This window comes from Pongo abelii, chromosome 2 (genome assembly GCF_028885655.2).
Source record: "Pongo abelii isolate AG06213 chromosome 2, NHGRI_mPonAbe1-v2.0_pri, whole genome shotgun sequence".
Classification (NCBI taxonomy): domain Eukaryota; kingdom Metazoa; phylum Chordata; class Mammalia; order Primates; family Hominidae; genus Pongo; species Pongo abelii.
The window spans coordinates 152,288,288-152,426,753 of record NC_085928.1 but is presented as its reverse complement, the minus strand read 5'-3'; the positions used below and the strand labels follow the sequence as shown (position 1 = coordinate 152,426,753).

The 138,466-nt window shown below is 41.1% G+C and overlaps 1 protein-coding gene, 1 long non-coding RNA gene and 1 pseudogene across 2 annotated transcripts; 2 read left to right on the top strand and 1 right to left on the bottom strand.

The window, feature by feature from the left end:
• Nucleotides 1-5,541: 5,541 nt before the first annotated feature.
• Nucleotides 5,542-23,178, bottom strand: LOC100936359 (uncharacterized). Its single transcript, XR_150890.4, has 5 exons — nucleotides 22,957-23,178; nucleotides 16,574-16,637; nucleotides 13,194-13,418; nucleotides 9,432-9,610; nucleotides 5,542-6,679 (listed from the first exon to the last, which is right to left on the bottom strand). It is a non-coding gene; the product is annotated as an uncharacterized LOC100936359 (long non-coding RNA).
• A 37,263-nt stretch (nucleotides 23,179-60,441) lies between these two features.
• On the top strand, nucleotides 60,442-132,540 carry PCOLCE2 (procollagen C-endopeptidase enhancer 2). Its single transcript, XM_002814132.5, has 9 exons — nucleotides 60,442-61,048; nucleotides 62,084-62,192; nucleotides 101,336-101,591; nucleotides 106,796-106,920; nucleotides 110,933-111,069; nucleotides 120,596-120,750; nucleotides 126,788-126,871; nucleotides 129,358-129,525; nucleotides 131,949-132,540. The coding sequence occupies exons 1-9, from the start codon at nucleotides 60,966-60,968 to the stop codon at nucleotides 132,077-132,079; spliced, it is 1,248 nt and encodes a 415-aa protein (XP_002814178.1). The 5' UTR covers nucleotides 60,442-60,965; the 3' UTR covers nucleotides 132,080-132,540.
• On the top strand, nucleotides 122,126-124,101 carry LOC112132602 (large ribosomal subunit protein uL2-like; annotated as a pseudogene).
• Nucleotides 132,541-138,466: the final 5,926 nt, after the last annotated feature.

Below are 138,466 nucleotides of genomic sequence, written 5' to 3'. Positions count from 1 at the left end.
CGGTGTATCTGGAACAGCTGCCCAGGTGTTCGGAGCATCTTAGGGTCCAGCCTGGTCCTTGTGTCTTGGTGCACTGTCCCCACTGTCCTTGCGGTGGACACGGAGTTGGATGACTTCCCAGGCAGGCAACCTTGTGGAGGGGCAGTCTGAAGTTCCTTAACAGCAGGGAAGAAAAAGCGGGACCTCCAAGGTGGGGATGGGGGATTCTGACATTCCAGTGGTCATACACACACACACACACACAACTCAGAAACACCCTGGTCACCGTGAGACGATCTCCAAGCTGTAAGGGTTCCCAGAAAGGACCCTTGGAGAACCATGAGAGAGCTGAGGGGAACTGGGCACGGGCTGTCAGGAGTGGGGACAGGCAGGAAAATGGCTCGGGCTGGACTCCCGCAGGCCGATGCAGGCTCACATATGCAGCCCGCGGGATGTCGTGCTTTCCAGGCGCAGGAGGCGTGGCAGGGGCCGGAGCGTCTGTCGGGCGAGGCAGCATCCCCTGGGGCAGTACCTGAGCTCCTCGGTCGCGGGCAGGAGGCGCAGGCGGCGGGGTCGGCCTGGGAGTCGGCTTGAGTCTCAGGGAGAGCGCCGGGAGGCCGGCATGGCACGGCGCTGCGGCCTCGGAGGGGGCAGCCAGGCAGGCGTCGAGAGGACACGAACTCGAGGCCTCCAGCGGCGCAGAGGAGAGGGAGTAGGCGCCGGGCTGGGCACGCCAAGGTGCTCTAAGTTCCCGCCTGCCCCTTCCTCCTCCTGCGGCTTCTTGTGTCTTGCATGGGCAGATCTGGACTGGGTTCGACTTCTTGCGCCGTTATTTCATCCTCGTATCACCTTAGGCAACCTACTCTGCCTCTCATCCTCCATTTCCTCATCTGTAAAACAGAGCGGGAAGTATTTCTTACTCCATAGTGGTATTGTCAGAGGCGTTTGAACCAGAGCCACTCCATCTTGAATAGAGGAGGCTGGGCGAAATAAGGCTGACACCTACCGGGCTGCATTCCCGGGAGGTTAGCCATTCTAAGTCACAGGATGAGACAGGAGGTCAGCACAGGATACAGGTCATAAAGACTTTGCTGATAAAACTGGTTGACAAACAAGCCAGTTAAAACCCACCAAAACCAAGGTGGCAATGGGAGTGACCTCTGGTCGTCCTCACTGCTGCACTCCCACCAGTGCCATGACAGTTTACAAATGCCATGGCAAAGTCAGGAAGTTACCCTATATGGTCTAAAAAAGGGAGGCAGAATAACGGTCCCCCCACCGTTTAGCATAAAATCAATAAATAACCATAAAAATGGGCAACCAGCAGCCCTAAGGGCTGCTCTGCCGATGGAGTAGCCATTCTTTTATTCCTCTACTTTCTTAATAAACTTGCTTTCACTTTACTGTATGGACTTACCCTGAATTCTTTCTTGTATGAGATTCAAGAACCCTCTCTTGGGGTCTGGATCTGGACCCCTTTCCAGTAACGGTGTGAGGATACAATGAATGGACGTAAAGCAATTTTGCCCCACACCTGGCACACCATAACTGTTCAGTACATTGTAGCTAGTGTTTTATTAGCTCAAACTCTTTAATTTTTGTAGAAACGGGGATCTCACTTTGTTACCCAGGCTGGTCTCGAACTCCTGGTCTCAGAGAATTCTCCCACCTCAGCCTCCCAAAGTGCTAGGATTACAGACAAGAACCACTGTGCCCGGCCTAGGTGAAACTCATAACACACCCAACCCATGAGGATCCGAGGGACCTGTGTGCAAGAACTGGATTAAGATTTTCTCTCTAGACCAGTGACGTCCAATAGAAATACAATGTAAACCATGTATGTATTTCTTTAATTTTCTAAAGCCACATTAAAAGTGTAAAAACAATTGGATGAATTGAATTAGTGGAATTATAGGTGTTAACCATGTCAATTTGTTTCAAGCGTGAGATAGTGACAGGGTTGTAGTGCTTATACTTAGATTGAGTGCTAGAAATGTTGGTAATGAGGAATCCAGCGAAGATACTGCCGATTGTTAGGTGTTTAATTGATTTTAGTAATGTTTTCTTTAAGCAACTATATCCAAAATATCACTTCAACATGTGACATTAGCCACATTTCAAGAGCTTCAGTCTCCCCTGTGCTACACAGCACAGCTCTAGATATCTCTTCCCTAAGATCTCTGTGATACAGACAAGAGACAGGGAAATACGGGGTAGAAGAGAATGGTTCCCCAGCAAAGGCCCTACCCTTAAGCCTGGAGACTCTCAGCCCTAAGTAGGAACAGGCATTTCTGTTTTTGTGCACCAAAAGTTACCTTTTGGCCCACGATGCTCCCCAGTCCTGTACCCATAGAAACCCCAAACCCCGGGCTCCAGAAGCAGACCAGCCAACAAGGAGATGGGGAGACGAGCAGACGAATGGCATGGCAGAGAAAAAGAAGAGGAGGAACATCTGAATGCCAAGAGCTCAGCTGGGAGTGGTCAGAGAGGAGTTCGACTGCTGAATGGCCAAACTCCAGGAGACAATCATCTTCCCACTCCATCCCCCTTCCACCTCCCCATCCATCCTACTGAGAGCCACCTCCACCACTCAATAAAACCCTACATTCATCCTTCAAGCCTGTGTGTGACCAGATTCTTCCGGGTTGCTGGGCAAGAGCTCGGGATATAGAAAGCTGTCACCCCGGCCTTTTGCCCTTGCAAAAAGGCAGAGGGTCCATTGAGCTGGTTAACACTTAAGCTGTCCACGGACAGCAAGGCTGAAAGAGCATTGTAACACCGGGAGCACAGGCACCCACCCCTAGACGCTACCACAGGGCCAGAGCCCAAAGCACTTCCCCTGGCTCCTGCACCTGCCTGTCTGCATGCTGCCATTCCTGTCAGGGGTTTGAGCAGTGGCAGTAACCAAACAGGCGAGCCACAACCCTGCTGCACATCCTGCAGGTGGATCAGAGAACTCTCCCATTTCATATGAATGCCCAGCTCCTTTCCACCATTTGGATCTCAACTCAAATGTCACCACCACCTTTGACCACTTATCTAAAGTAGGTTCCCCTTCTCCAGGAGCTGTGGCTCCTTCCTGTAGTCCCAGCTACTAGAGGTCTTGAGCCCAAGAATTTGAGACCAGGCTGGGGATATAGTGAGACCCCTATCTCTAAAACAGAAAGAAGAAAAAAATAGCTGCTGTTGCCCCTGCCCACTTCATGCCCACATACATGTACATTCACCTGGCTTCACCCTGTTTTACTTTCTACACACCATATATCACCACGTGAAATTCTATTGCTTATTGTTTCCCTCTCCTCATTAGACCCTAAGTTCTCAGGCTGCAGAGTTAGATCCTCAGCACCCAGCACAGTATGTGGCACATTATAGGCACTTATTTAATATTTGCATGAACTAATGAACGAACAAATGAATACATTACTAGATGTGGGAGTCCTTGTTGGAGGAAACAAGTTTGATGTAATATTGTCCTAGTTTCTAAAAATGAAACCTCCAAACAATGGAAAAAGCAGCTTCATTTTCTATTTATGTCAATACTGCCCCAGTAACAGTTAAAATCAATGTATCAGGAAGTATGGTTTGCTTTCTGTTTGTGCTTCTGAGTCAGGAAAGTAAGTAGTTTTGCCTTCCGATAAGTGAACAAAATTAGAAGAATTGATATTTGCATGTTTTCTGGGATATGAAATTCTCAAGTCCTTATTAAAAAAGGTAATTTGAAAAAGTTGGGATAGGTTTTCCTCAACCCTTCAAATGAAACTTTCGGTTGACACTAGAGCTTTATTGCTGGCAATGACAAGGCATTTGTTTACTAAAAGTAACATTGTTTCATATTTATCTTGCCAAAAATAGATGCTACCTACTCTATAGACAGAACTACTCAATTTTGACCAAGAAGATATCTCAGTATTGTGGGAATAATATTAAATTTGAACAGTACAAAGGTCGCATAATACAGGGATATGAAAAGAGTCTTCTATACATTTGATGATTAATCAGGCAATAACAAGTGACTCAACTGCTACCTTTATGTCTAAGTTTATAAACTTGACTCTCCCAACTGTGGTTTCATAAGTGTCAGATGTTCTTCAACAGCCATTTACTTACTTTATGGATTGTCTGAATTGTATGCTAACTCAAAGATTTAAGATTTTAAAAAATTACCAATAGTTTTTAAAATAAAATTTAATACATAAAAATATTAAAATGAGCCCAAATGGTAAAGAGCCAACTTATTATATATGTGTTGACTCTTATTAAAAAGCAAGGGGATAGATGGCCTAGCATAAGGTATCTATATATTCTGTGTTGAGGTCATTGAACAATAGGGTATTCTTGATAAATAAACATTTGGGCTATGGGTCAATAACAATAGTTAATACCTATTTCTGGGTAAACAACACAACTAAGGCAATAAGTGTGTTTGTGATACCAGTTCAAATGAATTTGTTTGATGTTATAAAATGGTTACTAAAATAGTGGTTGCCAAGACTGGGTTCACAGTACAATTACCTGGGGAGCTTTATAAGACAGCTGATTGCCAGGCTCTGTCCTCAGAGATTCTAATTCAGGCAACCTGTTAGGGCTTTGGAACCTGTAGTTAGAAAAGCTCTCTTGGTTACTCCAATGATCAGCCAGTTCAGGGAACCCTTGCAGCAAAATTGTCCAAGTGTTACTAGAAGTAGATTCACCAGGATGCCAAAGAGGCTCAATTTTCAGGGCCTTTCACTTGCATGGATCTCTTCCAAAGCACTGTATCTAATTTTATATTTGTAATTTTGTATTCCTTTTCTTTTCTTTTTTTTTTTTTTTTGAGATGGAGTCTCGCTCTGTCACCCAGGCTGGAGTGCAGTGGCACGATCTCGGCTCACTGCGAGCTCAGCCTCCCGGATTCACGCCATTCTCCTGCCTCAGCCTCCCGAGGAGCTGGGACTACAAGCACCCTCCACCACGCCCAGCTAATTTTTTTGTATTTTTACTAGAGACGGGGTTTCACCCTGTTTTGCCAGGATGGTCTCGATCTCCTGACCTTGTGATCCACCCACCTTGGCCTCCCAAAGTGCTGGGATTACAGGCGTGAGCCACTGCGCCCAGCCTTGCATTCCTTTTCTTAAAGAGGGCCCCCTAATTGTAAAGAGCTCAGTCCCCACAAAACCTGAATCTGCTCCTGGCCATAAAGTATACTGTAGTCAGAAGACTGTAACTCCCAGGCAAATCTGGCCCTCTGCCGGCTTTTGTACAGCCCACACGCTAAGAATAGTTTTTACATTTTTAAGTGGTTAAAAAAAAAGAAGAGTAATACTTTATGACACATGAAAATTACTTGACATTCAAATTTCAGCATTCATAAATAAAGTTATATTGGCTCACAGCCATGCTCACTCATTTATGTATTGTCTATAGCTGCTTTAGTGCTACAATGGCAGAGCTGAGTAGTTGCAATAGAGATTGTATGGCCTGAAAAGCTTAAAATATTTACTATCTAGGTCTTAACAGAAAAAGTTTGTAGACCCCTGACCCATACCATGAAATAATAACATCGTAGAAATGACAGAAAATTGATTTGAAGGGGGTTGCTTTATTTAACGTGAAAAGCATGATAGAGGAACTGTTTAAGATAAACAACTTATAAATACTCCCAATTGTACAAGTAAAAGATTGATTCTATGAAAATCTACAAGTGATTAAATTTAGACATGAATATCAAAGACTTTATAGAGTCATAGCATCTTATCAAAGATCATTTAGCAGAAGTTATGCTTGGTCTGTAGGTTAGAAGCAATGATTAGTGAGACAGATTGGTTTGTGGGATGACTCAGGATAGGATGATTATCAGTAAAAACCTTCCCAGGTAAAAATAACAAGAAAAAGAATAGAGGATAGTTGCAAAAGATTTATGGAATTAGATTAACCACTAAGCATGAAATAGTACTGCTCTGGGTTGTGAAAAAGTATAGTAAAATGTTGCTAAAGTTATATTTCGAAGTGTAGCTCCCAGAGATGAAACCAGTTAAAGCAATTCTACAAACAAAGCTAAAAACATTTTAACAATAATGATGGGGTGTATTGGGCAAGAACTGTGACAGATCATCGAATTCTGGCAGCAAAGCACATTAAAAATATTGATTTAGCTGTCTCTCTTGATAGAAGTATGACAGAAAGTTAGGCAGAGCTGTGAAAGTCACTCTGAAGGTCTGGGACCTCAGAGAGGCAGCCAGGAGCAAAGTCCATCGAAAGACAGTCAGTGTAGCACTGGGGTTGGTGGGAATGCTAACTGGTCATGTTCTGTAGCAGATTTCTCAATCAGGCAAACAGTAGGAGGAACATTATATCCAAAAGACAAATCGACTAGGAAGTTTGGCCAGTGAACATATTATTAGGATTGGGAGGTCAATGATGAAGGCAGAAGCTCTTAGTCAGTTCACTCTGCAGCTCTCATCATAGGATTGTACAAAAGAGAAGAAATGATCTTCCTTAATTGACTCAGGGCCAGGTACTTTGAAGATCCAAGTAGTCTGCTACTCCAGCTTCTGCTGGAATCTTGGCTGTTTGGAGGCAATTTGTTCTGTGTCTTTTGGAGAAATCCCCTGTGTTCCAAAGAACACCTGGGAATAATATCTCAACTGTAGTTCAACTTTTCCATTTTCACAAGAGAAGGGACTTGAGAGCTGGACGGTAAGAGAGTCGTTGAGTCCATCTGAAGGATGGCAGATAGAAGGGAAAGAGGAAGGAAAGCATCATTTTGAAGCATCTACTATGAACTAGGCACTCTGCATATGTTACTTCATTATCTTCACATCTCCTCAATGTAATCATTATTGATTCCACTTAACATCTGGGGAAACAGGGAGCATAAGTTTGACGCTCACACTCATCCAGCCTCTGACTGAACTAGTGAACTACTGAACTACTGAATTCATGAATGTGAATGCTGAAATGTGAACACACGTCTCTCTGGCTGCCTGGCCCCAAGTCCTTACTCCTTTCAACTTACCTGGTTGCTCCGGGCAGGCTCTCCAAGCAGACAAAGCAGCAGGAAGGAAAATATGGCATCATAAATATGTTTTTCCACTTTCAGGGACCACCAAGACATTTCTTAAATTTATTGGAGTTATAGAAACAAAACTAAATACCCTTCATTAATGAATAATACTATCTGTAAGGTGGAAGGTCACATTACCTATCGCAGTCTTCCTTAAAGTGTCAAATTCGGAATCTAGGAAATGTCCTGTATTAGGTCCCTTTGAGACTTTACACAATTTACCCCAAACTCGCTGTAAAAAATGGTCTCTTTATATGTAGAGTTAAAGTTTTGCCAACTACAGGTTGCCAGGACAGGCAAGCAGCCCTCCTGGCCCCTAGTTTCAGCTATGACTAGTTTCTTTTTCACCACCGTCCAATTAGAAATGAGGTCATAGTTATAAGTCTTCTCTTCCCTGAGGGTTTTTTGTTTTGTTTTTGTTTTTTATGCAGGCCATTATAGTAACGAGTCACATGGTCTTCCCTTAGGTGATGGTCAGTGGTTAAAAACAGCCAGTAGATCTTCAGAGGAATTATTACAAGTTTTTTTAAAAATCATTTAAAGATCATACACTACCATTTTGAAGTTCCCTAGTAAATTATTTGATCAATGTACCTTCTATTTCCTCCAAAACTGTGACCTCACATTTTTCAGAGCTTAAAATAGTCACTTTTTAATGCCTTAATCACAAACCACTCAGAAGAGGCTATAAGAAGAAAATACCATCAAGCAATGCTGCCTTAAATAATTCTGTTTACTCTAAATTTAGTAGATTTCTTTTGTAAACCTAGGCCTAATCTCAGATTAAACAAAACAAATGGTAGCTAAATAGATGGCCTCTTCAAATCTGTTTGCTTTACCACAGACAAACAAGCCAAGGCCTTCCTAATTTGCAGTTCAGAAAGCTCTCTTCCCAATCTAGAAGAGGGAAAAAGAAGACCAAGCACCAATCTAAACAGACATTCCATAATTATAGGATTTTAGGTTTGGAGTCACTTCACTTAATCTTTGCATGACCCAGAATTCAACTCAGAAGATTAAAAGAACAGCATTTTCAGTTCTATTCATGAAAATTAAGGACTTGGCTGGAGTTAATAAAGCTGAGAAAAAAGTATAATCTGTTAGTCAAAGTAACACAATCCTTACTGCAATGCAAAGTGGAAAAAAATGTAGTTGTATGTTATTTCCACTACAATAAGTAATACATTTGTTTACATATTTGGAAAAGAGGACATAATATTCCGAAGGTGAATTATTCTATGTGAGAGAACCATATTAAGATTCCACTGTTGGAGCAACCCCAGAAGCTTATCAGGTCTAAATAAAAGATTGATGATGATTCTGAGTTTAAAATGTAATGTCTAAGCTACCTGCTAAATTTTACATTACAAGAACGTTGACTGTACTGTAAATCAATAAAATTAATTATGCTCTCTTATGGAATGGATGTTATAAGATAAAAATTATTTACATATTACCATGCCTTTTCAGGGTGTGCTGTTTACTTCTTTAACTCACTATCATTTGTCAAAATTTTCATTTTGAAGGATTTAATGGATAATATTTAATACACGGTACGTTAAAAATGCTATTCTGCTAAAATACATTTTTTCTATAAATTACACAAAGACATGACCATTTCTACCTATAAACATGGATTTACAAAAACAAAACAATCTAATAATCTGATATACCCAAATTTAAGGAAATAATTTCCAACTTTTAATTATGTTGAAACTGATCCTTTTTCTGTTAACAGGAAATTCAAGGCAGCTATTATGTGCTATGAATAAATGATCAATACAATAATCATAGTTATGAGATCTGTAAGTAAATTGTTAGCATCTGTTTATCCAACACCTTAGTTACTGTGTAAGTCTTTTCCCAAAGCCAGGCTACCAATTCACAGGGGCTTTATCTTTGTCTAAGCCCATCTCTCAAGTGAATTAAAGGCTTGTGAGAGAAGGCAAATGACCTTTTACGGGTTTGGAATATACTGTGAGGTTAAGACTGAGAAATGCCACTCCAAGGCAAGAGTTGGCAGTGTGTGTTTTCCCCTGCACTCTGTCACCAGTGTTCCCATTAATCTCATTCCCCAGCCTCCAGCAGGGGAAAAAAGCCCATCTTACTAAATAATGCAAATGTAAATATTGTACACGTATGTATCTAAATTATGTTTTCATGAAATTATGAGATCATTTAGGCAGTTCAGACACTTGGAGTTTTGCTCTTTTTGCCCAGGCTGGAGTGCAATGGCACAGTCTCGGCTCACTGCAACCTCTGCCTCCTGGGTTCAAGCGATTCTCCTGCCTAGGCCTCCCAAGTAGCTGGCATTACAGGCGCCCACCACCATGCTCGGCTAGGTTTGTATTTTTAGTAGAGACAGGGTTTCACCATATTGGACAGGCTGGTCCTTGGTGATCCTGACCTCAGGTGATCTGCTGGCCTCGGCCTCCCAAAGTGCTGGGATTACAGGCGTGAGCCATCACGCTCGGCCAGTACTTTGTTTTCTTAATATGAATGGGGATATACTTGAATCATTCAGGAAAACCCCATGTATCTTATTCCTAAGTCTATTGGATTAATGTCATATGTACATCAGGCTAGCTAGAAAAAAGGACATTTTAAAGGGCATTAATCATTTATATTCAAGGGTAAGATATTAAGAGCAATATAAATTAATTTCTGAAATCAAGAATTTACTCAGAAAATGTTTTCTAGTTTTTCATCAGCTAACAATCATGATTATTTTGTTCAAAATTTTTTCTAGTTTCAAACTTACGCTCCCCCCCACTGCCCCTGGGTCGCTTAACATCATTCTGTTCTTTATAAAATCTTATATTTGGAAAAACACAAAATATACGCAATACTCATTTAAAATTTTGAGGGATTTAAACAATTACAAAAGATACAAGCACTTGCCGGTCAAACATTGCATAGGTGACAAAGAAAAATATTTTTTTTCTTTTTTTTTGAGACGGAGTTTCACTCTTGTTGCCCAGGCTGGAGTGCAATGGTGCGATCTCAGCTCACTGCAACCACCGCCTCCCAGGTTCAGGCGATTCTCCTGCCTCAGCCTCCCAAGTAGCTGGGATTACAGGAGCCTGCCACCACACCCAGCTAATTTTTGTATGTTTTAATAGAGACAGAGTTTCTCCGTGTTAGTCAGGCTGGTCTCGAACTCCCGACTTCAGGTGATCCACCCGCCTCCACCTTCCAAAATGCTGGGATTACAGGCGTGAGCCACCGTGCCCTGCCAGAAAAATATATTAATGTCTCCTTCATTCCTTCCAACTCATCCTCCGCAGAAACCTAATGTTAACATTTTGTGTCCGGAATTGGTGGGTTCTTGGTCTCACTGACTTCAACAATGAAGCCGCGGACCCTCGCGGTGAGCGTTACAGCTCTTAAGGTGGCGCGTCTGGAGTTTGTTCCTTCTGATGTTCGGATGTGTTCGGAGTTTCTTTCTTCTGGTGGGTTTGTAGTCTCGCTGGCTCAGGAGTGAAGCTGCAGACCTTCACCGTGAGTGTTACAACTCTTAAGACAGCGCGTTTGGAGTTGTTCGTTCCTCCCGGTGGGCTCGTGGTCTCGCTGGGTTCAGGAGTGCAGCTGCAGATCTTCGTGGTGAGTGTTACACCTCATAAAAGCAGCATGGACCCGAAAAGTGAGCAGTAGCAAGATTTATTGCAAAGAGCAAACAACAAGGCTTCCACAGTGTGGAACGGGACCCCAGCGGGTTGCCGATGCTGGCTCGGGCAGCCTGCTTTTATTCTCTTATCTGGCCCCACCCACATCCTGCTGATTGGTAGAGCCGAGTGGCCTGTTTTGACAGGGCACTGATTGGTGCGTTTACAATCCCTGAGCTAGACACAAAGGTTCTCCACATCCCCATCAGATTAGTTAGATACAGAGTTTCCACACACAGGTTCTCCAAGGCCCCACCAGAGCAGCTAGATACAGTGTCCATTGGTGCATTCACAAACCTTGAGCTAAACACAGGGTGCTGATTGGTGTGTTTACAAACCTTGAGCTAGATACAGAGTGCCGATTGGTGTATTTACAATCCCTGAGCTAGACATAAAGGTTCTCCAAGGCCCCACCAGAGCAGCTAGATACAGAGTGTCAATTGGTGCACTCACAAACCTTGAGCTAAACACAGGGTGCTGATTGGTGTGTTTACAAACCTTGAGCTAGATAGAGTGCCGATTGGTGTGCTTACAATCCCTGAGCTAGACATAAAGGTTCTCCAAGGCCCCACCAGAGCAGGTAGTACAGAGTGTCAATTGGTGCACTCACAAACCTTGAGTTAAACACAGGGTGCTGATTGGTGTGTTTACAAACCTTGAGCTAGATACAGAGTGCCAATTGGTGTGTTTACAATCCCTGAGCTGGATATAAAGACTCTCCACGTCCTCACCAGACTTAGGAGCCCAGCTGGCTTCACCTAGCGGATCCCGCACCGGGGGTGCAGGTGGAGCTGCCTGTCAGTCCCGCGCAGTGCGCTCACACTCCTCAGCCCTTGGGTGGTCGATGGGACTGGGTGCCAGTGGACCAGGGGGCGGCACTCGTCGCTGAGGCTCGGACTGCACAGGAACCCACGGAGGCGGGGGAAGGCTCAGGCATGGCGGGCTGTAGTCCCCAGGCCTGCCCCGAGGGAAGGCAGCTAAGGCCCGGCGACAAATCGAGCGCAGCGCCGGTGGGCTGGCACTGCTGGGGGACCCAGTACACACTCCGCAGCCGCTGGCCCGGGTGCTAAGTCCCTCATTGCCGGGGGCCGGCAGGGCCGGCCGGCTGCTCCGAGTGCGGGCCCGCCAAGCTCACGCCCACCCAGACCTCCAGCTGGCCCGCAAGCGCCGCACACAACCCCTGTTCCCGCTCGCGCCTCTCCCTCCACACCTCCCTGCAAGCTGAGGGACTGGGCTCCGGCCTTGGCCAGCCCAGAAAGGGGCTCCCACAGTGCAGCGGTGGGCTGAAGGGCTCCTCAAGTGCCGCCAAAGTGGTAGCCCGGGCAGAGGAGGCGCCGAGAGCGAGCGAGGGCTGTGAGGACTGCCAGCACGCTGTCACCTCTCAATTTCAGTGTACATCCTCCACCCCAAACAAATATTTACACATGCATTTATCCAAGCATAATGTATAATTGTAAAAGTTCTTTTTTATAAAGTCAGAATAAAAATCAGAATAAAAATAAAAATTCACGTTATTCTATGTATTAATCAGGACTATTTTGGTTGTAAGTAATGGAAACACAAAATAGTTTAAGTAAAAAAAGTATTTAAGTATTATTGGTTTATGTAACTGAGAAGGCTTCAAGAATAGCTGGATCTAGGGACTTAAATCAGCAGTTAGCCTTGGTTGTCTTAGCTCTGTTTTTCTCTACGTTGGTTCATTCTTGGGCAAAACTTTTCTTGTAGTGGCAGGATGGGTGTTTTCGATATTGGACATATCATATACAAAATACAAAATACTATGTTTAACAATTTTAGAGAAATATCAAACAACCTTGAAAATATAGGCAGGAAATGAGAAATTATCTTAAAATGTCAAAGAGATTTAAAGAACCAATTAAATGAAGAATTAAATAAGAATGAAAAATAAGAATGATGAAATTTGAAAATCAATAGAAGATTTCCATTTCTGACAATATGGCAACCAAGATATTTTGGACCATTCTCCCACTGCAAATAACGAAAAAAGGGGCTAAATCAGAAAAAAAAAACAACAGCTGGATGCAGTGGCTCACGCCTATAAACACAGCACTTTGAGAGGCCAAGGCAGGTGGATCACCTGAGGTCAGGAGTTTGAGACCAGCCTGGCCAACGTGATGAAACCCTGTCTCTACTAAAAATACAAAAAGTAGCCTGACATGGTTGTGGGCACCTGTAATCCCAGCTACTCGGGAGGCTGAGGCAAGAGAATCACTTGAACCCGGGAGGCGGAGGCTGCAGTGAGCTGAGATTGTGACACTGCCCTCCAGCCTGGGTGACAGAGCAAGACTCCATCTCAAAAAAAAAGAAAAAAAGAAAAGAAAACAACAATATCAAAAATAAAAACAAAACTAGAGGCATCAAAGAGCTAACAAGATAGTAAGAAATAACCAAGCCAAAATCTAAGAGCAAGTAGAAACGCAGAAATAAGCATAGTGATAAAGCCAGTATTATTTATTCAAGAGAATTTCTAAATGTACTCTTACCTTGTGTGGTGATTCTGCCTCATATCCTCGCTGTCTTGATGACCCTATGAACAAAGCCACAACCCCAAATGATTGTCCCTGTGCCCTGGGGATACTCAGCAAGTGAACTAGTCTGGACAAGGGCCAATTGGGAGCACACCTTCCTGAGCATCTCAGAATCAGATATGGTCCTTGACAGTCTAGAACACAGACGGCTGGACTCGCACAAGGGTGGGTTTGTGAATCCTTAGGTGACAATATTGAAGTAGGATTGGGTGGGGTATGGAGAGCACACAACAATTAGAAAGGGTAAGGCAATCTGTCATTCTTCCTACCTGCCTTATCCACAACAAAGAGGGAGATGGAGCGGGCATGATGCTCACCCTCAGCTCCCGGAGAAGCCAGGCTACTAAGCTTAGGTCAGCCCTGCAGTCCTCTCTGTTACTGAAGTCACCACCTGCCTATTTCCTGCTACCACCTCCTTGCCAGTGGATGCACTGAGCTAAGTTCAACTGTGCACACACCCTGCCCCAACAATCTTTAATCACTCAGTGCACTGAAAACACTTATTGCCCATACTCTTACATCAGTTAGGGCAGTTGTCCCAACCTTTTTGGCACCAGGGACTGGTTTCATAGAAGACAATTTTTCCATGGACAGGATAAGGGTGGGGGATGGTTTGGGGATGATTCAAGCACATCACATTTATTGTGCACTTTATTCCTATTATTATTACATCGTAATATATAATGAAATAGTTATACAACTCACCATAATGTAGAATCAGTGGGAACCCTGAACTTGTTTTCCTGCAACTAGACGGTCCCGTCTGTGGGTGATGGGAGACAGTGACAGATCATCAGGCATTGATTATCATAAGGAGCACACAACCTAGATCCTTCACATTCACAGTTCACAATAGGGTTCCCACTCCTATGAGAATGTAACGCCACCGCTGATCTGAAGGAAGCAGAGCTCAGGCGGTGATGTGAGCGATGGGGAGTGGCTATAAATACAGATGAAGCCTCCCCTGCTTGCCAGCCCACTGCTCACCTCCCGCTGTGTGGCCTGGGAGCTGAGGACCCCTGAGTTAGGGAGCTTCTGTCTTCAAGTTACAGAAAGCTCAGCTCAAATGGACTTAGATAATAAAAGGGGACATTGTGGCTAATAGTTCTACTGAGGGTTCTCAGTTTACGCACTAAAAGTTGATTCTGACTGATTTAGGAAATGACAAATTTGTTGAAAGGATATTAGGTAGCCCAAAGGCTCAATAGGAAGAACCACTTCCAAAATTAGGTCCTAGTACCAGTCTGGTAAAGGCGGTGCTGCTGGTGGTCCTACATTCTCTCTTTGAAGGCAGGATACCAACTGCTACTCCTGAAACTGTTGCCATAGGCACTACTGCTGCCACTACAGCTGCCCCCACCAGTGAATTCTCCACTGCCTTGGTGACTTCATTTCTCCAGCTTGGGATTCACAGGTCGGTCTGATGGCCAAATAGAGAAGGAATGCCTGTGCCTTAGCTGTGAAGCTGGCTGGGGCTGTGACTATATGGTCCTAGCTGTTTCTACAGTGGAAGGCATCTCTGCCCCTCAGTGGAATGCATGTGGTGGGATATCCCCAAACCTAGGAAGGTGTTCAGATAAGGTCTTTGCTCATGTGGCATTTACAGTCTTACAGTGAGGGAGACAGACAATAAGCAAGTAAACCAATTAAAAAGATGATAATTTCAGGTAGTGATTAGCATTATGAAGACTATAAGGACCTCCACAAATTCCAACCCTGATGTTGCCTCAGAAGCAAGAGAGGAATGTACTGATCTGCAAGTCGATGTAAATCTAGGTAAAAACCATAAGAAACCCCTGGGCGGAGAGAAAGGGTGGCTGTGACCTGCTGTAGGTAAACCATAGGCTGAGCAGAGAAAGTCATTGTTAGGACATGGTGCAGGCAGAGCTGCAGGCTGTTTCCTCTCTCCAACCACTGTCCTTGGCAGATAATCGCCTGGCCTGGCACCACCTTAAGACAAAATATCTGCTACACGGAGGTGATGGGATAATATCAGGGCAGTGTCACAGCCGGGCCAGGGTGAGGAACAGATAACAATGGGAGCATCTGGACCCTGAGCAATTCTACCTCCCGTCAAAAGGAGGTTACTTACAGAGGAGTTGTTTATGCAATTTGGGAGCTGACTGTATCCAGAGCAGGGATGAATGCACACTACAGGATACCAAGGATCAGTTAGAAGCAATGAACCAAGTGTACATACATATATAACAGATACAGATGGGTCTTTAGAACACACTGGTGAATACAAAACATAATAACTAGAGCAAGGTCTATTGCACAATACTATTTGTGAAACATATAATATACCAAATAATAACTTACATTTGACAATATTACATTTTTAGACAAGGATATATACGTAATGCCTTATAGTGAATGAATATGTGAAAGGAGAGGTAATGGAAATGGAAACCAGGGATGAATGGGGAAAATATCCATGAAAGAAATGTAATAATATTATACCATGAACTGAAGTATGTGATTGACTTGATACTTTTCACATGAGGCATAAAAATTAAAGAAACGATGGAGGAGTAGGAGGGAATTTATTAGCTGGTGTTTGGGCTGCAGGTGGAGTGATCAACATTAAATAGGGTGGTCAGAGAAGGATTCTCTGAAGAGGTGACATCTAGGCTAAAGTCTGAGCAGTGTGGCCAGTCATGTGATGGTTGGGGGATGCGCACTCCAGGCAGAAGGAATAGCATATGCTAAGACCCTGTAACAGAAACATGACACCATTGAGGAACAAGGAAAAAGACAGGTGTGGTTGGAGCACAGCGAGCACGTCGAAGTTGACGTTTAGTTTTAAAAGATGATCTGGCAAAGCCTTTCCTCATTGCTAAGTCTGTACATACAGTTTGGAGTAATCAGTTTCACAGAATTGGTAATTGCTAGGGAGAAGTGCAGTCCTCTCTGATCTTATGATGACCTGGCTTGACAGGGAAGTGAAGTGTGAGCACCAGGCAATCAGACAGTGGCAGAAGCAAATTTGCTGTTACAGGTGCGGAAGGAGCCGATTGTCACCACTGGGAAGACAGAAATTTTACTAGATACAGGCCTGCCATGCTGAGTCCCCCATGCTGAAGGCTGGACAGCCCTTGTGAAGGACTGGTTTGGCAGGGCTTTTGACACTAGCTGTCTTCACTGTGGTCCTGCTTACAGCTTGTGCCCTCAACATTTCCTGGGCAACAGCTCCTAACTAGGACCACTTTCCACATCTATGCCCTCTGGTGCTTCGACTCTGGTCTCCTTCTGTCCTGTTTCCATACCTTGCTAGAAACTCGACATTTTTTTGTTTCCTCCAAAAGAGCACTTTGTGTATCAAAAATACAAACCTTAGGTTTTCACTCCATCCTGCAGTGTTGACCTCTTATCTCCCTGACAAGTGCTGAACTGCTCCTTTTGCAAAAGAAAACAAAAAACAATAATAAGCTGTTTTCCATGAACAGAAAATCTTTGAGGACAGGGACCTACTCTACCTTGACTTCCATCTAACCTTGTGCCTAGAAAAATTGTTGGGCCCAAGGTAGGTGCTCCATAAAATGGGTTGAATGAGTTCACACACACACACACACACACACACACACACACACACACCCCACATTCTTAAAATGATGAAAAAATCACATCCTGTTTTCTATTGCAAAAGTTCCAACTAGAATTCATCTTTCCCAAGATAACTAGCATTAATACAGCTTTGCTCAACACCAATTATTGCTCACAAAGAATTAGTTTTCCTCACTGGCACTATTATGGGTCATAATAATAATGTTTATTGAGCACTGGGGATCAGATACTATCTCATTTAAAACCTATAATAACCCTATGACTTATGTACTATCCCATCTTTATTAAAAGAGGAGAAAAACTGAAGCTTAAAGAGACTTGGTAACTTCTATGTGATGGCTAGAGCTGGGCTTTTCATCCCAGGTCAGCCTGACTCCAGAAGTCTTAGCCGACCTTCTGAAACTCAAGCCAATTTTATATAATGAAATATATTAAAGTTATATCTGAAAAAACCACTACTCTTCTGAATATTACTTTTTCTTTTGTAGACTAACCATTGGCATCCATATATTTAAGCATTTCTTAAGGAGCTCAACTTTTTCACAATATTGTACATTTAAAATATAATGTGTATGAGACAGCTAGCAAATGAGCAGCAGAGAAAGAATGGAAGTGAAATCTATTCTTTGCACTGAGTCTGTGTTTGCTTTAATTCTAGTTTCCGGTTTTGAAAGTACTTTTTTGTCTATTTTTTCTTCTTTTTCTTTGTTCTGATAGTTTAATTACTTATTTTGTGATCATAAAACAATGAGCATTGTGACAATTTTACTGCAGTAAACATTCTTTGTCTGAGTCTAGTTTTCCTAGAAGTTATAGTCTGAGGCAAAATTTACATTCTAAAGCTTCACTAGAGGGATGCAAACCCAAGGGAGCAGGAGTGAACGGGGGCAGGCCAATGGGACAGGAAGGCAGGAAAGTAAAGAGAAGATGTCTTTTTATTGAGCTGGCCTTGCTTCATAGAAAGCACTATTGGTTGCTCTGTCACCTGGAAGTTTCCAGAGAGGCCCACATGGAAACATTTCTCAGAAGAATCCTTTGGGAGAGAAGAAGAGCAAGAATTTATCCGTGGGTTATTGCCTATCATCTGCCTCTCAGTAGTTAAAATTTGCTTCACTGGGGCTGGGCGCGGTGGCCGACGCCTGTAATCCCAGCACTTTGGGAGGCCAAGGTGGGCAGATCACTTGAGGCCAGGAGTTGGAGACCAGCCTGGCCAACACAGCGAAACTCCATCTCTACTAAAAATACAAAAATTAGCTGGGCGTGAGGGCGGCGCCTGTAACCCCAGCTACTTGGGATGCTGAGGCACAAGAAACTGAACCTGGGAGGCAGAGGTTGCAGTGAGCCAAGATCCTGCCTCTGCGCTCCAGCCTAGGTGACAGAGTGAGATTCCGTCTCAAAAAACAAAAACAAAAACAAAATTTTTTTTTGTTTCACTGGGTCTTAGCTTCTAGCATTGTTTCCTGTCCTCTTGAATGAGTCTCAAAACACAAGGTGAGTCAGTGAGCATGCACAAGCCAGGGACATTTCCTTTCTGCCTGCAGCCTGGCGTCTCGAGGCCCTATCAAGCCAGTGTGCCCCCAGTGGTCCTGTTGTGTCTTGCACCTGGTGACAAGGAGGGCCCAGGGTAGGAGGGAAGAGGCCGGCGGTGTGAGGCATGAGGTAGTGTGATCCTGAGCTGTGCCATGGAAGACCTGGACACCTGGAGCAGCGGGCAGTAGGCCCAGCTGGCTAAGCAGAAGGAACACGACAACAGCATGGTTTCTGCAGTGAGAGAGTTCCAAGAGCTTCTCCACAACAAAGACCAAAACCACCTCTCTGCACTCAAAAGAAGGTGATCTTTTTGGAGGGTCATTAGTAGCATTGAGCAGAAAACCATAGCTGAGGATCAATAACCTCAAACTGTCAGAACATTTTCATAACATGTCTCCTGGTGCACACGCAGATTTTTCTTTGGTGAATATCTGTAAGTACAGTCTCTATAAGTGAACACTTCTAAATAGTAGCTTTAAATGGTTGTTTGTCACTAAGTTTGGTTCTTTTCTTTTCTTATAAATATGTCTAGAACTCATCTATTGGTCCATACATTCATCCTGGGGTAAAGTACCATTGAGTATCCCTATCACAATTGCCTCATTGTTGAACTAGTAATAGACATCTCAGCAAACTCACAGGGAAACTAAAAGGAAGAATTAAATGCTTTGAGGTATTTTAAACTTGGAGAGGCTATTTAAATCCACGTTACTTTTAAACCCAAAATTTCCCATTGTTTCCAGGAGAGGGCACAAATTCATCTTATGGTTATTCTTAGTGCTTTTCACCACCTTTCTTGACTTTACCCTACGTGTACACATGCACACACCCTCACATAAACATGCACACCCTACCTCTTATTTTATAAAATGACTGGCTATCTATTAATCAGCTTATGCAGCCATTTCAGAACCTATGCAAGGCAGCTTTGAACAGACTCTTCACTCTGCTTCAAGATCTGGAATGTCAACTGGGGCTTCATGAGGTTCCCACGTAGAGCTGGGCCCACTAGTGTTAAATACATATGGCTTTAATTTACAGTCCAGTCCCTATATCATTGTTTCCAATTGCCGATGGCATTGGTAAACCAACAGTAGTAATAGAAGTAGCCTCAGGCAATAAGGAGACACATTTTCTATAGAGAATTTTAAAACAATAATTAAATGGACTAAAAGCTGATTTGCTTTTACTATATTCACACATTGGCAATACTACACAATGGTCAAATGCTCTCCCCCTTCCCGCTAAATCTTTTGTTGGTCTGCAGTCTAAAAAATTTCTGTGGTTATTATTCAATTTTGTAATAAATAAAATCAGCAACGTTATTGCTTATCTCTTAAGAAACACATTTTCTCCTTTAGTAATAACTCCTATGTGGGAGTTAACTCAGAGAAGATTTGACATAAATGGACTTATCTACACACTCTTGTTTGAGAGTTAAGTTCCAGATGGTTCAGAATCATTCATATTTGTGCTTGCTTTGGATACACTTCATGCTCCAACCCATGTGGGGCTATCTGCTTCTGCATTTAAACACTAGATCTGGAATAAGCAATGGCAGTAGAGCGATTGTGACAGAACTTGGGCTACCTCAATTCTCTCTCATTCAATTTAGTGCTCTCATGAAAACTCACTTGGAGTTTTTATTTATAATTAAAATTTAAAATAATAATGCAGCGTAAACCACAAGGTGTAATTTTTTTTTGGCAACTGCAAGTTTATTTCACACGTGCAATATTTCACACCTTTGAATAATATCTTTAAAAATTGAAATTGATGTCTTTTTTATTGTTCTTTTTCTTAGGTAATTACTATTGCACTGTAATGTTATTCATTTTTATGGCAGTCTAGTATGTAGGTATGTGTATTTTCTTTTTTGTTTGAAAAACATTAATGTAATTAAAAGTATTAGTCCACTACTTTCCCCTTTTTTGATACTATAAAATGTATTTTATTATTTTATTTTTCATTTTTATTGGAATGATTACATATACGAAGTTCAATAAAATAAAAATCTCACCATGTTTCTTTTCAGTCCATTTTTCTTTTTATTCATTTCATTGTTATTACCAAAAATAATGCTGTATGGAGTAGTGGGGTGTTAAAAAATGATCTGCTCGATAACACCAGTCACACAAGGCACACCCTGCTTCCTTGCAGATCCTCAGGAGAGCTGCCCTGTCTGAGAACACTGCCCCCTGCTGCTCAGTGTGAATTCACCCATGAGGCTTATAAACAGAGAATTAACCCTCACTCTACCTTAAACTTACTCTTTTATTCAGAGAGATGTATCTAACTACAGTGTCAACTTTGTCTTGGTTCACACAGATCCCCAGGAACAGAGTGAGCAATCAACACATTTTTGTTGAATGAAAGAAGGAATGTGATGTTACTTTGCACATATTGGAGAGTGCATGCACATGTGTTAATATGTTTGAGTATTGTGTGCAAGTGTGGGTGTTCACAGCACAAAATAGGCTTGTCGAGAGTGAACATCATATATTTTACTTTTCTTGCACCCACCTACCCCCCGCCCCCAACCACTTCCCAGCCGTGCCAGAGACAATACAGTTGCAGACTAACAAATTGACTTAGAAGGTCAGGACTCAAAAGGCTACTCCAAAAATATTAAAAATGGCCAAGAAGTTAAAATCCAATCAAATAAAATCCCATTTTTTAATTCTTTTATTAGCACACTAGTTTTTTGTATGGGGGAGGAGAGGTTACTCATTAGAAAATAAAATTCTCAACTTATAGCAAGATACTATAACTGATACTAATCTTTGCCAACTGTTAATAATTTCTTTCTCATTCTTGTAACTGATGCCCAGAAATGCATCTAATATATAATTCCAAAACATTTTAATTACCATTATATTTAAAGTAAGAAAGGAGGGGGAAATGTAGCTTTTAAAGACTCTGAGCAGCTCACCTAAGATGGTCTTTCAAAGATAAGTGATATAAAACACTAAAGAGCCTAAAGCTTACATAGTCCAGCCTTGGTGTATAAATAAAGGAGGCAGAGCCCAGAGAGTATAGACTTGTTCAGAGTCTCACAGTGTGAGGGTATAGCCAGGACCAGAAGCCTGCAATCCCTACTTCCGCCACAGTCTCTCATCCTACACAGCACAGCTTCCAATGTAGAAGAAAATGACTCTGTCTTTGTTTGTTGTATCAGATTGTTTAAAGTATTTAAGATATATGCTTTAGATATCATTACACTGGCAGATAACAATATACAGAGTAATAAGAATTTGAAGATAACTTTGAGAATCACTTACTATAACACATACATTAACAAGAGAGAATGAATATTTACTAAGTATCTACCACGTCCATGGCACATGGCTATTCCCTATAGAGACTACTGAATGAATAAATGATAGCATGAACTTACGTAACACTTGCCATAAGCCAGGTTGGTGTAAGTGCTTTACATTCATTAAGACATTTAATCTTCACAACAACTCTGTGAATATCTGTTGTTATCACCATCCCCAGTTTACAGATAAGGAAATTGAGGCACAGAGAACTTCACCAAGATCAGGCAGCCAGCAAACAGAACTTTACTACTTTGGTCATCTGACTCCATGGGCTATGCAAACTATGATCTACCTCCCATCTTAAGGAACAGAAACATAGGAAAAGGTGAATGGTAATGCAGATTCAAATAACAGTTAATGACAACTATAATGGACAAAAGGCAATATCCAAGAGGCAAGTGAATAGTATAAGTCAGAACTCTTTGAGTGCAAGCACCAGAAACTAAATTTAAAATCTCTTAAGTTATCTCAAAAGCTATTTATTTGCTGGCAATAGTAGAAGGCCTTATGGGTTGAATTTTGTCCCCCCACAATTCATGTGTTGAAGTCCTAACTCCCAGAACCTCCAAATATAACCATATTTGGCATAGGGCCTTTAAAGAGCTAATCAGGGTAAATTGAGGTCATTCGGATGGATCCCAATCTAATCTAATTGGCGTCCCTGTAAGAAAGTGAGATTAGGACAAAGACACACACAGAGGCAAGGCCAAGTGAAGGCGCAGAGAGGAGGCCTACGTGCAAGCAAGAAGAGAGTTTCCAGAGTGAAACCAACCCCCATGACACCTGGATCTCAGATTTCTAGTCTCCAAAGTCACAAGGAATTAAATTCCCATTTTTAGCCACCCAGTCTGTAATACTTTGTTAATGCAGCCTGAGCAGAATAAAATAGAAGAATACTGGGTATTTCATAGAATTAAAGAGTTACAGGAAACAGTCGGAGCCAGGAATCTCAAGGACTAGAACAAGGACCTCAACACCTGCAGGATACACACACTATCCTCCCACACTTCCAGCTTCAGAATTTAAAAATGCCAAGGATGGCCTCAATTGATCCAGTTCAGGTCGCGTTCCCAATCCTAAGCCAATCATTTAATTCTCCTAGTTCAGTGAGGCATCTCTCCCATCCTTCGCTGGTCTGTGTCCCCAGATCCTCTTGTGGTTGAGTTTCCCAAGAGAGTAAACCTGGTTTCTGCCAGGACAGGAGAGAGGCTGCTGAGAGATGAGGAAGGAATCCAGAGGTCTGACTACTTTCTCCAAAGACTTTCCATAAACCTTCTGTTTTCAGCTCCGCCTCTTACCTTTTCTTTCAGAAGAATCTGGTGCCTCCAATTCTGGGGCCTTTCGGGGTGCTGTGCCATGAACTAGCTTCCTTCTTAAGCTCCCCATCTGCTGATATTGCAGTTTCATCCCCTGTCCATGTCCATCTCCAAAAATGAGATGACATGGACTTTTCACCTATTCTTTCTGTCTTGTGGACTTGGGCCTTTTTGGCTTCTTTGCTGTCATTTTAGTAGCATTTTGAAAGAGATAAAAGAAAAACACAGGTTTTTAAACTGCAATGTTTAACCAGAAGTCTATTTTGGGGATTTTCAAATAATCCTCTGTGAAGGTGCCACAGTGGCTTCCTTCTGGCTTGGGAAGGTGGCAGTAGCACAGAGGACAGACAGGAGAGCAGACTAGGAAAAGGGTAGGTAGGCTCTGGCCTCTGCCCCTGCATCAAGCAGAAAATCTTGCTTTTTATCTTTTATACATTGGCCTTCTAAGATTTCATTTGAAGAAAGAGACTTTAACTAAAAACAGAAAATCTTAAAACCACTGTGCAATACCAGCCTGCCTCCTACATATTTTAAAGAGCTTAAATTATGGTGTACATACATGTATTCTGGGTTTTTTTTTTTCATTAGATTGTGTTATGTTTCCATATGTTTCCACAGAATATGTTTCCATATTTCTGTGGCTTTTTCATCATCAGTTTCTTAACCTAGTGCCTGGCACATGATAGGCCCTTAGTAAATACTGATTGATTGAATGAATGAATTATATTTAACAGCTGCTTCTAATTTATTTGTAATTATAGAGAATAAGCTGTTCCATTCATTCATTTATTCACCCAACACATATTTATTCAATACCTATTATATGTCAGGCATTGATGGATGGTGCCGAGAATACAGGAATGAGTAAGGCAAACCATTCTTTCCACACAGAACCAACAGTCTAAAAGGGGAATCTGACAAGTGAATTGACAATCACAATATGTAAGTATAAAAGCTATGGGAAACAAAAAGCATCTACAGGAGCACATCATAGGGGTCCCTAATGCAGACCTGAAAGTTGGGGAAGGCTCCCTGGAGGAAAAGACTTAAAGTGAATCCTTAAAAACTAACAAAACTGTTTCTGGTTCAACGTGTAAGAAATTTGGAACTTGCCACTCTGTCCTAATGAGTAAAAAGCTGAACAAACTGAAAAATCAAATTAGCCAGGCATGGTGGTGCACACCTGTGGTCCCAGCTACTCGGGAGGCTGAGGCATGAGAATCGCTTGAGCCTAGGAGGTGGAGGTTGTAGAGAGCTGAGATTGCACCATTGCACTCCAGCCTGGGTGACAGAGCAAGATTCTTGTCTCAAGAAAAAAAAAAAAAAAGCAGTGAAAAATCAACAACTCTTCTTAGCTCTATAAGAGAAGTGATGGCACAGGGCAAATTGCTTCCCCAAAATTGGGAAGACCAACAGGTAAATACAGAGAATCACAACTTCCAGAGCAGAAACTTCCATGGGAACCAGTGCTGGCATAGAAAAGTCTGAACTTGTAATTGTGAATTGCTGGAGCCAGTTCTGAGACAAGTGTGGACAAGTCTGAGAGATAAAAATCCAGGGGAGCTGAATCATAGAGAGGTCTCCACACTTTTGTGGGTTTTACCTCCAGGAGCACTACCAGGTCTCACAGTGAATATTAGGGAAAAAAATCCCCTCCTGCTTCCAGCAGTGGGAGGGAAAAGGAGCCATTTTGAAATATACTGGAGCATTATGTTCTTAACAAGGTCTGTCCTCAGGAGAAACTATGTAACCAGAGCCTGACCTGCTGGGGTTTCATCAGAGCATAACTGACATAAGGGAAGGGAAATATCCAACTCAAGGCCATTCCAGCCATCCTGTCCCACCTAAGTTGAGGTGGGGGAAGGGACCTAGAGGCACATGAAGTTCACAATCAAGAGTAACGGGCTTACTGAAAGACTGAGGAGAACACTTCCCCTCCCCACAGATCTTACCACCACCTAACTAAAGGCCTATTGACAGCAGTTCCTTTTACCCAGGACACGTATCATATCCTGCAATCCAAAAAAGAAAAAAAAAAAAAAAGACATACAAAAAAGCAAAAAACCCCACAGTTTGAAGAGACAGAACAAGTATCAGAACCAGACTCAGATATGGCAAAGATGTTGAAATTATCAAACCAGAAATTTAAAACCACTATGATTAATGTGCTCAGCTTTAATGGATAAAGAGGACAGCATGCAAGAACAGATGGGCAAAGTAAGCAGAGAAATGGAAATTCTAAGAAAGAACCAAAAAGAAATGCTACAGATCAAAAACATTGCAATAGAATTGAAAAATGTAGGCTGGGCATGGTGGCTCCATGCCTGTAATCCCAGCACTTTGGGAGGCCAACGCGGGCAGATCACATGAGTCCAGGAGTCCAAGACCAGTTTGGGCAACATGGCAAAACCCCATCTCTACAAAAAATAGAAAAATTAGCAGGGCATGGTGGCATGCCTGTTGTCCGAGCTACTTGAGAGGCTAAGGCAGGAGGATCACTTGAAGCTGGGAGGTCGAGGTTGCAGTGAGCCATGTTTGCCCCACTGCACTCTAGCCTGGGTGACAAAGTGAGAACCTGTTTCAAATAATAATAATAATAAAGAAATGAAAAATGCCTTTGATGGGCTAATTAGTAGAATGAACATGGCTGAGAAAAGAATCTCTGAGCATAAGGATTTCTCAGTAAAAACCTCCCAAACTGATAAGCACAGAGAAAAAAAGACTTAAAAGAAACCCCAGAATCTCTAAGAACTCTGAAACAATTACAAATGGTGTAACATATGTGTAATGGGACTATCAGAAGGAAAATAAAGAGAGTAAGGAACAGAAGAAATATTTGATATGATAAGGACTAAGAATTTCCCAAAATTAATGTCAGACACCAAACCACAAATCTAGGCATCTTAGAGAACACCAAGCATGATAAATGCCAGAAAAACTACACCTAGGTATATCACTTTCAAAGTACAGAAAATCAATATAAAGAGAAAATTCTACAAGAAGCCAGACAAAAAACACCCTTCCTATAGAAGAGCAAAGATAAGAATTACATCTGACTTCTCCTCAGAAATCATGTAAGTAAGAATAAAGTGGAATTAAATATATAAATTGTTGAGAGAAAAAAAATGCACCAACCTAGCATTCTGTATTATGCAAAATTATCCTCCAAAAATAAGAAGAAATAAACACTTTCTCAGACAAACAAACATTAGGAAATTTGTTGCCAAAGAAGTTATTTAGAGGGAAGGAAAATGATATAGTCAGAAACTCAAATCTACATAAAGAAAGAAAGAACATTAAAGGAGGAATTAGTAAAGGTAAAATTAAAACTTTTATTTTCCTTATTTTTAATTGATCTAACAAATAATGGTTTACTCAAAATAATGATAGCCACACTGTATTAGATTATGTTTGCTTACATATGCATATGTTTTTTCATATATATTTTCTTACATATGCTTGTATACAACTGAAATGAACGACAGCAATGATACAAGGGATACGAGGGAAGAATTGGGGTTATTTTGTTATAAGATATCATACTATCTGTGTAGCAAGATAGTACTGTTTGTAAGTAGACTTGCATTATTTATAAATGGATATTGCAAATTTTAGAGCAACCACTAAAAGAGGTTTTTAAAAAGTACAACTAATTTGCTAAGGAGAAAAAAATGAAATCATAAAATTCTCAATTAAACCACAAGGGTCAGCATAAGAGTGGAAAACAAACATAGGAAGAAAGAACAAGGGCAACAAATAAAAAACAATAACAAACATCATAGATATTAATCTCACTATATCAATAATCACTTTGAACATCAATGGCCTAATCGCACCATTTAAAAGACAGAGAGGAAGGGCATAATGGCTCATGCCTGGAATCCAAGAACTTTGGGAGGCTGAGGAAGGAGGATTTCTTGAGGCCAAGAGTTTGAGATCAGCCTAGACAACACAGTGAGATCCCATATGTACAAAATTTTTTTTTAAAATTAGCCAAGCATCATGGTACATGCCTGTAGTCCTAGTTATTCAGAAGGCTGAGGCAGAAGGATCACTTGAGCTCAGGAGTTTGAGGCTGCAGTGAGCTGTAATTGTGCCACAGCAACCCAGACTGGGCAACAGAATGAGGCCCTATCTCTTAAATAGCTACATAAATTAAAAAAAATTAAAAACAGACATTGTCAGAATGAACCAAAAAAAAAGACCAAACTATATGTTATCTACAATCAACCCACTTTAAATAAAATACACATATAGGTTAAAAGTAAATAGATGGAGAATAATACACCATCTAATCAAAGAAAGCAGAAGCAGCTATAATAATTTTAGACAAAGCAGACTTCTGAGCAAAGAAAATTGTCAGGGATAAAGAGAAGCATTACAGACCAGGCATGGTGGCTCACACCTGTAGTCCCAGCACTTTGAGAGGCTAAGGTGAGTGGATCACTTGAGCTCAGGAGTAAGAGACCAGCCTGGGCAACATGGTAAAACCCCAACTCTACTAAAAAATACAAAAAAATTAGCTGGGCATGGTGGTGTGCACCTGTGGTCACAGTCACTCGGGAGGCTGGGGTGGGATGATCACTTGAGACTGAGGGTGCAGAGGTTGCATGAGCCATGATCATGCCACTGCACTCCAGGCTGGGTGACAGAGCAAGACCATGTCTCAAAAAAACAAAAGGGAGAGAGACATTACATAATGATAAAGGGGTCAATTATCCAAGAAGATACAATAATCTTTAATGTATATGCACCTAACAACAGAGCATTAGAATCCATGAGACAAAAACTGATAGAACTGCAAGGAGTAATAGGTGAATCCACTATTATAATTGGAGACTTTAACACCCTTTTATAAGAAATGGGCAGATCCAGGAGGCAACAAATCAATACAGACATAATTGAACTCAACAACACTATCAATCAACTAGATGTAATGAACACTTAGAGACTACTTCATCCAGCAATAGCAGAACACACAATCTTCTTAAGCTCCCTTGGAACATTCACATGGATAAACCACATTCTGGACCATGAAACACACCACAGCTAATTTAAAAGAATAGAAATCATAAGGCTGGGCACGGTGGCTCACACCTGTAATTGCAACAGTTTGGGAGGCCGAGGCAAGCAGATCACTTGAGGTCAGAAGTTCAAGACCAGCTTGGCCAACATGGTGAAACCCCGTCTCTACTAAAAATACAAAAGGAGCTGGGCGTGGTGGTGGGCGCCTATAGTCCCAGTTACTTGGGAGGCTGAGGCAGGAGAACCACTTGAACCTGGGAGGTGGAGGTTGCAGTGAACCAAGATCGTGCCACTGTACTCCAGCCTGGGCGACAGAGTGAGTCTCTGTCTCAAAAAAAAAAAAAGAATAGAAATCATACAATGTCTGTTCTCAGTATCACAACAGAATTAACCTGGAAAACAGAAAGATAGCTGTAAAGTCCGAAAATACTTGGGAGATTAAACAACATATTTGTAAACAACACATGGATCAAAAAAAGAAATCTTGGGCTGGGTGCCGTGGTTCATGCCTGTAATACCAGCACTTTGGGAGGCCAAGGTAGATGAATCAACTGAAGTCAGGAGTTCGAGAGCAGCATGGCCAACATGGCAAAACTCCATCTCTACTAAAAATACAAAAATTAGCCAGGCTTGGTAGTGCATGCCTGTAATCCCAACTACTTGGGAGGCTGAGGCAGGAGAACAACTTGAACCCAGGAGGCCATTGTGCCATTGCACCCCAGCCTGGGTCACAAGAGTGAAACTCTGTCTCAAAAAAAAAAAGAAAAAAAAGAAAAAAAAAAGAAAAAGAAATCTCATGAGACATTTTAAGATATTTTGAATTAAATGAAAATGAAAAATACAATTTATCAAATCAAAATTTGTAAGAAGTTGCAAAGGCAGTGCCTAAGAGAAATTTATTGCATTGGATGCTTATATTAGAAAAGAAGAAAGACTTGAAAGCAATCATCTTAGCTTCTACCTTAGGAAACTAAAAAGGGGGAATAAATAAAATCCAAAATAAGCAGAAGAAAAAGAATAATAAAAATTAGAGAAGAGCAGGGCTCAGTGGCTCACGCCTGTAATCCCAGCATTGTGGGAGGCCTAGGCGGACAGATCACAAGGTCGGGAGATTGAGACCATCCTGGCTAACATGGTGAAACCCCATCTCTACTAAAAATTAAAAAAAAATTGCCAGGTGTGGTGGCGGATGCCTGTAGTTCCAGCTACTCAGGAGGCTGAGGCAGGAGAATGGCATGAACCTGGGAGGCAGAGCTTGCAGTGAGCCGAGATCGTGCCACTGCACTCCAGCCTTTGCGACAGAGCGAGACTCCATCTCAAAAACACAAAAAAAAATAGAAAAGAAATCAATGAAATTGAAAGTAGGAAATCAGTAGAGAAAATCAATGAAACCAAAAGCCAGTTCTATGCAAAGATCAATAAAATTGATAAGTCTCTAGCCAGGCTAAGAGAAAGAGAAAGAGGACACAAATTACTAATATCAGGAAGTAAAAGAGGGCATCACTACAGCTTCCATGGACATTAGAAGAATTTAAAAAATACTATGAACAACTCTATGTTTATAAATTTGATAACCTAGATGAGATGAACCAATTCCTTGAAAGACACAATATGCCAAAAATCACACAAGAAGAAATAGACAATCTGAATAGAACTATACCTATTAAGAAATTAAAGCAAAAATTAGTAAACTTCCAAAACAGAAACCATCAGGCCTAGATGGGTTTACTGGTGAATTCTATCAAACACTTAAGGAACAAATCACACTAATTCTTTTAAAATTCTTTCAGGAGACAGAGCAGAGGGAATACTTTGGAACTTATTCTATGAGGCCAACATTACCCTAATACCAAAACCAGACAAAGATATCATAAGAAATGAAAACTATAGGCCGGGCACACTGGCTCACACCTGTAATTCCAGCACTTTGGGAGGCTGAGGCTGGCAGATCACCTGAGGTCAGGAGTTCAAGACCAGCCTGGCCAACATGGAGAAACCCCTTCTCTACTAAAAAAACAAAAATTAGCTGGGCACGGTAGCGTGCACCTGTAATCCCAGCTACTCGGGAGGCTGAGACAGGAGAATCGCTTGAACCCGGGAGGCGGAGGTTGCAGTGAGTTGAGATCATGCCACTTGCACTCCAGCCTGGGCGACAGAGCAAGACTCCATCTCAAAAAAAAAAAAAAAAAAAGAAATGAAAACTGTAGATCAATATCTCTCATAAACATAGTTGCAAAAAATCCTCAAGAAAATATTTGCAAATTGAATCCAACAAAGTATAAAAAGACTTACACACCACAACCAAGTAGAATTTATCCAGGTAGGCAAGGCTGGTTCAACATTTGAAAATCAATTAACCCATTTATACCTGAGGTTACAATTTTTTAAATTTGGCAATCAGACCTTGGAGATGACCTTGAGCAGTAAGATAAAAATAACTCCCACATGCTTAGCATTCCAATAATGGAATACTAGGCATAAATGGGATTGTAATCCATCACATCAACAGACCAAGTTTAAAAATTACAAAATCATATAAATTGATGCATAAAAGCATTTAACAAAATCAAACACCCACTTATGGTAAAAGCTTCAGCAAACTAGGACTAGAAAGGGAATTTCCTTAACTTAATAAAGATTGTCTACAAAAAACACACAGCTAACATCATACTTAATTGTGAGGAACTTGATACATTCCTACTAAGTTCAGGAAGTAGGCAAGAATATCCCTTCTCATGTCTGTGCTTAACATCATACTGGAAGTCCTAGCTAATGCAATAAGATAAGAATATGATATAAAATGTATACAGATTAGGAAGGAGGAAATAAAACTGTGACAGATAAAATGATTGCCTGTGTAGAAAATTCAAAAGAACTGACAAAGAAAACCCTCCTAGAACTAGTAAGGGATTATAGAAAGGTTTAAGGATAAAAAGTTAATATACAAAAGTCAGTCACTTTCCTATGTAAACAATGAACAAGTAAAATTTGAAATTGAAAACACAATACCATTTACATTAGTGCCCCCAAATATGAAATACTTAGGTATAAATCTAACAAAATGAGAAAAACTACAAAACTCTGATTAAAGAAGTAAAACAATAACTAAATAAATGGAGAGATATTTCATGTTTATGAATAGAATGACTCAATATTGTCAAGATATCAGTTCTTCCCAGTTTGATTATAGATTTAATGCAATGACAATCAAAATTCTAGCAAAGTATTCTGTGGATATCAACAAACTGATTCTAAAGGCAAAAGACACAAAATAGCCAACCCAGTATTAAAGGAAAAGAACAAAATTAGAGGACTGACTCTATTCAACTTTAAGACTTACTATAAAGCTACAGTAATCAAGACAATGTGTGCTGGTGAAAGAACAGACAAATAGACCAGTGGAGTAGAATAGAGAGCCCACAAATCGACTCACATAAATATACTCAACTGATCTTTGACAAAGGAGCAAAGGCAACACAATAGAGAAAGATAGTCTTTTCAAGAAATGTTGCTAGAACAACTGGACATTGACATGCCAGAAAGTGAATCTAGACACAGAGCTTATACCCTTCATGAAAATAAACTCAAAATGGATCACAGGCCTAAATGTAAAACACAAAGCTTTAAAACTCCTGGAATAAAATGTAAGAGAAAATTTGGATGACCTTGGGTTTAGCACTGACTTTTTAGATATGAAACAAAAGGTACCATCTATGAGAGAAACAATTGATAAGCTGGACTTCATTAAAATAAAATTTTCCTGCTCTCCAAAAGACAACGACAAGAGAATAAGACAAGTGACACACTGGAAGAAAATATTTCCAAAAGATATCTCTGATAAAGGACTGTTATCCAAAATGTACAAAAAGCTCTTAAAACTCAACAATAAGAAAATTAAAAACCCAATTAAAAAAATGAACCAAAGACCTTAACATATGCCTCACCAAAGAAGACATGTGGATGGCATGTTAGAATACAAAAAGATACTCCACATCATATGTCATCAAGGAAATGAAAATCAAAACCGTGAGACACCACCACACACCTGTTAGAATAGCCAAAATCCAAACACTCACAACATCAAATGCTGGAAAGGATGTGAGGCAACAGGAACTCTCACTCATTGCTGGTGGGAATATAATTGGAAGGCAATTTGTCAGTTTCTTACAGAACTAACCATAACCTTTGATCCAGCAATAACACTCCTTGGTTTTTACCCAAAGGAGTTGAAAACTTAGGTCCCCACGAAAACGTATACGTGAAGATTTATGGGAGCTTTATTCATAATTGCCAAAACTGGAAGCTCCAAGAAGACCTTCAGTAAGTGAACGGATAGGTAAACTGTGGTACTTCCAGATAACAAAACATTATTTAGTACCAAAAAGAAATGAGCAATCAAACCATGAAAATACACGAAGGAAACTTAAATGCATATTACTAAGTGATACAAGCCAATCTGAAAAGGCTGCTCTGGCCGGGTGCGGTGGCTCACACTTGTAATCCCAGCACTTTGGAGGCTGAGGCAGATGGATCACCTGAGGTCAGGAGTTTGAGACTAGCCTGGCCAACATGGTGAAACCCCATCTCTACTAAAACATACAAAAATTAGCTAGGCATGGTGGCAGGCACCTGTAATCCCAGCTACTTGGGAGGCGAAGGCAGGAAAATCGCTTGAACCCGGGAGGCGGAGATTGGGCCATTGCATTCCAGCCTGGGAGACAGAGCAAGATGCCATCTCAAAATAAATAAATAAATTAAATTAAATTAAATGTGTAAATAAACAGGACATATCAGTTGTGGAAGGGAAGACAAATGTCCCATACAGAGGGAGCAGAGAGGGTGGCATGTGCTTGGGCTGGGGACAGAGGAGGCTGTGTGGCATGTTCGAGGACCTGGAAGAGATTCCAGATGACTAGAGGGCAGCGTGCACATGGGTGAGAATCCAGATGTGAACTGGATAAGCATTCCAGGCAGAAGCCAGGGAATGAAAGGTCTTGTGAGCCCCTATGTTTGGCCTCCATCCTGAGGGAATAGGAAACCACTAAGCAATCTTAGGATAAAACTTGCTTGTCATTTCAGGGCCGGATCCTGTAAAGCCTGTAAGCCATGATGAGTCTGCAACTCACCCCTATGAGTAATGGGGACTACTGAAGGTTTTAAGTAAGGAGATGATATGATCATATTTGCATTTAAAAACAACAGCAGTGGCTGGGTTACAGTGTGAGAATAGATGGAGTGGAAAAGGCAAGACTGCCTGTAAGGAAGACTACGTAGGGCTAGCGGAGAATATAAGACAACGACAATGAGGATGAAGAGAGGTAGATGATTTCAAGAAACAGGCACAGGCAATAAGCCTTGGTGGCTGGGAATGAAGGAGAGTAGAGGCTTGAATGACGTTTGATTTCTGGCTTAGACAATGGCTGGCAATTTATTAAGATAGAGACCACAGGATGGGGGCCCACAATGAGTTCAGTTGTACACACTGGGGTTCAGGTGCCTGGGGGACATCCAAGCAGAGGTGGAAATATGGCTCAGAAACCCAGGAGAGAGGACAGGGCTGCAGATGAGGATCTGGGTGTCCTCAGCATGGAAGTAGTGATATAGAGCTGAAGAGGAACCACTAGATCCCTCAGGGAGAGATGAGGAAAAGGGAGGAGGAATGTGGTTAGATCCCCAAGGCATGTTGATAGTTAAGGATGGGCAGAGGAAGACAAGCCTGCCAAGGAATGAGAAAGAGCAGCCAGAGGTGCTGGATGAAATAAGGAGAGAGGGTCAATGTGTCAACATGGTATGGACTGCAAAGTGGCAATAAGATCATCGATGGGCTTTATGAGCCAGTTCCAAGTAGAATGATGGAATAGAAGCCAGGTTGCTGTGGATGTAGAAGCATCTGAATTTCAGAAAAAAAACATTTAGGCAAGATTTTCAAGAAGCATAGCTGAAAGGAGAAGAGAAAAGTAGAAGCAGCTGGGGGGGGCAGGCAGCAGGCAAAAGAGACATGAGCTCATTTGGATGCTACCAGTGGCTCCATAGCAACACGTATATAAAAACAAAGCAGGCCAGGTGATATGGTTTGGCTGTGTCCCCACCCAAATCTCATCTCGAATTGTAATCCCCATAATCCCTACGTGTTGTGGGAGGGACCTGGTGGGAGGTAATTGAATCATGGGGGTGGTTTCCCCCATGCTGGTCTTGTGATAGTGAGTGAGTTCTCATGAGATCTGATGGTTTTATAAGTGTCTGGCATTTCTCCTGCTGGTGCTCATTTTCTCTCAAGCCACCCTACGAAGAGGGGCCTTCCTCCAAGATTGTGAGTTTCTTGAGGCCTCCCCAACTATGCGTAACTGTAAGTCAATTAAACCTCTTTTCTTTATAAATTATCCAGCCTCGGGTATTTCTTCATAGCAGCGTGAGAACGGACTAATACACCAGGTATGGTGGCTCACACCTATAATATCAGCACTTTGGGAGGCCAAGGCAGGTGGATCATTTGAGCCCAGGAGTTTGAGACCAGCCTGGGCAACATGGCGAAAACTGCATGTCTACAAAAAAATATGAAAAATTAGCCAGATGTAGTGGTGCCTGCCTATAGTCCCAGCTAATCGGGAGGCTGAGGTGGGAGAATCACTTGAGACGAGGAGGTTGAGTCTGCAGTGAGCCATGATTCCACCACTGCCCTTCAGCCTGGGCAACAGAGTGAGACCTTGTCTCAAAAATAAAAATTAAAAACAAAACAAAAACACACAAAAAAACAAAAGCAAAGCCAACAAAACTCTCCAGTCTATTGCTATTCAAGGCCCTCCAAAGTTTAACTCTAACCAGCTTCATTTCTGCTATGGTCTGAATGTTTGTGTTCTCCCCAAAATTCCTATGTTGAAATCCTAATCTCCAAAATGGTGATATTAGGAGATAGGGTCTTTGGAAAGTAATTAGGTCATGAGGGTACAGCCCTCATGAATGGGATTAGTGCCCTCATAAAGGAAGTCCCTTTTGCCCCTTCTACCCTGTGAGGACACAGTGAGAAGACATCTGTGAACCAGTACGTAGGTCCTCACCAGACACTGAGCCTTCCAGCACTTTGATGCTGAACTTCCCAGCCTCCAGAACTGGCAGAAATCAATTTCTGTTGTTTATAATCTATCCAGTCTGTAGTATTTTGTTACAGCAGTCCAAACGAACTAAGACAATTTCCTTCTATTCTCCACTCTCCTGGCCCCTTGCTTCAGCCAAACAGGTTAATCACTGTTCCCCACATAAACTACAGACTTCACTATCTCCATTTCTGGGTTGATGTTGTTTCCTCCACCTGAAATGGCCATTGCTAAGCGCTGGTATAACCCTCCCACCCGCACTGACCTTCTCTGGCTTTGGGAACCTCACAACTCTCCATACTGAGAATCTCTAGCACTCATTGTTTGTCCCACTCTAATGTCCCTTCTTATCTTCTGTATCTAAGTTATTTGGATCTTACTCACATGCCCTTATTTCACTTTAAATTTCTTGGGGACGTGGGTCGTAGCTTACCAAACATTTTGTAAGCTCTTCTTATGCAGTAAGGGATAAATAAATGTGAATAAATAAGTGAATGAACAAAAGTGTCAATTTAAAAAGTCAATATTTAGGGTATAATAAAATCTATTTTTTAAAAAATTCAAATACACAGGGATACAATGGAGGGCTAAGGGCTGAGGGAGGAGGCAATGGGGGATTTCTATCCTTTGATCTAGGTCAAAGGATAGAAAGTAGTAGATATGTAGGCTGAACAAGTCTGGGGATGTAATATGCAAGTGAGGACTATAGTTAATAATATTGTATTGTATTTAAAATTTTTGCTAAAAGAGAAAATGTAGGTGATCTTGCCACACACAAAAAAAATGGGTAATTATGTGAGATGATGGGTATGTTTATATTCTTGACTACAGTAACCATTTCACGATGTATATGTATAGCAAAACATCATGTTGTACACCTTAAATATATACAATAAAATTTCTAAAGTATCAATTATCATGGATCATGGTTGTGTTTCTTTATCATACACAGCTGATGCCTTAGCAAGAGGTTACCCTCACTCCAATCCTGTTCTGGGTCCCTGCATTCTTATTAAATAGTATCTCCCCCATGGAATGACACACACATACTATGTGCCAAGTAGATAATTTGATTTACTCTTCAGTCCAATGAGGTGGCTACTTTCATTACCCCATTTTATAGATGAGGAAATTAAGGTTTGGGGAAGTTAAGTAATCTCCCCAAGGTCATGCAGCTAGTGAATGGTTGAACCAAGTCTCCAAACACAGGTATGTTGGCCGTTGAAGACTGTGATCTTATCCAGGACACCACACTGCCATGGCTTTCATTGCTGACTGAAGAATGAAAAAAAATAATAATTTTAGGAAATACTCTAACAGTGCTCTTGGTAATAGTCATACAAAAGCTTATAAAATACGTTACTTTAGGAAGCTGTCAGATGGGCAGAAAAATCGGTGGATTCTGTCATTTTTCTTTCTTTACATTCAGTAATGAGTAAACAGCATAAACAACAGGAACCTCCTAGAAATAGCCAGGTAGAATATGTCAATGAAAACATGAAATGTTGGAATACTAGAGAGAAACAGCTAGACAGGGGAAATATTTACCTTTCTTGGCTTTTACTTGGCAACACTTAATATTTAATAAATTCTGAATGTTCAAGTCTCTGGCATTATTCTGAGAATATATTTCTTACAAAAATTATATTTATAAGTGATTTTCTTAGGAACATTCTTTCTTAGTAACACAAAATTAGGTGCCTTAGTTCTTCAAATTTATAAAAATGACTTTTTTGTTTACTTTATTCTGTTTTTCCCAGCAGAAAAATATCAAGCATTGCGACTTATCACAGCCTGGAATGAGAACTCTGCCCTCATTCCTAGGTAATGATCCAGGACTTGGACGGTATTCTCTGTTTTCATAAACAGAACGGCCTTTTTCCATTTGTCTAATAACATTACTCATTATTTCTTGACAATGATTATTTGACAACTCACTTGTTTTTCTTTGGGATACTATTTCTAATTAAGTTAAATTAAAATATAGATCAATTTCGGTTAATGGACTGTAGTGTGCTTCATATTAGAAAAAAATTATATCTCTATGGCTTTATAAAGACACTGAGTTCCAGGAATATTCCAAACAAAGTCAGAAACATCCATTAATAGTCCCTGCTTTGGCCAGATTCCCAGTAATGTCATTGTGCCTTTCCCCAACTAGTCTATTAGAACGCCGGCTTCTTGTCTTTAAAAGATGAGTAGTCCATCCTTGCTTGATATGAAAGACTTCTCTTCTGGCCTGACTCCCTTTCTTCTCTCTGACCACCTGTCTTCCATCAAAAAGTACTCCATGAAACTTCTTTTAAAATAAAAGTGAAGTCAAAATAGCACTGTTTTGAGGGTTTTTCTTCTCTTTACAGAATTCTGGGTGAGGCCTAGGGAATCCGTTTCTGTCAAGATAATTTTGTAACCCTTAGTGAATCCTCTTAGCATCTGAGAGTTTCATAACTGATTTATGATTTATTCCTTTTTACTTAATGAACATTTCAAAAGTTGGTTAGAATCATTTTCTTAAATACAGGATCTTAGAGAGGAAGCTAGCTTCAGAGGCAGGGGCATTTAATGCCACATTTTCAACCATGCAGCTGCTGTGCTTCATCCGTAGTTCCAGGCCCAGGGTAGAGGGTGGAGAACATCCTCACATATTCCGCTGGGTAAGGCCAAAAAGGAATGAAAAGGTGACAGTGTCCTGGAGTGACAGCAACATGGCTTATCTCAGCTGTGTTCTAAATTATAAAAGGCACCAGTTCTGGCAACAGGTAGACCTCAATTCAAACCCTAAAGAGCTACCTCCCAACTCTGTGACCTTGGAGAATTCATTAACCTACATGAGCCTTTGTTTTCTCATTCATAAAATAGAAAGACTATGCTGTATTCATCAGAGTCCAATCAGGAGACAGAATCCATACCAGTTGTTCACTAGGTAACTGAAAAGATAATAAGAGAAACAGCTACCATTCCTAAAGATGGGGGGAGGGGGAACAAGCTGGAAGAGCGACATAGGATATTTGGGGCACCAACAGGTTTGTGTTGACATTTCTAGGGGTTGTGGTGGGGGCTGGGGGTGGTGTGCAATGAGACTGGTCCTGCAAGTGAGGGAAAAACTGCAAACTGGATCCAGAAGCTGCCGATGTGATGCTCATGGGAACAGGAAGTAGCTACATGTCCATGGGGAAGAGCAAGTCCCCTTCCCTTCCTCCAGCCTCACAGACTCCCTCTGGTTTCCCTATTGACAAAGCCCGACAGGGTACAACTGGTAAAAAAGCAATGGGATCTGCAGAGTCCCAGTTCACAAAGCACAGAAGGGTGGGTTTGGAGCTAAGAAAACAAAGTCTGGTAACTGGCACAAATGCCACTTATGGCACATTCACTCCATGCTGGGCACAATACCAAGTGCTTTGCATGCATTCCCTTACTGAATTATCTTAACAAAGTAATGAAGCATCCCCATATCATAGATGACGAAGTAAAGAAGCCAGGTTCATCAAGTTGATGAGAAGATGTTGTCTGAGTCTTGTCTCTGCAAACAGATCTTGTCTTCTCCTACACCTCTCCTCCTCCCTGGCTTCAACAAATTCAATACTATTTGCAGAGCTTGGTGGTTCTTGGGGAGAGATAAGGGGAATCGAGAGTCAGGAAAATTACAAAGGAGAGGGGAGGAAGTAGACCCATTCTGTGGTTCACAAGTATACAGAATGTGGCCTGACAACAGGCAGATGGGAAGAAAGAACAAGAGAGCTCTGAGGAAATTTACCTCGCAGGTAGGCAAAGACTGAACCAATGGCCAGGGTGCCATTACTTCACCGGGGGAACACTGGTACTGGTCACTGAAGCCTTGGCTACTGGCTTGGCCTGAGAATGTTGCTGGGGGAGGGCATATAGAAGTGCCGCAAAGCAGGGGTGGAGCTCCTGAGAGAGTTCCATGGGAAAGAAGCATCATTGTTTGTGTCTTGACTTATCGCTGTGGCATAGGGCAGGGATCTGCACTGGGGCATGATGGCGAGAGCCATTCCCAGCTGCAGGGCTGAACAAGGAGTCCAGCTTTAGTGAGAACAGCAGGGATAAGAGGTGGCATCTTCTTGAACTTCCTGGTTTCAGAGAGGACAGCATAGGTTTTCACAACAGTGTATTTGGGAGCAAGCAGCTGCCATGTTGCCTTAAATGGCTTCAGAGAAAGAGCCAGTCTATACAGAGCATTGTTGAGGTGGGAGCCACAAAGCTGTGTGAATAACACATTCCAACTGCCTTGGGTCAGTTTCCCTGGAAACAGACTTTGAGATGGAGACTCATGGGCAAGTGGTTCACGGAGGGGTGTAGTCAGTAATGACACCCATAAAGAAGTGAGGGAAGCAGGGCCAGGCAGAGGGAGAGGCTGAACTCCCATGCAGATGCAACAGATGCCTCTACTGATTCCATCCTCAGCTGGAACTGGGGTGGCCTTTTCAGAGTCCTCCAAAATTGGGACATATCCTTTATCTCCAGCATAGATCAGTCATTGGGTGTTGTCCTTGGGAAAGGGTTGTAAACTTGTTCTGTGGGAAATTCCTGGACAGATGCCAGGTAAGAGCCTTTAGCAGCTGAGGGAATGAGTGCCTTGGTCCTGAATGCAAGATCAGGGAGGCCCACCACAGGACCCACTCAACCTTCCATCAATTCAATAAACATTTACTGAATAACTGCTATAAGTTAGGCACTGAGGTCAGGTGCGGTGGTTCATGCCTGTAATCCCAGCACTCTGTGAGGCTGAGATGGAAGGATGGGTTGAGGCCAGGAGTTGAAGACCACCCTGGGCAACAGAGTGAGATCCTGTCTCTGTAAAATAAAATAAAATAACGTATAAAAATTCAGGCACTGAGAATTCCAGTGTTGAGCACTGGAAATTATCAGTGATTGACATAGACAAATATCTGACAAGGTAGAGTGACATTCACTAAACTTTCTTTGTCTCAATGACCTCATCTCTAAACTATGGCTAATAATAGCTCCTAACTCACAGTAAAGAGAGAATGAGACAATATGTATATAGTCCTTAAAATTCTGCCTGCCACATAGCAAGATCTCAGTTGGTATTAGATGATGTTAGCATTTATAATGTCCATTCTTCAGTGTTTAAACACTGCCTGGAGGACCAGCATGGTGGTCAGCTTCACTGCTACCATCCTTCCCAGGCATGTGTTTCCATGAAGAAGAAAGGAGCCCCTGGGAAATATCCACCTAGGGGAGAAAGAGTTGGGACACTGGGCCTGGTCCAAGGACAATAAAAGCTAGCACTGAAGGAGAGGCATGGTTCTCAGTAGTCTATCACGTTGACTCATGGTCAGCCCAGCCTCTGGAACTCATAGTGCAAGAGGGCAGCAAGAAAAAGTAGGTAACAACTCACAAGCCTGTTTTTAACTAAAATATCTGTGGCCAAGTCAATAAGCATAGCCCCTCTCGGAATACTAGCCTACCCACCAGCAGATCCGGGAGAGAAGCTGTGTGTTACTAATCAGGCAATCAACTCAAACTCAAGTCCATCTCTCCACCTTGGTGCTCCTCAACCATCTGCTCCCCTCATTCACTACCTGTACTTGGGCTCTGAGCTGGGGTTTGAGCAGGGCACTACATCCAGGAATTGCCCTTGGCTCTAAGGCTCCATACCCTTGTTTTACAATCACAAATAATGGTCTCCTAGCCCCATCTCTTGGCTTACCCGTTGGCTGGGCACACAACTCCTGGCCCCCATCTATCAAGTAAGAGGGAGTGGGTGGCAGAAATGAGAGTGAGGGTACTGTCCTCAAGGCACTTGGAGAAGTGGGAAGATACACCATGTTTTGAAGGGTTTGTTCCTTTCAACAATATACACAGTGTCTCTGCTGCTTCTGGAACATTTGAGACAGCAGCAGCAGCACTGGTACTGTGAGCATCTTGGTCTTGGCAGCCACAGAAACATCGCACGAGACCATAGCAAAGGAAGAGAGTGGTTACAGGTGCTGAGTGTTATCCCAAAGAACTATTTTATAAGTGCACATGAAACTCCTTGTTAGGAGAGCCTCTAGGAACACCCACGACAATTTGGGAGGAAGCTGAGGGGCTGGGGTTTCCACACAGCAGGTGGGGATAAAGCCAGAAGAATTCTAGTTTGTATGCTCTTGTAAACCTGTTTGTTCCTCCCATCTGCCTCCTGCCACTGCCACCCACCTTGTGACCTGACGTATTAAAAGCTGCATCTGGGTAATGGGCATCTGTTGTCACTCAGCCTCCATTCGTCCACCTGGTAACTATGGCATGATTTTCCTCAGGAGGATCAGAAGCTCTTCCTGTCTCAGTTCATAAAATTACGGTGCAATTGACTCCTCCCTTGACTTGATGTTTGGCATGTGATACAAGCCCAGCCAATTAGAAAGAATATCTTTTCATTTGGTCACAATGATTGGTTGAGGGATGCATACATGATCCAAACAAAGCCAATAAAACTCAATGTGGTTTTGCTGGGAATTCTAGGAAAAGGATAATTACTTCTTTGATAATAGATTCAAATGAGGTCTGCTGCTGCTGCAGGCATCTTGTAAACTTGTGGGACAGTAATGTTTGCAAATTAAGCCAGCATGGAGAACAGAGGTGAGAGAGAGAGTGGTTGGATTCCAGTGATACCATCTGAGTCTAGATCTGCCTTTAGATTTTTCAGTTATGAGAGCTAATGCATCTTGGTTTTGCTTAAGGGTGTGTGTGTTATTTTTCTCTGTCACTCTCAACGAAGAGTATCCTGACAGATGCAATCTATGAAACAAGCAGAAAAAGACTGGGAATGTGAAGGCACGCAAGCTAATGTTCATTTCCCTTTTCATTTACTCCCATTATAACTATGAGATGTAAGTAGGGACGATGGTTTTATTATCTCACTGAAGAGGTGCTAAAACTATAACCTTGTTATGTTGAATCTTAACCTAACAAGATTATGTTAAAATCTTAGAAGACTTTGCCCAGTCTTCTAGCTAATAGATAACAGAGCTTGGAGTTGGCCACCTTCTAATTTGGGAAACAGGGAAAGCCAACAAGATCAGTGAGGCAGGAGAATAGGGTCTGGAGGCAGGTAACTAAGGCTGATTCACCCTGACTTCCTAGAACTAAATCGAAAGGAAAACCCCAACTTTCCACATCTAAGTACCAAAAGGACCAGAGGCTACTCCCTTTGCAAAACCCCACCTTTCCTGGCAGCAGATGGAAAATTGAAAACGTTTGCATAGGAGCGTAACTTTTTTTTTTTTTTGAGACGGAGTCTCGCTCTGTCACCCAGGCTGGAGTGCAATGGCGCGATAGCTCACCGCAACCTCTGCCTCCCGGGTTCAAGCGATTATCCTGCCTCAGCCTCCCCAGTAGCTGGGATTACAGGCATGCGCCACCACGCCTGGCCAATTTTTTGTATTTTTAGTAGAGGCAGGGGTTTCTCCATGTTGGTCAGGCTGGTCTCGAACTCCCAACCTCAGGTGATCTGCCCGCCTCAGCCTCCCAAAGTACTGGGATTACAGGCGTGAGCCACCGCGTCTGGGCAGGAGTGTAACTTTGGAACTTCACTTCAGCCTCTGATTGGTTACTGTCCAATCAGGCTGATTGTGGGTCAAGTCTTGGTTTGCACAGAAGTGCAAATTTGTAACTTCGCTTTAGCCTCTGATTGGTTGCTTTCCGGACTGATTGCAGGCCACCACTTCATTTACATGGGGTGAACACCAAGTGGCCAATGGAAAACCTCTAGGGGGGTATTTGGACACCAGAAGATTCTGTATCTGGGGCCCTTGAGCTGCTGCTCAGGCCCACTCCCACACTGTTGAATGTACTTTCATTTGCAATAACTCTCTGCTTTCGTTGCCTCATTGTTTCCTTGCTTTGCCATGCATTTCGTCCAATTCTTTCTTCAAAATGCCAAGAACCTGGACAACTTGCAGTCAAGACCTCTACCAGTAACATCAGTAAACCAAAACATGACAGTTAAGAAGGCCTATTTACTGGGATTGTCTTAAAGACAATTTTAGAAAATTATGTGATGCTTCGAACATTTTCTGTTTACATCTATTAATCTAATTTTATTCTGGCAGCAAATCCCTATCTGTACAGGTCTGCAGCCACCTCAATTCTCCTCAGAAGAAAGAATTCAACTGAGGGGCATATGGTGGAAGGAGAGACAGAGTCAAGTTTTAGAGCAGGAGGGAAAATTTATTAAAAAGCTTTAGAGCAGGAATGAAAGGAAGAAGAGTGCACTTGGAAGAGGGCCAAGCAGGCGACTTGAGAGATCAAGTGCACCGTTTGACTTTTTGATTTGGGGTTTTATATGTCGGCATACTTCCGGGGTCTTGCGTTACTTCTCCCCTGAGTCTCCCCTTGGGGTGGGCAGCCCGCATGCTGCCCGCACGTGGCACGCTTGGGAGGGGCCACACGCAGTATGTTTACTGGAGTTGTATGCTTGCTCACTTGAGGAGCTCTCCCCTTAACCAGTCTAGCATTCCTAGAGGAAGGTCATATGCCAGTTAGACTTTGCCATTTTGCCTTCTAATGCGCGTGCCTGAGCCCCCTCACTCAACTCCTGAGATCTCGTCGGGAAGCTGTTGATAACCAGTTTCAGGTGTTTTCTATTAGGAGACTGCCTTCTCCTGGCACTGGCTGTGACCAATTATTATTTTAGAGAGACAGTTAACAAAACTGCCTGACTATCACCTGGTGGTCACCTGACATTCCTAGTGTGTGTGTGGGGAACCCTCTCGTGCCCTGCTCACACCTGACCAGCTGTCTACTGAAACACTATTGGTCATATTTACAACCCTACACAGTTTCTCATATTAATGGAGAGAAAAAAATGCCTATAAGAAACAAATTCAAATGATCAAAAAGAATGTATTAAATGTTTAGAAACTGCTTCATCAGCTCCCATTTCATTTCCTCAGTTCTATGCCTCTGGTTTTCCAGAGCCGCCCACTGAGCTCCCCACCTGGGAGCAGTTCGGCAATAGTTGCTACAAAAATCAGTGCTGGGTACAGGTAGCATTTAAACAGCTCTGAACTTTCTGCTCCTAAGCATGAGTCATTCTCCTGGCCTGGGAGTCCCGGTGTTAAGTGATGCCCAAGGACATTGAGACAGACCAACTGACAAGTAGATTGGTTCCTTCCATTATCCATTCCAAGTTCTTCAAGGCCTCACTGTGTTTACCTGCTGAGATGTGAATATCTTTTATTAAAAAAACTTAGGGGCAGGCTCTTGCCTCATCCATTCATTCATTCATGCAACAAATACTAGTCAAAAACCTACCATGTGTCAGACACTGGGCTAGACTCTGAAGACACAAAGCCCACAAATAGCCCCTACCTTCAACAGATTGACGACCTTATAGAGAGAGACCCATACCCATAGAAACAAGGGGTTTCAAATAATTTAGGTGCTATGATAAAAGTGTGTACAGAGTACAATGGGGGAAAATAAAGGAGGAATCAGTGCCATGAGAGGCAGCGGGCAGGAAAGGCATACAGGTGGTCGGTGCTTAAAGTGGGTCTTGAAAGAGATGAAGGTCTTTGCCAGTAGATGGGGATGTGACCACATAGGGGAATTCCAGATAGAGGCAGTAACAGGAACTTGCCAACTTCAGCCTCATGTAACAGAAAATCTGACCCCAATGGGTTTAAACAAGAAGTAAACTTGTTGCGGAACTGAGTGAGACAACAACAACAACAACAACAAAACGCCCAAGAGTAGACCTGTCAGGCATGGCTGGTTTCTCTCTGTCTCTTATCCATTTCATCTGAGGTGGCCCCAGTGCTCTCAAGATGGCGACAGCAGATTTGACCCTGTATCGTCTCAAGTCTTGGCTTTAGAGGAAAGAATACTACAACATGCCACTGTTTCAGAAAATGTCTCACAGCATCCCAGTGGCTCTGGGGAGGTGGCAGTCATATGCCCGTGAAGAAATCCCTGTGGCTAGGCAAGGTGAAGCTCTGATTAACTGTGGCCTGAGTCATCGCTCCCATGTAGAGACGGGTGGAGCTGTCCTCACCAGGACAACTTGCTCTAAGAGTCCAAAAGGACAATCTGGGCACTGTTCTTACAAGAAGGGAGCATTGACAACAAACCTTCGTCTCAGCACCAGTCTTGCTGTCACCAGGAATCTGGAGCAGCTCAACACCATAGGTCTCCAAGTGACCAGCACCAAGTCAGATTCTCCAGAAGGACTGATTTCTGTCATCTCACTTGTAAGCAGCCATCTTCTCTGGAGTCCACACTTTGGGAAAATTTTCACTTCCTTTCCACTGGAGAGCCTCAGCCTCTGAAGGAAGCCAGCAAGTGCTGCAGTCTTGAGAGGCTCCCCAACTCTCAGGGAGCCCTGGCTTACCCACAGACCCAGACATAGTCCCTGCCTCCTTCTCTCCTCTCCTGCTCTACCACCAACTCACCCCTCTGTCCCAGTGTTTACCAAGGCCAGGCCACAGGTAGGGCCACCTCAGTTATATATGTATATATATGTTTGTTTGTTGTTGTTGTTGTTTTTAAGTTGGGGATCTTTCTCTGTTGCCCAGGCTTGAGTGCAGTGGCACAATCTCAGCTCACTGCAACATCCGCCTCCTGGGTTCAAGCAATTCTTCTGCCTCAGCTTCCCAAGTAGCTGAGATGGGATTACAGGTGCAGCCACCACGCCTGGCTAATTTTTGTATTTTCACTAGAGATGGGGTTTCACCATGTTGGCGAGGTTGGTCTCAAACTCCCAGCCTCAAGTGATCCACCAGCCTCCGCCTCCCAAAGTGCTAGGATTATAGGCGTAAACCATCTAGCCCAGCCAGCATAATGTTTTCCATTGTATACATATACCACAGCTTGTTTATCTATTCTATTGATAAACACCTGGGCTATTTCAGCTTTTAGCTGTTATGAATAAAGCTACAATCAGCATTTGTTTACAAGTCTTTGTGTGGACATATGTTTTTATTTCTCTTGGACAAAATTACCTAGGAGTGGGATCTCCAAGTCAAAAGTATATGTTTAACTTTGTAAGAAAGTAGGCAGATGCATATTTACTAGAATAACAGAATATTCATGTATGTCAATACTCTGGGCTATGGCTTCCTCATTATAAAAATAGGAATATAGCAATATCTACCCTGTCTAATTATTGCCACCTTTGTGATGATCAGAATGGATAATGTACATTAACACATCATAAGGTGATAAATCGTGCAGTGTGAAGAAAGAGCTATAGAGATTCTGAGGGAAGAGAGATAAATGCTGAAGAAATCACAGAAGACTGACTGGAAAAGGAGCTCACCTTTGAATGTTCAATTAAATCTGCCCAACAGGTGGATGAACGGACAGATGGACAAATGGAATGGATAGATGACACATCTTCAAGGAATAAAAACTTTTTAAAGAATATAAAGAATACATTAGTTCATTTATTTGTGACACATGTTTTTAAAAATCACATTAACATAAAGGAGGTCCCAAAGAACTCTGTGATATGTGTTGTCTTTTTGGGTGCTCAATTGAAAGACAATGTTCCCATCAAAGAAAAAGGGTCCTCTTGTGTCTTCCTTCAAATTACGCTATTATCAAACTCTATTTAGACTTTCCTACTATCCTTTTTATTTTCTACTAAAACCCAAAAATAAGAAAGGCAAGGAATGGAAAATAAAAGGTAAGAAATGCACAAGTTTATCAAAGATTTTTTATTTTTGTATAACTCTAAGATAATGTTGAATTTTTTTTCCTAGAATTTTCTAGTTTCCCAGGTCCCTCTCTTATTAGGCAGTCTTGTGCTTTGCTCAGGGTCAGGGAGGAGAGGCAGTGTCCCTTTTGCTGGTGGCTGGAGACCTTGCAAGCCTTCAGAAACTTTTTACAATCTAAGCTCTTTCTCACGGTCGACTTGAGTCTTTTTGCTTGCTGTTCCCTTCACCTGAAGGGCTCTTTTCCCTTTCTTATTCTTTTATTGTTCAGCTCTCAGTCTAAATACTACCACAGTAAGGACTCCCTGCTCACCCAGGCCTCTTTATCACACCACATTGTTTTAATTCTCTACAGAGTTTTTATCACTGAAGATATTTTTCATGTATTTGTTTGCTTCCTTATTGTTCATCTTCCCATTGGAACATATACTCCTCAAGAGCAAGAATTTTTCTTCTTTACTGCTATACCCCCACTACTATAGTTCCTGGTGCATAAGCGGAGCTCAATAAATATTTGACGAATGAATAAATGAGATCTCCCCTTGGAGAAGGAGAAGAGAAGGGAAGTGTACCAACCCAGGATATGACTGAATTGCCTGAGTTATTATCCAAAATAAACTGAGAAGAATCTGGAAATTATTCAGTTTAGAGTCATTTGGCAAGAATAGGTTTTCTGCTATCTGGGGCTTGAGAGATGGTTTAGTTTCAGTTATAAAGAAATAAAGAAAGTTCCATTTCTGAGACATCTTGATCTATAACTGTAAGATTCACATATGCTGCACAATCGATAAAGTGAATGAATTTTTTTTTTTTAGATGGAGTCTCTCTCTGTCGCCCAGGCTGGAGTGCAGTGGCGCGATCTCTGCTCACTGCAACCTCCACCTTCCGGGTTCACGCCATTCTTCTGCCTCAGCCTCCCTAGTAGCTGGGACTACAGGCACCTGCCACCACGCCCGGCTAGTTTTTTGTATTTTTAGTAGAGACGGGGGTTTCACCATGTTAGCCAGTATGGTCTCGATCTCCCGACCTCGTGATCCCCCTGCCTTGGCCTCCCAAAGTGCTGGGATAACAGGCATGAGCCACCGCACCCGGCTGTGAATGAATGTTTTTACTCACGTAAAGATTACTTGATTAAAATTAGTATCTGGTGTGATGGGTAAGATTCTATTACTATGCATCAGGGTCACTAGTATATATGACATTTGATCATACTATATATAAAATTATTTCTGAATCTTTAAAATGATCATTTTTTTACATATTGTAAAATTTTAGGAATATGTCTTTAGGAAAAAGTAATTGATTTTTAAAATCTCCTCTGAAAATATAATTAAAGCTATTTTTCTTAACTTTCAAATATATTTTTCATGTTTTGTAGCTCTAAGGTCTTTTTTTTTTTACTTGGATAAATAAAATATAGAATTAAGATGATATGATCTTGTTTAATTTTAAAACATTGGATTTAACCTAGGTGAAAGCTCATTTCCAAGAGGAAGGGTATGGATCCCTAGCTGATTACTATTTCTTTTTTCCTTTTCTTTCTATTCTTTTCTTTTTTTTGAGAGAAAGTCTCGCTCCGTCGCCCAGGCTGGAGTGCAGTGGCACATTCTTAGCTCACTACAACCTCCGCCTCCCGGGTTCAAGTGGTTCTTGTGTCTCAGCCTCCCGAATAGCTGGGATTACAGGCGCCTGCCACCATGCCCGGCTAATTTGTGTATTTTTATTAGAGACCAGGTTTCGCCATGTTGGCCAGGCTGGTCTCGAACTCCTGTCCTCAAGCAATCCACCTGCCTCAGCCTTCCAAAGTGCTGGGACTACAGACATGAGCCACCATGCCTGGCCACTATCCTGAAATTCTAACTGATCTGTCTTTTCCTTTGGGCTTTAAACCCCAAATGTGAGAGGGGAAGGCTAATCCTGTTGTGAATGTTCAGGAGTTTTTTTGTTTTCTCACCAGACAACAAAAGACCAAGGGAAACAGGAAAGGGGAAAGGAGTTCTCATAGCAAAGAGAGAAGTTAAAAGCATTTGCTAAGGTCAAACTCTTTGTTTAACCATTTATAAGTGAGAAGCTGTTTGACTCTCCAGTATACCGGCTAATTTAGCTTAAAAGTCCAATCCTTCATCTGGATCAGCATTGTCCAGTACCTGTGGCTCTTGGGACATTTGAAATGTGACTTGTACAACTGAGGAACTAATTTTTTTAAAACCTTATTTTAATTAATGTAAGTTTAAATTGAATAGCCACTTATAGCTAAGAAACAGTAAATTCCAACACTTCGTATAACACAGCTAATTATCTAGACGCTATAGCTACTGTATTGGACAGCATCTAGATAATTAGCTGTGTTATACTTAAGTGTTGGAATTTACTGTTTCTTAGAACAATATTAAAGTAATCATATTATGTTTCAAAATGAACGTAATGGAGCTAGTATTTTGGATAAGTGGAGATTCGACTTCAAGAAAAAAAAAACAACAATTTAGGAAGATCTGATCACTTTCTTGGCTACTTATTGTGTCTAATGTTCTCATAGTTCCTTTTTTGGAAGCCAAGAAAAAAGTTTATTTTGTTACTGTAGTGCTTTTTTGCAGAGATTAAAAGAAAAGTCCAACTACCAGATCTTTATCTGAAATACTACCCACTTGAACATTTACTGATTCCTTTATTTTCCTTATGCCCTGAAAAATTCAGTTAATTGTTGGTTTTGCTATTACAAAATTTGTTTGGTGGTAATAATTTGGAAGGTAGAGAGTTATTTACCTGGTATGTTTCTGGTTAAGATACTTTGAACTACTTAAATTTTCAGATCTGCAAGAGCTATCTTTGATGAGATGACAACTTGGAGAAGGGTTCAGTCAAGTGCAGTTGAGTAATAACTCTGGAGGTAATCACATGGTTTTGTAGTTTCTCTTTTTAAATTCATTTTTCCTGCGTGGTGCTGCGGTCTGAATGTTTATGTCCTCCCAGAATTCACATGTGAAAATCCTAATCCTCAGGGTATCAGGAGGTGGGTCCTTTCGGTGATTAGGGAATGAGGGTGGAGCCCTCATGAATAGAATTAGTGTCCTTATAAAAGAAGCCCCAGGCCAGGCACAGTGGCTCATGCCTGTAATTCCAGCAGTTTGGGAGGCCAAGGCAGGGGGATCGCTTTAGCTCAGGGGTTCGAGACCACCCTGGGCAACATGGCAAAACTCTGTCTCTACAAAAAATACAAAAAAATAAAAAATAATAAAAATTGCCAGGAGTAGTGGTGTGTGCCTGTAGTCCTAGCTAACTACTTGTGGGGCTGTGGTGGGAGGATTGCATGGGCCTGGGAGGTTGAGGCTGCAGTGAGCAGTGTTCACAACACTGTGCTCCTGGCTGGGTGACAAAGTGAGACCCTGTCTCAAAAACATAATAATAAATAGGGGCCCCAGAGAGCTGCCTTGCCTGTTCCACCATGTGAGGACTCAGTGAGAAGGGGCTGTCTGTGAGGAACAGGCCCTCACCAGACACAGAATCTGCCAGCACCTTGATCTGGAACTTCCCAGCCTCTAGAACTGTGAGGGAGATGTGTATTGTTCCTAAGACACTCAATATATGGTATTTTTGTTATAGCAGCCCAAACAGACTAAGACACTTGATCTTTATTTTCCTCTGCTACAAGTCTTTTGTTGTTAATAATAGTGTAAGGGGTTTTGTTTTGTTTTAAGAAAAGGAGAAATGCAGTCCAAAGATATCCCTATATTTGTGATACCAGGAAGGACCATGACATCCCACATATACTTTCAATACAGTATTGAAATAACCCAACGTAGTGTCCTCCCTCATAAAACCGATAAGCACTCAAGTATAATCTTGTGTGAGTGTCACAAAGTTCACTTCTTGACAGCTGTAGTATTTACATGCGGGCAGCATTCCCACTCTACTTCCACCTACAACGAGAACTTGAAAATAAAGTTGCCTCTGAGAATAAAACCCTAAAATCCAACCATACGACAGCGAAGGGAGTGTACCACATAGATCTCCTCCAAGACAGAATCTGCCAAAGGACTGTCATTAGCTGGCAGCCTCCATCTGCCACACTCTTGGGATCTGCTGCATCACACATGCCAAGCCATACTCTAGCCAGGCTGCCCAGCCAATGACTGAACAAGACAGGGGTACCAGAGCCAGGTGGCTCCTCCACAACACAGGTCTCCTGTAGCAGGCCATCTTTGCTAGAGCTCCTCATTGCCCTGGCCAATATTTTACTCAGGGCTGCACTACGATCTGAAGCACTTCCAGCCCAAACCCCCTTCTTTCCCTAACTCCTCTCACAGATGTCAGACCTGCATTGCAATTCGAGGCTCCCCACCTACTCATGGTTCTTCTTCCCTTTGTCCTCCATAGACCTTTCCCCTGATACATCTCTTGCACATTGATCTCTTGCGGAATCGAATTCTGTACTGGTGTCTGCTTTTCAGAAGACCCAAATCAACACAATACAAAATGAATGAGACTAATTGAAGAAATAACCTTAAAGAGCATTCTCAACAGTAAGGGCAAGAACCAGGTCTCTTCTAACCAACACTGTTATCTACAGTGCCTAGTGCAGCACTTGGCATAGAGTAGGCTCTTGATAACTTGTGGAAGGAAGGGAGGGAGGGAGGAGCAGCGGGAGGGAGGGAAAAGGAATGACTTTTGGATTAGCTAGGACTTAAAAATCTAATGAAGTCTTAGTGAATGTTAAAAAAAAAAAAGCCATAGCATTAGAAGGAAATATATAGGGAGAAAAGGGTGGTCAGTCTGGAATTTAGAGAAAGGAGTTTCAAAGAGTGAAAATTTGCGTGTGTCTCCAGCATTGTCTGGGAGAGGCACAGATGCACACACAGATGCATACACACATTTATACATGTATCCATATCTAATATGCATAAAAGCCAATACGTGGGAAGTAATGTGTATGTGTATATTATACATATATTTATATGCCTGTTATTTTGCTCAGAATACCCAGTACATATAAAAAACACCTAAATATACCTCCAAGGTAAAAGGTAAATGAAACAAACAAAAAATTCTCTAGATACTGCCAATGGAAACATTACCAATTGAGAAAACAGAGACAACTGCCAGCTCCAGGCAGAGACAGTGCTTCTGTTGCTCCAACTTCCCATTTGTACAATTAGTCCTACACAGCGGGCCAGGATACTCCCGTCATTAGCATCTGGCAAATATGTCCCTGTTAAGAAGCATCAATTCCAGTGTCTCTGATAAAAAGCTCTAGTCTCGATGAAGAGCTATAATCCTATCAAATTCAATCAAATGGGTAAATCTCTTGCTGTTTTTAAAAATTAATAACCATTTAATACCCAAAATAAATATACTTTGATATTCAAGCATTTTGGCTTCACTTAGAATTTACTTAGAATGATGCTTTCCCATATAGATCTTTTGCAACTATCTTAGCAGGAAAAAAAATACATATTCAGGGTTCTACTTATTTCTTAGGAAAATAAAGCTTATGTTGGGATTATTTTAAAAGCATTTACAGGACTTAAAATGTTTTCAGAATTCTGAGGACAAGACTCAAGGCACATACATTAAACTAGTTTTATTAATATAATGGTTTTAGGACTGTGTTCAAGCCATGATCATGTGTATACATGTGTATATATACAAACATGTAAATATACACACGTGTGTGTATGTGTATATGTGTAAATTTTGCAGTTAGTTCTCTGTTACTCTCAGAACTTTAAAGAATCTATAAATTACACAGTCTCATAGTTCTAAAGACTTTGTTTGCATGTAACATTTATTTGGATAATGCCTTTTAGGTAGTTAGCTTACTTTTTCAGAAGTACAACCCTTAAGCAATCGTGTAACACATAACAAACCAGATTCAGTTGTTTAGTGAGTAATGAATGTAAACCTTTTCCTTGAGGAACAAATAAACAGCAATTTGAATTGAGGTAGATTGTTATCTCTGCCTATGATTAGAATGGTGTTCTCCAAATGGCAGTTTAGAAGACCAGTGAGTAAACAGGAAGTTACTTGTGAATGGAGCTAAGACAGAAAAAGATCCACTATCATTCCTCTCGTTCTAAGCCAGTCTCTTATTACGGTAATGTTGACACTAAAATCATTATCATTGATTGTTTTAATTGGTGGCTTTTCCAGAAGCAAAGACCCAGAAGAACTTAGAACTAAAATAAACTCTTCAAATCCCTGGCTAATACTTTTATCATAGAAGAGACATTGGAAAGAAAGGGGACTAAAGTGGCACTAGTATTGTCTTTGGGTGGCAAAGTTAAGGGTCATTTTCTTTTTTCTCTTTTTTAAATAGTTTCCAGATTTTATATAAGGAGCAGGTATTTCCTTTATACTTAAGGAAATTTTTACTTGAAAACAAAAAGAAGAGATGGTTGAATGACGACGGAAGACCATAGAGCAAAACTGGAGAGAGCTTCAGTTTCATTTCTTGGCGTGGGTTAGGGTTCAGGCACTGATGCCAAGCTCTTGCCCAAAGCCTTGAGAATCAGTGAGTGAGGAGACCACAGGGACCCCAAGACAGTCTGGGATAAAAGGGATCTGGGCTGATATCCTCTGGTGTTTTTGATATTTCTTGCTCCAGACTCCTGGCCCCTTGTTAGGCAGCCAGTCTTGGTGGCATTCCCCTCATTTTTAACATCCCAGCACTTCCCCGATGGCCCTATTGCATTGCCTGCCTTGCAGACAACTACCATCTTAGTTGTTGCTCATGGTTATGAGTAACATTGAGTCCTGGTGAGAAAGCCAGATGAATTAGCTACAAAAGCATCCATCTGGCTAAAGGGGTCAATCTGTTGGATGAGGTTCTTTAAATATGATGAGCTGGGCTTGGTGGCTCATACCTGTAATCCCAGCACTTTGGGAGACTGAGGCGGGCGGATCACAAGGTCAGGAGATCAAGACCATCCTGGCTAACACGGTGAAACCCCGTCTCTACTAAAAATTCAAAAAATTAGCTGGGCGTGGTGGCGGGCACCTGTAGTCCCAGCTACTCAGGAGGCTGAGGCAGGAGAATAGTGTGAACCCGGGAGGTGGAGCTTGCAGTGAGCCGAGATCGCGCCACTGCACTCCAGCCTGGGCGACAGAGCGAGACTCCGTCTCAAAAAAAAAATATGATGAGTACACCTTACAAACAAAAAGATATCTATTACCTGCAGTTGATAAAAATCACTTTTATAGGCAAAGGTTCATCCCCAAAAGTCAACATAATAAAACAATTCCAAGAAGTTTTGGTTTGATTTGGTATCTTTGTTAGTAGTACTTCTTTTTTTTTTTTTTTTTTTTTGTGATATGGAATCTCAAGCTGGAGTGGCCCAAGCTGGAGTGCAGTGGCGGGATCTCGGCTCACTGCAAGCTCCGCCTTCCTGGTTCACGCCATTCTCCTGCCTCAGCCTCCCGAGTAGCTGGGACTACAGGCGCCCGCCACCACGTCCGGCTAGTTTTTTGTATTTTTTAGTACAGACAGGGTTTCACCGTGTTGGCCAGGATGGTCTGGATTTCCTGACCTCGTGATCCACCCGCCTCGGCCTCCCAAAGTGCTGGGATTACAGGCTTGAGCCACCGCGCCCGGCCTGTTGTTGGTAGTACCTCCTACTCCATGGTCCTCATTACCATCAATGGCCTACACGTTGAGATTTTTTTTTTTTTTAGTGTCAAGGAGATATATATATATATGTGTGTGTGTGTGTGTGTGTGTGTGTGTGTGTGTGTGTGTGTGTATGTATATGGTTTTTTTCTTTTTTCTTTCTTTCTCTTTTTTTTTTTGAGACGGAGTTTCACTCTTGTTGCCCAGGCTGGAGTGCAATGGCACGATCTTGTCTCACCACAACCTCTGCCTCCCAGGTTCAAATGATTCTCCTGCCTCAGCCTCCCGAGTAGCTGGGATTACAGGCACGCACCGCCATGCCGGGCTAATTTTGTATTTTAGTAGACACGGAGTTTCTCCGTGTTCGGTCAGGCTGGTCTCAAACTCCTGACCTGCTGGCCTCGGCCTCCCAAAGTGCTGGTGGCGTGAGCCACCGCGCCCGGCCAAGGTAATATTTTTTAGCACTTGTACTTACAGCTCTTCTCACACCCAAGTTGTCTCCGTATGACATGGTAGAACCCTGGGTTCTCTCAACAGTCTTTTCCGAATTCTTAAAGGCTTATTGCCATGTGGAAGTGGGGTGACCTGTTGTTCTGAAGCATTCACCTCAGGCTTGGTCCTCCTTTCGCAGGAATATATTTGCTTACATGCTGCTTCCAGAAGAAAGAAAAGCAAAGAACCTCTTAGGTAGTATCTCCAGAGTAGTAGGGAGAGCTCGCTGATTGGACAGCCCCTGGTCACATGTCCCACTGGGGGCTGGAGAAGCAGTGAATGGAATCAGTGCTCACAGAAGCACACGGCATAGGGAAGGGTGGCTCCCCAAGGAAGGGATGCTGAGTAGATAAACAGCTTATGTCTGTTCACGCCGTCTCCATGTGTACTGAGCATTCCTGAATTCCCAGAAAGGCTCTAATGGATTTGCATGCAGTACTGATGAAAACCTTGAGTTTTCCAGTTAGCCTGGGTTCAGATCCCAGCTTTTTTTTCTTTTTTCTTTTTTTGAGACAGGATCTCGCTCTGTCACTCAGGCTGAAGTGCGGTGGCAGGATTGTAACTCACTGCAGCCTCGACCTCCTGGGCTCAGGTGATCTTCCCATTTCAGCCTCCCAAGTAGCTGGGACTACAGGTGCATACCACCATGCCCTGCTAATTACAATTTTTTTTTTTTTAGTAGAGACAGGGTGTCACTGTGTTGCCCAGGCTGGAATCCAACTCCTAGGCTCAAGTGATCCTTCCACCTCTGCCTCCCAAAGTGATGGGATAGCAGGTGTAAGCCACTGTGCCCAACCCCCAGCTTTTTTTCTTCCCCAGCTTTTTATTTATATATTGTAGGTCTTAAGGCCAGGCATGTTAGCTCACACTTGTAATCCCAGCACTTTGAGAAGTCGAGTCAGGAGGATCAATTGAGCCCAGGAGTTCAAGACCAGCCTGGGCAACGTAGTGAGACTCTGTCTCTACAAAAATAATAATAATAATAATAAAATTAGCCCGGGCTGGGCACCGTGGCTCACGCCTGTGATCCCAGCACTTTGGGAGGCCAAGGCAGGTGGATCACTTGAGGTCAGGAGTTTGGGACCAGCCTGGCCAACATGGTGAAACCCCATCTCTACTGAAAATTCAAAAATCAGCTGGGCGTGGTGGCAGGTGCCTGTAATCCCAGCTACTCGGGAGGCTGAGGCAGGAGAATCATTTGAACCTGGGAGGCGGAGGTTGCAGTGAGCTGAGATTGTGTCATTGCACTCCAGGCTGGGTGACAGAGTGAGACTTCCTCTCAAGAAAAAAAAGTTAGTCTGGTATGGTGGCACATGCCTGTAGTCCCAGCTACTCAGGAGGCTGGGGTGGGAGGATTGCTTGAGCCCAGGAGGTCCCAGGTGCAGCGAGCCATGATCACACCAGTGCACTCCAGCCTGGGCGATAGAGCAAGATCCTGTCTCAAAAGAAAAAAAAAGATTTTGGATTATAAATCTCAGAATCTTCACCTGTAAAATGATACTCGTTCTTATCCCGTAAGTTCGTTTAGAGAATTATACAAAATATCATTTGTAAAGTACTTAGCACAGTTCTAGGTGTATAATAAATGCTCAGTAAAAGTCTAAGATGATGATGATAATGATGATTCATTATGGAGGGACTCCACTAAACAAAGTCTCATTCCACACCAACAAGAAGCAGCTGATTTCCTTGTGTTCGGCTTGGCCCACTTTCATGTGCTTGCCTTTGACTCAAACAAAATGCCTGACCCAGTCCAAGGTGGACAGGTGAGTGGAACTGGTTTCATTCAACACATCCTATTAACTCTGCAACTTCATATATCAAGACCTCCTTGGGGCTGCTTTCCTCAGCAAAGGGATGCAAGGAGACAGGCTAATTGAGCTTTGTAGATCCTTATCATGGACACTAATCATACTTGTGCCTGCCCATTTTGTTTTAGTAGCCTTTTAATATTTGGAGATATTTCTATATTATGTAACCTCATCTTCTAATAGTGCTGTATTCCCAGCCTCCCTTGTGGCTGAGACACTGCAAGTCATGTGACATGGACAGTACCAATCATATAGGCTTGCATGAGAGTTTGATCAGAAGATCACCGTGAGCAAAGAGGTTCTGTGATTCTCTCATTCTGTAGGAGGCAACAGGCTGTCTGGCCTTTGGGGCAGGAGTGTGGCAAGGTTGAATTTCCCAGGGCAGAAATGTATCTGAAGTGCTCACAACAGCGGTGACTGCATTAAGTTCAAGTACCTGCATTTAGTGCTTAGTCTTGGTGGCAATAATGGCAATAGATTTCTCAGTGGCCATTTCTGAGGCGAGGTTTTGCTATTATTCCAGGAAAATGAGCTTTGAGACTGTTTCTATGATTCTCTTGATGGTAATGTGAACTTTCTGCTCTGCTTGAACCAGAAGAGGGGACTCATTCTGAGTGGACTCAGTTGTTTGTAGCTAAGAAACCTGACCAGTACAATTCCTAATATCTTATTCTTGGGCAGAAAGGTGTGTTGAGGTGGGGCGGGGGAAAGAGGAAGGTCTACATTTGTTCCTAATGTGTGTTTACGGACATCAAAAAACACTGAACTTTTTTTTTTTTTTAAACGGAATCCCGCTCTGTCGCCCAGGGTGGAGTGCAGTGCCGCGATCTCAGCTCACTGCAACCTCTGCCTCCCAGGTTCAAGCGATTCTTGTGTCTCAGCCTCCTGAGTAGCTGGGATTACAGGCACCCATCACCACGCCCAATTAATGTTTGTATTTGTGGTAGAGACAGGGTTTCACTATGTTGGCCAGGTTGATCTTGAACTTCTGGGCTCAAGTGACCTGCCCACCTCTGCCTCCCAAAGTGCTGGGATTACAGGCCTGAGCCACCGTGCCCAGTGTGAACGAACTTATGAACATTCTGGATTTTTTACAAGATGAGTACCGCACTATGGAATGAATGTGCAATGGATTTACACGACATTTTCAGATGTTTACAAGGTTGATGAGTGAATCAGAGATTAACTGACAATGTTGTCATATTGGGCCCAGCTAGACACTAGTATTGTGTAGCAAGGAATGTTTGAGTGGGGCCTAATTTTATAAGCGGTCAGTTCATTGGTGAATATTTTCATATTCCCATGATGTTGATTCTCTGTGCAACCTGGTAACTGCAGAGGCTGGATAATAAGGATCAGTTCACCCACCATTCCACTTTTTGTTTTAAAGAATCTACCCACAGGGCTTTTGTTCTTTTTCTCTCTCCACTTTTCTACTGCCTGTGGGGTAGCTCCCTGTCCATTATACTACTTCTGTTATCACACAAGTCCAGAAACTGGTCTCACAGAGATGGACCTTACACATACCTTCAAAGTGCACTTGAGTCTTGATATAGTTTGGCTCTGTATCCCCACCCAAATCTCACCTTGAATTGTAATAATCCCCAGGTGTCAAGGGTGGGACCAGGTGGAGGTAATTGAATCATGGGAAAGGTTTCCGCCATGCTGTTCTCCTGATGGTGAGTGAATGCTCATGAGAGCTGATGGTTTTATAAGGGGCTTTTCCCCTTCTCCTATCACCCTGTGAGGAGGTGCCTTCTGCCATGATTATAAGTTTCCTGAGGACTCCCCAGCCATGTGAAACTGTGAGTCAATTAAACTTCTTTTCTTTATAAATTACCCAGTCTCGGGTATTTCTTCACAGTGGTGTGAGAACAAACTAATAAAAGTCTCTCTCAATTTTAACACATCAACTTCTCAGGACATTTAAGGTTTATAATTTTGGTCAGAACTGTAGTTCCAAGTCAAATATGTGTTTTTAAGAGCAAATAATATGGGTTTTAGTAAATTCTAAAATCACATGGTAAAATCAATGTCTTTCTTATGAGTGTCAACAACAACAGAATGATTGGTGTTAAAATCCTCACTCTTTAGTGAGCATATGAACACAGTCATCAATCTATAAATTAAGAAATGGTTGTGTATTTTAGTTCAAATAGTTTTCTATCTATTTAGGCACTAATACTTTGTTACTTATTTTAAATTTTGAAAACTTAGCTTAGTCCTGAATGAAGTATTTTCTGGCTTACGAGGACTGCAAATCATTACCAGAAAGTGAATTGAGCAATATTTTCACTTTATAATTTAAAACTATGACTTTCAAATAAACAATCATCTAAAAACACTTATGCTATTAGATAGCATATTCTTGAAATGCATGCAAAATCAACAACCATTTATTCTCCTCTTCGCTGTTTTAAAGACATTTTTATTGGGTTGAGGGTGTTTCAGGATATAAAGCAGTTTGCCAAATTCTGTCATCCTTTTTTTTAATGTCATAAAGGGTGTGGTGCCTGTAGAGAAGTTTTGAAAGTTGTACTTTATGATGTTTTTGCCTTCACTTTTTAAAAAAATGGTAAGATAATCTAAGTCCTGTCCGTATATTCTGGTTCCTAGTATAGGCTTCAGGGTGCCCTCACTATGAAAAGTCAGAATATTTCCTGTAGCCAGTTTTACTTACTTCCTTGCCAGGAGTGTTTAGGTTCTTTTTTTTTTTTTTTTTTTTTGAGATGGAGTCTCACTCTGTCGCCCGGGGCTGGAGTGCAATGGTGTGTTCTCGGTTCACTGCGACCTCCGCCTCCCGGGTTCACGCGATTCTTCTGCCTCAGCCTCCCGAGTAGCTGGGATTACAGATGCACACCGCAAGACCTGGCTAATTTTTTGTATTTTTAGTCGAGGCGGGGTTTCACCATGTTGGCCAGACTGGTTTCGAACTCCTGACCTCGTGATCCGCCCGCCTCGTCCTCCAAAAGTGCTGGGATTACAGGCGTGAGCCATCGCGCCCACTCATGTTTAGATTTTTAACAGCTCATTATTAGAAATAAAGTCTCGATAAGAACTACTTTAATACTTAATTTTCTTGCTTAGAAAGGTGAAAACAATTTATGAAGGAACAACACGAGGCATCAAAGTTAAGTTGTATCTCCCATAGCTGGTGATTATTAAAAATCTCAATGAATCTAGTCTGTTCCTGTCATTCTTTTATTAATCCCTGGTTATTGGGAAGCTCTTAACAAAATAAATGTTTAAAATTATATTTCTGTAATTAAGTAAAAGAGAGTATTGATTCCACAAGGCTAGAATTGTTCGTCTAAGAAAAACAAATTCTCCGTAAATTTTAACCCGTTAATACCACAGAAAGATGTTGTTGGAAAGGTCTAAGAACAGAGAGGTGCAGAGTAACACCATTTTCAGAACATGACATGGGATAGTGAGATTTGCTGATTTGGTTCCGTCTTCATTATTTGACATTTAATGACAGTTCACACAGAAATCGCTCGCCTGAGAACCCGTGTTTAAATCCCGGCACAGAGACTGTCTTCCTTGTCATTGTCACACCAGTAAAAAAAGAAAAGAATCTAGAGAGAGAGAGAGAGAGAGAGAGAGAGAATAAGCACAGAAGTTAAAATACGATAAAATCCCTCTTCTCCTTTTCCCTTTCTTTCCTTGGATCTGGGTTTTGAAGGAGACAAAGAAGGACCCCCAGGCTTTCCAGCAGCCAGCAAGCGCTATTACTTTTTATTTAAAAGCAACTGGGAAAAACAATCCCCAAAGTAAAACCAGAAGCCCTCCCTGAGAATCGTCTCTGGGCGTCGGGGCCCGGGCCGCTGGGGTGCCACTCCACAAGGGGTTCCTCTTCTCCCCGGGGTCCCTGAGGGCTGGACGCGCGAGGACCCGTCGGTCCCGGGGTGCCGGGAGGAGACGTCCGCCCGCCCCACGAGAGGGGGCGGCTCTGACCTCGGAGCCGCCCCTCCTGCCGCCGGAGAACAAACGGGATATTCAGCAGTGGCCTGTGGCTGCCAGAGCAGCTCCTCAGGGGAAACTAAGCGTCGAGTCAGACGGCACCATAATCGCCTTTAAAAGCGCCTCCACCCTGCCGGCCGCGCACCCCCCGGCTACCTGGGCCGCCCCGCGGCGGTGTGCGCGTGAGAGGGAGCGCGCGGGACGCCGAGCGCCGGTGTGAGCCAGCGCTGCTGCCAGTGTGAGCGGCGGTGTGAGCGCGGTGGGTCCAGCGGAGGGGCGTGTGTGCCGGCGCGCGCGCCGTGGGGTGCAAACCCCGAGCGTCTACGCTGCCATGAGGGGCGCGAACGCCTGGGCGCCACTCTGCCTGCTGCTGGCCGCCGCCACCCAGCTCTCGCGGCAGCAGTCCCCAGAGAGGTAACGCGACCCCTGCCCGGGCTCCCTCTCGCTCCCCTCCCTTCCTCCACCCCTGCAGCCTCGCCTGCTGCTTTACTCAACCCGCTTCGGCGCGCCTGGGTGACCCAGCGCGCGACCCTGCGCTCCCGCGCGGTGCAGGCGCCCGCCACCCTCGTGTAGGCTGAGCCCCGGACTTCGGAACCCATCCCTGCTCGCGGGGCTCCCTCCTGGGTCCCCAGCCCGGCCTGCCTGATGGCCCTGCAGCTGGCTTGGCCACCACGTGGCGGGGCTTAATCTGACTTGTGTCCCCCTCTCCTCGTGTCTGTGGGGCCGGAGGGAAGCACTGGGGCCCAAATATGTGGATTTTGGTTTACCGCAGTTTTTTTTTTTCTTCCCCGAGAGGCTTTGCCCAGAGACGTAAACTAGGGAACAGCCCTAGCGGCGCGGCGCCTAGGGAGCCGCTCCGGAAAGTTAACTCTTTGCCAACCTCTGGACGGCCCCAGGAGCTGGGCTGTGGGACCTGCCCGATGGCCAACTTTGGCATCGCCTCTTCAGCCTCCTTCAACATCAGCCTCCCTTTCGATGGGAAGCTCTGCCAATGGCCAATGATTTTCAGAAAGGGGGAGAACTGGGCATCTCTCCAAATACGGGAATGGCAAACTTTTTTATATTAACCAATTGCTTGCCTATCTTTCTTTAAAACCATGCTCCTCATTCAGCCTGGCTCTTACCTTCTCTCCCACTCCCCCCAGTTAAATTGATGTATTTACCATTTTCCTACAAGACTTTGCCACAATGCCGAGGACTTGATTATACATATATATAATCTTGTGTTATTATGATGGAGACAAATGGCAGCTGGACTGAATGCTTTATCAGGCTATAATTTAAATATTCTAAGAGCTAGCAAATTTTCGGATCCCTTATATGGTGCAGGCGTTGATTAATCAACATTAACTTTTATTTATATTAATAGGCTACACCTTTCTGAAGGTAACATCAGATTGTTAGACCATGTTTCAAATTACATTATCTTTTCTTGTTTTATGTTCCCAGACCTGTTTTCACATGTGGTGGCATTCTTACTGGAGAGTCTGGATTTATTGGCAGTGAAGGTTTTCCTGGAGTGTACCCTCCAAATAGCAAATGTACTTGGAAAATCACAGTAAGCATTTTTTTAAAAGGTATTCTCCTGGAAGTGGGTGTTGGAAACAGTGTGAGGCTGCTGCCTTTTTCCTCTGGTGTTAGGATTTGAGTAAGAGGCAAATGCCTGAAATAGTGAAATGTTGGATTTACCCCAACTATTGGGAAGATTTTTATTAATATAATAGATCTAGTTGTGTCCTGCATTAGTGATTACAAAGGGCGCAAGAAAATGCTTGAAGGAATAAATTCTCAGAGCAGATATGTTTCTGAAAGCCCAGTGTGACTCAGTTGAGTTTTATAGATTCATAATTAAAGCTGTTTTCAGTCAAAGGCCTGTTGTAATGACCTTCAGAAGTTTTTTGTTGCTCGTGCCTTCATAAATTCCCAGTGGGAAATAGAAGATCAAAGATAGTACTTTGACTACTCTATGCCCATTAGGAAAGGAAAAAGAAAAAAATTTAAAAAGCCCACTTAATGTTCCTGGGTTGAAACCACCTCTAAAGGCAGTCTAAGAATAGAGAATTGAGGGGGGAGGGGGGTGGGAATCTAGATAGCAGCCAAGGGCCAATAAAAAGTCCATGCTGATTAGTAATAACATAGATTATGCTGAGTCAAGATAAGCTGGATTTAGAGACAGCCATATTTTTTTTTAACTGATTTAGAGTCAACTAGAGTGAGCCATCTTTCCAGTCAGCATAGCATTGACTGTTACCTTCTTCACTTTTTCGTTGTTAGGAAGTTGTTTAGTAATTGAATACATTGGTTCACTGAGAGCTTCTTTCAGTCAGATTGTGCCACTGGAGGACTTAGATTTTTTAAAAAGTAGCCCCCACTGACTGTGTAAACTAGCAGTTACTGTGTGCCAGGCATTTACCGTGCCAAGTAGTTAACAAGTATAATCACCCAGAATCCTCAAAACAACTGTATGAGAAAGTATCTATTATCATCCCTATTTTATAGATGGGGAAGCTGAGGCCTGAAACGATTATAGAAATTGACTTGATCAGGCAGTTGGTAAACCCAACTTTATGTAAAGTAAAACCTACTTTGCAATAAAGTATTCCCACTGAGGTCATTTTGCAGGCAGATATGAGAGGTCCCCTTCCATAATATAAAACTCAGCTCTTACATGCCTTGACGGCCTCTTGTAAAATGCCAACCATGTCACAAACTGGTACAGATTTCATTATTTTATTATAGCACATGTGGCCACAAGAGAAGTCATAGAAAATAAGTTTGAAATACTGTTAACATAAATGTCAAATAAGGCTCTGAAACAAAAATAAAAGCAGCTTGATTTTCATATCGTGATTGTGTTTTAAATGTAATTAAATGGCCGTAAGTTTTAAATGACCCTAGAAAATCAATGGCTCAGAGGCCTCATGTGCCCAAGTAGAAATTCATGGTTGGCCATGTGTTCTGAGTATTGCGGACAGTGTTGATGTGACATTAAACTGGGGTTGGGGGGCACGTCCAGTGAAAGCTTTCCTTGATAAAGGAAAGGTTTGCCTCAGGAGAGGCATGATTTCCTGTGTAGGAGTGGGGAAGTTAAATGGATGCTCCAACTGGATGTCCTGTGAAGGGAAAACCTGTGAGCTCAGCAGTCACTTCCCTGGATTTAAATTCCAGTTTCATCGCCATAAACTGTGTGTCCAGGATCTACCTCCTTTAAACCTTAGGATTACTGTGAAGACAAAATGAGATAGTGTAAAACGCTTCAACTCAGTGCCTGAGTGGGGAAGAAGCTTGATTTGTCTGAAGAACAAATTAAGGAGGTCGGAGTGGCTGGAATGGAATGAGCAAGGGGACAGTGGGAAGAGAAGCAAAGAAGGTAAACAGGACTCTGTAGCCACGGTGGGGAGTTTGAATTTTGTTTTGAGTAGGAGTCACTGGAAGATCTTAAGCAGAGGAATGAGCTTATCTGGTGTCTGTGTGGAAGATGAACTGTAGGGAGTTAAGAGTAGAAGCAGAGAGACCAATTAGGAAGCTGTTGTGGTATCCAGGAGAGGGAAGATGGTGGAGTAGACAAGGTGGTAGCAGAGAAGATGAAGAAATGTAGAGTCTTCTGCCTACAGTGTTTTCTCAGCAGCTCTGCCTGCAGTTAGTGTATAGTGGCACCAGCTAGAAGGGTACATGCACCAGGCTCTGTCTCCCTGCTTAGCCATTCCAGACAGGACTGTGCTCTACTATGGCCTTGTCCAAGGCCATCTATTAAAGGTTTTTCCAAAGCTGGTTGGTCCAGCCCATTTTTCTGTTCCTGCAGTCAGTAAACCAAGAATAGTGTTCCCATTGAGTGATTCAGTATCACTTTTATTAAAATATCACGGAGGCCACTGGAGATGGAAAAGCCTCAGAGTGGTCCTTAAACTGTAGTTCCTGTAGCTGAGGGGAAATATCTTGCTTTCACTCACTGGCCTCCTATTCTGTTCGTCCAAACTGGAGATGTGTCCCAGCATGGTAGCTTTCACCGCTAAATGGTTTTCATTAAACTCTATCATATCAATGGAAGAATGGGAAATGTCTGATTTTAACTTTTGCTTTAAGAAAGGTGAATCCTAGTTGTTACCACCAAACTTCCAGTCCTTCGTGTTGGACTTTCTGATGCGGAAGTACAGCCCACAGATTGGAAATTTAGATGTGTCCTTACATTATAGTACTTTAAAATTTTTATAGCAATTTCTTAGCTGCATTGTTCCAACACACTGTATTGGCTATTTAAATGTAAATTAAGTTAAACATTTAGTTTCTTAGTCATACTAGCCACATTCAAGTGCTCAATAGCCACATGTGGATAGTGGCTGCCTTACTGGACAATATGTAGTATGGTATTTCTGTCATCACAATTTTTCTTGTTGACAGTGCTATGCTATTAATAGAAAAATTTTATGCTTAATTTTACTCACGTAAGGATATGTTGAGGACAGAGGTGCTCTGTGCTGCTTAGTTGTACTTCTGCTTTGCAAATAGGGAAGCTGCTACTGGTTCTTTGTAGTTGTTGGAGCTGTAACTGGAACTCAAGACTCTCGACTCAGCTTTATCACCAAGAGTTGATGGCCTTAACTGGTCTTAGGTTTTTTACTTTTACTGTATGTGTTCTCAAAAATGTATGCTTAGAGACTAAATTAGAGAATTTGAGTGTTAAGAAATAGTTGAATATTTTGTAACCCATGATGGGGTTGAGAGTTTCTTAGTTTCCTGTAGGAGCTGATTCTGGGGACTATAACCTAAAAGTCATCTGCATAAAATCCCCTAATTCTCATATACGGGAACGTGGGCATGAGTTAAATGTGATTTGACAGCTAAGGTATATATAATCCTTTGGAAAGTAGTGACTGGTCTTCTAAGCAGGCTTGGAAGAACAATAGGATTGGGGTGAGGCATAAGTCACCCTAATTTATTTAAGAACGAGAACCAATAACTCCCACCTGTATTAAGCCCTGCAGCAAGAAATGAAGCTCCAAAAGTTGACATCCCACCACCTGGACCCCTCTATTACAGTGGTTCTTCTGCAGTTCGAGATTGTGTGCAGGAGACAACAGTAAAAAATCTCTGAGATCCATAAAAGAAGTAGGGGAGAGTGGACCACTGTGAACAAAAACACAGCTGGTGTGATGTATTTCACTGCAACATAGGCAGGACACATTTAGAAGAGCCCATGAGGCATGGTGCTGGGTGCAGGAGACACATAGGTGAATTTAGAGATGATAAACACGTGGGGAGCTACCTGCTAGGATGTGTTCACAAGGCCCTGAGTGGGAAGTGAGACAAAGCCCATCAGGCATCTTACATTCTGTGCTCCACAGGCACCCCTGGCATAAAGATCACCATTCCATTAATAGCTTCATTATAAATTCATTGCAAACTCAGCAAATCATCAATACTTCTGTTCCTTGATATTTTCATTCATAACTTGTTCATTTTATAATTCCCATAATAGAATTAGAGATACATATTGATGATTCGACACAAATATGTGTGTTTTTTTTTTTTTTTTAAAGAAAAATAGACATACGTTGGGAGGCTGAGGTGGGTGGATCACCTGAGGTAAGGTGTTCAAGACCAGCCTGGCCAATGTGGTGAAACCCCGTTTCTACTAAAAACACAAAAATTAGCTGGGTGTGGTGGTGGGCGCCTGTAATCCCAGCTACTCGGGAGGCTGAGGCAGAGGAATCACTTGAGCGCGGGAGGCAGAGGTTGCAGTGAGCCGAGATCACGCTGTTGCACTCCAGCCTGGGCAACAAGAGCGAGACTCCATTTCAAAAAAAAAAAAAAGAAAAAGAAAGACATTAATAGCAAAAATAAGACCTTGTGAAAGCAACTCTATTTAGAGTTTGACTTTGGCTGCATATGGTATGGGTGGCTGAGTGAAACCAGCTGAAGCTTTGTTTATAGTAACTGCAAACCAGAGGAAACTTAAAGCCTAGAATCTTCTGGGAACTCTCCTTGAACAGATATATAGGAATTTTTGTTTAAAATTGGTTTCCTTTTTTTTTTTTTGATACAGACTCTCGCTCTGTTGCCCAGGCTGGAGTGCAGTGGTGCAATCTCAGCTCACTGCAAGCTCTGCCTCCCAGGTTCACGCCATTCTCCTGCCTCAGCCTCCCGAGTAGCTGGGACTACAGGCGCCCACCACTATGCCCAGCTAATTTTTTGTATTTTTAGTAGAGACGGGGTTTCACCATGTTAGCCAGGATGGTCTCAATCTCCTGACCTCGTGATCCACCCGCCTCTGCCTCCCAAAGTGCTGGGATTACAGGCGTGAGCTACCACGCCTGGCCTAAAATTGGTTTCCAAACTTAAAACCAAATATCACATCTGAATGTCTAATGCAATTGCTGTTATATTATCTAACTGAAACAGCAATTGTTATGCAGAGATCGCTGGAATTGATTCTGTTCTTAGATTTAAAACTGGGCATAATTTACAAATCTGTTTTTAAAAGGCGATGATCTGGCCAGGTGCAGTGGCTCACACCTGTAATCCCAGCACTTTGGAAGGCAGAGGCAGAAGGATTGCTTGAGCCTAGGAGTTCAAGGCTCCTGGAGTGAGCTGTGATCACACCATTGCACTCCAGGCTGGGCGACAGAGTGAGACCTCTTCTCTAAAATATAATAATAATGATAAACAAACATAAAATGAGGCAATCCATGTATGTGGTCCTATTGTTAAAAATCATTAGGTTTTTATTATTTATAATTTAAAAGTACTGAAATTAGCCAATTATTTAAGGTTTCAGTTATTCTCAGCATAAATCTAGCCTGAGAAAAATCAGCAAACGTTGAGCAAAAATTTAGTCTTGGGGTCCACCTAGAATACAACTTTTTATCCCTTTATGAAGAAAATATGGGAGAGGTTAGGCATGGTGGCTCACACCTGTAATCCCAATGCTTTGGGAGGCCGAGGAGGAAGATCGCTTGCAGCAAGGTGTTCAAGATCAGAGTTCAAGATCAGCCTGAACAACGTAAAGAGACCCCGTCTCTGCATTTTTTTTTTTTTTTTTAATTAGCCAGGAGTGGTTGTACGCATCTGTAGTCCTTGCTACTTGGGTGGCTGAGATGAGAGGATCTCTTGAGCCCAGGAGTCAGAGGGTACAGTGAGCTATGATTGTGCCACTGCACTCCAGCCTGGGTGACAGAGCAAGACCCTGTCTGATGATGATGATGATGATGATGATGATGTGGGAGGGCTAGAGAGTCACAGACCTTTGACAGAAATGGGAGGAGAATGTGGCAGTGGGTAGAGGCAGTCCCATTAAAGTGAAAAGTATGTGGCAAAATTTTGCTTATTTAGCTACTCCATGAAGAAAAAAGCATAAGTTGTCTTACATAGAAAGGTCTTCAGATTCTCCAGGTAATTGAAGTATTACCATCTTTATAATTACATCTGTTTTTCTGTTCAGCTAGAGTGAAATACAGTCACATATCCCATAACAATATTTCAGTCAATGACTACCACATATATGACAGTGGTGCCATAAGATTATATTACCATATTTTTATTGTACCTTTTCTGTGTTTAGATACACAAATATTTACCATTATTTTACATTTGCCTACAGTGTTCAGTACAGGAACATGCTGTACAGTGTCATAGCCTAGGAGCAATAGGCTATACTATATAGCCTAGGTGTGTGGTGGGTTACACAATCTAGGTTTGTATAAATGCACTCTGTGATATTTGCACAACAAAGTCACCTAATGATGCATTTCTCAGAATGTATCTCCATCATTAAACAATGCATGACTATATACTTGTGATAGAAATCATGGAACTAAAAATAATAATAGTATATATAGTTTTTAGTATACCTTCAAATATATTGAATTATTTTATTTTATTTGCATCCGATTCTCTGGGGTCGGGGTGACAGCCCTTATTATGACCATTTCATAAGTGGGGAAATTGAAGTCTAAAGAACTTGTGTCTTAACTAATGTCATACTTGTAAATGGTATGAAAAGGTTAGCACAAAACTTTCTGACTCAGGGATACCATTATACTCTCATGCACTTATTTATCAAATATTCACCAAGAGTTTTTGAGCACCTCCTATGTAGTAGGCATTGCATTGGACTGTGGGGGTAGAAAGACAAGGCATAATTTCTGTCCTCAGGGAGTTTATAATCTCGTGGGGAGCAGTTAGATAAGAGAATTGGTAACGGTTATGTGTGTAAATTATTATAATGCCCACTGTAAGCAGTTTTAAGTGTTGATAATTTGGAATAAAGCTTATTTTCACTTTTAAAAATTATTGAAGATCTTAAGATTAGTTAAGATGAAAATAATTATTGCTTCGTGCAAAGAGTATGACCTGTTTTACATGTGTGCTACTCTAAGACTGGATAAGTTGTTACTGTATCTTTTGTAAGGATTTGTTTGACTTCCCAGGGTTATTTTATATGTGCCTTGATATTTCCAAAGATGCCTAATAAACAATTATGTGAAGGCATTCCTGTAACATTGCCTTGAGGGCAATTTTATAACTTACATATGTTAAAGTCATCATACTTAATCCATCCTCCAGATGCCTGATCAATTTTAAATGGCATTCCTATTTAGTTGAAGGAACTAGTAGATTAAAAATGTGATTGGGATTTATGTCTTCCCAATAACTTTTATATAGCTTCATGAGAAGAAAGTCAGCAGTGGTGAGCAAAGGGTTTGTGAAAATTGAGACATAGTGATAGTCTAGTAAGATCAGTGCTGGGTGTATAATTTGAGAAAACAAATGGTGAATTTAGGCAGGAACTCAACTTTTAAGTCACTTAATTATACCTAAGGGTATAGCAAGGGGTTCTAAAATTACTGTAACTATTATTTGCCTGGTATAACCACAGCAGGACAGATAGGGGAATGGAATTTTGACTTTAAACACATATTTCTTGGCCTTAAACTGCACGTAGGATTTAGAATTATATAGAGACTTAAATTCCAATCCTAACTATGGGCTTTTTTTTTTTTAATGTATATGTATACATTGGTTGCACTAGGCTCATTATTTCAGTTGCCTGAATAGTAATTTAACCCAATGCTTGAGTTAGTATTATTTTTATTTAAGAATAGTAAAAATGAGTATAACTAACAGAAAATGTTTGCATATCCAAGACTATATGAATGGGATAAGAGCACTATAGCTTGGGTTTTTTTTTGGTGGGGGGGCTGGGGTTGTTTATTTTTTAATCCAGAAAGTATAATTTGGAAACTTTACAATTCCTTTTTTTTTTTTTGAGATGGAGTCTCGCTCTGTCGCCCAGGCTGGAGTGCAGTGGCGTGATCTCGGCTCACTGCAAGCACTGCCTCTCTGGTTCACACTATTCTCTTGCCTTAGCCTCCCCAGTAGCTGGGACTACAGGCGCCCCCCCACCACGCCTGCCTAATTTTTTGTATTTTTTAGTAGAGGCGGGGTTTCACCGTGTTAGCCAGGATGGTCTCGATCTCCTGACCTCGTGATCCGCCCTCCTCGGCCTCCCAAAGTGCCAGGATTATGGGCGTGAGCCACCGTGCCCAGCCAAAACTTTACAATTCTTATGGCACATAAGCTGTTCAATTAGATGTCAGTTATTAAGATAGCAGAAAAATTAAAAAGTTTTCATTATTGCCTTAAATTTTTCTGGGAAGCAGGGCAAATATAAATCCTAAATAAATGAGCAAGCAGTGTAGGTGACATTTTCCCACTGGGGCCTCAGTCCAGTTTTTCTAAATTTGTTTAGCTTTCTGCCTGCTTTTGAAGGCTTCTGTTGCTTGTTTTAGTTTTCTTTTTCTTTGCTCTTTCACATGGAAATCAAGTCTGTTTTTATTGATTGAAAACTTCATGTTTTATAAATATACTTATTTGTACTGCTTGTATTTTTAGTGCTGTGTTCAAGCAGATGCCTTAGAAGAGGTTTAATGAGTAGAAAAGAAAATGGGAAAACATGAAGTCTTCATGTATATTTTTTTTTCTGAAAGGGATTCTCTTTAATAACATATTCATACCAAACAAAAATCATTCTTTCCTGAAACATCACTATATAAAAATAGAACATAAAGATAACACTTTTTTTAAAGTAGTATAAATCAAGAAGGCATTTAGTATAATTAAAACACTCAGAAAGGATTTTTAAGAATATATTATTTAAAAGACAGATTAAATTACTTTTATATCCCTTCACCACCTCCAGAGTTAAATTTATGATGTGAAATTATGGGCAAATAAGAATTGTACCATAAATTTGAAAACGCCTTAAAATCTCTCAGGTTTTGACAGTAAAAAAGGGAACAGTCACATTTATTGCTTGCTTAATGCTGAAGACCAGAGAAACATTTAGAGGGCTCCTAATTCTAAGGAGTTCTTTCCGGTTTTTTTTTTTTTTTTTGAGACAAAGTCTCACTTTGTCACCCAGTCTGGAGTGCAGTGGCGTGATCTCAGCTCACTGCAGCCTCCGCTTCCTGGGTTCAAGAGATTCTCCTGCCTCAGCCTCCCAGTAGCTGGGACTAGAGGCACCCACCATCATGCCCAGCTAATTTTTGTATTTTTAGTAGAGATGGGTTTTGTCATGTTGACTGGTCTCAAACTCCTGACCTCAAGTCAATCGGCCCGCCTTGGTCTCCCAAAGTGGGATTTCTTTTCCCACATTGCTCTGCTTAGAGTCAGGAGAGTGCTTTTGTGTGCTGTCACTTTCCCATGTTTCTTGTACAGAGAAATGTTAGTGTATGGATTGTTCTTCAATCCTATGAAAACTGTAATCCCCACTCTCAACTTAGACAGTTGCACCTTATGAGTTAACAGCTTTATCAAGGGTGGCAATAGCACTTTGGGGGACTCTTGAGTTTCTTACTCTAGGAACTTGGGAGAAAATAAGTGTTTTCCTCAGATACATTATTTGGTCGATCATGAGGGTCAGTATGGCAAGTCTTTAAGAAACAAATATAAACATCCCGAAATAAATGGAACACCCACAGGGAAGTGGGGAGTTGGAATTATAACTGCCCAAAGCATAAGCCCTGCCACTAAATATCACCTCTCTTTTACCGCCTCACCCCCAAGCCGCTCCTGAGTACTGCATATAATAAAATAGTGTTTTCAAAAATGTGAAGGGAGGGAGAGACCATTTAATCAAAGATGGGCTGTTACATGGACCAGACTGACAAGAAAAGCACAGGGAACCCAGGGGCAATTTTACTCCTGCTAAATGCTCCTAGAAATGAATTATAAGGGTTTGATTGCTAGACACAGACCTTCTGAAATCCCTGGGCTACAGTTGAGCTCCTCCAAATAGTCATTCATTAATTCATTAAAACTGTAAAGTACTTACCAGAGATCAGGTGCTGGATTGGGCACAGAAACAGCAATAATTGAAAAATCACATTCCTGAATGGGGCTGGGTGAGGTAAGGAGGCTCTTACTCACTGGGGAGATGTCCCAGAAACAATGAATGGTGGCACAGGGTGACAGGGATCATGGTTCAGGGTGGTACGTGTGATACTGCTCAGTTACTAGAAGAATGGGCATTGGAGAGTCAGACTGACATGGGTTCAAATCCCTGTTCAGCTTTTAATTTACTAGGTATGTGATTAAGTTTCTGGGACTTTCTAAAGTTAGTATCCTGGATATAATGGTCAAACATGCCTTGTAAGGTTAATCTGAAGACTGAAGGAGGCAGTAGATGAAAGGCCCTTGGCACAGTGCTTGGTACAAGCAGGCATTCAATAAATGGTAGTGTTGCTTTATTTATTTATTTTTTAACCTCTCTTCCAGGTCTGTAATAAGGAATAGAAGTGTGGTGTTTGTGCAGAACTTGTCTACAAGCCAACTTGTTTCAAGCTGGTTGGTAATCCCTTTGGGGCATGGCGAGTTCCCATTGGAAATACCCATTCCTACTCACTATGTCCTTTCTTCATTTAAAATATGATCTTTCATAAGATCATGGACTTTGTCCACAGAAGCGCTTCCAAACCCTCCCTACTTCAACCAGCTACCGCCTACCCCATCACCAACCAAGGGCATTCTGTAACCGTTAAGACTTTTCAAAGTAGAGGAAAGATTGTCAGTTAAAAATTGCAAATAATTTTCTCTGTTTATAGATGGAGACTTTAATTTACCTTTGGAGTCCCAAATCATCAGAATAGGCCCCACTAATTATACAAATTAAGTAAAGACTGTATTCATTTATTCCTAATAGAGACACAACATGATATGGTGGTTACAAGTGTATTTTGTAAGAGTGTAGTTTCTGGAGCCAGACAGCCTGGTTCAAATGCTAGTTCCACTATTGTGCTGGTGAGTCTCCAAAGATGACCTCCCCAGTCATCACACCTCCTGGTATTCATGCCTTTTTCTGGCATCCCCCAGCATTGAATCTGGGCTTGCTCTTGGAACAAACTGGATGGAGCAGAGGTGACATTGCATGACTTCTGGGGCAAGAACATACGAAGCTGCCGTATAAGGACCACCATGCTGTGAGGATGCCCAACATAGCCATGTAGAGAGGCTTTGTGGAGAGAGAGAGGTCCAGAAAGCTCCTAGTAGTTCCAGTCTTCTCAGCTGAGGTGCCAGACATGTGAATGAAGTCATGTTGAAGGGCTAGCCCAGTGAGCCTTCAGATGACTCAAGCCCAAGCTCCTAACTGATAGTAAATGCATGAGAGAATTCAAGCTAGAACCATCCAGTTGAGACCAGTGACCCACAGAACCATAACAAATAAGAGTACATTATTATTTTAAGCCACTAAATTTGGGGGTGGTTTGTTGTGCAGCAGGAGATTACTGTAACAATTACGAGCTGTATGACTTTGGGCTTGCTGCTTAACCTCCCTGTGCCTCAGTTTCCTCATCTATAAAATGTGGATAATGATACTCCCTACCTCATAGGATTGCTTTGGGACTGAAATTACTTATTATGTGTACGGCATTAAGAACAGTGCCTAGCAAATGGTAAATACTCAAAAAATATTATTTCTTCATGAAATATTATACTTATTGAACACTTATGTGCCATGGCCTGTTTCACATCCTGGGCACACAGTGAGAAGGTCCCTGCACTAATGGTGCTTACATTCTAGAAGCAGGAGAGAAACCATAAAATAGGATGGTGATGTGAGAATGACACTGATGAGGTGACATTTGAGTGGAAACCTAGATGATGCAAAGAGTCTACCCACTGATGGTTCTTGGAGAAACTGTGAGGTCACCACTCCTTTGGGTGCAATGATTTATTATGTGGCAGCAGACAGTATCTCTGAGGCTTCTTGCCCATCATAAGTAAAGCACAAAATGTCTCCTGGATGTTTATGAATGGAAAGGCCTTGCTCATGGATTAAGGTTAGTTCCTGTGGTGAGGGTGGTAGGTTGGGTTTGCTTCTTTATGTTTGGTTTCTTTGGTTTTTGACTTTTGAGAGATGCTTTGGGGATGTGAAGCGGGGAGGAGGGAGCTGAAGGGTCTGTTTTTATGAGTAATGTTGCCTTGGGTTCTGGGTGCCAGAACTCTGCACTGTGGTGCAGAGTTGGGAGGAAACTGTTTTCATCATCTCCATTCACAACTCTCTGCAACCTTTGTTGTGGGGAATCTTAAGAACATCAAGAAGGAGCACCCTTGGAATAGAGATTTCCTCTTCATGGGTCTGTTCAGGGTACTTCCATCAGCAAGGACATTTCATTTATACATTCATCTGTTGATTGACACTTGGGTGTGCTTCTACCTTTTGGCTATTTTGAGTATTTTGAACCATGCAGTGCTTTCACTTCCTTTGCATATGTAGTCAGGAGCGGAACTGCTGGATCATGTGATAATTTAGGTTTTGAGGAATTGCCAAACTGTTTTCCAGAAGTAAAAGAGAAAAAACCTGGTGAACACTGTTACCAGGAAGCCAGACTGCGTTATAGGCCAATGTAGATGTCGCCTGGAGTTGTTCCCAAACAACTGGCATTTTGAAGAGGATGCTGGCACAGTCATCAGCTGCTGGGAGCTTGAGCCATTGTGCTTTAGTGGTTACAACTTATGCCTTGTTAAAAGATACATGTATTTGTGGTTAAAAAATTTTTTAAACAAGGGGATCATTAGGAGCCACGCAGCTACTCCAGGAGATGCCCAATGTGCTTGTTTTTGTTAGGATATTATAATTTTAATGAACTTATTTTATGCCCCATAAATCTTAGATATATGAAAATTTGTTCCTATAAATCTTAGCTATGCATATATCATTTTATTATTCCCTATGAATCTCAACTATATATATCTGCAAATAAAACTATATTTCTTAGAAGTAACAGAATTATGAAGTCAGAAGGGAATTATCAGACAGTCTTCCTAACTACCTCTGTGTACCCTAGTACACACCGGATGTCCACTTCCTCTGTGTTCCCATAGCATTCGGGGACATCTTTATTATAGCACTGATCACCCTGTATTATAATCATGTTTATTAATCTGCCTTCCCTACTAAACTATAAATCTCTTAAGGACAAGGCCTTTTTCCTGGTAGCTAACATAGTGGTTGACACATAGAGTAGTAGGTGAGTGAAAGAATGAATTGATTAATCAATTCATAGCTCCATCCACCTGCTTCTGGGCAGAACAGCATAGAAATGATAAATCTCTGAAGAAAAGTATCAATTTGTTTCCAAAGATTTCTGGTAAAAGGAGATGTATTAGTTCATTTTCACACTGCTGTAAAAAACTACCTGAGACTGGGTAATTTATAAAGAAAAGAGTTTTAATTGACTCACAGCTTTTCATGGCTGGGAAGGCGTCAGGAAACTTACAATCATGGTGGAAGGTGAAGGGGAAACAAGGCACATCTTATATCGTGGCAGAGTGAGGGGGGTGTGCCACATTTAAAACCATCAGCTCGGCCAGGTGTGGTGGCTCATGCCTTTAATCCCAACACTTTGGGAGGCCAAGGCAGGCGGATCACGAAGTCAGAAGCTCAAGACCATTCTGGCTAACATGGTGAAACCCCATCTCTACTAAAAATACAAAAATTAGCTGAGTGTGGTGGCGTGCACTTGTAGTCCCAACTACTCAGGAGGCTGAGGCAGGAGAATTGCTTGAACCCGGGAGGTGGAGGTTGCAGTGAGCCAAGATTGCGCCACTGCACTCCAGCCTGGCAACAGAGTGAGACTCTGTCTCAAATAAAATAAAATAAAACCAAACCATCAGCTGTCATGAGAACTCATTGACTTTCACGAGAACAGCATGGGAGAACCGCCCCCATGATCCAGTCACCTCCCACCAGGCTCCTCCCGCAACATGTAAGGATTACAATTTGAGATGAGATTTGGGTGGGGACCCAGAGCCAGACCATATTAGGAGACTTCTAAGTTTTTGTACTCTGTAGAATTCTACATTTGAAAAAGATGTTCTCTTCCTGTGTCCTCCCCTGCTATGTCTGTAGTTACGTTCCACCCCCCAAGTGTGTCATTATCTCTCACCATATGATTCTATTGAGTGACTATCAGTCAGTCAGTGTACCAACATCGGTGACATGAACAAAGCAGCAGGCTGTTTGGATTTATTGTTGGTTTCTGAATACTCACTTTCCAGTATAGGTGAACATTCCAGATAACATTAACTGAAGCTCCTATGTGCTTTCTCTGTTTACATTCCACTAGTTAGTTGAAATATAAATATGTATTATGCTTCTTGTAGATGAAAGAGTATAATGCTGCAATTTTAGTGTTAACTTTGTTAATTATATGTGTAAAACCATTTTGGGTTGAACTTGCAAATCATCAAATAAGGAAATAGTAGATTAACAGTTAATATGAATTAAGAGAGTATATTATATACGTAGTTAACTTAAAAAATTTTTTTCTTTTTTTTTTTTTTTTGAGATGGATTTTCACTCTAGTTGCCCAGGCTGGAGTGCAATGGTGCGATCTTGTCTCACTGCAACCTCTGCCTCCCGGGTTCAAGTGATTTTCCTGCCTCAGCCTCCTGAATAGCTGGGATTACAGGCACCTGCCACCACACTTGGCTAATTTTTGTATTTTTAGTAGAGACGGGGTTTCACCATGTTAGCCAAGCTGGTCTTGAACTCCTGACCTCAGGGTGATCCCCCTGCCTCAGCCTCCCAAAGTGCTTGGATAGCAGGTGTGAGCCACTGCGCCCGGCCAACATTTTCTTTTAGAGTCAACATGTGCTTATGAAAATGTAAGTAATATAAGGTTGAATGAAAGAGATGAGGTTATATCATAATTCTAACATTTATAGAATTGAATATTGAACTAACATTTATAACATTAAATAAAATCACCTTTGGTATGTATTTAAGTTTTCAGTATTTCTTTCCATTTAGACCATAAATCTTTTGGGGGAAAATAAAAGCACTTTTTTTGGGGAAATTCTTTATATATTCTGAGGATGAATTAATAGTAAATCTTATCCTTTTGATGATGATACTTGGCTCTGGCTAAATTGTGATCTTCACACTTGCCCAAGATATGTATTCAATCACCCTGGAGTAAATATATGAGGGAAACGGGCATTGTCGCTTTGTGGTGTGGAGCCATGTAACAGGAGGCAAGAGTTTTTTCCCTTACGGGTTATTTGGTGAGCTATATGAGGACAGAAGGTGGAACACCTGTTATGGATGCAACAAGAAAGGCTGTTGGAATGGGGATCAATGAGATTATTTTATTCGATTTATACAACAAATATTTACTTAGCATGGACTGTTCTAGGCACGTGGGATATTATCAGTGAGCCAAACAGAGACTCTTGCCCTTGAGAAGCTTTACATGACTGGGATGTTCTAGGAGCAGCAAAGAGGCCTATGGGATGAACAAGCAGGAGGTCGTAGAAGCTGAGGTCGTTGAGGAAGAAGTGGGGTAGATCCTGAAGAGCCCAGTGGGCCATTGTGAGTGAAATGGAAAGCCTATCAGTAAGGGCCCCCGTAGAAAATAGCACAGTCAAAATACAGCAATTCAAGGGGGGTTATTTACAAAGGGACTATCCAGGAAGAGTAGGCAAGCTACAAAGGATAGTACAGTAACACAGAGAAAGTGGCAGACAGGCTGTCACTGCTTCTAGTCCCCAAAGGAGGTGTGGAGGGTGTTGGTACTAGAAGCCAGGAGTCAGCACAAGGTGACCTCAAAGAGAAAGAGACAGGAAAGTAAATGCCCTGAGTGGACTCTCCTCCCTGTTTTTAGTATCCTGTTGGGGCTTCCCATGGCCAAAAGCAACTGGAAGACAATTGTTGATGTGTTCATTTAGGTCAACCACCCAAGAAGAGTAGGGTGAAGATGGGAGGAGAGTGGATCTGGAGGGGCAAATGGACAATGTTTGGCACAGGGAGGCTGTATCAGGGTTCTCCAGAAGTAGAACCAATAGGAGATGTAGATATATAAATGTTTATGTATATGTATATAAAAATATGTATGTATATATTAATATAAGTACATATGTATATTGAATATCTATACACACAGCTATATACACATATAAAGAGCTTTATTTCAAGGAATTCGTTTATGTGATTGTGGGATTAGGGAGCAGCCAGTCTGAAATTTGTAGTGCAAGTCAGCAGGCTGAAAACTCCCAGTGAGAAGATACCGCGGTAGTCTTGAGACAGAATTTCTTCTTCCTCAGGGAAACCTCAGTTTTGTTCTTAAGGCCTTCCAACTGATTGGATGAGGGCCACCCACATTATCGAGGATAATCTCTTAAGGTGAACTGATTGTAGATGTTAACCACATCTAAAAAACACCTTCACAGCAACACCTAGATTACTGTTGATTGAATAAGCACTTATTATAATCTAGCCAAGTTGACCCATAAAATGAAACCATCTAAGAGCCACAGCCACTCAAACACACTGCAGGATTTTAAGCAGAGGAGTGCCATAAGGTGGCTGTGATTTAAAAGGATCACCCTGAATACTGTGCTGAGAACAGATCATGGGGTGCAAAAATGGAAGAAGGGAGAGGAGCTGGGAGCCTTTTGTTGTAATTTAGATGAGAGATAATGAGGGCTTGGGCCAGCATGGGAACCATGGAGGTGGTGAGGGAATGGTCCGTTTTCTGGATATATTTTAAAATAGAGCCAATAAAAATTATTAATGGACAAGATGAGGGGTATAAGAGAAAAAAGAGGAGTCAAGAATGACCTCAGAGCAAACTGGAAGGATGGAGATGCAATCAACTGTACAGGGAAGACAGAGGTGGAGCAGCTTTGGCAGGGGAGGCCGGGGGTCTGTCTTTGACATGTTAAGCTCAGCTATACATTAGACCCCAAGTGATGATGTCACAGCAGATTGCTGTTCCAAATATGACTTTACCATCAGGGAGAACAGGGAGCAGGTAACAGTTTGCTTCTTGGACCAGTACTTTAGGATGTAACAAAAATTGGAAACATCAAATGGCAGCTGGTGAGTCCATGTCTTTAAAGCATGCAGTTCAAGGAGCTGGGTAGCTGTATCCAGCTATGTGTAGGTGTGCTGGCTGCTGAAGATAAAGCTGCTCATGACTTAGGTTTTGAGAAGAAGAACAATATATAGTTAAAAAAAAATTGCCTCATTCACTGATAATGGCAATAAAGACACTTATTCTGTTTCAAATGGCTTGCTCTGGTGTATCACAGGAATAAATCCTATTTCTTGCCTATCCTGAGCCTATTATTCCGAACCAAAATGCCACAATTTTGCATTGAAAATAAGGCATCAGAATCTGTTGAGGTTGAACTGTGGTCAAAGGGCTTGGTTGCTGAGAATTTGGAGTCTTCCCAGCGCTTGATGTTTTTCTTCACTCTTCAAAGAAATCAGTAATTTATTATTGCACAAAACCCTAGCCAGATGCTGCAGCAAAACATGAAAAATACTTTCTAGAGCTAAGTGCTGTCAGAGAGAGAATCAGGGACACGTTCATTGCTTTTGCCCAAATTTAAACAGTCCACTTTTTAGATCTTGAGTGTGATCTATCCGTCAACCTAATATTTTACATAATACTGGAGTTTGTAATGAAGAATCACTCTGTTGCTTCTGGGTCTTAATTTGATTTGACTATCCAGAATCATCTGATGAAGCTAGCAAGCACTTCCTGCCACCGTTGACAGCCTGTTATTTTGAGTTAGGATCTTCTAACTTAATAGAGACAGAGAACAAAAAGGTGACTGCCTTTGTGATAATTACCTAACAGATTGACATATGTTAAAATTATCCCTCATTCATGTGAAAGTAGTATTAATTTTAAGATAGCGTGGTTAATTTTTATTTTTTTAAAACAGGCCTACTATTGATGGTGTTGACAAAAAGAGTAAATCTCTGTAAAATATTTGAAGAGATTTATTCTGAACCAAATAGGACTATAACCCATGCCACAGGCCCAGGAGGCCCTGAGAACATGTGCCCCAGGTGGTTGGGCCACAGCTTGGTTTTATGCATTTTAGGGAGACATAAGTCATCAATCATTACATATAAGGTGTACATTGGTTCAGTCCAGAAAGGCGGGAAAACTTGAAGTGCGGGGGCTTCTAGGCCATATGTGGATTCAAAGACTTTTCTGATTGGCAGTTGGCTGAAAGAGTTAAATTATTATCTAAAGACCTGGAATCAATAGAAAGAAGTGTCTGATTAAGATAAAGTGTTGTGGAGACCAAGGTTTTTATCATGCAGATGAAGTCTCCAGATAACAGGCTTCAGAGAGGATAGACTCTATTTTTTATCAGATTTCAAAAGGTACCAGACTCTTAGTTAATTCTCTCCTGGATCAGAGAGAAGATCTGGAAAGGGAAGATTTTCTACAGAATATAGATTTTCCCCCAACAGACAGCTTTGCAAGGCCATTTCAAAATATATGAAAGAAATATATTTTGGGGTAAAATACTTTGATTTCTTTCAGGACCTGCTATCTGTCATGTTGATATCTTATTGCTACAAAGAGTCTGTTTTGTCAGTCTTAAGGTCTCTGTTTTTTTTTGAGACAGAGTCTCACTCTGTCGCCCAGGCTGAAGTGTAGTGGTGCGATCTCGGCTCACTGCAAGCTCCGCCTCCCCGGTTCACACCATTCTCCTGCCTCAGCCTCCCGAGTAGCTGGGACTACAGGCGCCCGCCACCACGCTCGGCTAATTTTTTGTGTTTTTAGTAGAGACGGGGTTTCACTGTGTTAGCCAGTATGGTCTTGATCTCCTGACCTCGTGATCCACCTGCCTCAGCCTCCCTAAGTGCTGGGATTACAGGCGTGAGCCACCACACATGGCCAAGGTCTCTGTTTTAATATTAATGCTGGTCACCTGTGCCTGGATTCCAAAGGGATGAGGGTATAATGAGGCATGTCTGACCCCCGTTATATATAAAGTTTCGGTGCCGCAAAAGAAATAGCATTCGAATATAAAATTTTCATTTAATTCTCTCAGCAAGGCAAGTTATTTCTATAGAATAGTGCGCCCTTACAGATGGAGCAATGGTGAGCGCACACTTGGACAAGGGAGGGGAAGGGGTTCTTATCCCTGACGCACATGGCCCCTGCTGCTGTGTCGTTCCCGTACTGGCTAGGGATAGACCGCACAGGCTAAACTAATTCTGATCTGCTAATTTAAAGAGAGTGATGGTGTGAGTGCTTTGGCAGGGGGAAAAAATGGTTATGCAAGGTGGAGAATGAGTCAGGGCGGAGCAAGTAGCAGGTAATCTGAATGAGTTAGGGTGGAGCAGGTGATCAGAATGAGTCAGGGTGGAGCAGGTGATCCCAAAAGGTTGCTTTATGAGGAAGTTAAGTTTAAAAGTAGAAGGTAAAGGATTGAACATACTGACATATTGATTCTTTGAAGAGAAATTTAGAACTTGTATCTAACACCCCTTGCCATCATGGCTGAACTAGTTGTTTGGAATGCCCTTGGCCAAGAGGAGGGGTCCATTCAGTTGGTTGGGGGGCTTAGAATTTTATTTTTGGTTTACAATGGACTGTGTATATTACCAGTATCTATTAAGTGGTCCTTGGAGGCCAAAAGTTTGAGAAACACTATCCTAGACAGTGCTCTCCTTGAGAGCAGAACCCACAGTTACCTTTATCCTTTCCTTAGAGCCCTGCACATGAGCTGACACCTAGTAGGTATTTAATAAATATTTGATTATTTTAAAAATTGAATGGCCTTTATGGGAGAAACAAAAGAATTATCATTGTTTCCTCCTGTTCCTTGCCTTATCCTCAAGTAACATATTCATTTGGGAAGAGTTTATAACCATTTCATTTCTGAGTTTTACATTCTGCTTCAGTTTTCTCAGACATCTCAGATACTTTTCTGAGCTGAAACCAAGACGAAGTCACAATCCTCCACAATTCTGCCGTAGCTCCTTTGGAAAGCTACCAAACTAACCACTGATATTTCTAATTTCTTTATATATGTAGGTATATGCTTTACTATATGAGAAACTGCCAGACCAGTTTCCAAAGGGGTTAACCATTTTGCACTCCCATTGGCAGTGGTTAGAAGTTCTGTTTGCCCCACATTCTGATATTTGGTATCATCAGTCTTTCTAGTTTTAGCTATTCTGGTGGGCAAAATTCTGGTCATATCACGTTGTGATTTTAGTTGTTGTTTCCCTGATGGCTAGTAAGATTGAACTTTTTTTTTCATGTGCATATTGGTCTTTGTGAAGTGTGCATTAAGTCTTAGGTCCATGTTTTTTATTGGATTATCTTTTATCATGAAGTTGTAATTCTTTATTCCAAATACAAGTTTGTCAGGTACATGTATTGCAAATTTTTTTTCCATCTGTGGTTTATCTACTCATTAGCAGTTACTTTTGATGAGCAGAAATTAAAACACTTGAAATCCAGTTTAGTAGTTTTTAACTCTTGCAGTTACTACTTTCTTGCTACCCAAGATTGCAAAGATATTCTTCTGATATGGCTCTCTTGTCTGGGGAAACACCCAGGGTCCTTTATCTCGCACCAAGAAAATTAGCGACATGGACACACTCCTGGAGTGGATTAAGGAGCAGGAAGTTTAATAGGCAAGAAAGAAGAGAACAGCTCCCTCTACAGAGGGAGGACTAACCGCCACGTGTGGTGGAAAACTGTCAGTTATACTGGGAGGCTCGAGGAGGAGGTGTCTGATTTGCATAGGGTCCAGGGGATTGGTTTGACCAGGCGTGTCATTCACATAGCCCTTGAAAAAACTGGCCCTCCCACCCTAACCTTTTATTATGCAAATGTGGCTTCTACTTGGCTGGTTGCCATGAGACCTGTGCACGTGGCTTCTACCTGTCTGGCCACGATGATACCCGCACACGTGGCAACAAAGAAAAGGGAGTGGGAACTGCCCTGTTGGGTGGACCTGGTTCTTAGCTGCCTGCATTTACATATGCAAGCCTGCTTGCTCATCAGTGCTTGCAGGTCTGGTTTTTCAGGCCATTTTCTGTTAGAAAAGAAATGTTTTGGGGGCTGCTTTTTTATTAAAAGAAAAAGCCTTACTGAAGACTCTTTTACCCATTCTAGCTGCCTAAAATAATTTATTAATAACTCCTGTAATATAGCTGTGTTTTTTGTAGAAGCTTATAATTTTAGCTTTTACATTTATGTCTGTGATTCCTCTCAAATTAATTTATGTATGGTGTGAGATGGGGTTATGATTCATATTTTTCAACATTTTTTGTTGAAAAGACTGTTCTTGTACCCATTATATTAGTTGAGATACTCCAGAGAAACAGTCAAAATATTTTATTTATTTATTATTGATTGATTGATTATGGGAATTGGCTCATGTAATTATAGAGGCTGAGAAGTCCCACCATCTGCTTTCTGCAAGCTGGTGAACCAGGAAAACTGGTGGTGTAATTCAGTCCAAGTTCAGAGACCTGAGAACCAGGAGGGCCTCTGTGTAAGTCCTGGAGTCCCAAGGCCGGAGAGCCAGGAGCTCTGATATCCGAGGGCAGGAGAAAATGGATATCCCAGCTCAAGGAAGAAGAGAGAGGGAATTTGCCCTTCCTCCACCTTTTTGTTCTGCTTGGGCCCTCAACAGATTGGAGGATGTGCACCCATACTGTTGAGAATGGATCTGCTTTACTCAGTCTACTGATTCAAATGCTAGTCTCTTCCAGGCAACCCCTCATACACCCTCCCAGAAATCATGTTTATCAGCTACTTTGACATTCCTTAGCCCAGTAAGTTGACACATACAAATCAACCATCATACTTATTGAAGAGCATTGGCACCTTTGCCAAAGATTATATGTGTGGGTCTATTTCTGGACTCTCTTCTATTCCATTGATCTGTTTGCCTATCCTGACTATTTTTCTCTTGCTTACAGGGAGTCTTTTAGACATCGTTATTATGGTGATACTTAACAACATATTAAGTGAACTACTTTTTTAAAAAGAGAAAAATAAGCCTTAGATTAAAAGACTATATCCACATTTCCTTTCTTCCTATCCAGTCACACAAATTATTCCAAGTTCTCCATACATTGATTTTGTTGACATATTTATATAATGAGCATGCTGACTACATAATATCTGTATTTGTAGTTATTTCTGAAACTTCATGTGTTTTAATTTTTGCTCTTTTATATTATCCTCTAAAAAGCAGTGAGAGGCCCTCCATCCTTCACAGGATGTTGTTTCTTTTTATATTCTGTAGAAATTATGGCTGATCCAGAAATTATAGTGAGAAACCAGTGTTCCTAGCCAATGCATTCTTTAAGAGATGTTGTTGTCAACTCACTTATTTTGTATAGGGTAACTTCATTAAACAAGCTTGTAAGGGGTTCTTTGCCTCTCACTCTTGGCATAAAATGGATGTATGAAACCAGCTTTTGCAGTGTGACTCAGATGTTCATCTTTATTACAAGTTAAATTTTGATGCTTTTCTATTTGTATTTTAAAAGTACTTTAGGGTTGACAATTAAAAAAAAAAACAGGCAAAAGAATTGAATAGACATTTCACCAGAGAAGATATATAAATGGCCAATAAGCACATGAAGAGATGCTCAACATCATTAGTCATTAGAGAAGTGCAATCAAAACCACAATAAGTTACTACTTCATACCCATTAGGATGACTTTAACAAAAAAAACCACAGAGAATAACAAGTGTTGTTGAGGATGTGAAGAAGTTGAAACTCTCATACACTGCTGGTAGGAGTGTAAGATGGTACAGCCACTTTGGAAAACAGTTTCTTTTAAAGTTAAACGTTTGCCATATGACCCAGCAGTTGTACTTTTAGGTGCAGGAGAAATGAAAATACATCCACATAAAGATTTGTACAAAGATGTTTATGGAAGCATTGTTAATAATAGCCAAAAGTAGATACATTTCAAATACCCATCAACAGGGTAAATGGATAAATATGTGGCATATTCATACAATGGAATATTATTCAGCCATAAAAGGTATGCAGTACTAATTCATGCTACAACATGGACCTCAGAGACACTATGCTAAGTGAAAGAAGCCAGATGCAATAGACCACATACTGTTTGATTCCATTCATATGAACGTCCAGAAAAGGCAAGTCTATAGAGACAGGAAGTAGATCAGTGGTTGCTTGAGGCTGTGGGTGGGAATGAGCAGTGACTGCAGATGGGCATGAGAAATCTTTTTGGAGTGATGGAAATATTCTGAAATTGGATTGTAGTGGTGGTTGCACAACTCCATACATTTTCTAAGAATTGTTGAAATGTACACTTTAAAATGAGTGGGTTATTATGGTTTGTAAATCATACCTCGATAAAGTTGTTTTGTTTTTTTAAGGAAAAAAGTGTTTTATGATTGAAAAACTCTGACCTGAATTGGGTCTGAAATATCAAGGAACTACCAGGACCCTGGCCTGAAACTTGTGGCCAAGTGAGAAATGATAAAAGCAGAACTGCTCTATATGGCATTCAAAGACTCTTAATTTTAAGAATCAGCTTCTCCTTGAATTGAAAAACCACAGCATAAGTGCTTCTCATCAACATCAGCCATCTCTTCAGACAGCTGAGGGCTTTGAGGAAAAGGTGCTTGGTGAAACTTGGGTATTCTCATTTTATGAATAACCCTAAGCTTTGCAGTACACCAGGTCGCCATGCAGGAAGTACCAGGCATGTTTGAACATAATTACCCCCACCCTGCCATAACTTTCAAGCCATCTGTGCCAGTTTCACGCAGTCTGGACTAGTAAGTTCTTTCTGAGACGCTGCCCAGTCTTCTTTTCCTTGTCTACTAGTGTCTTGTTTTTATGATTTTTTTTTTTCTTAAATGTGTCGTTGTCACAGAACATTTAATTTAAATGCCACACCATCTGAGCAAAATGATTCACTGTCTTTTCTTCTGCTGACTAAACTCTCCTCCGGGAATCATGAGGTTTTTCTTAAATAGCATGCTAGTTTATCCACTTTTGTTTTGTTTTTAATTTCATTTACATTTTTTAAAAAGCTTTGTGTTTGGAGGAGTCTGAGTGGAAAAGAATTTAGTTTGAAAAGAATTTATAAGCAAAGTTAGCTAGGTTGTTGGGAGGCTTGGGCACACGGGTGTGGAAATAATGAAAGTGCCTCCTCTGTTGATGCACCTAACCACCATCCCAAGGATGTGCCCTCGGGTTGTTGCTTCTGGCACCTCTCAGCCCTTCCCACACCCTCTTCCTCTCTTACGCGCTATTTGAGGCTACACATTTGTGAGCCATCTGGCTAGAGTAAGACAGTCGTCTGTGGCCTCAGACGTTGTTTTCTCTTGTAAAAGTTTTTCCATGTCCCATCTATCTGATCAAATGTCCTCTTTCCTGAGAGAACTGGACCTTTTGAAATGTTTTTCCCCTGAAACCATCATTCTAACTGCCTTATGATATTGCAACATTCAGCTCAAATATCTTCACCTGACATGTTCAAAAGCAAACTTATGACACCCTCTGTCCCTCTGCCCTACTTCTCTCTAAAGCAAAACAACATCAAACCTTTCTCTCCTTACTGCCTTTGTATTGTGGATGGTACCTGCAGGGCTTGGAACCCTGAAGCTATCTTCAATGTTTTTTGTTTTTTTGTTTTTTACCTGCCGTCAGACATCTAGCCTCTGCCACATTAAGTGAACCAAGCTTTCCCGTGCAAATGCCTGCTGTGAAATTAAAACAACAATGGTGTCTTTTTTTTTTTTTTGGCCTGCCAGACTGATAAGTATTGATAGGCATCCAGCGTAGGAGAAGGTGTGAAAAATGGGAACTAGTACAACTTTTCTTGGGGGATATTCTGTAATCATCTAAAATGCCCAACTCCTTGATTTAGCAGGTCCATTTCTAGGAATTTATCCTATAAAAATATTCCCTTAAGCACAAGAATATTTTTATAATTATGTTTATAATAGCAGTATTTATATTAATGAAAATTTGGAAACATGCTAAATTTAGAAAAATTTGAGATTTCTTGTATAAATTATGGTGCAAGTGTACATTAGAATAGTGTAAAGCCATTACAGATGGTAGTATAGCTGTCTTTCAGTCCTTTGGAGTTCTCTGGATATTTGATAGGTGCTTAACAGATCTGGCTTCCATTTTAAAAATGTACTCTTATACATTATTTTATAATGTTATACATGACATTGTCTTCTAGATAACCTACAAATACAGCATCTATCATTCTTATTATGTCCTAATAAAGATCACCTCAGTGACTTCTCGTGAGACATGATGAATTAAGCATTTATTTATGTATTTAAGCATTTATTTCAGTATTTCTCTTCCCACCAGAATTACAGTAAGGGAATTGAAAAGTTTAAACTCACAGGACAAATGGAATTGGAACAGAATTAATAGTACATGAGAGATACCAACAAGATTTTGGAAGATAAGAAAGCAGATGGTCAGTGGTGACTGAATTAACAGAAGAGAGAGAACGAACACTCCCCTGCCAGAGGAGAAGGGAGGTGTCAGTAGGAAACAAGCCGATTTGTGCCACAGAATTCTAGAAAGGCTCTGGAGCTGGAGGCACCTGGTTTCTTGGAAGGCAGGAGGGCAGATGAGGTTAGAAGTTGGAGTTCTGTTTGAAGGCCTCTGTAAGAGCGGTTAACCCTACAGGTTCCCTCCTCCACCTCCAGCAGCAAGGGTGCTGTCTCTCTTCTACCTCCCCACCTTCTCCCTCCAGCCTGGCAGGGAGTATGCTCTGGGAACCACAGGGGTTCTGGGCTTCAGAACTGCAAGCCTAGCAGAAGAAGTCAGGCCCAGGTGTGGCACTGAAAACAGGGTAATTACAGTCTGTGTACTAGAATGGTGAGACCCCCGGCCCCACCTCTCCCCCTGCTCCTCCCATGAAAGCTGCAGTAAGGTCCTTACACCTCAGGCGAGGCATTGAACAATCTTAGAGAAAATGAACAGCCCTTGAGAAAGGACCTCTATCCAGGTACTGATATTTGGGAGGCCCAAGGCAGAAGCCAGCTCGTACCCATCACACTGGTGACAAGCCCTGCCACAGAGCTTCCAGTCAGCCTCACCTCAGTTCTGAATATGAACAGCCAGTTGAGGATTACTAGACATTTGAGGAAAGCCTCTTACATGAAAAGGCAGAGCCCAAACCGAGGGAAACAAAAACTCCAAGGAAACAGAGACAGTGCAGAGCAGAAGAAAATGTCAAAATAATGATCATTATCATCCTCAGGGAGATGCGAAAAGACACTGTGCACATAAAATCAAAGCAGGATACTAAAAACAAAGGAAACAACAAGAAAAACACTGTTGGAAATTAAAAACTTGATAATAGAAATGAAAAAAATTAGTATTAGGGCTGGGAGATAAACTTGACACTCAGCAGGTAGAACAAAATAAGAGGTAGAATATTGAAGAGAAAAGATAAGAAAATTAGAGAATCCTGTCAGGGAAGTCCAAGTCAGACTAACGAGAGTTCTAGAAAGAAAGAACAGGGAATTTGGAGAGGAGGGAGTTATCAAAGAAATAACGCTCAGCACAAATGAATGAAGAAAGATAAACACCAAGGTGCATCTTTGTTAAATTTACTCACAAAAATCCTACAAGTCTCTGCAGGGGAGGACAGTCAGATAGAAGGGGAAAGAACAGCATCAGCCTATTAGCTAGAAGGCAGTGGAGCAAAGCCTTTAGAGTTCTGAGAAAACCATTTAAAGCTACAATTCTGTAACTTGCCAAACTGGCAGACAAGTGTTGAGTACAAAATAATAAAGACATTTTCGGAGGTGTACTATCTGAAACTTTTAATCTCTGTACACCCTTGATAATAAAACTAAAGGAGGATGATCTCCAGAAAAATGAGGGAATAAAACAAGCAAGGAAAATGACATAGAAGTCCTGGGAATGGGGGTTCCTGAATTGGTGAAGAAGCGAAATCCCAGCCCACAGCTGTGCTGCAGGCCTTGAGAGTGACCAGTCCAGACTGGATAGACGGTGGGCAGGAGGAAGGAGAGCTCCAGAATGGGTGTTTCAAAGAAGAGAATGGAACTAATAGAATACTGGTGCCTGGCCAGTATTGAGAGGGGTTTTAGTGATAGGCACATAGAAAGCTAAGCTAACTTAAAGAACAAGGCATGGGCTGGGGGTGGTGGCTCACACCTATAATCCTAGTACTGTGGGAGGCCGAGACGGGTGGATCAGTTGAGGTCAGGAGTTTGAGACCAGCCTAACCAACATGGTGAAACCTTGTCTCTACTAAAAGTACATAATTAGCTGGGCGTGGTGGTGGGCGCCCGTAATCCCAGCTACTTAGGGGGCTGAGGCGGGAGACTAGCTTGAGCTTGGGAGGCGGAGGTTGCAGTGAGCCGAGATCATGACATTGCAATCAAACAAAACAACAACAACAACAACAACAACAACAAAAAGGCAATTATTAGCTTTAGGAAAAATGAAAAAAAAAAATTAGCCCAGCAGTGAAAAATTTAATATTCATGTGGCTGTAGTCATGAAAATCTTGAATATGGATTTAACCAGATTTTTTGACAGAGGAATAGGGGGAATAACAGGAAGCAAAGAGGTGAAGTTTAAAAGGGCTAAGTCAAGAAGTAGCAGCATAAGCATATAATATATTAAGCAACAAGGAAATAAATTTCACGCAAAATGTCTGAAAGAATTACACTGGTTGCTTCTGAGGAGTGGCTGTCGGGCAGGAAGAGGGCAAGGACTTACTTCCCATTGCTGTTGAAAACTATGGACGTACTTTTATATTGTAAACTATGCACATACTTTTTAATATAAGAATTGGATTTAAAAACAATTTTAGTTCTCTCTTGTAGCAATTTAATGCTACCATGTAAAGCCTGTCTTTTACTCATTTAAGAGAACATTGGATGCTCACATATACATCTGTTCTGTTTTAAGTGTGCTTACTTCTTTACTCTGATTTCTCTTATCCCAGAAGGGAAGGGCTTTTTGTTTCATTCCTAATAAAATATCAGTATAGCTGGGCGCAGTGGCTCATGCCTGTAATCCCAGCACTTTGGGAGGCCAAGACAGGTGGATCAGAGCACCCTGGCCAACATGGTGAAACCCTGTTTCTACTAAAAATACAAAAAATTCGCCGGGTGTGGTGGCGTGTGCCTGTAGTCCCAGCTACTCAGGAGGCTGAGGCAGGGGAATCGCTTGAACCCGGGAGGCAGAGGTTACAGTGAGCCGATATCACACTACTGCATTCCACACTCCAGCCTGAATGACACAGAGAGACTTCGTCTCAAAAAAAAAGCAAGAAAGAAAAGAAAAAATTAGTGTAATTTTGTGTTCCTGACCCATAAAAGACTTATCGATGAAATTCCAGATTATGGAGATATTTTCTTGAAAATATTTCAGATTTGTTTCTTAGATTATTGCATAGAAGTCAGTTCTGTCCTATAAATGTTTTTGAAAAAATATATATATTCATGTGTCATTGAGAAGAAAACATGGGCCAGGTGTGCTGACTCGTGCCTGTAATCCCAGCACTTTGTGAGGCTGAGGTGGGTGGATCACCTGAGGTCAGGAGTTCGAGACCAGCCTGACCAATATGGTGAAACCCCGTCTCCACTAAAAATGCAAAAAATTAGCTGGTTGTGATAGTGGGCGCCTGTAGTCGCAGCTACCTGGGAGGCTGAGGCAGGAGAATCATTTGAACCCGGGAGGAGGAGGTTGCAATGAGCTGAGATCATGCCACTGCACTCCAGCCTGGGCAACAGAGCCAGACTCTGTCTCAAAAAAAAAAACAAAAAAAAAGAAGAAAACATGGGTGTTGTATGACAAAAAGGCTCCTAGCTATAATGGCAAAAGTCTCCCTCAGCTTTTATGTCTGTTACCTTTAAGAATATCTGCCAGATAGTATGTACTAGTGGTTTAGCCTAGGGATGCTTTTTCTCCAGGAATCTCCACCTATCATGTCTATCTTCTGGATTAATTTATGGTGACAACTTCTGGAGAATTGAAAGAATGCCCTAAAATGACTTAAGTACTTTGTTTCAGTTTTCAAAGGTGTAAAGAAATTGGCTGGGTGACAGAGCAAGACCCTGTCTCTCTCTGTGTCTCTCTCTTACACACACACACACACACACCCAGTCCTGTATACATGGACTGAGGGAATATAACAAAGCAGACTGCTTGGGACGGGCATATGAACAAACTGTTGGTGCCATCTCTCACATGTCTTAGTGGGACCCCCCACTTACCCCAGGGAGATACTGCCAGGTTCTGGGTCACATGAACCCTTGGAGTTTATGTTTTATCCTAGTTTGATATACACACGCACACACATGCACGCACGTATATGTGTGTGTGTGTATATGTTGCTGTGCCAGCAGCTCGTATTTGATGAATACTTGTTGATTTGCAAAACAAATAAATAGCAAAGAAAATCCCAAAACTATTCACAGATCTGAGACCAAAATATATGAAGATAGGAAACTTTTTTCCATCTCCATCTTCACCTGCATTGTGCTTTTTGGATGCCTGGCTGCCAGGTGCATGTGGGTTCAATTACTTAGACAAAGATGACCAGAACACTCCTGTCTGTGCAAGGTTCACAGTCAGCTGCAAGGCCAGGTGTACACTGCAGACACCTGCGAGACCTGTGGATGCTGGGGGGGCACCAAAGGGGAGAGGGAACAGTGGGCTCTGGCTCTGGGAGGTGAAAGGGGGAAGTAACATCCCCCCACGTCTAGGAATTGGATGGGAGAGGATGAGTTCCTAGAGAAGGTGTATTTGGCCCCAACTTTGAAATTGGAGTGGAAGTTAATAGTCTGGGAAGGGAAGAAAGAATATTCCAGGCAGGGAATTTACATACGACCTCACAGAGGTGGGAAAGGAAAGGGGCCAGGTGTGTTTGAGGATGGACAGAATGATACCCAAGACACAAAGGGCTGGGGGGGTAGATGAGGCCAGAATGTTAGCCTGGGGTGGGCCTAGTACCCTATGATTCTGAGGAGTTTGGACTTCATTCTGCAGGTAATAGGAAGCTCCTCTGTTATTCTTTCATTCTTTTATTCCTTCAACAGCTGTTCATTCATTCAACCTGTGGTTGTTGGGATTCAGCGAGGCAGCTTCAAACATTAGAGGAGAGGCCTAGATGTTCTAAGGCCAGGGTGGCCCTGTGTCCACATTTGTCCCGGACAGTTCTGATGTGTACCTGTCATCCAGGGCATCACATATGATTTACCATTTGTCATGGATTTTTCATTGTTTTAAAAGAAATATTACCTTTTTTCCCTTTTTTATAGTCATTTTAAGGACTTGAGAAATATTACTCTTAATAGTTGCTTTAAAATAATCTAGGATGGGCTTGGTAGAGCTTCACTTAGTATTCCACCTTTTGCCGTGGTCTTGTCTAGAAGTGTATCACGCATGTATGCAGTGCCCAGAGTTCTCCTTGAACACATGGCTAAATGTGAAAGACAACCAGTGATAACCTGTCTCTCCTTTCCAAACCCTTTCCTGACACAACTAACAGCTTTCAAGGACAGCAGGCAGGGCGCACACTGATCGCATGAAACAGCTTGGGCTTCAGCCACTAGGTGCTGTTACTCCTTCCAGTCTCGGGTTGTGGAGGGCCAAGCATTTGCTGCTGCTGCTCCTTGCAGCCACGGGAGGTGCCAGTGCTGTGGTTGATGCCAGGCCTGGTAAGGCACCCGAAGCACCAGGCTCGCACCAGCTGGTTCAGTAGGAAGCATGGGAAAGTACAGGTTCATTGCACACGTATGATAGATTGGAAAATGGAGACTCTTACTTACTATAGAGTATATAGAATATCCTGGATGCTCTTGCCTAGAGTGTTTCTGAAATTTATTGCTCAGTGTGTATCTACAGCTCTTTATTTTATCATTTGGTAATGCTTTTTAAAAATGTTTTGCTATAAACCCTTTCAGGAGCAAATGGAAAAAAAAAAAAAAAAAAGCTCCTGTTTAGAGAAAAACTGAGCAGTGAATTTCCAGTTTTCTCAAGAACATGGATGAGGAATGTATAACTTGCTCAGAAGATTTGCCACCACTTATGTCCACAGTAGGATCTCAGGGTATCACTGGCCAAAGGAAAACTGCAAGACAAGTGTCTGTGAAAAGGAATACTCTTAGTTTTCAACGTTATCTCTTTCCCCAACCAAAACCTAATGCGACAGCTCTTGGCACGATTGCCTGTCTCCTCATCCTGCTGCATCTACCTTAGCCTTCCTGCTTCTGTGGGTTCGGCTTTGTTGTCCCTTCATGTTTTTCCCATTTGCCTTTCCACGTGGCAGACTTAAACACCCTCCCAGTGCTGAAGGGCCTGGTCGCAGCCGGGATCTTTCGGACATATTCATGCTTAGGCAGCATTTGCACAAGATGCATAACCTGAAGTCCTGTCTCGTTCGTTTTGTAGCCAAGTCTTCATTCAGCTTAAGAAGTACTAGTGGCTGCTGGTTGCCTCTCACCCCAGCTGACCAGCGACAAGTAAAGGACTCAGCGGTGATAACTCAGAGGTGATAACAGGGGCTCGAGGGCCTAGTTACGCTTTTGCAGGGGCCATGGAAATTACAGCATATGCCTCGATGATTCTGAATTTTCTCACCTTTGTGGTTGCTCCAAATCATCCACGTCTACTCAAAAGTGAGGTGCTTTGACCTGAATTCAGCCCATGGTACTCCAAGCAGTCTACAGTTAGGCAAAGCTGGTGTCTCCCTTACTATTCACACAGGCTGTGTCAACTTCCTTGGTGGCCACGTCACACTGTTGATTCCTAGAGAGCCTGTAGGCACCCCAAACCACAAAGGTGTCTATACAGTTACCTGCCACAGAGGTGCTAGGTAAGGACACCTGGTGAATGTCACTATCCATTTGTTAATCAGGGTAATTAACACAAAGTGCAAAACTGCTCTAACAAACAACTCCCCCAGTCCCAGTGGCCCAACCCAATAAATGGCTGTTTCTTGTTCCCTTCACCGTCCAGTGCAGTGGGAGGGCTGTTCTGGGCAGCTCTCCTTTAAGCACTGACTCCTTCTTCTGTGTGGCTCTGTTGTCTTCTAACACCTCCACGTTTCTTCTACTGAATCCCCTCCTTAGAGCAAAAAGAGAACTCCAAAAGGATTGCACGGCGTGTATTATGGCTAGGCCTGGAGGGAATGGGTGCATCACTTTCATCTACATTCCATTGACCAGGACCCAGACTCATGGCCCCAACTTAACTGCAAGAGAGGCTGGGAAATGTCTACTCCATGTGTGACCTGAGAAGAAACAAGGTTTGGGAGCATCTCCTCAGCCTCTGCCATAGTCAGGTCGTGGAAAAACACAGCAAGGTGGAAGTCAGGTGACCTGAGTTCTGCCATTGTCTTTCTGGGTGGCCTTAGGCAAGTCATCATAACCGCTGTCAGCCATTTCTTCCTCCCCGTAAGGATCTTAATAATGCTTGCCCTGTACTTGTGAGTTTACATTGTTATATAAAAGTATGTGCTAGTAATAGGAGTCATGGCCTGCACTATTTTTTTTAAAGATTATAAGGATCGCAGTCATTTATTCAATGAATATTTTCTGAGCACTTATAGTAGCCAAAGCATTGGACAAACTGTAGACCCACAGACCAACTGTTCTCTGTAGCTTACATTCTGATGGTGAGACAGATGATAAATAATCTGTGAAGAAATAAGAGGGCTGTGTGATCTAAGTGACCAGGGGTGCTCAGGATAGGCTTCTCTGAAACAGTGACTCTTGAGCTGACCTAGATGATGAGGTGGAGTCAGACTGGTGTATACCAGGGAGAAGGCTGTGCCAGGCAGAGGACCAGGCTGTGCAAAGGCCCTTAGGTGGAAACCAGCTCGGAGGGCTCCTTGAACAGAAAAGTGGCATGACAGCCAAGTTGTTGCTTGAAGGAGAAAGATGAGAGATAAGGGGATATATCATGCAATGTCTTAACCTCTCTGTGCCTCAGTTTCCTCATCTGTAAACTGTAAAGTTGGGCCAATAATAATATCAACTTCATAGGGTTGCTGTAAGGGATTAAATGAAGTGATACGTATATAGTGCATAGAAAAATACCTGGCACCTGATATTCACTAAGTGTGTGAACTATAATTAAGGTGAAGATTTTCTAAGTGCAGTGGGAAAGTTTTGGGTGGTCTTCAGCGGTTATCTCCACTGGTGTCTTCAGGCTGGGCTCAAGGTGGATGGGAGTTTCCACGCTCCTTCTAGACATCCAGGGGGAAAGTTTTTTTAGTGAAATCCCCCAAAACAAAAGAAAATGTTCAAAACATCTCATTATTTCTACTAATCAAATGTTTTATTTTTTAAACATGTATAAGATTTACCTTTAAAAGAGTAGTATTGAAATATACCCAGAATATAGATGAATAAGATCTTATAAGCTTCTGATTTATCCCACTCTAGAAAGACTGCCAAATATTTGTACATAATTTGTCTATAGATCTTTCTGGACTACCTTTGGAGGTACATGAGAGAGGTGACACTGAGTGGCTGTGCCTCAAGCTTTACGTAGATAAACTGTGGTCTGCATTTTAGAATGCACGTTCCCAAAGGTTTGTTTGTGGAAGAGGGAAATCATAGAAGATTAGAATGATGGCTTAAAAAAAATCACATGTGCTGCAAAAACAGTTCTTTTTGATCAAAGTAGTAAATGATGTGTTTGGGGAGGAAAAGCTGCAGACACAAAGGAGCATTCCCATTTCTGCAGAAATGCACTCCTCCACACAGAAGAAGCTGGCCTCCTATTTGCATTTTGCTCATAGTGTCCTAAAAATGCAAACCATCAGCTTAAAATGCAGTTCTTCTGTCCTCTGGCAGGAGCCCCGGCATCGAGAGCCTTGGCACATTTGCCTGTGACAGTGAGGACATCCCAGGAGCTTCGGGGTGAGTTGAGGTCACTGTGGAAGCTCTAGGCTTTGGCCCACACAGGACTTTGCTGTTGATAGGAAAAAACACAAACATTGAATTGTTTTTCTGCAGGCAGATAATGAATCCCCAAATCAATATAATCTCACAAAACAGTAGCTTCATCTATTTGCCACCAAAAAAGCACCTTGAGTTTCTGCATTAAGTGTTAGCATTTACAGGAGATTTGAAATATAAAGTTTCCAAAAAGATATGCATCTTCTTTTTGCAAAGAATGGCTTAGAAAAGAGAGTGGCCTTTTGGAGCTCTGCTGCCAGACAAGGTAAGAAATATTAGAGTGGAAAAGGTGGAGCCAGCAGTAGGTATATTGTCTGTGATTTGTGCAAGGAAGCCGGTGATTCATTGAGTACCTAATGGATTATTCATTTAACAAATATTTTTGATGTTAAGCTTCAACTTGGGGCCATGCCAGATCCTGGGAATGCAACAGTGAACAAGGCAGGAAGGATCCTTGCCCACTTGAGGTTGAGCTTTATAACATACAGTGAGTGGGCTTAGCCATCCCATGCTCACAGACCTGAGGGATGCACTGCTAATTGGACAGAGCCCACCTTGGGGTTTGGGGGTGTCTAGGCATGTCTCCAGGAGGGAGTGACCTTGAAACTGAGACCCTAAGCATGAGGGAGAGAAGGGCAGAAGTGGGAACATGTTCCAGGTAGAAGGAATAGCTTGTGAAGGTCCTTTGTATTTTTATTTTTCCTTCTTCTTCTTCAGCCAGAAAATTCAAGGATGCCCAGGTAGTGGAGTGATATGTAAACATTGTCCCATCTTCCCTTTTTTTTCTTTTTTAAACAGGGTCTCTCTCTGTCCTCCAGGCTAGAGTACAGTGTGATCATGGCTCATTGGAGCTTTGATGTCCCAGGCTCAAGTAATCCTCACACTTCAGCCTCCTAAGTAGCTGGGACTACAGGCATGCACCACCACATCCAGCTAATTTTTTAAATTTTTTGTAGAGACACGATCTCCCTATGTTGCCCAGGCTGGTCTTGAACTCCTGGACTCAAGCAATCCTCCTGCCTCGGCCTCCCAAAGTATTAAGATTACAAGCATGAGCCTGGCACCATTTTAGTTAATTTTTAAAACAACACAAAATTGTCACTGTGCATTTTGCATGGATACATATATATTATATATAATATATATTAAAAATATATAATATATTAAAATATATACACATAAATATACATAAATACTTACATGTGTATATGTATATACACACATATATAAATATATATAAATACACACACACACACACACATTTTGATCAGCATGGAAGGAAACCCACTAAATTTGTAACAGTGGTTGCTTCTGAGGAAGGAGGAGGAAATGGGGCCTGGGATGAAGACAAAGGAAATCTCATTTTTATCTGAAATGTTTTATTTACTTCATTAAAGGAGACTTTAAAAATCTATTAACAAAATGTTAACAAAAGTCAGTTTTGTGGTTGGTATTCAGGTGTTATATTATTCTGTGTATCTTTCTGTATTTTTTATTTTTTAATTTTTTTGCTATTCTTAACAAAGAAAAATCAAGGATACAGACTACAGATTCTCCAAGTGGAAAGGCCGTCTTCAGAGAATATGCTGTCTAAAGTCCTTTATAATGACAATCAGGAGCTCTTATCAAAGCTTGCATCAGAGGGCATCAGACAATCTTGATCACTCATATAAAAAATGAAGAATGGATGTTGTATTATACTGAAAAGGCTCACAGCAGTATGCTTCTCACTTGCAATAGAATTTCTCTCTGGCCTTCAGTGCAAGATGACATTTGTTTCTGGTTATAGGAGACTCACACTGGTACAGATCACCTCTGCATCCTTCTTTCAAAAGAAGCTTTGCCAGGGTTGTTCGGGTCAGCATGTGTTCAAAATTGCAATGATGTAACCAAGTTTCTATTGCTGATCATATTTGTGTCTCATTCTCAAATTTTCATTGCCATGGGAACAGGTACAAAACTTTTGGGAACAAATGATTTGTTTTATTGGGAACGAGCATCCAAGTCCTGTAGTTAATTTCAACACCTCTCTACAGGAGAGAGTCAACAGAATTGTCTACGTAGTGTCAGAGAACCAAGAACCTGCCAATGAAACATGATTATACCTCCCTATTCCTCTCCTTGTTGAAATCATCTAAAAGCCTCCTGGACAGTCTTCCTCGCTTTTTGGAAATTTTAACTCCTGGTTCACTGTCACTGTCTTCAACACTCTTCCTTGTCCTAATCAACTGTAATTTCAATATCTATATGGGTGATCTTCTCAGGTCTTTAACCTCTTCTCTGCCAAAGAACTTATCCTCCATAGTTCCTCATTCTCCCACTTCCACTGTTATTTTGTCCTTGCTCCACCACAGTCTTGGTTGTTACTGTCCTCACCCCACAGGGTCCTGATTTCCATCCTAACCCAGTTTGGATTCCACGACACATCATCATGGTCACTCCCTTGCCTATGTCTTCAACTCCCTTGTCCCTCTCTCCTGCCATGTCCTCCCTTGGCAAACCTCACCGCTCTCCCCTGCTGCTTATAACCAACTCTCCACCTGCCCTGTACCTCTGCCCACGCAGCTGAATGTGGCTGGGGAAGAAGACCACGAACAAACAAAAACAAATACCGCCACCATGCAGAGAGGTCTTAATTTTAATTCATTTACTTCAAGTGGGCCCCAGCAGTCCTGGTACTCCTGCTGCATTTCCTTAATCCATTTCCTCACCTTCTCTTCTGTTATCAGATTCCCAGTAGTGCCTCTCTCTTCCACATTTGCTGCTGATGACCTTGTTTTCTATTTTACTAAGAAAAGCAATCCAGAAAAAAAATTCTATATGCTTTCACCACCTCATTTACTGACCTACCTACATCTGTCTTCCCTTCTGTCATTGGGCAAAACTGTCCATGCTCCTACTAAGGCCAACTCCACCAGCTGTTCCTTCTGTAGATCAGATCCCCCTTTGCCTGCTCAAGTACATCTGTTAAGCAATCCTCCCTTTCTCTTGCTTCATCAGTTTTGCCCTCTCTACAGAATCCTTCCCATCAGCATGCAAACATGCCTTAGGAAACACCCATTGCAAAAACTCTGCCTAGACCCCATATCCCCTTCCAGCTACCCCCATATTATTCTGTTCATCTTTACAGCAAAACTCCTTGAAAAGCTTGTCTATATTTATTGTCACCATTTCGTCTCACCCCATTTTCTCATGATCCTTCTCTTATCCAGTTTTCTCCCCATGGTGCCACCAAAAGAAGCTTTGTCAGCATTACCAGTGACTTCCGGTTGCTAAACTTCTGTGTTGCTAAACCCACTGGTCTTTCTCAGCAGCAGCGCTTAACTCAGTTGCCCATTCATTCCTCCTTGACATACTCTCTTTGCCTGGCTTCCAGACACCACACACTTTGGTTGTCTCCTCCTTGTTGACTCAGTCTCTATTGTGGTTTGACCTCTTCACAGACTTGATGACATTGGAGTGTTCCAGGCCTCTATACTTAGACCTCTTCCTTTTTCTATCCACATTCACTCTGGGAGTGACTTCATTAAGTTTAATAGCTTTGAATTACCCTCTATACATTTATACAAATAGTCACTATTCATGCAAGAAAAAAACAAATTAGTTTGAGATTCTTTTCATGGCTAGGACTTTTTCGGTGATTCATAGAGAGCCTGCTTATATTTAAGATTACAGATGTGGCATCATATTTTGATAACTTTCTGATCATTGTACAAATAGAGGTTGTGTGCAAAACAAAAAACAAAGCAAAAGACGGGAAGTTCTACAACAGACATCTTGGTGATAATGTTTAAAATTTAAATTGTTCTTTCTGTTATTAGCTTCTTAAGCTGTTCTGAGTTCTTTGGAACTCTGATATTCACACCACTGAGATAAGCTTCTAGGAATTAGAATGCAACTATGGCAAAGCCAAACGTGTCCCTTTTGGGGACTACGCCATTATAATTTCTACGATGAAGTGTGTAGATGTGTTTGACACAAAAAGCAAATAGCACTGAAAACACTTCATCTTACCATAGGAAAATAAAATGTATGGCACTGTACTTACCAACATGGGGATGCCTTATTAATGTCAAAGCATCTATTGACCCTTGAGTCTGAAATAGTTAATTAAGATGAATATAAACCAACCACTTTTGATTGTGTGTTTGATTTTTTTAATCACTGAGTTTTGTTATATGTAAGTTTTTACAGAATGGAATTCTCCACTATTCAGTGGAGACCATCTGATTAAAGGAGTAAAACAATTATGATCAAGACTTTATGACTGAACAACTTGAATGAAGAAATTAAAAGGTGGTATGAACTGGGAAAGAAATGGGGCTTTTGTATCCTGAGAATCCTACCAAATGCTTTTATAGCCATTTTTTTCTACCTACTCAGGGAATAAGGAAGGAACCATCATTAAGAATTTTATGGGGAAATTATGATGAATAAAATATTATGAGAAAATGAAAGCTTGTCTTTTTCTTCATTAGCGCATTGTGTTTCAAGGCTTCCTGACATATAAAGTCTTCACCTGGAAAACAAATGAACAAAAAACTTAGTGACATTCAGAAGAGATGATTCAGCAATTACTCAGTTCGTTTCGTCAGTATAGGTAGTTCATTTGGATGTTTCAGGACCCAAAATGAATTATCTGTAAATTAACTACACAATTGCCAAATAAATCCTTTATTTTGAACTTCATAGAAACATTCTATACACAGGCATTGAGTGCGTCCTACTGTATTATTTGTAAGAAATTTTTTTTTTTTTTTTTTTTGAGGCAGAGTCTCACTCCGTCACCCAGGCTGGAGTGCAGTGGCGTGATCTCGGCTCACTGCAAGCTCCGCCTCCTGGGTTCACGCCATTCTCCTGCCTCAGCCTCCCGAGTAGCTGGGACTACAGGCGCCTGCCACCACGCCTGGCTAATCTTTTGTATTTTTAGTAGAGACAGGGTTTCACTATGTTAGCCAGGATGGTCTCTATCTCCTGACCTTGTGATCCGCCCGCCTCGGCCTCCCAAAGTGCTGGGATTACAGACGTGAGCCACCGTGCCCGGCCAAGAAATGATATTTTTAAATGTTTCTTTGCTAAGCAATATCTCTAGGTATTAGAATATGCAAATATATGCTAAGGTCCAATCAGGACTGGTATTCATTCTAAGCAATGACTCTTCCATTAATAATACTGATCTAATATTTTGCAGCTTTGTTGAGGTAAGTTCTTAAGGAATAAGATTGTGAATCCTGGAGAATTGCGGAATTTGTCAAAAGAAAATAAGTACTTAAATTTTTTAGGAATGCAGTATGCTAGAAAACTTCCCTTGGGTTAGTTCAGATATGAGAGAGGAAAAAGCATTATCTTGGATATTATACTTTACACACTTAAGTAAGTGACTGGATGTCAAAGCCTCAGATATTGTTTTCATGACAGTTTTCTAATTGGCCCTTTTCTTGGCAGGTTCCCGAAGGAAAAGTAGTCGTTCTTAATTTCCGATTCATAGACCTCGAGAGTGACAACCTGTGCCGCTATGACTTTGTGGATGTGTACAATGGCCATGCCAATGGCCAGCGCATTGGCCGCTTCTGTGGCACTTTCCGGCCTGGAGCCCTTGTGTCCAGTGGCAACAAGATGATGGTGCAGATGATTTCTGATGCCAACACAGCTGGCAATGGCTTCATGGCCATGTTCTCCGCTGCTGAACCAAACGAAAGAGGTACTGTTTCCACATAATGGCAATAACAACAGTAATGCTGGTTCACTGTTCTTGGCACTTGATATTTATTTACTCCTTTAAAGCTTAAGAGTGGTTCTCAAAGAGCTAGTGAATGCCATCAAACCATGACGAGACCAATACAAAAAATCAGCCTTTTAATTTAAGTCCACATGCATTCTTGTAAAAAATCAAATATAGAAATTCATAGAGTAAAAATGTGGAGCTTGCATACATAAGCACACATGCAAATATGCAAACACACCCCTTCACCACTCCATAGTCCCTTCTCCAGAAATAGCCATGGCCAGTGGTTCCCATACCTTTCTATGTGTGCTTACTTTTATTTGAGTACTTTTACAATAGCTTTTAAAAAATAAAAGCTATTGTAAATAGCTTTTACAGGCACGGTGGCTCATGCCTGTAATCCCAACACTGGGGGACCAAGGGCAGGTGGATCTCTTGAGCTTAGGAGTTCAAGACCAGCCTGGGCAAAATGGTGAAACCCCATCTCTACAAAAAATACAAAAATTATCTGGGTGTGGTAGCACACACCTGTTGTCCCAGCTACTCGGGAGGCTGAGGTAGGAGAATCACCTGAGCCCAGGGAGGTCACGGCTGCAGTGAGCCGAGATCATGCCACTGTGCTGCAGCCTGGGTGGCAGAGTGAGACCCTGTCTCAAACAACAACAAATACATATATACACACACACATATATATGATATGTATATATATCTCATATATATATAGTGAGCTCCCAAGGGTAGAAATCTCTACTTTTGAAAGATCACTGCAGTGGGCAATATTTGTATGTTTTCAGCCTTTTACCTAAGAGCAGTCCACAATCTGCTTTTGGATTGGACTGTAGTGCAACATTTTTACTTGAAAGGTCAGAGGACAGAATCTGGGGCTGAAAGAGCAGCCAGAATGTTGGGGAGGAAATCCAGGCAGGGAGTTACAGAATTGAGGCACAAAATATTCATATAAAATCTACTGAAATCTTTGTCTGACAGCTAAACTCTACATGTGTGGAGGAGAGCCCAGTTGGCCTGGCACAAAAGCATCAGCTGAAAAATGAAAGAACTGAAAAGAGATTACAGCTGCTGCCTGCTGCCAGGGAAACAGATTTCAAGTTTGAGTCTAGCCAAGTTAAATGCCTGCTAGAACAAAATTATTTTTATCAGAATACAACAGAATCTAGAGTATAATGTATCATGCATAATGTCCAGTCTGTAGTTATGTAATGAAACAGGAAAAGTGTGTCCCTATTCAAGGACAAAAGCAGTCAAGAAGAACTGATCTCAAGGTAACTCACATGTTACAATTAGCAAACAAGTACTTTAAAGCTGTTATTACATGTTTGTTTCAGGATTTATAAAGGGAAATATGTGCATAATAAATAAATTGAGAATCTCAGAAGAGAAACAGGAACTATTAAAAAATAAAGTAATAATTCTAGAGATAAAAGAAACAGGATCTAAAATTTTAAAATTTACTTATTGTGCTCACAAGTAGATTGGAGATGGCAGAAAAAAAGAGTCAGTGAACTTAAATAGAAATTACTCAATCTGAAGAAAAAGGAGGAAAAAGATTGAAGAAAAAGAGCTCAAGAAACCAGTGAGACAATATCAAGTGGTCTAACATCTGTAATTTTTGTCCCAGAAAGTGATAATAAAGTGAAAAAAATATTTAAAGATATAATGACTTCACTCTGCTCAAATACAGTGAAAAACATCAACTTACAGAGTCAAGAGGGGCCGAGCGCGGTGGCTGATGCCTGTAATCCCAGCACTTTGGGAGGCTGAGGCAGGCAGATCCCCTGAGATCAAGAGTTCAAGACCAGCCTGGCCAACATGGTGAAACCCCATCTCTACTAAAAATACAAAAAAATTAGCCAGGCATTTTGGTGCACTCCTGTTATCCCAGCTACTCAGGAGGCTGAGGCAGGAGAATCGCTTGAACCTGGGAGGCAGAGGTTGCAGGGAGCCGAGATTGCGCCACTGCACTCCAGCCTGGGCAACAGAGCGAGATTCTATCTAAAAAATAAATAATGAAAATAAGAAAAATAGAGTCAAGAGGGTCAACAAACTCCACAGGACAAATAAAAATGAAGCACCCCCATGCACATTATAATTAAATTACAGAAATTTAAAGACAGAGAAAATCTTGAAATCAATCAGATGAAACTAAATTCCATACAGAAGAACAGTGATAAGAATGATGGCTTCCATTTCCTCAGAAACATTGGAAGCCAGAAAGCAGTGTCATAGTATTTTTTTTTTGAGACTGAGTTTCACTCTTGTTGACCAGGCTGGAGTGCAGTGGTGCCATCTCAGCTCACTGCAACCTCCACCTCCCAGGTTCAAGCGATTCTCGTGCCTCAACCTCTCAAGCAGCTGGGATTACAGGCATGTGCCGCCATGCCTGGCTAATTTTTCTATTTTTAGTAGAGATAGAGTTTCACCATGTTGGCCAGGCTGGTTTTGAACTCCTGACCTCAGGTTGATCTGCCCACCTCGGCCTCCCAAAGTGTTAGGATTACAGGTGTGAGCCACCGCCCCTGGCCTGTCATAGTATTTTTAAAGCGCTGGAATAAAACTGTCAACCACTATTCTATAGCCAGCCTTCAAGAATGTAAGTAAAATAAAGACATTTTCAGATGAACACTAAAAATCTCTGAAAGACATTTTTATACTTGCACCGGTAGAAATATTGAAGAGAATTCCTCAGGTTGAGGGAAATGACCTTGTAAAATGAAAGTAACAGAAGGAATGAAGGTCATTGGAAATAGTAAATATAAAAGGGTATATGTTATTTTCTTTTCTTCTCTCAATTTCTTTACATGTATCTGTTCAAAACAAAAAAACTTTAGCACTGTGTTGTGGAATATATAGTGTATGATGTAATATGTTTGACAACCAAAGGATGGACACATAAATGTAATTACACTGTTGCACATACATATACAACACGTGAAGTACAATATTAACTCTAAGTAAATTTTGATAAGTTAAACATACATATTATAATCCCTAGAGAACCCATTAAAAATGCAGGAGTTATCACTAAAAGCCAAAAGATTAAAATAGAATACTAAAATTATCCAACTAACCCAAAGAAGGCTAGAAGGAAAAATAGATGGAATCAAAGAAAGGTAAAGCAAATAGAAAAAAGTAGTAAATGGCACATTAAATCCAAGAAGATCAATAAATATATTAAATGTAAATTATTAAATACTCTGATTAGAAGACAGTTATTGTTAGAATGGATTGAAAAGCTGGACCCAACTATATGTTGTCTACAAGAAAGCACTTGAAATACAAAGACCAAGTTGGTTGAAAGTAAAAGGAAAAATATAAAACTTCATTAAAATTAAAACTAATACTTATAAAAAGACATGGTTACAAATACAAATAGCCTACAGAAAGGGAGAAAATATTCACAAAAATATCTGGTGAAGAACTTGTATTCAGAATATACAACGAACTCATACAACTCAACGATAAAAAGGTGAAGATTCCAGTAAGTATAAAAATTGGCAAAACACTTGGACACTTCACAGAGGAAAATATGAATGGCCAATAAGTGCATGAAAAACTACTCAGTATCTCTCATTAGTCATCAGGGAAATGCAAATTAAAATTACAGTGAGATGCCATTACTTACCCACCATGTTGGCTAAAAAACTGACACCACCAAGTGGTAGCAAGGATGTAAAGCAACCGAAGTGTTCATACTCAAGAGAGGTGTAAAATGATACAACCATTTGGAGAAAAGTTCCAGTAGTTTTTTATGAAGTTAAATATTTACATCGACTCTTGGCCCAGCAGTTGCAGTCCTGGTTATTTATATAAGAGAAATGAAGATACATGTACAAACAAATGTGTACAAAACTGTTCATAGCAGCTTCATTCACAATAGTCCAGACTAGAAACCACCCATCAGCAGGACAATGGGTAAACAAATTTATATGGAGCTCTAAAATTAAACTCATCTAATGGGAAGTTTTTCAGAAAAGTAGTGTAGAGAACTGGCAGGATGGGAAGGGATGCACAAATTTAGTGGGAAATGGATTCTATATCATCATAGGAGTGTGGTTTACACAGGTATATCCATTTTTCAAATTTGTACAGCTAAGATTTGTGCGTTTCAGAGTATGTGAATTTATTTCCCCAAAACCTGTAAAATAATAATAATAAAAACAATGAAGCAGGTCGTGGGGATTGGGTAGCAATATAGATAGAATAATAGAATGATGACTATTACTGTAACTGGGTAATGGATATGTAGGAGGTCATTATATTATTCTACTTACTTTGTATATACTTGAAAGTTTTCATTAAATGGAGATTTAGAAATTATTCCAACCTTCATTTTTATAATACATTTTCTTAAATTTAGAAGTTTGATTTAAGAATGGTTATATTCTGTGTCAAAGAAATATTCCATTGAAGTATAATTATTTTAGTTTCAGTTCAGTTTTTATTTGTCATTTACATTCAAGTAAAATTTAATTTAGAACTTCATATTAAAATAATTCTTACATTATTTCTGCCAACCTACAGGTACATATGCAACTTATGAGTACAGATGCCTGAAATGATATTTGTCACCTATTAATTTTGATTAGTTTTTGGTGGCTAGGGATTTGGGGGTAGATTTTTACTTTCTTCCTTATGCCTTTCTGTATTGCTGAAAATTTATAAATGTATTATTTTTACAAACAAAATTTATTCTTAAAACTTACATATATTATATATATATATCATGGGAAGTTTTCTAGTAATGAGAGCTGTCTGTATCAACTAATTCAAATTTTGTCCCTGGGTATTTACTAAATACCAATGCCTTGAGGAGCCTTAACATCTCTATGATTTTTTGAGCCTACAAGCTTTCTGAATGAGTGCATATTCAAATGTTTTGTCTTCCTTGTCTAAGGAAAAAAAAAAAAAAAAAAAAAAGAGGCCCTGAGTCCACTTCTCCCCTCTCTTGTGTTGATATGCTATGTCAGGTAACAGAGATCATTCATTGCGTGTGTTGGTCGGTTATGCATGTAACCATATTTTTAAGAGAAAATGTAAGCGCTTCTGCTGTTGCCTTATTTACTGTACTCTCACCAAAGATCCCACATTCCTAATCTCCACATGGTTGTATTGCTATAACCTACATAAACTTGTGGACTTTTTTCCTTGTTTAATACTTGAAGGGGATCAGTATTGTGGAGGACGCCTTGACAGACCTTCCGGATCTTTTAAAACCCCCAACTGGCCAGACCGGGATTACCCTGCAGGAGTCACTTGTGTGTGGCACATTGTAGCCCCAAAGAATCAGGTAAGATTCCCTGGAAGTGTGAAGAAAGCATACATGTGTGAATTGCCCAGTGTAGGGGGCCCACCAACTCTCAAGAGCCTCCAGTTGTGGGGGCTATTCGAGAGCTAAGGGATACAAGAAGAGGAAGGCTCCTGGACACAGGTATTTCTTCATGCGAAGACCCCAGTTTTTTGTTTGTTTTTTTTTTTTTTTGAGACAGAGTTTCGCTCTTGTCGCCCTGTCTGGAGTGCAATGGTGCGATCTCAGCTCACCGCAACCTCCGCCTCCTGGGTTCAAGCGATTCTCCCGCCTCAGCCTCACAAGTAGCTGAGATTACAGGCATGCGCCACCACGCCCGGCTAATTTTGTATTTTTTTAGTAGAGACAGAGTTTCTCCATGTTGGTCAGGCTGGTCTCAAACTCCCGACCTCAGGTGATCCGCCTGCCTTAGCCTCCCAAAATGCTGGGATTACAGATGTGAGCCACCGTGCCCAGCCTACCCTTTGCATTTTTTTGAGTTGCAAATTCATGGATTTGATTTCCTGCCATATAATGACAATTTTCAAAACAGTTTTAAAAATACAAATGGTAAGCAAATCCCACATAGGATTGTTTAACCCTGCAGTGGATGTTATAAGCAGCAGCGACTAACTGTGGGAGGATAAAAATCCCCAGGTCCATGGATATTTCAGGTTACCATTTGCTCACATCACAAACCTGTCATGTCCTGATAATAGTTATTCTAGTGACTAAATAAAAAAGTGTGGATGCTTTGCCTCAACAAAGCCAACAAAAGCAAGCCACATTATCTCTTTAAAGAACAAGCTGGTCTGCTTTAGGGTGTTTTTGGTTGTCATTTAAAATAAAATATGTGCAGGTTCACCACAAAAAGCTTTATTCATTGTTCTGAAATAATCAACAGAGAAGGTCGACTTTTCCAGTATTTATTAATTTGTGGTTACATATACAACTTTTTACCCTTTCTGGGAACCAGTTTCACATATTAATTGCAGGAAAGAACTTAGCATAGAAACAGATGAACTCTACTCTGTGGACCTTTAAAGATAACTTTATAAAAATTATTACTATTAGAAACACTATAGACTTTAACCCAAACACTATGAGGTAAACATTATGATACTGTTTTTAAAAAAAACTTTTCTAAATTGACCTTTCATATAGCTTGAACAGATATCATTTGTCGTATATTTCTTTTTTTCATAGAAAATTATTTAAGCTAATATACCATGCAAGTTAGTGATTTGAACATATACACATATATACAGACATAAACACTGATCATAATTCCAAAACTTGGTTTTATTTCTAAGAAGAAATATATGGCCATTTATTTAATAATGGAAGATTTTATAAGTCTGTTGAATGTTTTATAGTTTAAAGTAACTTTAAAAATTGTGTTTCTGAAACATTTAAACCATTATGTAATTCTTGAAATTGTATTGATCATTTTCTCTGTGACGTTTGTAAATATATTTGACCAAATAATTCCAACTTAATTATACTTTCAGATTACAGTTAAGCATCTCTTTTCCATTGTTCTTCCCTTTGATCATTTAAATGTTGTTTGATTTTTATTTTATTTTAATGTGATTTTTGGCTTCAGTCAATTGAGTTCTTAATCACTGTGTTTGAAATCACTGGCAGTTTCTCAAAGGAGAAAAATATAATGGGAAAATTAAGTCCTAAATAGTTTCTATGCAAGGGAATTATTGTATTGAAGGAATTTTATTGGAATTTTCTTCTATTAAAGAATTACCTTACCTTCATTTGTTACCACAGTTCTTTTCCTTTATCTTCTTCTTTACTTTTTTTAATCTTCTCTGCAAAAGTTTTTGTGACTAATTTCTTTTTTATTTTTGAGACGGAGTCTTGCTCTGTCACCTAGGCTGGAGTGCAGTGGTGCGATCTCGGCCCACTGCAACTTCCACCTCCCGGGTTCGGTCCATTCTCCTGCCTCAGCCTCCTGAGTAGTTGGGACTACAGGCACCCGCCACCATGCCCCGCTAATTTTTTGTATTTTTAGTGGAGACGGGGTTTCACCGTGTTGGCCAGAATGGTCTCGATCTCCTGACCTCATGATCTGCCTGCCTCGGCCTCCCAAAGTGCTGGGATTACAGGCGTGAGCCACCACGCCCAGCCTTTGTGACTAATTTCTAAGTAGAAAAAGTTTGCCAATTTTTTAATAACCTGGAAAGCATTTTATTAGTAAGTGGTGAGAAGTCACTGGACCCAAAGAGGAAATATTTTAATACAATTTAAAGCCGTGTTAAGTATAAATAAGCATTATTCACCTGTCACTGGCACTGACTTTTTAAAAGGTAGTTCAGTACAAAGATGTGTGGCAATTATGTTCAAAGCCAAAATTACCTTTGTGTCCATCTCTGATGCTGTTGCTATTATCATCTTCACCTGGATTACTGTGTTTGGGTCTTCTCTAGCTAATAGGAATTAATGCCCTTTATCTTCCCTGAAGTAGCAAGGAGGGTTCTTGCCCACTTGCTGCCCAGCAAGATTGGGTACCAGCTGTCATAGGTAATAATAAATCCAGTGAGATTTCCTTTCATTCACATGTTGGAAATGTTCTTTTAAACATTTGCTTGTATGGGGAATGATTGATTGCCTATTTAATCAAAATTTCCTATTCACTTGAATAATTTAGGACACTATTATTGGTACTAGTGCAAAAATTGAGAAATACTAAAAACCTAACACTGACTTTGTAGATCAGTGCTTCTATGCAACCTCTTCAAAAATAACCACACCCTGATTAGGCCGTGCACGGTATCACACATTTCAAACATACTTCAAGAAGACACTGCCATCAATTCCACTTCCCTGAATAACTGGTCCTGAAAATTTGACTTCTTTACATCTGATAGAAATGTCAGTCTCCTTCCCTCAAAAGGGGAACAACTCTATCCACTCAGCTCACCCTCCTACACATATATGCACGCACACTATTACTCCCTGACATACAGTAATATAAGGAGCATCTTAGATAATAATTTTTATTTCTATTAGCTTCTATTAAGGTATAGAGCCCCTTTTCCCACTATAACACACATCCAGTTATCCAATTACAATCTTGTTTTTCTCTTTCTTTTTCTTTTTCTCTGCAGCTTTATTGAGGTATAGTTGACAAGTGAAAATTATATATATTTACCATGTGCAACATTATATTTTGATATATGTATACATTGTGAAATGATTACCACAATCAAAGTAATTAACATATCCACCTCACATAGTTATTATTTTGTTTGTGTGTGGAAGGTGGTGTTAACATTTAAGGTTTACTCTTGGCTGGACATGGTGGCTCATGCCTGTAATCCCAGCACTTTGGGAGGCCGAGGCAGGTGGATTTCTTGAGGTCAGGAGTTTGAGAGCAGACTGGCCAACATGGTGAAATCCCGTCTCTACTAAAAATACAAAAATTAGCCAAGTGTGGTGGCGGGCGCCTGTAACTCCAGCTACTCAGGAGGCTGAGGCAGGATAATTGCTTGAACCCAGGAGGCAGAGGTTGCAGTGAGCTGAGATCGCACCACTGCACTCCAGCCTGGGCAACAAGAGTGAAACTCTGTCTCAAAAAAAAAAAAAAATTTACTCTCAGCAATGCTGAAGTTTATTATACGTTATTATTAACTATAGTTACCATGCTGTACAATAGATCTCCAAAACCAATTATAGTCTTAAAGTAGGTTGCTAGTGTTACATAATGTTCCCATACATTTGTAGCTGTAAGTGAACAGAATTCTTAAGTTGAATATCCTAACTAGAGTTGATCTGAGTTTGAGATGATCTTTTGGAAAGATTACAATTAAAAGCAAAAGAATACCACAGTTTTTTTTAACTAAATAAGAAATATGCAACAAAAAGCACTTAAACATAATGCATACTTTTTTTACAAAGGAAAATCGTAGTATCCTCCAAATCTGGGGAGAGGAAGAATTCCATTTGAGGTTATGCAACAATGCTATTAATATTTGACACTTCTATTGTGCTTTCTCTAAAGCTTATAGAATTAAAGTTTGAGAAGTTTGATGTGGAGCGAGATAACTACTGCCGATATGATTATGTGGCTGTGTTTAATGGCGGGGAAGTCAATGATGCTAGGAGAATTGGAAAGTATTGTGGTGATAGCCCACCTGTGTAAGTAGCACCTATTTATGTCTTTAATAGTTTTATGGCTCTAAACTTGTTTCTTGTTCAGTTTCCCAATCACATTTGTTTTCTGCAAGATTTTATGTTGTTGTTGTTTTGTTAAATTATTGGGTCCTCTATTAGTTCTCGCACTGCTATAAAGAAATACCTGAGACTGGGTAATTTATTAAAAAAAAAGAGGTTTAATTGGCTCAGGATTCTGCATGCTGTACAGGAAGCATGAGGCTTCTGCTTCTCAGGAGGCCTCAGGAAATGTACCATCATGGTGGAAAGGAAAGAGGGAGCACACACATCACATGGCCAGAGTAGAAGCAAGGTCGGGGGGAGGTGCCACATGCTTTTAAACGACCAGAGAGCAGAGAGCTCACTGTCGCCAAGGTGGATGGTGTTAAACCATGAGAAACGGCCCTGATGATCCAGTCATCTCCCATCACGCTCCTCCTCAACATTGGGGATTATATTACATTTGGGCGGGGACACAGATCCAAACCACTACAAGTCCCATAACCATGGAGTCAGCACCACCAGAAAAGAATAGCCAACCCAGACCCTGAGGCAACATTAACAGGAGTGCCAACAGCCAAACAGAAACAAGGAGGGCTGGTGATACCCCAGGGTCAGATGCAGAGCCAGGTACCGGGATACATCACTGCCCTGTAAGAATGAGATCAAGCATCAGAGTGGAATGGGAAAATTCTGAAAACAAAATAAAACAAAACAAAAACAACCAGGGGGCTTAATACTGGGGATCCAGACAAGGAAACCCAGAAGTTTACGACAAACCCAAATGATTTTTACCTTATCAGAGATCTGTCCTGGACTGTTTGAGGCCTTATGCCTCCCCCTCACATTGCTATCCAAATTTTTGCTAAGTGGACCTTGAAGGTACCATGTATTTATTCAACAAACATTTATGGAGCCAAGAGTTCTGCCACTTAATAACTGTGTGACATTGAGCAAGTTACTTAACTCTGCTGTATTCTGGTGCAATAGATAACTGTATTTTGGTGCAAGATACTTCATAACTTCACTTACAATATTAGTAAAAGCAACAGCTGAAATTACTGCAGCTTGCCTTCAAGTCACCATTATGCCAATTTAAATACCCTTTTCTACTCTGTTGCTTAAACATAATTAGATTATATGCATCACTTGATTTTATATGCATTACTATGATTTTTCATTGACGTATTTGAGTTAAAGGAGATTTTCTATTTCAATTCATTTACATTTACATTGATAATATTAAGAATGTTTTAATACATGCAAGATAGTAGTTAGAATTTAAGCATGACCATACCCAGATTTGGTTTACAGATGAATATATTGGAGAAGGGCCTATTTCTAAGCTCCTAGATAATTCTTTTCCCATTGCTGCTGTAACAAATTGCCACACATGCAGCGACTTAAAACAGCACAAATGTATTCTCTTACAGTTCTGGAAGCCAGAAGTCTGAAGTCAGTTTCACTGGACTAAAGTCAAGGTGTCGGCAGGGCTGTTTCCTTCTGAAAGCTCTGAGAGAGAATCTGTTTCCTTGGCTTTTCCCGCTTCTAGAGTCTGCCTGCATGCCTTGGCTTGTAGCCCTCTTCCTTCATCGGCAAAGTGTGTCACTTCAGTCGCTGTTTCTGTCTCCTCTTCTTAGTCAAATCTCCCTCTTATAAGGACACTTGTGGTTACATTTAGGGCCTACCTAGGTAATAAAGGACACTCTCCCCTTCTGAAGAGTCTTACTCACATCTGCAAAGCCCCCTTGCCATATAAAGAAACATATTTACAGGGTCCAGGGATTAGGATGTGGACATTGTTGGGGACTACACACCCTATTGAAAGCCAACACATTCATCTATGTCTTCCTTTGGACCTCCTCCTTTATTCCCTTGAAACTTTCCTCCATTTATTAACCCTCCTCTTTTTCTTCATGTTTATCGTCTACCTCCCTTTTTATTCCTTCCCCATAGCCTATAAACCTAAGTTCTCCCAAATTAAAAAAAAAAAAAAAGTTATAAACTCTGTTGACTCTGTCCTGCTCTAACTTTTCTTCCATGTCTCTCCTCTTCATATCCAAATACCTTTAAAAAGTAATTTCAAGCTTCATTTTCTAGCAATATGCAAGATAAGATATCCTTAAAAACTTTATAGAATAAACACTAAACAAGATTCCTAAAGTTTAAGAAAAAATTTTGAAAGCATTGCTGAGTTGTCAAAAAATAAGAGAAGTCATCAGAGGTCAAAAGTAGTAAGAAGCCCAAAGTCAGAGAGAGAAGCACATGCTGAAGGTGGCAGCTCCCCCGGGGCATGTGCCAGTTCCTGGAGGCCTAGCACTTCATTCTAACAGACCGTGCTTGTGGACGAGAGACAAAGCTCAGGGTCCAGCCCAGGGGGGCTTGGAGCAAAGACCCACAGCATGTATAGAAAAGGGACCCAGAGAAGCTGACACCAATATAAGTAAGCTAACTTTCTCCCTTTCCTAAAGGAGATAGTAAGGAAAACTGGCTGGTTTTGCCTTGGCTTTTGGTGAAGGAAAGGATAGTCTCCGATGAGAATTTCTAACCAAAAACCAGCCAACATTTGGGGTTAGAATTTACACTACCTGACTGTCCCCAAAAAAACAGGTCAAGAATTTAATTTAAAGCTTCCAAGTTGATAATGCCCGCAGGAGCTGACAGATGGAAACACAAATCTCTGGAAGAATGCATCTGAACTTAAGCTTCAGAATCCTTATAAAGTTTCAAGGAACGTAAGCTCCTAATCAAAAAATCACAAAACTGAAAGGAAAGCCAAGATAAACAGAGTCAGTAGAAGCAAACAGTATAGTCAGACCCACAGAGGTTATATATCTTAAAATTATTAGATACAGAATGTAAAATCAGTATGCCTAAAGAAATTGATTCAATAGCCTACAAAGTGCAGGCCATTGAAAGTATGACTAAGAAACAAGAATCTTTCAGAAATGATCGAACAGATTTAACAAGGAACCAAATAGAATTCCCAGAACACAGACATAATAATTTAAAACGAGAAACTTAGTACATGTGTCAAATAGCTGATGAGACAGTTACAGAAAGAATTAGGGAATTGAGAAATATAAGTCTTGAATGAATTCAGACTAGAGATTCTGAAGGAAATCTGATAATATTATTTACCAGCAGACCCTCACTGCATCCTTATGTACTGGACGCAGAAAGATAATGATCACAGAATAAAGGACTGACATGCAAAAGGAAGCATTCCAAAGAACAGTTGAGCATAGGGTGAAGATATTAACTTTATAATATGCTAAAGAAAATGTTGATGTTAAATTTGGAATGACCTCTGAGAAAAGTAGAAATACAGTCTTTAACTTGCAAAACAGTGGAAGGAAACATGAAGTGACAAAAAATTCAGTGCAAAAGAAAGTAAGAAAAGAAAAAATGAGAAATATTTTCAAAAGCATGACAAAGCAGGTGTGGTGGCTCAAGCCTATAATCCCAGCACTTTGAGAGCCTGAGGTTGAAGTATTAGTTGAGTCCAGGAATTTGACACCAGCCTGGGCAACGTGGTAACGTACCATCTGTAAATTTTTTTAAAAAAAATTAACTGGGAATGGTGGCATGCACCTGTAGTCCCAGCTACTCAGGAGACTGAGGCGGAGGATCACTTGAGCCCAGGAGATCGATGCCACACTGAGCTATAATCGTGCCACTGCACTCCAGCCTGGGTGACAGAGCAAGACCCTGTCTCAAAAGACAAACAAAAAGCACAAGATAAGATGGTAGAACTATATCTACCATCTAGATATATATATATATATATATATAGGTATATCTATAAATATAACTGTAATCAATATAAATACAAATGGACCAAATAATTAATAGAAAACAGTGTTATACTAAAAAACAAAACAAAATCCAGTTATATGTTGTTTACAAGACACATCCCCCCAAAATAAAAACAGAGAGTTTGAAAATAAAAGGATATAAAAATGATTAGAAGCAAACACTAATTGAAGGAAAATTGGAATAGCTTCATTGATATCAGGAAAAAATCAATTTTAGGCAGAAAGCATTACCAGAAATAGTTGCTATATAAATGATAAACAATGCAATTTATCCGGCAGATGTAATAATTGTAAAATTGTAAACTTGTACATAAGATTATATGAAGCTAAAAAATTAAGAAAGGCAGATCTACAAAGTTCATTATAGTAGAGATTTTTAACACATCTCTTTCAATAATTAACAGATTAACTAACTGTTAATGAGAGAAAGATGGGAAATTAGGAGGTAGAAGATTTGAAAAACAATGAACACACTTGGTCTAATAGACGAATAGAGAATGCTACATCCAGCAACTGGAGAAACTCTATTTTTTTCAAGGAAAAATGGACACAGGAGAAACAAAAAGCCATATTTGCCAAATGATCACTAAAGAAATTTAATCAGTAATTAAAGGTTTTCCTGTCAAGGAAGGAAAAGTTCTGACAGATATTTGAGGTACAGACATTTCTAATACTGCACAGAATCTTCCAGAGAAAAATAGGGATTGTTCCACAACTAATTTTATAAAGCTAGTATGACCCTGACACAAAAACAAGGACAGTACAAGAAAATAATATTAGAGACCAATCTCATTTATCAGTATGATAAAAAAGAAACCCTGAAACAAAAAACTTGGCAAGCCAAATTTAGCAATGTATAAAAAAATACTCTATGACCAGGAATTCAAGGTTGGTTTGAATTTAGAAACTTTATTAATTTAGCTTTATACCTTACCAGATTAAAGTGTGACTTGTGGACTTATGTTATTTAATGGAAAAATCATTTTATTCACAAATATCTTTTCTTAGATAGCTTGAACTTAAAAGTTTATATTTAAAAAAAATTATTTTAAAAGCAATAAAAATATTGCTCAGGAATAAGTATAAAAAATGCGTTAATAGGGAAAATTATAAAACCTTGCTAAAATATATTTTAAAAGAGCTAAATAAATGGAGCTGTATATCATGCTCATGAATAGGAAGACTCAATATCATTTAAAAATATTAAAACTGGTTTTCCATTAAGCCTAGCAGTCTAATTCTAAAATATGCATGGGATTGCAAGGGGATAGGAAGAAGGGGGCAAAAGTAAGACAGTTCTGAAGGAGAAGAACCTGGCAGGAAGACTTGCTTTACCATGTATGGAACCTTACCAGAAAGCTGTTGTAATTAAGACAGTGTGGTTTTAAAAGAGTAATGGGTAGATGGCTAATTAAACAACAAGGAGAGGCCAGAAACATATCCACATGTATCTGCAGATTGGGCCTGTCACAGAGAACCATCAGTCAGCAGGAAAAGGATGGCCTCATTGAAAAATGGGGCCTAGACTATTTTTATTCTGGAAAAATGAAATTATATTCTTAGCTAATATCACACAAAAAATCAATGACAGATGGATTAGAAACTTAAATGAGAAACTTAGATGAGAATTTCTGTTCATCAGAATATACCTGAAAGGGGGAAAAGAAAAGGCACAAATGGAAACATATTTATAACATATTTGACAAAGGCCTAGGTTCCAGAATGTATTAAGAAATCCTAAAAATTAATAAGGAAAAGATAACCACCCAGTAGGAAGTAAAAGACATGAAAAGGCACTCCCAAAAGAAGAAAGCTGCATAGTGAATAAACCTTTGAAAGGTGTGTGAATTGGTACGACCACTTTTGCACCACAAGACATATGCAAGAATGTTCTCAGCAATATGGTTTGTAATGAGGGTGGGAGAGAGTAAATAGCCCTATGTTTATCAACAAGAGAATTCTTAAATTGTGTTATAGTGCACACTATAAAGCAATGAAAACAGTGGATGAATCTCATAGGTATAATGTTGAGGGTTAAAGAAAAAAAAAGGCTGAGCGTGGTGGCTCATGCCTGTAATCCCAGCACTTTGGGAGCCCGAGGCAGGTGGATCATTTGAGCTCAGGAGTTCGAGACCAGCCTGGGCAACATGGTAAAATGCTATCTCTAAAAATACAAAACAATTAATGTCGCCTGGTAGTGCATGTCTGCCTGTAATCCCCGCTACTTGAGGTGGGAGGTTCCCTTGAACCTGGAAGATGGAAGATGCAGTGAGCCAAGACCATGCCACTGCACTCCAGCCTGGGCGACAGAGTAAGACCTTGTCTCAAAAACACAAAACAAAACAAAAAAGAAAAGAAAAATGCACACCATACCCTTTCATTTATGATGTTTAAAAACATGTAGACCTATACAATATATCGCATAGTGATGCATATGTGTGTGATAAACCCATAGCTAAAAACAAGAAAATGATAAGCACAAAATTCAGGGTAGTGGCTGCCTCCATGAGGGTGGAGGAGGGGCAGCCCCGGCGGCGGCTATTGAGCATCACTCATTTACCAGGGGTTTGACTGGAAGAGCTTGGCTGCCAGCTCACCAACTAACACTTTTATCCAGAGGAATATTTTTCATAGTCAGAATACTTCTGGGTTAGAGCAGTGCAGAAAATGAGAAAACCTGTTAGGGGAGCTTTTCCCTGTTAAAAAATGAACAGGAGGAGCACTGGGTATAGGTAGACAGCACCCCATCATACTTGGTTTGATTCAGTGTAGATCAATGCCATTGAATTCTGTTCAGAAACATTGATTCCTCCCTGGCTATGTGCTGGGCACCTGGAATACAAAGATAAATTAAAACTGCAAAGAAAAGTACTGGGAGGGAACAAAATAAGGCAGGTAAGTAAACTGGCTAATGAATGTCCTGGGTGGGTTTCTGAGTTCTTTGGCTCAGTCTGGACAAGTGATCAGGGAAAGCTTTTGAAAGGAGATTGTGCCTCTCGAAGATGAGTCTTGAAGGAAGAGTTGGAGTTAGAGACAGCAGGGAGGACAAGCTCATCCCATGCAGAGGTAACTCCATTAATAAAGATACACAGGAGAGATGTGTGTTATTTCTGCAGCCAAAACCTTGAGTTGGGGCCTCTATACAGATGAGGCAGGAGGGTTGAGTTGGCTTCCATGTGCTGCAGAGATGGTAACACTCAACTGAATTTAGACCAGGCGTGACAGGACCAGAGGCTCTAGAACCCCCGTCCTAGAGAAGGTGAGCAGGGAGCCTAGTTTGGAGACTGTTGCAATGGTCCAGGTAACGTCGAGGAGGTGGAGAAGGGTGGTAGAAATGAAGAGGAGGATGTGGATCAAGAAATACTTAGGAGGCAAAAATGGCAAGACATGGTGTTTGGTTGGCTGTAGTGACTGAAGGACAGGAAGACTATGGAATGATAACTAGAGGCAGCTAACAGTAACTGGCTCTATACCACATGAAACAGCATCTCAGTCCGTTCTTGGGATTTGCCAATGCAGAGTGGATCTAAGTGAAATTTCCTCTTGTCTACCTAGTGATTTATAACAATTTGCAGATGTAACATGGCCCCCAGCACATTTGTGGCACTGTGATTCTGTCAAATTTATCCTAAAGCTCAGTTGCAGCAGAACAAAAATATGTCTTTGTTCCTAAAATACTCTTCCTTGAGAAAATTCAGTTTCCAATATAGTACCCCCAAGGTTAATTCATAGAAAAGGCAGTGAATTATCATATAATTATAACATCATGTCAGGAGGGCTGACCTGATTGAGTCTTTCCTTTCCTTTGCTGCTTATAAGTGCTTTTTTTGTAATTTTGTCATTTAAACTAAATTAACATGTTTTATTTGTAGTTGTAGGTGAGAATTGTGTTTAGTGTATTGTTTTTATTTATTTAATGGGAGTGTTTTTCAAAAGCATGATAGAATATTTTCGTGAAAGGCTTGAATCTCAGAAGCGTTATTTAAATAACCTGATCACTTTTGTGGCTGGAAGTGTCTTAGTCCGTTTTGTGTTGCCTGTAACAGAATATCTGAAACTGAGTAATTTATAAAGAAGAAGAATTTCTTATAGTTACGGAGGCTGAAAAGTCCAAGGTCAAGGGACCACATCTGGGGAGAGCCTTCTTGCTGGTGGGGACTCTCTGCAAAGTCCCCACGTAGCACAGGGCATCACATGGCAAGGGGGGCAGAGCATGCTAACTCAGGTCTCTCGTCTTACAAAGCCATCAGTCCCACTCCCGTGATTACCCATTAATCCATTAACCCACTTATCCATTAATCTATGAATGGATGAATCCATTCTTGAGGGCAGAGCCCTGATGACCCAATCACCTCTTAAAGGTTCCATTTCTCAATACTGCCCCACTGGGCATTAAATTTCAACATGAGTTTTGTAGGGGATAAATATTCAACCCATAGTAAACTATAAATGTAGATCACAAAGCTCACTTTTTGATTCATCTCATCCCCTGGCTCAGAAGGTTATATTCAGGACAGAAAATATCACGCAGTTTTTCTAACTGGTTGGGTCAGGTAGATCTACCCTCTCTGCCAACCAACCTCACTCAGCAGAGCTGACAGTAGGGGGAAAAAAAAAGAGGTGCCTTATTATTTGCTGTCCGTGATGTGTAAAAAGTGATTGGCTGAGAAGATGTCTCAAAAAGGTGTTCAGTCAAACCACTGGTTAATTCATTTAAATAACTTGTTAATTTTTTTCTACTTCTGAATTAGTTTTTAAACAGAATTAATCAGACAGCATTTTTTTAACCATTGTGTAAATAACAATAGCAAAACTTAAGTGAAACTATCTTGTGTAATATAGTAATCCCCTAAGATTTTAGAGAGCTTTTGAGCCTCACTTATCATCTCCACTAAATCTTTAGTGCCAGCTAACCAGGAAGCTCCTAAAATTAGAGCTCTTAATCAATGATGCCGTTCATGAGCACCAAAACAGATTCATCACTTTCTTTTTTTCCTTTACAGCATTTTGCTAATGGAGATTATAATAGAAATGTTTCCATTTCAGGCATACCGAAGAACTGCCATTTAAAATGAAATGGAAGTCCTTTGCATGGCTTTCTTAGCCCAGAGTGGATAGAAAAGATAATCAGTCCACTGAGATAATCCCTCTGGCTGCATCTTTACAGGGGGTGGGAATTTGTTCACCAGATTTGTCCATTTTATGCTCGTAGCCAACATGGCAAACCCAGGCCAGCTTGAACGCAAGAGTCTTAGTTCAAAGAATCTGCCTTTTCCCAGTCAGGCAAATCATGAGGTGCTTTTGAAAACCATCCATGTCCCAACGTCTGCCACAGTCTCTAGAGTTATCTGGTCCTGGGTTCAAGTTCTGACTCTCCCAACATACTAGCTATAGGGCCTTGAGTAAATCACTTGAACTCTCTGAACTTCAGTTGCCTATTCCATAAAAAAAGAGATAAAAATAGGGTTGTTGTGAAGGTGGAATGTGACAATTCACATAAAGCACAGTGCCTAGCTGAGCAAACACTCAGTAAATGTTAGCTATTAGAATTGGTATTTTTAAACATTTTAACTTTTAAGTTTAAACAACTGGTCATCTATTGTCAGAAGTTAATGGAAAACTAGAAAATTTTACATTTTCAGAGAGGCACCACTTTTAAGTATTTATAAAAAAACACATTTTTCTTTTTTTAGGCCAATTGTATCTGAGAGAAATGAACTTCTTATTCAGTTCTTATCAGACTTAAGTTTAACTGCAGATGGGTTTATTGGTCACTACAAATTCAGGCCAAAAAAACTGCCTACAACTACAGCACAGCCTGTCACCACCACATTCCCTGTAACCACGGGTAAGTTTTCCTGTTTGGAAGTTTGTGCAAAAACTTTAGGAGTATAATAAGAATTCTTTTAAAGTAGAAAAAAAATAAGAGGAAGATACTTGAAATTAAAGTTAAATAGGATGAAAGCTTTGGTAAGAGAATAATATGACTGCATTAATGAAAGAAAGGTATAGGGTGTAAGAATGCTTATAAGCTAATAGTTTTTAAATATCAGGTAAGAAAATTATGACCATTGAACAATGACTAGGAAGCCTATTAGAAGCACAGATCATTCTAAGCCTTAAGTTTCTGTTTCTGGAACTGACAAAATTGTCGTCTGCTTTTTATTACATAGAATTGTGATATTTTAGGTTGAAGTTCTAGGGCCTTGCTATCTGCGTTTTCATATTCTGCCAGTGTTTGTTTTTGGTTTTTGGTTTTTTTTTTGCTTCTCAGCGAAATGTCATATAAAATGTTATTTATTTATTTATTTTCAAATCGGAGTAAATTAAACAACAATATTCAACGAAGTGCAGAGGCTGGTTGGGAAACTGGCCTGGGGGCTGAGGCATGTATGTAGGGAGTGGAGAGTTAGGGTCTCTGTAGCTAGTACCTGGCCTATCAGCTCCACCCCCTGGGATTTCAGGCCTCAGATCTAAAAATCCAAACCCAGGGAGGAGGGGGAAAAGCAGGAAGGAAAGACTAAAGGTTAAGATGTAAAATAGGCTGAAATAAGCCCAGCTTTATTGCCCACATTTTCCATGTACACCCAGGCTGGGGCTGAGTACAGGCAGGCGCCTCTGGGTCTAACGTTTCCTTGCACTCTGCAAGTGCGCCACTGTGTGGTGTGGACATGTACTGCCTCATGTAACTGCTGTATTTCTCCAGCTCAGCTCAATAAGCCTTGGTGTCCATGTTCTTACCAGAGAATTATCTGTTCACACCCATTGAGCTAGTGGTTCCCTTGCTTTTATCTCCATCCTAAACTTTCTCTGAAATCGCAAGCATGGATTTGTAATTCTCTCCTGGACACAATGTGACTGTAGCTATTTAAATGAAAGCATATACAAACTTGTTTTTATCACACTATTTTCTGCCTCAAACCTACTTCTCCACCTATTTTCCCAAGCATGTCCACAGCATCAGTAGCCTCACTTATAGGGTCATCTTTGATATCCTCTATCTTTTCTGCTGACCTCATGCCCTAGCCCGCTCCCACCACACTGTGTAGACCATGTTGTTCTCCCATTAAATTTATAGTCTACAGCTATGCTATCCAATATGGCAGCCACTGTGAGCACTTAAAATGTGGCTAATGATATTGAGGAACTGAACTTTTAAGTTAATTTTAATGAATTTAAAATTGAAAAGCTTCATGTGACTAGTGACTACCAGACTGGACCACATGGGAGCCCAAACCCCTCCCCGTGGTATGTCAGACCTTTCACACTTTGTCCTCAGCCTCTCTTTCTAGTTTCGTCTTCAGGCCTTGCAAACCCTCTCCTATGCTCTAAGTATTTTTGTGTTTATCCTATGTGTGGGGGAAGCTGTTGATGGGTTTAAGCAAAGTTCAGGATTAGTTTCACATTTTACAAAGATCACTGTGGCCACTGTCAGGTGAATGAATTGTAGAAATCCAGGGGGTCACCAGAGTCTCGTGCTGGTCCAGGTGAACTGTGCTATGGCACAAATTCAGAGAGAGTCAAGAGATGAGAGGGCAACAGTGACAGGCCTTGGTGATTCATTGGACTAGGGAGGTCAGGGAGGTGTCAGGAATGCCTCCCAGGTCCCAGGCTTGCACAGCTGGGGGATACTGCCACTGTTCACAGAGGTAGAGAACTGGATTCGGAGGTGGATTTATGAATTAGGCTCTGGCCTTGTTGGGTTTGAGGTGTCTGTGAGATTTTCCAGTGGATATGCCATGCGTAGGGGTACACGGGTCCCCAGACTAAAAGAGAGATTTAAGCCAGATTTAAATTTAAGAGTCACCCATCATCCACAACCCGGGCCACAGCGCACACCTCCCCAAGGTGGTCTTCTGGGATCCGTACTGGTTTAAGAAGCGGACGGAGCTTTTCATTGCTGCTGAGGGCATTCACACGGGCCAGTTTGTGTATTGCGGCAAGAAGGCCCAGCTCCACATTGGCAGTGTGCTCCCTGTGGGCACCATGCCTGAGGGTATGATCGTGTGCTGCCTGGAGGAGAAACCTGGAGGCCGTAGCAAGCTGTCTTGGGCATCAGGGAACTATGCCACTGCTATCTCCCACAACCCTGAGACCAAGAAGACCCATGTGAAGCTGCCCTCTGGCTCCAAGAAGGTTATCTCCTCAGCCAACAGAGCTGACAAACCCATCTTGAAGGCTTGCCAAGCCTACCACAAATATAAGGCAAAGAGGAACTGGTGGCCATGAGTATGGGATGTGGCCATGAACCCTATGGAGCATCCTTTTGGAGGTGGCAACCACCAGCACATCGGCATCCCCTCCGCCATCTCAGACATGACCCTGCTGGCTGCAAAACGGGTCTCATTGCTGCCTGCCAGACTGGACATCTCTGGGGAACCAAGACTGCAGGAGAAAGAGAACTAGTGCTGAGGGGCTCAATAAAGTTTGTCTTTATGCCAAAAAATAATTAAGAGTCATCAACTACAGATAGTTGAAACAATGATCAAGAACGAGATGACCTAGAGAGAGATTGAGGGCAGGAGGAGGAGAGGCGCTGAGATTAACCCTCTAGAAACTTCCATCTTTTTGAAGAGAAGGTTACACTGGCAAAGGTGACTGAAAAGGAGTGGCGAGGGAGGAGGGAGGAGAACTGGGAGGGTGTGTGGTGAAAGCCGTGGAAGGGAATGTTTCAAAAGGGAGTGGTAAGTGAGTCAAGCGTTGATGAGACTTCCAATAAGGGAGGACTACAGTGTTTCCGTTTGGTTTCATGACATGGAGTCTACCAGAGACGCCAGCACAATCTGTGTAAGTGGCTTTGTGCCGCCAGCAGAACCCGGACAGTGTGTGCTGAGGGGAGTGTGGAACATGGCAAATTGAGATAATAAGTTCAGTAGCTCATTCCCCAAGTTCAGCCTTAAAGAAGAAGGAGAGGCTTTGAGAGTCTTGAACCTGCTTATGTTGATGGGAGCAACTAGCAAAGAAGAAGGCAATGGCACACAGAAGGAATAAACTGAGAAGGAAAGTTTCTGTAAAGGTGAGAGGGGCTGGCTCCAGAGGACTCACAGAAGGCATGATTCCAGGTCAGAGGGGGTGACCCCTCTCTCAGAGGAGGAAAAGAAGAGAGATGGTATAAAGATGACTTGGAGGTTTGGTGGGGATCTTGAGAACATTTTCTGCTACGCTTCTCTTCTTCCTAGAAAATAGGCAGGGTCGGCTAGGCATGGTGGCTCACGCCTGTAATCCCAGCACTTTGGGAGGCCAAGGCAGGCGGATCACGAGGTCAGGAGATCGAGACCATCCTGGCTAACACGGTGAAACCCTGTCTCTACTAAAAAAAATACAAAAAAATTAGCCAGGCGTGGTGGTGGGCACCTGTAGTCCCAGCTACTCCGGAGGCTGAGGCAGGAGAATGGCGTGGACCCAGGAGGCGGAGTTTGCAGTGAGCCGAGATTGCGCCACTGCACTCCAGCCTGGGTGACAGAGTGAGACTCCATCTCAAAAAGAAAAAAAAAAAAGGCAGGGTCACCTCTGAGAGCGAGAAGGGAGTGGCAGCACGGGATGTTAGGAGAATGAGAAAGAATTTGAAAAACAGCTGTAGAAATTGGAGAGTAGGCTGAACTCCAGCCTGTCACTCTGCTGAAGGCTCATTTGTGTACTCAGTTGTCTGAGGGCAAGCACAGGAAAAACAGATTTCTCTGCAGATTCATACAGGGCTGAAGGGCAGAGGGGAAGGGACCTTAAGGCATTGTGTAGAAAATGATTGAAATAATGGACCATGGAAATGAAATAAAATTGCTAAGGAAGTAAAGACAGGCCAGGGTTGATGGGTTGGGAAAAATGAGAGCAGCCAATATTGAACCATCAAAGATGGAAGAAAACATAGTCATAGAGTGATTAAATAAATAAGCTTGGAGGGGATAGCGCTGTCCTGGATGCCAGCAGGTCTAAATTTGACAGACTGGCAATGAACAGCCATAGCATGAAGACATCCGAGCCCGGAACTGAGTGTCTAAGAAAGTCCCTGGTGAAGATGAGGCCACGGGACTGCGGGATCAGGCATGGGAGGGTGGACCCACAGAAACGATCGCGGGAACACAGCCAGGGAGGGCCGAGAACCGGGACCAGCTTTGTGAGTGAAGGGCAAGGAGACAGATGACAGTTAACATGAGGAGGGGAAGGAGAGAGCCAGTGACTTGCAGGCCAGACGGCAGGCCCCACCAAAGCAGAAGAAGGGCATGTGGGACACCCACCCCACTTCCAGACTGACCTTCTGAGGCTGAGAAGCAGCCAGTTCCCAATGGGCCCGGGAAAGGGCGCTCACCATCAGAGACACCACAACTTTTCGACTCAGTTAACTGAGTAAATTTAATTCCGTAAATTTACAGCTGAAGTGAGGTTCCCAACTTCTGGAACAATGGTATGTCTCTCCCTTCCAAACATCTTCTGAGCTCTTTCTCTCTCTCCCTTTTTAAAAAATGCATGTTTAAGCTATTATATGTATTTTAACATTAAATTACGTATGTTTTAATATTGCCGTCTGCTTCAGATTCTTTTTGGAGTTAAGTAGGGGATACAGATTAAGAGTATATAAATAAATAGGCTGGGCGCGGTGGCTTACACCTGTAATCCCAGCACTTTAGGAGGCCGAGACAGGCAAATCACTTGAGGTCAGGAGTTTGAGACCAGCCTGGCCAACATGCGAAATGAAGTCTCTACTAAAAATACAAAAACTGGCCAGGCATCTGTAGTCCCAGCTACTCAGGAGGCTGAGGCAGGAGAATTGCTCGAACCCGGGAGGCAGAGCTTGCAGTGAGCCAAGATCACACCATTGTACTCCAGCCTGGGCGACAGAGCGAGAGACTCCATCTCAAAAATAAATAAATAGATAAATAATAAATTAACAGAGGAGTTGGTGGGGCCTGTTGAAAGAGCAATATTACAGTTGTGGATATTCACCCAACGGGCAATGCTGTTACCGTGGTTCTGTTTAGTTCTTCCTAGCATATTGTCACACAGAAACAAATAATTAGCAAGTATTTCTGAAACATTTTTAAGTTGATTATGAGGACGAACTATTTTCACGTTGTTAACCCGGGGTTTCTCTACCTCAGGACTATATTTTGGGCCAGATCCTTCTGTGTTGCAGGGACTGTCCTTTTTTCTGTGGGATGTCAGCAGCGTCTCGGCATCTACCCACTAGATGCTAGCAGCACCCTCTAGTTGTGATAACCAGAAATGTTTCTAGATATTGCCAAATGCCTGCTGGGGGCAACGTCACCCGTACTTAAGAACTGCTGTGTTTTGTCTATTTGGTTTACTTTTAAATTTGTCTACTTCTTAGTTCTTAAGATCCTTATAGCCAGTGCCAGGCTCAAAATAAATATTTAGTGATTGGTTGCATCTAATTACAGATGTAACACACTTTACACATGAACAGTATTTCTAAAAACCTATACTACTTATGTTTAGGCAATTGCATATTTTAAGGATGTCCTCAGGGGAACACCCTATGATTCCTTTTGTAAAGTGAAGGATTAACCTACATTCTGTGAGTTCCAATTTGTTGTTTTGGGTTTTTCTAAACAGGGCACACACTCAGAATACATCTGTATTTTCTTATAGTGTTTGTTTTATATAAAGGATGAAGAGAACAGGGCTAAATTTGTGCTATCTTTGATCTCAGGTTTAAAATTCAGTAGAGGGTATTGAGTTGTCCTGGTGAAATTAGAGCAGTAGTTGGTAGCATGGAGAATTTATTTTGCATGATTTTAAATTTTTTCTTTGTAGTGATAGATTGGTGGCTCAGGGAAATAAATGATAATTTTAAATGGGTAGATTCAGAACTAAAGACCAATTATGCTTGAATTAATTTTTCCTAAAACTTATGTCTTCTTTGAATTAAGGTTTAAAACCCACCGTGGCCTTGTGTCAACAAAAGTGTAGACGGACGGGGACTCTGGAGGGCAATTATTGTTCAAGTGACTTTGGTAAGAAATAAAAGCCAGTCTTTTTCTCTTTAACCAGAAACTTGAGGCTGCATGCTTAATCTCAAAGGAATTCCTATGAATTTATGGTGAAGGGTCAGTAATGCTGCTCATTTATCCAAGAAAATACTTGCCTATACACCAGAATGGTCAAATTGTTAGATTTCACAACTAAGAAAAATATGGATTTAGAAAATATACTTTTTTTCATATAAGCTTAATAATTTGACTCTTGGTACATGGTACTGCCGCATTGTGTATTCTGGCTGACTATTCCTGCAAAAAACCTATATACTTTTTTTCTTATATATTTTTCATATACAGAGTATTTTTTCACACATCTGTAACTCAACTTAAGTAAATTAGAAACATACCCAAGCTTATATTCAGAAGCTGGCCTCTCTCAGAAGAAATTCAAGTATTTCCCCTGTACTGCCTTTCCAAAGTACTGAGGTAAAAGTTGGAAATCTGGAGTCCATTTGGAAACTCTTACAAACTGGAACCTGAGGAGGTGTTCTTTAATGATATAGAATTTTTAAGAGCTTTTTCCAGTGGAAAAATTGCACCATCTATGATAGCTACTTAAGAGCAAAAGATACATTTTATCTTGGTTATTTTTTCAGTGGCTTAAAAGGAACATTTAAAACAAATCTGATCAGGAAGAGCAAGTTGCTATGGCCTAAATACGTTTCCCCAAACCAAACTTCCCCAGAGAGGCTCTGCTTGCTTTTTCTGTGCCTTGAAGTGACTTCTGTAGTCCAGACGAGCTGTATCATAGTGAAGGTGTGAAGACACTGAAGACTCTGGGACCCTAAACCTTACTAGAGTTCACATGCTGAAATTCAAATAACTGGCATAAAAGTGAAAACAACACCACATGTAATTGCTACCACATCCAGTTTACTCTTCTGTAGGAGGTGCTTCAGGAAGTCTCCCTCCCTGTGTCTTGGGAGCCACTGATTTCACTTGACTATAGACTGAATTTTGCAGTGAACACTTATCACACAGGATCAAAGTAAAGCATCATAGGAATTCTGATTTTATGAACATTGCACACTGCCTAAGCAGTGAGTGTTCACTTTATTCTGAAGGAGTCAGATTAACTAAGTCCAAAACTTGATTTATTCCATTAATGTGACCACTTACATGGCAAAATGACCAAAACTATCATCAGTCACTGGTTCTCAGCCCGGCTGATAATGCTCCCCTGGGGAGTGATAGAGATGTTAGATTACTGCATTTTTTTGGTTGTCACAATAACTAGGAACTGCTACTGATTTTTCTAGGAAGGACAAGGCTGGTAACAAATGTATTCAGGCTGGGTTCAGTGTCTCACACCTGTAATCCCAGTACTTTGGAGGCCGAGTCAGGCGAATTACCTGAGGCTGGGAGTTCGAGACCAGCCTGACCAACATGGAGAAACCCAATCTCTACTAAAAATACAAAATTAGCTGGGTGTGGTGGCACATGCCTGTAATCTCAGCTACTTGGGAGGCTGAGGCAGGAGAATCGCTTGAACCTGGGAGGTGGATGTTGCAGTGAGCTGAGATTGTGCCATTGCACTCCAGCCTGGGCAATAAGAGTGAAACTCCATCTCATGAAAAAACAACAACAAAAACAAACAAACAAAACTATATTCAGTGCAAGTCCTACACCACAAGGAACTGTCCTTGCTCAAGCCCCCAGAATGCCAGACGCACCCCCGTGAGAAAGACAGCATCTTTCCTTCTGTGGCTTTAAAGAGACTCTTTTCTCGGAGTGTCATGATGGGAAAAACGAGATTACATAATGAAAATCAACTGCATTTTACTAAAGGTTTTTTTTTTTTAAGAAAAAAAAAGTTTAAGTTAATACCTCAGTTCTATACTTCAGCTTGTTAAATGAGATAAACAGAGTGGATAAGAAAGAGAATATGAAAGACCGTAGAAGACAGACCTTTACTGATAATTAGACAGGGGTGAGGACCCAGGGAATGAACAAAAGTTTAGGAAGAAAGGACAGCTACAGAGAAGGGTGAGGAGAGACACAGAAAGGTGGCTACACACCCACACCGACACAAAGACTCACATCTTAGTGGCCCAAATCCCCCATCGCGCAATCTTTTAGCATGGTATTGCCTCTAAAGATACAAGATCTTTTTGAGTATTCATAGGTAGAGCCTCGTAAGCCAGACTATCCCCTATGTGACAATCAATCCACAAGTTGGATAAAACATTTTGAAGAGTTTCAACCTTAGCGATGGACCACAGTGTGGCAAGTATTTAGGCTTCTCTTCTAGTTATCAATCCCCAACAACCAGCGTAACATTACAGCTCCAACCTGAATTTTGGTGAGAAATGTACAGAAGCAAATGTGAAACCTCTATGAGGGCCTTTTCTTTAACATTAAAATGTTTCGTATCTGAGACTTAGAAGAATGTAAACTTGTTTTTCAGTTCTGCTTGCATTTGCCTTCACTGTCACATCACTTCAAAATGTTTTCTTCTGCAGTATTAGCCGGCACTGTTATCACAACCATCACTCGCGATGGGAGTTTGCATGCCACAGTCTCGATCATCAACATCTACAAAGAGGGAAATTTGGCGATTCAGCAGGCGGGCAAGAACATGAGTGCCAGGCTCACTGTCGTCTGCAAGCAGTGCCCTCTCCTCAGAAGAGGTGAGTAGGGAGAAAACTGGGTCTCTCTGAGTAAGCCATGGATTTTCCATGCCATGGTTGGTCTAGGGAAGTAAAATCAGGGCTAATATGTTGCCCACTTCTTGCAGAGCAGGAAGGCCTTTGGAGTCAGGCAGAATTGGGCTCTCATCCAAGTCCTTGTAACTTGTGGCAGAAGAAGGGGTAGTGGACACGATGAACAAGTGAAAGAAGCGTTTGAAGTTGAGTCAATAGGCAATAGACACACAGAGCAGTGCAGGGTGGAAAGATTTTAGATTATTGCACTTAAGGTGCCAGTACTGTCTAGGTTTAAAGAAGAATATCCAGCAGCCAACAGGAAATGCAGACCCAAAGTTCAGAAGAGGGAGGTATATCCGGGCTAGAATCAAAGATCTGAGAATCATTTGCAGAGATAGGACTATTAAGTCCATGGATGGGAGTGAGTTTATTGAAAGAAATTAGGAAAAACGGAAAGTTACTCCAGGGCTAGAGGCACATGACTTTTTAAGAATATGTATTTAACAACTTATAAAAGTAACTTATGTTTCATGGTTTTTAAAAAGTTGAAATAAGTAGATAAGAGTATGTTTAAAAGTGAAACCCTTTTCCTTTCCCTAGAAGTACTCTAAAAAGTTCCTTCCAGCCACACACGGTAGCTCATGCCTATAATCCCAGCACTTTGGGAGGCCGAGGTGGGAGGATTGCTTGAGCCCAGAAGTTCAAGATCAGTCTGGGTGATGTAGTGAGACCCTATTTCTACAAAAAAAAAAAAAAAAAAAAAAAAATTTAAGTTCCTTCCAGAAAGTTTCTATCCATATAAAGCATGGGCGTATACACTTATGGAATCATACCACACACAAGTTCTGCAATTTTTCCCCTACATAAGCTCTAACATCTTTCCACACACACAGAGAGAGAGAGAGAGAGAAAGAGAGAGAAAGATACAGAATATCCACTTCAAGAAAGCTTTACTGTCCCAGCACTTTAGGAGGCTGAGACGGGAGGATTGCTTCAGCTTGAGTTTGAGACCAGCCTGGGCAACATAGTGAGACCTCTGCTCTACTAAAAATAAAAAAATTTAGCCAGATGTGGTTGTGCGCACCTGTGGTCCCAGCTACTCGTGAGGCTGAAGCAAGAGGATGCCTTGAACCTAAGAGGTCGAGGCTGCAGTGAGTCATGATCACACTACTGCTCTCCAGCCTGGGTGGCAGAGCAAGACTATCTAAAAAAAGAAAAAAATTTAAAAATAAAGCAAGCTTTACTGTGAATTCAGATTGTTCAGAAAAGTCAGGAGGCTAGTAGCCTCATGTTGAGTCTCTGAAGAGAATCACAAAGGCTCTGTAAAAAAGAAACATTTCTTTCCAGAACTGCCAGGAGCAGCAGATACTGCACCTCAAGATTCTATAAGGTCTCATAATGCTGCTAGCACTTCAGCCTTGAGGCGGCATTACCTGCCCAGACTCTCAGGCTCTCACAGACCACTGTGATGACAAGGTCAACCCACACAGGAAAATGCAAGAGAAAAAGGACACATTTTCTCTATGACACACCAGGGGAAAGGGGAACTAAAGGAGGAATTAACACATACCTTTTTTTCTGATTTATTTCTGAGGTAATATAAATATTCAGAGTTACCCAACACCTCAGGCCCCAGTCTAGGCCTAACTTAGCCAGTCACACCAACGTATAAAAACATAGTATAACCAATATAAGTACTCTTGACACCGATGTTTTGCAAGAAACTGTACAAATGCAAGTAGTATATGATCCATCTATGCCCTCAAGAAGCTTGCATAGCATACATGTTTGAGATGTTGATTAAAGTTCAAGACAACAGCAGCATAAGAGAGTGGATCATTGGTTGCCAAATGCCAGGAAAATCCAGACACATGATGGGACTGAGAAGCCATCTGAGGATGGCCCATCATGGAGCCCTGGAGGCCCCTCGAGGAAGGAGAGTCTTTCACGTTAATGCGGTGCATTCTTCATAGCAGGCATTTGAAACCGCAACAGACCTACAGCACTGCAGAGCGGGACATGGCTGGATCTAACCACTCAGTCCAGCTTCCTGGTGTTAGCATAGCTGAAAAACCTTACTAGTTGAATTTGGCTTTTTGCTGATGAGAGTCTTAAAACAGATTTTATCATCCAGGCACAGTGGCGTGTGCCTGTAGTCCCAGCTACTTTGGAGTCTAAGGCAGGAGAATCGCTTAAGTTCAGTAGTTTAAGACCAGCCTGGGGAACATGGCAAGACCCCCATCTCTAAAAAGCAAAACAAGAAAACCCAGATTTTATCGTAGGTGGAATACATGTATAATCTTATCATATGTAGAAGAGAACATTTATCTAGAGGTAACTTACAGTCTAAGTTGTTTCACACATGATACGTAGAGAAAAAGATTAATTTCTGTATTCTCTTTCTTTAGGTCTAAATTACATTATTATGGGCCAAGTAGGTGAAGATGGGCGAGGCAAAATCATGCCAAACAGCTTTATCATGATGTTCAAGACCAAGAATCAGAAGCTCCTGGATGCCTTAAAAAACAAGCAGTGTTAACAGTGAACTGTGTCCATTTAAGCTGTATTCTGCCATTGCCTTTGAAAGATCTATGTTCTCTCAGTAGAAAAAAAAATACTTATAAAATTACATATTCTGAAAGAGCATTCCGAAAGATGGGACTGATTGACTCTTCACATGATGGAGGTATGAGGCCTCCGAGATAGCTGAGGGAAGTTCTTTGCCTGCTGTCAGAGGAGCAGCTATCTGATTGGAAACCTGCCGACTTAGTGCGGTGATAGGAAGCCAAAACTGTCAAGCGTTGACAGCTTGGAAGCGTTTATTTATACATCTCTGTAAAAGGATAGTTTAGAATTGAGTTGGGTGAAGATGTCAAAAAAAGATTTTAGAAGTGCAATATTTATAGTGATATTTGTTTCACCTTCAAGCCTTTGCCCTGAGGTGTTACAATCTTGTCTTGCGTTTTCTAAATCAATGCTTAATAAAATATTTTTAAAGGATTACAGAACAACCACTAAACTTCTTTTTATAGATAGTGGGACATTGTAGAAGGAATATTCCCTTTTAGCAATAAGAATAGTGTTATGCATAAAATTGCCTTTGTATCAATTTACACTTTGCTAAAAGAGCATTCCAAGAATTTCAGGGACTAAATGGATCCAGTAATGTCAATAGACTATAATTCTTCTCTCTGCAGAAACAGAGAATGTTAGTGCTAGAATAACATCTTTCAGGGATCTAGTCCACGCTGTTTCATTTTGTAATTGAAATGGAAGCTCAGGTATGTTTAGTGACTTGCCAGAGCACATGTCTCCTGAGAGACGAAACAATCAAGCTAAAGAGTCCTAATTCCAAATCCTTTGCCCTCACTGCCACTAGAAGAGCCTTCCCTACTCCCAGAGGAAAGCCCTCTTATCCTGATTTGAAGAGTGAAGTACTAAATATTAGTACTTAGGCTAGTATTTACTAGCCTATATAATTGGTCATTTTACAGAACTTGAAATTAGAAGTGAGCTTGACACTGCTGCCCTGTTTATCCCCAGTTAACTGGATCAGGCTGTATCAGCTAAGAGCCTTTGAGAAATCTATTTTCAGTCATTAGTGGAAGAACAGTAAAAGGACCTTCATTCACACAGAGCTGCTTAAGGCACAACTATATGAGTGCAGCAACCAGCCCTGTAGGAAGTTACCAGCCAGGGGCTGTGGGAGAGCGGATAACCATCCCTATCCAAAGAAGGCTGAAAGAACATTAGGGATGAACAAAGACGTGGGTCACAAACTCTTCCACGGTAGAAGCAAAGTTTTGGAAATAAGGGAAAATACTCTTTTAGATGAAAACATTAATTCCCAGCCCTAGGATGACCAGACATTTAAAGGGTGGCAAAATAGAAGTTCAAAAGGAACTCTGTTCCCTCTGTTAACGGCAGCTGGCTGAGCCTAAGGAAACGACAAAATTGGGCTGGCAGGCAGGTCAGAAACTGCTCCTGTACTTTCCCACTGAGGAGCTGTCAGCACCAGGGAATTCTGCAGCTGAGGAAGTAGATGAACTAGAAGACCCTAATGACGGTGGGTGACTGGCTTCCCTGGCCAGTGTCAGCTTTTAGAAAGTTCTCTTAGCCAGCTGAACTTCACAGACCAGCTGTGCCCAGCACAGGATGTAACTGTGGATTCCTCATTGATTCCAGCCTTCTCAAAGCAAGTTGCTTCCCTTCAAGAATACATGTTCTGGGACTTAGGAGGGAATCCTAAAGATTTCAGTATTTCTTCTTTCTGAATAGAATCTCCTATTGGTGAATTACAAGCAGCATGCTGGCAGGTATCAACCTTCTGCACGACCAGCGGAAAGACTTCTTTAGGTGAGTGGGGGCTTGAGTCACAGTGGGGTAAAAACTGAGAAGAGTAATTTAAGCTATTCATACTATTGACATCTCTGACACAGTATTTTACAACTGCTTAGGGGATTCACGGTTAACAGTGTGTGGCACTGGTTTATCTTTTACTTCAGTTATTCAAAACAGAGAGATAATCAAGATGAATCGTGAAGCTGCTCTTTCTGGAATAACAATCACTTTGTAATTTCTTTCCTTTTTAAACAATCATTTTTCTATGGTTTGACTGTATCCTCCAAAGTTTATGTGTTGGAAAGTAAATCCTCAATGCAAGAGTGTTGAGAGGTGGGCTCTTTTATGAGGCAGAGCCGTCACGAATGGATTAATGCCATTATCATGGGAGTGAGTTAGTTATCATGAGAATGGGTCCTTGGTAAAAGGATGAATTTGGCCCCCTGTGTCCCCACTCCATCCTTGTCTTTCTCTTTTGGGCATGCACATGTGTTGATATGTTCATGTGCTCTCTTGAGTTTCCGCCTTCTGCCATGGGATGATGCCGCGAGAAGGCCGTCACCAGATGTGGGCCCTTGACTTTGGACTTCGCAGCCTCCAGAACTGTAAGAAATAAATATCTGTTCTTTATGAATTACCCAGTCTCAGATATTCTGTTATAGCAGCCCAGAACGGACTAAGACACCTTTATTTTGACTGAGGTTTAGTTTCCTTAGTTATAATTTGAGGGAGTTAGACTACATAACTTCTGGGATCCCATACTATTTTCTCTTTTAGGAATTGTTTATTTTTCAAGAATAGTTGATAAGGTTTTGTTTTTGTTTTTAAGTATTTATACTTGGGGAATCAAATACACATGAAGAATGAATAGGTGACCATACTAACGTATCACAAAACATTTCAAAATTATAAATAAATCTCACTGTTTCAGAGCATCTTGCTAGCTTGATTTTCATCCTTCGAATTCCTGTAAATGAACATTTAAGATTTTTGCCAAGTTCCCAAGTCTTAAATTCTGTTATGTATTTACTTGCAAGTTAACCTTAATTGGAAGACATTTACCTTCTTTTCTTTCATGTATTAATAGACTACTGCTACCAGGCTCCCATTTACTTCTGGAGTATTTAAATGGTATCAACTAATGACAAAAAAACTTCCTTAAAGAAAAGCCCTATAATTAAACAGGCACTAATCAGAAAGTTCTAATGTGAGTTAAGTAATATTAGTCAGAAACACCTTTTGCTTGAGTTCATGGATTCAAGCAAACAAATTTATTTTTTTTATATAAATGGAAACAAAAAATTTGCAATTAAATTCAATTAGCAAGCAAACGTTTTTTAAAAAGATTTGACCTAAGTATTCTAAAGACCTCATATTGAGAGAGAGAAAGATAAAAATATTAACTTAGGACTTTGATAATTTAAGTATTTACATTAATTTTTCTAGGGTAATATAATAAAATAATAATATAAATAGAGCATAAATAATATAAATAGCGCATCAACATTTAAAACCAGCAGAGGAAGAAAAAGAAGAAATTAAAGAAAGTGAAACCAGGAAAAATACAACAAAGTAAGGTAAAAATACAAACATATCAATAATTTCAGTAAACACCTAAACTAAGTCCTGAAAGTTATACGTCAAAATGGTCAGACTGGCTTAGAAAAAGAAATACAGCTATGTGCTATTTGAAAGAGACATCTAAAACATGAGGACACGGAAAAGTTGAGAGGAAAGGGATAGAAAAAGATAAATGCAGTATACCAGGCAAACATTAACCAAAACAAAAATGGTATGGTTTTATTAATACTAGAAAAAAAAATACTTCAAGGCATTACTCAAGATGAAGAGAGTTACAAGGAGATATAACAATTCTAAATTTGCACACAGCTAATAACATCCTTCAAAATATATAACTAAATCTGATATAGTGTAAATAGGAATGGACAAGTTTACCATCATAATGGGAGGTTTTAACATGTTTCTTTCAGTAATCGACAAATTTAAAAGAGAAAACATTAAAAATATAGAAGTGTTGAACCACACAATTAGCTAGATTTACCTAACACACATATGTAGAACAGAACCAAGGGCACATTATTTTGAGCTCATATGGAACAATTTCAGAACTTGCCATGCGCCATGAAGCAAATTCCAACAAATTTCAAACAGCTGGTATCAAACAGCCTTCTCTAACAACAGTAAATGACTAGAAATTAATAACAAAAAGTAAACAACAAAAAACAAGAAAAAAATTGGAAATCAAGAAATGTACTTTCAACTCATGATAAAAAGGAAACCATAATGGAAAACAAAATATTAAAAACTGAACAATAGAAAAACTGCATTTTAAAATGTGTGAAATGCAGCTTAAACAACACTTTAAAATTTATAATCTTACATGTTTACATTATAAAAGAAAGGATGGAAACTAATTTGTGAATGATACAAATTGGGAACTTAGTAAAAGGAAAACACCATAAACTTTTAAAAGGTGGGATAAAATAGCATAGAGCAGAAATTGAATAAAGTTGTCATCTTAAATAATAGAAAAAAGGAAAGCCAAATGGTGGTTCTTTAAAATGACTAATATGATTGACAAAGTTCTGACCAAATTAAGCAAGAAAATAAGTAAAAACAGATAAATAAACCAATTTTGTATTGAAAGAGGACCTTACTGCAGATTTTTCAGAATCTTAAAAGATGATAAGATACTACGAACCACTTTATGCTCATAGATTTGAAAACTTAGATAAAGTGGACAAATTCCGAGGCAGGGAGGTGAAGCTGGGCGTTGAGAACTTAACACAGACTCTAGTAGAAATAGAATACCTAAATAGTCCTATAATCATTAAAGAAATTTAATCTGTAGTTTAAAATATTTCCTCAAATAAAACTTGGGGCCTAGATAGTTTTACCTGGAAGGCTTACCGAACATTTAAGTGGTAAATACTATCAATCTGACATAAACTATTCCAGAGTATGCATAAAGAAGGAACACTCAGCAATTCTTTTTATGAGATTAATATAATCTTAATAGCAAAACTTTAGAGACAGTAGGAACCAGGAAAATCTCCAGTCTGCTTGCTTCCACCTATGAACACAGGTGCAAAAACTCTAAACAAAGCATTGTCAAATGAAATTCAGCAAACAAAATTCAGCAAACAAAACAGATCATGATCAAGTTGGCTTTATCCCAGGGATGCATGGTTGATTTAACATTAGAAAATCAATGAACATACTTTACAGAATAAATAGATCTGCAATACTAACTAGGGAGACTGAGGTGCAATGAAACATTCAGGCTCTTAAAAACACCACGGATCTTTCTTGGTACTAATGTCCTAAGAAGGATATAGGACAGGGATGAGAGTTTAACAGCAGGACAGTGTCAGAATTTCTTTTTCTGTGAGAATCCTTGTAGCAGTCTGGCAGAAGTTTACACAGCCAAACATTAGCTGTTTTCTTTCGCCTCCCTAGATGATGTCTCAGAATCAAGGAGAAAAAAAAGATTCAGTCAGGTGAACACAAGTGGGTGTAGACACACCAGCTGAAAGGTCACATCTCCACAGAAGCCAGTATCTCTTACAACTCCTTAAGCACAGCTTCCTGACTCCTCACAGATGACGTGCCTAGTTCTAAGAGTTAGGCACTCAGGAAAGCGCAGCCAATGTCTCCCCATCAGGTAGGTATTCGTAGTTCAAGGATTGTTCCTCCCAATCCAGATGCAGTTTACCTATCAGGGCTCATTTTTACCATAAGCAAGTATGCCTAGCAACATAGCTGACGTACTGTATTATCAGACTACTAGGTAACCTAAACTACAGTTAAAGGTCAAATTCTTAACAGAATGGGGAAAGGTCCTGTTGAGCCCTATTCACAATAGATGGAGAACGTTCATTTGATTTTAATAATGCAGAAAAAGCATTTAATCTAATTCAACATTTATTCCTGACAAAAAACCCTGAGAAAACTATGAATAGAAAGAAATGTCCTTAAGTTGACAAGAAAATCTGCAGCAAAGCTCATACTTAATGGTGAAATATTGAAAGCATTTCTGTTAAGATCAGTGGTAAGACACGAATGCCTGAAATTGTCATATCTATTAGAAATTGTACTGAGGGATCTAGACAGCGTGGTAAGGCAAGAAAATGAAATACATGATATTAGGATCGGAAAGGGAGAAACAAGACTATTACAGTAGAGAGATGTTATGCTCTTCCAGATAGAAAAACCCAAGGTAACCTGCAGCTGATTCAAATAGAAAATTTTCCATGCTTATCTCTTAGGTGTGTAAATAAGCCCTAGTCTAAGGACAAAACATTGAATATTTTTTTCCTTTTATAATTAAGAGGCTTGAATTAAGGACCCGGCGCACAAAAAGCCTCTTTTTCCCCCAACTTGGAGATGAAATTTCCCTCTTTTGCCCAGGGTGGAGTGAAGTGGCACAATCTTGGCTCACTGCAACCTCCACCCTTCGGGTTCAAGCGATTCTTCTGCCTTAGCCTCCTGAGTAGCTGGGATTACCGGTGCCCGCCACCACGCCCAGCTAATTTTTGTATTTTTAGTAGAGATGGGGTTTCGC

Bases quoted from the DNA above. Each gene is read 5' to 3' on its own strand.
- PCOLCE2 (XM_002814132.5), top strand. From the start codon at position 60,966: ATGAGGGGCGCGAACGCCTGGGCGCCACTCTGCCTGCTGCTGGCCGCC. The intron at 62,193-101,335 runs GTAAGCATTTTT...TTTTCTTGGCAG, and splicing joins AATGTACTTGGAAAATCACA to GTTCCCGAAGGAAAAGTAGT. The intron at 126,872-129,357 runs GTAAGAAATAAA...TTTCTTCTGCAG, and splicing joins TTATTGTTCAAGTGACTTTG to TATTAGCCGGCACTGTTATC.